General features: G+C 36.3%; 4 protein-coding genes across 4 annotated transcripts; all 4 read right to left on the bottom strand.

Annotated features, from left to right (window-relative positions):
• Nucleotides 1–15,740: 15,740 nt before the first annotated feature.
• Nucleotides 15,741–38,066, bottom strand: LOC140142752 (organic cation transporter protein-like). Its single transcript, XM_072164743.1, has 10 exons — nucleotides 37,276–38,066; nucleotides 30,268–30,371; nucleotides 29,550–29,700; nucleotides 27,730–27,898; nucleotides 25,553–25,691; nucleotides 24,855–24,940; nucleotides 23,378–23,586; nucleotides 21,773–21,881; nucleotides 20,231–20,439; nucleotides 15,741–19,584 (listed from the first exon to the last, which is right to left on the bottom strand). Exons 3-10 carry the CDS (start codon nucleotides 29,602–29,604, stop codon nucleotides 19,436–19,438), a joined length of 1,125 nt encoding a protein of 374 aa, XP_072020844.1. The 5' UTR covers nucleotides 29,605–29,700; nucleotides 30,268–30,371; nucleotides 37,276–38,066; the 3' UTR covers nucleotides 15,741–19,435.
• Nucleotides 29,673–37,680, bottom strand: LOC140142163 (organic cation transporter protein-like). The gene is made up of 3 exons (XM_072164129.1): nucleotides 37,276–37,680; nucleotides 30,268–30,371; nucleotides 29,673–29,700 (listed from the first exon to the last, which is right to left on the bottom strand). The coding sequence occupies exons 1-3, from the start codon at nucleotides 37,678–37,680 to the stop codon at nucleotides 29,673–29,675; spliced, it is 537 nt and encodes a 178-aa protein (XP_072020230.1).
• An 8,418-nt stretch (nucleotides 38,067–46,484) lies between the features above and the next one.
• On the bottom strand, nucleotides 46,485–70,075 carry LOC140142751 (organic cation transporter protein-like). Its single transcript, XM_072164742.1, has 10 exons — nucleotides 69,587–70,075; nucleotides 63,902–64,005; nucleotides 57,842–57,993; nucleotides 56,894–57,062; nucleotides 55,223–55,361; nucleotides 54,671–54,756; nucleotides 54,045–54,253; nucleotides 52,160–52,268; nucleotides 50,508–50,716; nucleotides 46,485–49,627 (listed from the first exon to the last, which is right to left on the bottom strand). The coding sequence occupies exons 1-10, from the start codon at nucleotides 69,989–69,991 to the stop codon at nucleotides 49,479–49,481; spliced, it is 1,731 nt and encodes a 576-aa protein (XP_072020843.1). The 5' UTR covers nucleotides 69,992–70,075; the 3' UTR covers nucleotides 46,485–49,478.
• Nucleotides 70,076–82,637: 12,562 nt separating this feature from the next.
• Nucleotides 82,638–121,789, bottom strand: LOC140142162 (organic cation transporter protein-like). Its single transcript, XM_072164128.1, has 10 exons — nucleotides 121,355–121,789; nucleotides 115,438–115,541; nucleotides 106,873–107,027; nucleotides 96,646–96,814; nucleotides 94,632–94,761; nucleotides 93,567–93,664; nucleotides 90,219–90,427; nucleotides 88,067–88,175; nucleotides 83,334–83,542; nucleotides 82,638–82,799 (listed from the first exon to the last, which is right to left on the bottom strand). Exons 1-10 carry the CDS (start codon nucleotides 121,787–121,789, stop codon nucleotides 82,672–82,674), a joined length of 1,746 nt encoding a protein of 581 aa, XP_072020229.1. The 3' UTR covers nucleotides 82,638–82,671.
• Nucleotides 121,790–128,280: the final 6,491 nt, after the last annotated feature.

The following is a 128,280-nucleotide window of genomic DNA, read 5'->3' as shown; positions in this document are numbered from 1 at the left end:
ACTGCTCAGTGATTAATATTCTGCAAACACTGTAGAATAAGGCTCTGTAGTCATACCCCCACCTCAAACGTTCCGCCGCCATTAGTACCATTATATTCAGTGATATGTCATATTGTCAAAGTTCGAGGGACACAAGGGTGGTTGTCATCCAAATGTATTTTTTATAAATTGCATTGTTTGCAAATTGTCTTGATAATACTTGAAATATATATTTTTATGTATATAGGACATTTATTTTTTGAAAATCAATAGCGGGTGGCAACCACCCTATCTTCGTAAAACGTTTTACAAAATACCGTAAATGTTAATGGGCTATTCCAGAAATTAAAGGTACCCCCCTCCCCAAGAAGACGTGGGATTCCCAAATTTTATCAACATTTTTTGCTCTGGGAATTAAAAAAAAAAAAAAAAAAAAAGGTCACTATTTTCACAACCCTAAAGATGACATGAGAATTCCCAAGAAAAGACCCTTTTTTATTTTAGGCTTCTTTAGGGACACTGGGAATTTCCAATTTTTTAATCATTTTATTGTCAAAATGGATATTCCCATTTTTTTGGATAAAATTTTGGTCTGGGAATTCCCAATTTATGGTTCAAACTTACATGTCTTCTTTAGGGAGGTACCCTTAAGTTCTGGAATAGCCCAATTGCGCTCCTGGGCTCCTTTGCCTTGGGGTAAATTTCATGTACATAATTTATAGAGAGCTCTCTCTAAAAAAACCAACAAGAATTAAGGTTCCGTGCCCTTATTTGCTGGTGGAATTTTTATGAGAGGGCACTTTTAATTTGTGTCTAAAATTCTAGTTATGTCAAACAAGGGAGCCCATGGCGCCATTAGGCGAACGTTTACGGTAGCTTGTTAAGAAGTATGTTAAGAAACCTTTTCGAAAGCAATAATTTTATATGGTTTTAACCAACAAAGAAGGTGGATATGGCGTACAGGTTGTATCAAAATGATTGTTCTTCGAATGTTTTCAATTTATATGAATTTTTGTGATCATGTTGCTGAAATTTTGTTATATATTCCAAATGCTAAGAATACCAGATTTAATAAGCAGTTTAGCTTATGAGAGTAGCACATTCTGTGAAGAAATTGAGCCCTTTTTAGGGAATTAGACCTTATTTTCCTGATTTTTATCACAAAATAATTGGTTTGTTGGCGTGTCCCCACCAGCGAAAAAGCAGTTTGTTTTTGCTAAATCAAATGATCAAGAATAAATATGTACTTGTTTTGAACATGCATACAGCGCTAGTATTATTATTATTATTTGAACAAATTAAGTAAACTTAGGGAGGACAGTTTTTATGGTCTACTGAGCTCAGCAATGCTTTGCTGTCTTCGATAGCGCATGGTATCGGAGAGGTACCTGGCTTTTATCAAAGCCCAAACCCATTAAAGCCTGTAGCAAACTCTTTTAGGCTCCGCTCAATTGACAACTCTGCTCCGATACAACGCATTGACCAAAATATCGATCGAATCAATTTTACGACCATGCTTGAATTAACAACCCATTGAAACCTAATTACACTACTTTATGTAAACATAAACCATGGAAGAAAGCACACATTATTTACTTTCTATTGACCACAGACACGACCCGAGACATGCGTATTTAAGGTTACACAAAGAGACGTATAAAAAACGTATAAAAGACGTATAAAGTTGTTCTCTAAAACAGAGTTTTCTCAGTAATCAAACATCGCAGCGAGTGAAATGTTGGTGCATTGGATGTAGCTTAACATTTTTGTGTGTGTTATATACAAATTATTAGAATAAATTTGAAAATCCTTCGTTTAAAGCATTTTTACCCACCATGTTCACAAGATCAAAAAACACGTTCCATGAGGTTTTTTTCAAATGTGCGCTCCGTATAAATCCACACCGAGCGATTGTTTTCTTCTTTTTCGTATTGTATTACAAATCGATCAAAGAAATAATGTTGCCATGGGGAAGAACCAAATACAGTACCGATTAAATTTTAAAAGCCCGTTTTGGGGAAAAATTTTGGAGAATTTGCTTGAGAAAAAGCTGGTTTGTGAAATTATCGATATCTTGATTACGAGACGTTAATTAGACATCTGAATACCTACATTATTTCTCAACATTCTGCCAATTGCTATTCCATTTGATTTTCACTCCAAATTGAAGCTAGTTTTGCAAAAAACGAGGTTTTCCTCCATCAGTTCGTTCAAAATTTCAGCGCCGACATGCGTGTTTATTCTAAGAGCCATAATGCGGACGGGATTGTAATCATGTACAATTATAGTTATATCATCCGCTTTGAGAACAGTCAATTGCGTAACCTGATATATGGCCGAGTGGATAGAGTGTTGGACTGGGAATCTAATATGAACTATTTTTGTGGGTTCGAGTCTCCGTGTGGCTGAATTTTCTTTTTTTTTCTCTTTTCTCATTTTTACTTCCTTTCTTTCCTCTTTTCTTTCTCCTTTCTTTTCATTTTTTTTCATTTCATTTCTTTCTTTCTTTCTTTCTTTCTTTTCGTTCATTTTCTTTCTCTCTCTTTCTTTCTCTTTTTCACTTTTTCTTTATTCTTTCTTGCTCCTTTCTTTTTAGTTTTATTTGATTGATTCGCTGAGTGCAGTGAATCGTGATTGATTGTTTTTCACTTTATATAATTCAGAAATTTCATCCCAAATTCGATTTACAAATAGGGCCTAGGCCTAATTGCTTTTTGATATTTTTGTTGTTGCCTATACCCTTACATTGTAATCAGGGAATAGCAGCATTGATTTCATCAAAGATATATTCAAAATCAACACATTTTCCAGGGCGTAGCTTGACGAAGTGCCCCCAATCAATTTTAAAATTTATAAAATCCTTGTGAAAATTGCCGAAAACGGCTTGTGCCACCCCGGCATCCGAGCTCCGGGCACGAGCTAAGCCAAGTTTCATAGCCTTTTCATGTCTTGACCGTGGATCGATATTCTATTGTAAGTAGGCCTACGTCCCGGTACGCTTGTTCATTTTCTGCATGGCTGTTTCTGTTATGAACTTACACCCCTCTGAAATCAAGCGCATGAAAAACTCTCGGCTAACCTTAATGACCACTTGAGTAGTTGATGAGTGGGTCGTTATGTACTTACTGAACACAAAGGAAATTGATTTTAGTTTTACCATCGACCGTGTTTATAATCCTGCTGCTCTGCTGAACGCTCCGATAGATATCAGCAAACTCGTATACTGTTCGCTTGTTCCTATCGAACGCTCTAGCGTACATGAACCATTATCGAAGACAGCAAAGCATTGCTGAGCTAAGTAGACCATAAAAACTGTCCTCCCTTATGAGCACAATGTACAGAAATTACGGTTTTGCTTAGCATACTGAAAACACTCGTGTTATTCATCTTGCAAGAAGTGAGCGAATTATTTTGTGCTGTGAGTGCAATGCGCCTTTCTTCATTCAAAGAATAATATCTTCCAAATACAATGGCACATTCCAACGAAATAAACCGATCAAACTGTACCTACGTACTGTTTCAATAATTAGTATATTTTACATTCCAAATAAAATCGATTTTATATTTTTGATATTTTCTTGAAAATTGTTCATGTGTCGAGAACAATCCTTTTGATACAGCCTGTACACAAGTAAAAATATTTAATATGATATAAACTGTATAAATATATGACCCTTCGGAGCTTTAACATAGATCAAGATATTTGTATGAAGATAAAAAAAATTGCTAAATATATAGCAGTGTTGGAATCGGTCGGAGTCCAGATTTCATTGCAACCGGACACTGTTTGACTAAGAAACTTGGTGACTGCCCCCCAACGCTTAGTTATTTTTGTAACCATAATGGGCCGCAACACCACTGAACCCTTATGGTTATGTTATGGTTAGGGTATTGTGGTCCATTATGGTTGCACAAAATATATACACCCCCTCCCCTCGACGGGCGGGTCGGCATGACAACCATGACGGAAATTGTAGTGTTTGTTTATTTGGTTTTTCGCCTGTACAATACCAAAATGTGTAGTTGACAAGTTGACTCTACTTAAGATTAACATGTTCGACTCGAATCCAACACTGCTAAGTAATAAACATCTCAAAAAAATAATTACCCCTTTAAATAATGGTCATTATTCAAAAACGGGCTATTGTATTACAAGTCTGTAAAATGCACTGGAAGCAGAATTTATTTTTGCGCATTTTGACATCTCATTTGATACGATAGCCCAGAAAACAATAAAACACCGGTCAATTTTGATGAAGTGAGGTCCAGATTTGAAAGTTGCACTTACAACAATACAAAAACACTCAGATATTATAACACATATTTTACTGCAACTTTCAAATCTTGGGTTACATTGATTTAAATGTACGCTGTGACGTCAATATTGAGTCAATTGCAACAAATGAGGTGTCAAAATGTGCAGAAATAAATTCGGCTTCCAACGCATTTGACAGATTTTGAACAATGGCCATTATTTAAAGGGGGTAATTACTTTTTTGAGATATTTATTAGTTGGCAAATATGTGACCCGTTAAAAACATGTCATTTTACTTGATGAGACTCTTATATGTACAACATAATATTGGAAAATAATCTTTGAACTTACACCAAGTTTGTTTATTGTACCATGTATTCTGTTGAAGATATGGTGCGATTTGTTAAGTGTTATTTACACATAAGTGTCAAAGCAATTCTGAGCAATACAGCAATGCATTGTTAGCTAGTTTTAAAACATGGCAGTACAGAATGTTGTATTATATAAATACGAGGGTCATTCAAAACGTTCTACCTCCACCCTCATAAGTTTGGTTTTGGAAATGGTGAAAATCTGTACATATATCTACAAGGAAAATAAGTATCAATCTGAAGTGACCATATGGCTTAAATTGAAGCTGACAGACATCAAAATATCCAAAATTATGTAAAATGACGAAAATAAGCTGTTTCACTACAACTAAATCCGTTTCTTTTTCACAAAGAAACGATAAGAGCATATGATAACTGTTTTAAAATTTCATGTTTTTCTTTAAAATGTCCAAAAGACAATTATGCAGAAATTGTCTATATTAGAAAAAATATTGCTAACTGGAATGACACTATTTGCAGTGGCCGCTCCTACCCTGGGGGGGGCTAAGAAACTGTAAATTCTGCCGCCCCTTGCAGCAACAGCCCGAAAAGGTTGACCCAATTTTTTTCCAGTCAGGACGACTCTCGAAAATTTCAACCAATTATTTTCAAGTTACATTTTACAGGTGTTACACCCCCCCATAATAACCCACACAGCTTAGAGCTGTCGCCCTGTTGACAGTCAAAAAGGTATATTTTCATTAATTTTCAATAATTTTTCGCCCTTTTCCATCATAATTTTTTTTGCCGCCCCTTAAATCCCGCCCATTTTTCTTTTTTTACTCTTTTTCCCGCCCCTTTATCTTCCGCCGCCCCTCCTTTTTTGCCGCCCCCTACTTAAAAAAATACGCGCATGATTTGCAAATAGCAAGTGACAAAAAGTGGTTGGGTATCTTTAAAGGAAGGTGACCTGATATATTTGGAAAATCAAATTCTTTAAAACTTACGTATAAGATAAAATGTCATCCCTTTCAAGCACTCATGCAAAAAGAACATGTAAATGTTTTTTGCAAATGTGACTAATTTCTAATGGAATTACCGACATTTATACAGCATGATAAATGTCTACAGTGTTTTTATCAATGATAATCATCATGATCATGTAATATATTGATTTCAAGTGAAAGGATATGTGGTATACCATATTTGAGACTAATTCAACAGTTATTTGATGATTTCTTCGGAAATATACCGATTTGGAACGCCCAATTTCAATATGTTTATGAGAAAAATATGAGCTTTCATCTGATACCAAAATCAGCATTTTGATGAGGTAAAGTGGGGGGGGGGATGATATTGTCAATCAGATGTCTTTAAAAGTAATTTCATACAGATGTTCCCAAGCAGATTCTCATGCTCTGAAAGTTAAAATGCATTTTCATTGATGGCTATCATGATGTTTGGTTACACATTTTGTGATGCGATCAAGTAAAATCAGTCGGAACTCTGAAATATTAAATTTTCAGTTTCTTATAGGAAAGTAAAAAGTATTTACAAAGCTGCATTTTACAGAAAACCCCATTGAAATTGAGCAACCAGTTCCGAAGATATGAGCAATTAAATAGCTTCCAAAACAAAAGGAAACAAAAGGAAACAAAAGGAAATATTTCCTTTGTGTGGTTATATCTCAAAATCAATATTTCCGAGTTCCGACTGATTTTGCTTGATCGCATCACATTTGATGTTGTTGCAGTTATAATCTGTTAGCATAATCACATCCCTTGCATATCGAGCAAATCTCGTAGAAGGGATACACCACTATTTTCATGTAAATATTTTACTACATGTATTTTTTCACCGTTTCCGGTGTATCAAATCTTATTTTGCTTCGGAAGTCACCAACAAAAATTAAGAATAGGTATCAATATACATTTGCTCTCATTTGTAGGTGACATTCCCGTGTACATTCATGCTTAGTTTGAAGAAGCTACCATTTGCAGAACTAAAGTTATAAGATAGGAGGTAGACCTTATTGAATGACCCTCTTATGACAAAAGTAACAAACAGGCTATTATTGATTAAACAGTTCTCCTCTTCTTACTTTGCAGCAGGAAAGTTGAGATATTCGTGATTACAGCAAACACATACATGTCTTTAAAACATGTTATGAATGCGTTTTGGTTTTGGTCAAAACGTTTTAATAACATTTAAATGTCGGACGTCGGGTTATATAAAGGTCATTAAACAGTTAAAACGTTTATGAAAAGACACTACAACAATATTTTATTTTTTTTATGAATTTTGTCAACACTTAAATAACTCTACCGTAAAGGTTCGCCTAATGGCGCACTTGGGCTCTTTTGCCTTGGGGTAATATCATGTTCAAATAGAGAGCTCCCTTATCTAAAAATCCCAATAAGAATTAAGGGTATATGCCCTTATTTGCTGGGGGGATTTTTATGGGAGGGCACTTTTAGTTTGTGTCTAACATTCTAGTTATGTCAAAGGAGTCCATAGCGCCAATAGGCGAATCTTTACGGTATGTTAGAATGTTTTGCAGCAAGTTTTCAAAAATGCTTTTGGATGTTATTAAAACATTTTATACCCTTTATGTACCCTTTTGGTATCCTGACATTTAAACGTTTTCTGTAGAACGTTTAGTGTTTTCTGAGTTGTGCGTTTCAATAAGAAATAATATATAGATATTACATCCTAATGGCATATATTTTGTAAGTATGTGTGCTGATTTTCCGAGCTTTGTGTGAACGGGTCACATTATATAATTGAAGACCGAATTAAAAAGACGTATGACGTTGTGTCAACCAGACCAAAAATGCTATACTGCGCAGGTCAGCAACCAATCACGCAAGGCTTTTAATCTGACGTCAGACGCAAACTAGTCTTTTTAATTTGGTCTTCAATTATAGGTACCGGATATAGATATAAGACCTACCTGCTTTCATCAAAAGAATTTCATGGCTGTCTGGTGTCAGAATTTACATCCTGTTTCTTTTCATATATTATTAAAAAATATGTTTACTTGTTACAAATTAGCATGTACAGGGTGTCCCTGAAAGAGCTGTATCGTCGAAAACTTGTTTGGGTATTTTAACGCTATAACTAAACATAACTAAATAATTGGTGTGGTTGAGGAATAAATCTGCTATCAAATACTTTTTGAATTTTGACAATTGAATACATGAATACAAAAGCCACCCAAGTCCATGGGAAGTGATTTTGAGAGAAAAACCTGTGTATCATTATAATTCCTTCAGTTAGATTTACCTGGTCAATATGGTAAGTTTTACGTGCAAATGAGTGGATTAACCTGTATTGGGTATGACGATTAGCATTTCAGGGACTTCGTGGGGTTCATTTTAAATTTTGGACTTGGGTGGTTTTTTGAATCATATACAAAGACAACAATGTTAGAATGAGATTACCACTAGTAAGATAATACAAAATAAAGCACACAGGTATGTATAATGTTGATAAGCATTCTGCCATGTAATATAAACCACACACTTTCCTTTATTAAACCCATTTTTTTTTTTCAAAAGTCACTCTCTAGCAATGAATGTGTTACAAGTGGACTTTTATATACATACTGGATTTCAATCAATGTGTTACAAGAATCAAATCATGGAATTGTGTGATTCTTTCATACATCCCATTTTTCACATGCTAAAAGACACAGAGGATGAATTTGAGTTGTTCTTACATACATATGACAGGCCTATGTATAGCAACAATTTCCCATGCTTAACTCAATTTGGCCAAAGTATGGACTTGGGTGGCTTTTGTATTCATATATTCAATTGACCACACAGTTCTTGAAATATAAGAATTTTACGAAACTCTCTTATTTTCAAACCTTTCCACGGATTCAAATATCAATCGATGATCTATATTCGGAGTGCTAATGACTGCGCATCATCAGCGCATGAGGTGTCTATTGCCATTGATAGATATTTGACTCCGTGGAACGGATTGAAAATGAGGTAGTTTCGTAAAATTCTTTTATTTCAAAAACCGACCGGTCAATTGTCTAAATTCAAATAGTGTGTGATTGCTGATTTATTCCTTAACCACACCAATTATTTAGTTATATTTAGCTACTACATCGGTTATTTAGTTATGTTTGGTTTATGAGTTAAAATATCCACAAAATTTAGTTTCAAGGAATTTAATGTAAAAACAAGCATTCGGGAGAAAATTATCACAAAAACATGTTTTGCCCCACTTTTTTTGAAATAAGTTAAAATAAATAGTGTTTTTTTTAATCTTCCAACTCTATTCTAGGGATGCTTTTTAAATATTCGATATTGGACTTTCTTGAATATTGGCTGTATAAAGCAAGGCAAGTTTTTGACTGAAAATGTTCAGTACACGTACCCTCTCTTTATCTTATCTATAGGCTATATATGCACTAGGAGTAAAAGATATGTTTACATGGTGCATATCTAATGCGCTTAAAGAGTAGTGGTTAGATTTTTTATATGGTGTTTTCTAACTTACATGGAGGCCTGTCAGCAAAAGAATCTGATTCCACGTTTTAGGTTACATTGCTGCAGTGGTTATTTGGATATTATAGAAAAGATGTATCTAATCAGTTTGGGGTGGTACATCATCATTGAGGGATTACCATAGAACTTTAATGTTTATTCCATATTTAAGGGATCTGGAATGAGCGTTTTGATCGTTTCGACAGTATTTTTGTGGGACATGAGAGCACATCAGACATATCGAATTGCATTCTGAATACGAAGAATGTCTTTCTGATATCAAATAATTTTCATTTTTGAAATTCACGATATAATACAAATTTTATGACAAATTAGTAGCTGGGAGGAAAAGCCGACGATCAATTGAACATTTTGACCTTTCATATTGAAGATATGGATTTTTTTTCCCAAAATCATCAGATTTATAAAGTTTACTTCGAGTACTGTTAAATATCAAAAATATCAATTTTTAATCATTTGCCATAAAATGTGTATTACATTGCGAATTTCAAAAAATCAAAATTATTTGATATCAGAAGGACATTCTTTGTATTCAGAATGCAATTCGATATGTCTGATGTGCTCTAATGTCCCACAATAAATACTGTCCAAATGTTCATACCCAATCCCTTAAGGAAACAAATCTCACGCTAACAAATTTGAGGTATGAGAAAAAATATGAATTTTCTCCAGGTGCCAAATCTCCCTATTGATGGGTGATGAGGCTTGATGTGGTGATAGGGTCACTCATTTAGTGACCTTCAATTTTTTTATCAGTCTACTGTAACCCCGGATGTAACAGATCTGATTCAAAGATTATAATGGCGTAAGTCACCAGGTGTACTAGTACGTGTATAAACATATAATTATTCGTAAATAACAATCGCTCAAAGGGTAAAATTCCTTGTTTCTTTTGATGAAAGTAGGCTCTCTTTAATGTTGCCGGTATTATTGTGTGTGCATTTAATTTCTATTAATTAACTAAAAGTTAATTGAAAAGGTTTGTTTTTCATCTTAAAATTAGCCAACTATTGATATAGTTCCCCCGCTAAATACTTTTTAAAATAAATCGAACATTATTTGACAAAATGCAAACGTGTAAAAAGATATAAGTACCCGTATTTGTTTTACACATATGGACCAAATTAGAGTCACACGTCATTGCGTTCAGTTACAATGGTTCATTATGTAAAAAAAAGAGACCGTTTTAAACAGTGTTAAAAGTGGCATCTGAGTGCATAGGAGTCAGATCTCAAACAATACAGTAAGCCAGGCCTGAAACTGAAACAGTAAGCCAGACCTATTCATGTGTTTGTTAAAGAAAACCTGACTGCTATGGACTCAGGTGCAACTTTTAAAACGGTCTGTTTTCTTACCCAATTGACCATTGTGACTGAACGCAATGATCTGTGACGCTATAAATTGGTCCACACGTGTAAAACAAATAGAGCTATACATATCTTTTTACATTCTATATTTCGTAAAATATTTTTTGACTTATTTTAAAATGTATTAGGGGGGAACTTATAAGTTGTGGACTGTATATATGTCTTATACTCCGAATTAATTATGTGCATTGCACATAATTCATTGTGCAACACTTCATAGTGATTGTTAAATAAAATATCTTTACAAGTATCCACCTGAGAGGAAAAATATCATGGTTATTATTATTTCTGTGTTACTGTATAATAAGCAGACGTATTGAAAAATTAAATGGTATGAAGTAATGTGAAACCCTTTATTCTACAGGAGTAATATCGCATTCTAAAGTGATTGGAAACACATGTTATTATTGTATACAGTGGGAGGGAAACTTCCCCTCTCACCGCATTCAAAATATATTTTTGAAATTCCACTTTTTGTTATGCATGTGCCCAATTTTAGGCAAATTTTCTTCGGAGTTTTAATCAAATTGCCCCATATACTAGTGTACAGTATGACTATTTCTTTAAGAGACCACCCCTCCCATTCTAGTTGAAACTGAAAACAAAAATTTGTTGATGGTATTGGCAGTGACCATTGACCAGATTGACCATTTAATAACATCACAGTAACTCTTGAATGACGTATAAAATATGCTTTGATGTGCCCCCCCACCCCGGGCTGCAGTACGTTTTCCCATATTGAATCTATACTGCGCCAAAAAGTATCCTTACACTTGGAATCATATTTGGGTAAATTTATTTTCTAATAGATGCATCTATCTAATCCTGCACATTATGACATCCCCATTGAATCCAATTTATTCTGGTTTCAGAGTGATGGATGGCTAATTTATGCGCACCTTTTATTTAAATTTAAAACAAAAGGAACAAAAGAATTGAAAATTAAATTAAAGTTGTGAAAAGTTCAGAGAAGAAAAAACTGATAAATAAATTAAAGCTTGACTGAAGAAACTATGTTGTCTCTTTGTTGCGCTTGCTATTATCTTTTCACCTTGTATAGGCCAGTTTGTCACTTTTCGCCTAATCAAATGTCTGTAACTTTACTTCTTGAGGTAACATTGGATTCAATGGGGTGTCATAATGTGTAGGATTAGATAGTGCATCTATTAAAAAATAAATTTACCAAAAATGATTTAGGTTTAAAACTGGGATTTTTTCCAAGTTCATGCACAAATCATAGTGTAAAATTTGACCTCAAGTTGCAGCGTATGAATTTTTGTTCCCAAATTTTCAAAGGTCATTCAATGAATTTGGAAATGTATTGGGGTAAAGAACTGTGCCCTGATAGATGAGCTTCTTGTAGATCCTAGTGAATCTGAGCCAGAAGAAGTCTGTCGTAATGATTATAATGTACATGTATTATAAATTCACTAAGCCTAAAATATTATGATTTCATATAAAACATTCAAATAAAACATGATAACATCAGCTTTAAATTGTTGCATAGAGCTCGTACGTAAATTGGTATTTAATACTGTCAGCATTGCACAATAACTTTACATAATTATGGTACAAATATTTCTATTTCGTGGGCAGAGTACAAGAACATCGTAATGTACATTGTTTTTGTTAATTTTGAATTGAATAATTAATTTTTAATTAATAAAGATATCGTAAGTGCGTTTGTTAGTTTTGATTTCATTTTGTTGAGTGCTATCGTAAGTGACACTTACTATGATCTTCCCCTTTACGAAAAATGAGGGTTGTGTATAAGACCATCGTAAGAGTAGCACTTACGATGATCTTGCACTTAACACAAACTATTGAGTACAAGACCATCGTAAGTGACACTTACGAATTACGATGGCCTTGCACTGACAGCAAAATACATTCACATCTAAATTTAGGGATGACCAATAAACCATCAACTTGATTAGAACACTCCCATTAGGGTGATTCACAAAAAATGAAATTGGTATTTTTCAACGGGACACCCCTCATTTTGTTCATTTTGGTAATAAAATTATACCTGCAAAATATGAAAAAATTCAAAAAAGTTTAGGGGTGCTACCGGTCAATGAACTTTTGTACACAAAGTCAATGGGATTTTTTGTCAAAAATTTCAAACGCTTATTTCAGGGCCTAAAAAGTCTACCAGGCTTGCAAAACTGAAGTAAATGTTCAATGATATACCTAACTTTGTGAAAACATGGGTTTTACCAAATTAAAGTTCATAGTTGACTGTAATAATAAAAATGTTTCAAAAGTGACAGAGGAGTGTAGCTCAAGAAAAGAATACCCTGGGATATCCCCTGGAATCCCACCAGGCACCCCAAATTTATACCTTAATGAACTGAACTGTAGTGATAAAAAAAAAGATTAAAATTCTTCACATATTAGTTTACCCCAATGGTGATACCAGCTTTTGAAATCTTATGTAATAGTAACTATCAAAATCCATACATCTGTATCAGGGGTGGTCATCATGGCCATACCTGATGAAGATTTGTATTGTTTGAATTGAATTGAGCAACCTCGATGGGGGCTCATGGTAGGAATTATCCTTAAAAGTGCAAAGATTATCAGCAGTACTGTACACGGTTGAAAAAATTCATCAGGATTGGTAGAGTAAACTCATTGACCAAAGTTCTTGATATCTGATCCAGAAATTGAACTTACCTTGTGTACGTTTCAGCAACACTGTTGCCTTTGTCAACTCTTGATGATGAGTGATTACTACTGGCAACCGACGCTAGATGTATCTCCAGCGTAGGTTTTGGTGTTGCCAGTTGATTTTCCATCTGGGGATTTTACAGTATCAACTCTCACACATTTTTGATGAGTTTCTAGAACTGGGTTCAAGAATATACTGGAGATACATCTAGCGTCGGGTGCCAGTAGGAACCACTCATTACCAAGTTGACAAAGGTAACAGTGTTGCTGAAACGTACATAAAGTAAGTGCAATTTCTGGATCAGATATCAAGAACTTTGGTTAATGAGTACTGTACACGTCTTGAAGAACCTTTTTATAGGTTTATTTGATATATACCTAACTTTGTGAAAACATGGGTTTTTACCAAATTAAAGTTCATAGTTGACTGTAATAATAAAAAATGTTTCAAAAGTGACAGAGGGAGTGTAGCTCAAGAAAAGAATACCCTGGGATATCCCCTGGAATCCCACCAGGCACCCCAAATTTATACCTTAATGAACTGAACTGTAGTGAAAAAAAAAAGATTAAAATTCTTCACATATTAGTTTACCCCAATGGTGATACCAGCTTTTGAAATCTTATGTAATAGTAACTATCAAAATCCATACATCTGTATCAGGGGTGGTCATCATGGCCATACCTGATGAAGATTTGTATTGTTTGAATTGAATGACCACAGGAAGGATTAGATTCACCATGGTTGAAAAGAAATGTACCGTATATAAAGTGGGGTCACAACATTGGATAGTGGAGTCCGGCAAGGTCCGTAGAGCTGGCAAAGTAATTGCTCGCGGGCAACTCAACCCAAACCTCCACGTGGTGTCGGATGGATAACGCTAACTTGGGCTCTTGGGAACAGGCTTGGATGCAAGGAAGTCAAGCTAGCGTAGGATCATGCAAAGTATTTTGACCACGTTTTAGCCCTTCCTCGGCTGACTCAGCCTGGTGTGGCTCTGAAGAGACACCGTTTGGTTTTTACCACGCAGACAGAGGAAAAATCTACATTTTTTGTACGAGCATATACAGCAGGAGAAATACAGAGGATGATTTAAGGAAGCCCCATCATGCACTGTAAAAGTGTTATCACTAGAGTTTCAACTGCCACTTTACTTTTCAAATCCCATTGAATTCTGTGCAAAAGATGTTGTTTTAGAATTGCCCGTGTGTCATTATTACTTGGTCGATTTCAGATCTAAAGTGATGTATGCATGAAGGATAATTCACACCTTCTATAGATAACATAAAGTGTGAAATCGACCAACCTTTAGAAGGTGTTTTTATTGTAAATATATCTGTCAAAATTCAAATTTCACCATGCACGTGTGTATGCAGTGGGCGGGTAGTGGTGTCATGTTCACTCACACAGCTGTGCTAACCGCAAGACTTGCTGGGAAGTGCTTAAATCATCCTCTGGGAGAAATACAACGAGCGTGGCATAAAGAAGATAGAAATAACTTAGATGCAGTGAAGCAGAAAAATACGTATTGTGACTGAATGGAGTTATACAGGTGCAACTTGACAAAGGAGTGAGTACTGGCGCAAATAACCTCAGTAGTTGAAAGCGCCATACAAATCAACCAAAAACAAAAAAACAAAAAATTGGATAGTGGCCAGTTCAAAACTACACCTTGTGCAAGGTACTTGTGACAAGAGCTAGAGTGGCTAAGATGAAATGAGTGGCTGTGGAACTGTTAAAAGATCATTACCTACTAGGGCGATTCACAAAAAATGAAATTGGTATTTTTCACCCCCTCATTTTGATAATAAAATCATACCTGCAAAATATGAAAAAAAATTCAAAAAAGTTTAGTGGGTGCTACCGTTCAATGAACTTTTGTACACAAAGTCAATGGGATTTATGAGCCATTTTCTTTACAACACAAAAAGCCATGTTAATTTTCCCTGATTGTGCCAAAAATATTTGATCATAGTGTGAGTAATGTCCTTAAAATAAATGCTAAAGAAAATTGTAAAAATGTTAACCCGCTTTCCAGAAAATTGCATTTTTGTGAAAACTGATACATTTGGGGCAAGGCAGTTGCTGGAACAGCCAAAATATTATGAACTGGCCACTATCCAATGTTGTGACCCCAATTTATATACATTTCTTTTCAACCATGGTGAATCTAATCCTTCCTGTGGTCATTCAATTCAAACAATACAAATCTTCATCAGGTATGGCCATAATGACCACCCCTGATACAGATGTATGGATTTTGATAGTTACTATTACATAAGATTTCAAAAGCTGGTATCACCATTGGGGTAAACTAATATGTGAAGAATTTTAATCTTTTTTTTTATCAACAGTTCAATTCAATTTAAGGTATAAATTTGGGGTGTCTGGTGGGATTCCAGGGGATATCCCAGGGTATTCTTTTCTTGAGCTACACTCCCTCTGTCACTTTTGAAACATTTTTTATTATTACAGTCAACTATGAACTTTAATTTGGTAAAAACCCATGTTTTCACAAAGTTAGGTATATCATTGAACATTTACTTCAGTTTTGCAAGCCTGGTAGACTTTTTAGGCCCTGAAATAAGCGTTTGAAATTTTGATAAAAATCCCATTGACTTTGTGTACAAAAGTTCATTGACCAGTAGCACCCCCTAAACTTTTTTGAATTTTTTTCATATTTTGCAGGTATAATTTTATTACCAAAATGAACAAAATGAGGGGGTGTCCCGTTGAAAAATACCAATTTCATTTTTTGTGAATCACCCTAACTCCCTGACATGCAGGGAGCTCAACTGTGCACTGCTTGCACAGACATTTCTAAATTGAGCTCATTCTTTTATTTTTCATAATTTAAAAATTGGAGATGTTAATGCCAATTATGTTTTGTAACTATCCTGCAAATTACAGCATCATAACTTATTTGGTTTTTCTGTAAGTGTGAGTCAAAATTGGTCCATCGCCACAGTGCGCTTAATTGCCAGTGGCCCAGTGCAGCACTGCTCAGAATGACACAAAATATTCAGATGAATAAGATCAGGTGAACACCTTGACCTACTGAGCTGTAATTTGGCAGAGTTGTCGTTATTACCTCTATCATACCCTCTGTAAAAAGGTTAAAAAAATGGACAAGTAGATCTCGAGTTAAAAATTAAATACCAGCTTCCCTTTGGAATTTCCAAACACCTTTCGAATCATGTTAAATAGACACCTTTCTGAACATAAATATGAAGTTTCGTGCTCATTTGTTGTATTATTCACCTGATCTCAACCCTAAACATTTTCTTATATTTATACCATCTGCACTGACTTGCTGCTATACACGCACAGGAGCTGTACTTTTAAAATACGCGCCTAATCAATAATGAGACTTTCACTCCATTGTTAAAGTACTGTGCTCCCTGTAGCATATGGAGTGACCAGGCCCTGGAGTGTGATGGTTTTGTAGCACATGACAGTATTCATTCAAGCCTATCAAGGTCAGTTATTAGCCACTTGCTGAATGGCTGGGCATTATCAGCTATCAAAGAGATACCTTATGCTGCTGCCAATCACAATAGAGGTTAAACATTTTGTTAAAACCCCAGAAGTGATATCAGGACAAAGCTGTGCATGTTGGTACTTGATTGTTTGGATTCCTATGTTGAAAATCCCTTGTAGTACATTAGTATTTTTCTTATGTGTAGCGTATATTGTTGTGGAAAAAAAGTTCACCTGGACTTTTGATTTTGTGACACTTTGGCCATTATGGATGATTTTTGGCAAATGTTTTCTAAAAGCATGATTTCAGTGCCTCGGTTTGAAGAAATACTTAATGCTATTGACTAGTAAAGTGCCATTTCATAAGATACTTTCACAATATGCTTGTTTCATGTTTGCATATATATTAAAATAAAGAAATATAAAAAGGTAAATATATGCTTATACCAATTTTGCTCACATTGCTATATTTAGACTTTGTCAATTTATTTCGTTCAATGACCGGTCAGAATGGGAAACTTTGAAAATTCATAATTCGAAAAGTTTTTGACCGATTTTGACCATTTAACCACCAAAATACTTCTGTTGATGAGTTCCTTCCAGAAAGCAATCTTTTGTAGCAAAAGGGGTAACATGAAATTATGATGGTCATCCCTACTAAATTTCATCAACACAAACAAATCACAATAACTCTATATTTGCAACAATAATAATTAACGTATGCGCCAATAAAGTATCCCTACACTTGGAAAAATAATCACAATTTCAACACCGGACAATATTGGGTACAATTTCTTATTTTAATAGATGCACTATCTAATCCTGCACATTATGACACCACATTGAATCCAATGAGACCTCAAGAAGTAAAGTTACAAGCAATTGAATAGACGAAGGTTCAACAAGCGAAACAGTTTTTATTTCAGTTTTTACTTCTCTGTACTTTTCATAACTTTCATTTTATTTGTCAGTTCTTTTGTTCCTCTTGTTTTAAATTAAAGCCAAACGCATAAATTAGTCATTCACCACTCTCAAACCAGATGTTTAGTCTGTGGAGTTTTGAATAGGACAGTTTGTCACTTTCAAAACTGGACCTTCGTCTAATCAAATGCTTGTAACTTTGCTTCTTGAAGTCATATTAAAAACAACAAATTTACCCCAATATTGTTCAGTTTGGGAATTGTGATTATTTTTCCAAGTGTAAGGATACTTTATTGGCGCAGTATAGAACTTTCTGAATATTACAATAAAACAATAAAATATTTGGTAGATGAACGTGTTCGTAAAACAGAAGCATTATGTAATATTCACTTGCGTAAGATGGGCTTGCGCTCTGTTTACGATTTCTACCACTGATATCGTCGTTCGGGGGAAAAATTACAAAGGTCGCAGGCTAAGCCTCATGTAGCAAGTGGGCCCCAGTTACATAAACCTCATAACGATTTGTCATTTTACGTTCAAAATTAACAGAATTTACATAAAAAACACATTTGGTTATTTACAGACTCTTAAAAGTATTCTATAGTTATATAGTTTTCTTCTTTCTCAAAAAACAATTTGGCCAAAATTGTACATGTGAGGTTTTAGTAAATGAGGTTTTGCATTTGACCTTTGCAATTACATTATGAGGTTGTTCCCGCACAGCGACGAAATTATACTAAATCTGTTACTACTATAGTAATAATAAGCACTGCATGTAACATACATTACCAACCATCACCATATCTACACCCAGAGACAAATGCAGGGATGCGGAGGGGCGCCCGCCCCTGCAACAATGAGCAGCCTATTTCAGTTTCTCAACTCCCCTAAATTGACCAAGGATCCACCCCTGCACCCCAACTATATCAACATCTATACATACACGAGATTATGATAACGCAATACCTACAAATACCTTCAAATTACCTTACGAAAATTTTATAATGAAATGAGGAAAATAATCCTGGTGCCTGGTGCCACCACTGCAGAGCCACCACTCGATGGGGGCTCATGGTAGGAATTATCCTTAAAAGTGCAAAGATTATCAGCAGTACTGTACACGGTTGAAAAAATTCATCAGGATTGGTAGAGTAAACTCATTGACCAAAGTTCTTGATATCTGATCCAGAAATTGAACTTACCTTGTGTACGTTTCAGCAACACTGTTGCCTTTGTCAACTCTTGATGATGAGTGATTACTACTGGCAACCGACGCTAGATGTATCTCCAGCTTAGGTTTTGGTGTTGCCAGTTGATTTTCCATCTGGGGATTTTACAGTATCAACTCTCACACATTTTTGATGAGTTTCTAGAACTGGGTTCAAGAATATACTGGAGATACATCTAGCGTCGGGTGCCAGTAGGAACCACTCATTACCAAGTTGACAAAGGTAACAGTGTTGCTGAAACGTACATAAAGTAAGTGCAATTTCTGGATCAGATATCAAGAACTTTGGTTAATGAGTACTGTACACGTCTTGAAGAACCTTTTTATAGGTTTATTTGATATTTTTGACGTCTTCTGCACCACCGAAAGACTACTGTTGAGACCGTTCAGAAATCATAGGCTGAGGTTTGATTTAAAGAAATGATGGTGTCTCTCTCTAGCTTCATTCGAGTTTTTGAACGCATTTCGAGATAATTTTCTAAAATGATTTTATCGAAACTAAAACAATTCCGTTCACAAAATGTAAACAGAAGAACGAGAAGACCTGACAACGTTAAGCTGCAGACATACTGTGATTTCTTGAGGAAAGCTTTAAAGTCCAACTGCTTGAGGGATCTACATACAGGACAGGCAAGAATTCTTTTACTATAAGGAATAAACAGGATTGTAAAGTTGAAAAATAAAATGTTGCAATACTCTAAACAGGGACAGCAGAGTTTTCATTGGTGTCATCCGGGCAATCACCAGGTTCTTTAGCATCCTCAATCGCTGGTGTTTTCTGGTATGCAGTATCATTCCCTTTGAATTTGCAGAGAGTCCATAATCCTGGTGTATTACTTGAACTTCCTGTGTGGATAATCAACAAGAAAATGTCCATCTCAGAACGTTATTCTAAACATGTTACAGGCAAGAAAGTAAATTCATTCATTCATTTTCGCTCATTCATTTAGAAGATTAATGCTCTGTGTGCTAGCCATAAGCATAAAATGACTTTACACTGTCCCTGCACCCAATTGGCATCCGTACCCAAACCTTCTCCACCGTGCAGGGCAAGTTTTGATTAATATTAAAAGAAAATGTGTAATCCCTTTGACTGTGATCAAGTGTGCCAATTCGTTACACATCAGCAATTGAAGTGATATTAACTTAACGTGTGACGTCAATGTGATGTGATCAAGAGTGCCAATTCGTTACACAGCAGCAGTTGAAGAGATGTCAACTTAACGTTACACGTTCACTTTTACGTTACAGTCAAATATCCAAGGACTTTTCGGTATTACTCTCCTTGTGAGGAAAACACAACGGTTTACAGTGGACCTTAAGATTTCAAAATATTTCAGGTCCTCGAAATGTATGCGTGAACATGGTAAATGCAAGTTAATTGCTATTGTGAGGGGAATGGTATTATATTTTCTGTGTCCCTGGATATTTTAGCCTTGTTGGTACCGAAACAGGGACGGGGGTGAAAAATGCAATATTCATATTTACTTACTAGTAAACGCCTCTCCCTCATCCAAGGTCTGCGGCAGGTTAGTTCCCAAAGTTTCAGGCAGAAACAACGCCAAACTACCAGCTACTACGGAGTTGACACCAAAGAATATAAATGGAAGAGGCGACCAATAATCACCAAGTGTCAGGATAAAGGGAGCTATGATGCCACTGACACGAGCACACATAGATGACATGCCAATACCAATGCTCCTGTAAGAAGTAAATAATAGATTACTGGCAAGAGCACACGTAGATGACATGCCAATACCGATGCTCCAGTAACAAGTGAATAATACGTTGTTTTTCTCATATTGACGAACCGGGGGAACTATAAACCGTCTGCTTGTATAATGCTGACTATTATAGAGGGTGACGTTTTCATTCGTTGTTGGTGCCAGGTTGCTGTAGTTCAAAATGGTTTTTTGTCACAATTTGCACCCGGCCTGCGTTAACATTTACATTTACAACATTAACAACCAAAATAAAATGGGCAGATTTTATTGAAAAACTGTGCAAGGTATTAAATATAGGCTTGAATTTAAGCATCTGCCTAGATTTGAGAAAGATTCTAGGTTTTTATACAGGTATTTATTTCTCAAGCCGACAGCTTCTACTCTCTATTCCAGAAAAATACAGAACTTATTTTTTTAATAAAAAAATATTATCCTGTTTGCCAAATGAAACATGTGACAATGTTTGGAAAAGACATGTTTCATTCTTAACCAACCATTTAAATAAAGTAACACAAAAAAGTTAAAATTCAAGATTTTGAATGCTTAGACTTGTTCCAAGTCTGTGATTTTTGTGACTCGATTGTCAGAGAACATGCCGAAAATGCATGTTTTTGGCTCTTTTTTCAAAAGATTAGTAAAATAGTGAACTTTTTCTTTTATATCCAATTAGGACTAAATGAATAATTAGGATTGAGCTATGTTTCATTTAGCAGAACTTCATAATAATTTTTTAATCCCAAAAAACTTGTGCTGTATTTTTCGGGAGGTAAAATCACGATTGGTGCTATTCTGAAAATGGAGCAAACACAGTTTATAGTCTTCGAATATATTTGTTTTTGTTTGTTTACTTGCTTGTTTGTATATCTTTAAAAAAAACCGCAGTGATTTATAGTGCGCTACGCACAGGCACAACGCCTAAACGTTGATCCACAAGCAGCCTCAGCACACTTTACAGGTTGTCGCTGACCACTACGGGCCACATCATTCCATAAACCATTTAACAACAAATCAGGGACTTTGCTGCTACAAGAGTGCACACCCTAGACATTCCACAAATAACCATCGCAACCAGGATCAGCTCCCCGAGTTTCGTACGGGTTACAACGAGACAATTAGCAGTTAGTTCCTTAACTTCCTTGTCCTTTTCAAGCTAACTCAATTTTTTCAGGAAAACATCACTTTGAAAAATTGAGTTGCTTCGTAAGGTAGGTAGAGCCATTTGAATAGAGCCCATTTTGTACACAAAGTATAGGGAAATTTATTATATCGTACAGCCATTATTATGCATAGCAGCATATCTGTATACATACCTGACTGGCGTTGGAAAAAGCTCTCCAGAAAATATATACACCACGCTGAATGAGGCCGTGATTCCAAACTTGCCTATCATTGCCACAACGGTACGACCTACACCAGGTGCTAAATAGTCAATTGTATATAATAAATTGGATTTCATTAGTTTAGTGATAAAAAACCTTGGGTTTATTACCATTCTTTTTCAGGAGACAGTTAAAGCCATGATATAACATTTTTGCTGAGGAGGAACGCCTCAATAATTGTCAAAAATTTTGATATAACATTTTTGCTGAGGAGGAACGCCTCAATAATTGTCAAAAAAATTTTTTATACACGATGATATTGTTTAAACCAACATACCCTGCAAAAATCAAGACTTCTCGGTGCTGTAGTTTTGTCAAAATCCGAGATTTTGAATAAAACACAGGAACGGTCGTTCTATTATTACGGGAATGATTTAGTCGAACGCATATACGATGTCATAACACAGTAACGGTGATCTACACAACAAAGGATCGTACCATAACACGACCGAAGAAGTGATACGTATTGGCGAAATCGGCGCTGGTAGTAAATTCCAATTTTCTTTGCTGTGCCTTAGTTTAGCTGTTCGGCTCAAAAATAAAAGGGGATATATCTGACAGTAAAAGCTAACATTTTATGGCAAAGAAATGCTAATCTATTTTGTTTGAAAATGTTATAATATGGCTTTAATGCATTCTGTAAAGGAATTTGTAAATCCCGATGTGCATGGTCTATTAACTTGGTCATTCACAAAATAACGAATATTGTGATAAATATATACATCATTCTTAAATAATGTTGGCATTATACAGCGCATTTCACGTGTATCAAAAGGCTGTCGTTAGAATATGTCAGCTACCATACAATGCCTAAGTCATGCTCATACCTTTATGCACCGCTCAATGGACAATGTCCCTAACAGCTCCCAATTTCACTCCTGGGTAGAGGCAAGTGAGGCTAAAGCGCCTTGCATTATGCACAATAAGCCGGGCAATAAGCATGATGGTCGATGTAATTATAAATAAATATTAAATCTTGTTGCGATTGAAACATTTCTTTGAGTCTTTTTTCTTTGCCTTTAGGTAAACACTTAACAATATTCTGCCGCACACCAAGCAATTACGACAAGGGTTAGTGGAATAGTTCGGGCTTAGGATTTTTGAATTAGGACTAGTTGCCCACTTTTTAACAGAGGCGACGGAAGCTGGCGACAAGGGGACACGTCTCACCCTAAATTTATCCATTGGGGGACGTCTCCCTATAAACATTTTCATAGGCCTAGAAAAAAGTAATAAATACCCTGTGCATTTTCAAAAAAAGATAAAATTTCAAAATTATACACGACGCGCGCACTGGTCCATCATACCAAAATTTACTTTCATTTTGGGCTAAAAATCTGAATTGACAATTTTTCGCGCCATAAAAACGGTAAAAAATATGCTCACCTAACTAAATTTTAATTCTGCCGCCGCCACTGCTTTTATGTTTGTGTATCAATAGACAATGTTCTTTTTTACTTTTTTTTTTGTTTTTAATTTTTTTTGGGGGGGGGAGGGGTAAGTTACAGATCTGTTTAATGTCTATAATTCTCTTACGGAGAAGTGCAGCTAGGATGCAAGCCATTCCACCTCCAACCATATAAATGCATAGCGGAAGTCGTCTACCGAATCTATCCAAAATAAACCAGCATGATATATAGGCGGGAACTTCAACTGCGCCTGACACAAATGCTGCTACGTAGTCATTGACACCAAGGCCTGACGTACTTAGAGACAGCCCGTAGTATACCATGTTGTTAACAAACCTGTTAAAAGTATTAACAAAGTAATATCGTCATGATATCGCATAGTGACGAATACCAAATAGTTCTAAACCGTTCCTTTTTATTAGGCATATAATTACTATAGGAGGTGACATTACCGATTGTTTTTTTTACAGTACAAAGTGGGGACGGACATCATGGTTTTGCTCTGAATTTAGGAAAATGACATTTTCGGTCCTTACAAACTGGGAATAGATTATCTCTCGAAGTCCGTTTTGCGTCAAAATTGGCCGATCAATATGTTGTAAACCACTCATCGAACCTCAACAGAAGTTTGTACTGAGAAAGACTATTGCATTTGTGAAAGATACCGACGAACCTATGTTTTGATAATGAATTTAAATATCCCGGGGCAACTGATGATGTACCTTGCATCTTATGTAGCCATTGAGAATGAACGTACAAATTGGGCCCGACGTGAGCCATCATCAGCCATGTCGAATAAAGTATAAACATTGGACACAGAGATCTCATGGATTTTCTGGGTAGCCACTACCCATGCTAAATCCGGGGTTCCTGCAGGTAACCCTACCAGGACTAATATATACCAGATTTCTATTTAAAAAAAACATACTCCCAACGAGACTAGCTTTCGCCAGGACTTTCGGCGAAAGGCCCCTAATAAGACCAAGTGCTCAAAATACGAGTTAGAAATAACTTTCGAAAGTCAAAAAGTCACACTGGGTTTTGTGTTGTTTTTTTAATCAAAAATTACAAAAAAGGGGGAAATAGAAGAAGGCAAAATAAGAGAAAAAGAAGCCAAAGGGGAAGAGAAAAGCGGGAGAAAAATTAGAAAAAGAGAAGCAATTACAGAAAAACTACTCAGAGGTATATATTTAGCATTATATACCTCATATATAGATACCTGTCATCTGATTGGTTGAATGTGCAGTCATTGAATTAACTATGCCTTCAAAATGAACTATGGACCGGTCCATGGAAATGAACTATGGACCGGTGACGTGTGTCCCGATCAAACTGCACAATCGCAACATCCACTTATCCATTCGGTATATAAAACAAATATTGACTGCTTTATTCGGGACATGGTTAAGATTATAGGCCCGCGGTGATCTCAAGTTTTGAGATCACCTTGGGCCTATAATCTTAACCATGCCCCTCATAGCAGTCAATACTTGTATACTATCTTGTCCACCTGGACCAACGAGGCTGGCTGTACGGGTCTCTTTACGGTTTGCTCGTGACAAGGAAAATATTAACGGAGGAAAATATTTTACCCCGATGCTTACCAGTTGTAGAACAGGTTGAGTGACTTAGCTCTCATATTTGGTGTTTTAAACAGATCCCACGGGGTTCCCATAGCTTTGTCTTCTTTCTGTATAAAACAAAAAGTGATCATCAAGTAAGTTGGCCTAATGTTCAAGTTAAAGTAACGGTTGTTTGATGGCATGTAAAACTGATTCACTTTTAAGAAAAGTTGAACAATGATGGCGCTATTTATCTTAAATCGTGTTTACATCTTTAGAAGGGGTAGACACTTGCATAATGGTATTAGAACGTCAGCAAAAAGACTAACAGATGGTAAGGGAATTTTCAAAAATCTTTTTGTCATAAAATGTAAGGTATAACTCATATCATTTGGCTAATTTAAATTTAAAATATATGTAAATAGCGCCCTCAATATGCACACAAATGTACAATAATTTGAATAATAAAAATTATTAGTGTGATAGCTGTTGGTATTAAGTAGGTCTAGAATTGAACATTATATAATGTTTTGTCAGAAAAATTGATAAATGATCAAATCAAACAACCGTGAAGTATCAGCTCTTTTGGTGTTTTTTATTGAAATTTCTTTGAGAGATAGGAGGGATGGTGGTCCGAATTCAGCATCATCCCACATCATACCAACGTTTGCACCATGTGGTTCAGATGAAAGAGTGTCATTGAGCCTGAAACAAAAATACGAAAGTCGAAGCGAGCTTACCTCCATGATTTGTTCATGTTCTTCAAATAAGACTTCTGGTAATTGTGCCTTATTCACTTTAGCTGCTTTCCTTATTATTTGTTCTGCTTTGGCAAATTTTCCCCTACTGATAAGCCAACGTGGAGATTCACACAGGATACTGTGGTATTCAAGTAAAAGAACTTGGAATCAAATAATGCAACAAACCGTTTGTCTGAAGGGTCATTACGGAAAGGGTTACTGTTAAAATTGAAGACCGAAATAAACAGTGTACTTCGGTTATATTTATAAATGCGCTTTTATAAATACGCACATGACCACTTCCGCGCTGCAATAACAGCTTATAGACAGTAAGTCTCGAAGTGACTTTTTACATAGCAAGTGGTCTTCCTATACAATTGAATGTAAAGACAGAACAACATGAGACTGCTATGCAGCAAAATTGTCTATTTTTTCAACTGTGTGCTTATATTGTAAACGTTTCCGTCGTCAAATACTTTCAAAATGTTGTTTTTGATAAAAAATTACAAATTCAGAATTGCAAAATGTGCAATAATTTTGGAATGCTTAAATTTGATGATATTTATCTACAGACGGTCAAATTATGCATGCATGAGGATTTGGTCACGCTCGCAGTTCTTGGTATGCCGTGCCCATGGGCCACGTGCGTATTTATAAAAGCGCATTTATAAATATAACCGAAGAACACTGATAAAAGACTAGTTTGCGTATGACGTTCTGTCGATTACTGCGCAGGTCAACAACCAATCACGTCACGCCTTTGCCCTGACGTCAGACGCAAACTAGTCTTTTCAATTCGATCTTCAATTATGGAGCATTTTCGAATAGGATTAGGGTGGTGTTATGGATATTGTTAGGTTAGGGTTAGATTCAGTGTTAGTATTGATGTGAGGATTGAATTATGACTATGGATAGGGTTAGTTAATGATTACGGTTTAACATTATAGCTTAGTGTTAACGTGTGGGTTAGGGTTTGAGTGAGGGTAAGGATTAGCATAATGGTTTAAAACATCTAATTGTAAAAGATTAGAGCAATACAATAAAACTTTCTAAGAATTTTAAAAAGTTGAAAGAAAAACTAAATCGGTCAAGCTTTAATTGCCATATCCGAAAAAGTTCACATTGTAGACTTTAATAACCCGGCATGAAACCAAACTCTTTAAATAAATCTACTTCGCGTCAAGTTTGTGAGTTATTGTGTATCACTAACAGCTGCGGACGAGAGACCCGGGCGAGAGACATAATAATTTATACAAAGATGCAAATTTTATGGTACAATTCAAAACCCCTTAGTGTTTATGACATGGATGGCACAGCTGGTTGTACTTTTTATTATTATATTTATTCGTTATTTATTCAGGAAATGCCATCAATACAAATGCACTGGTCTATATAAATATATATTATACATAGACATGATAATAACAAAATAAGAAATATATATTATACAAAATGAAGGAACCAAACATGATACAAAACTAAATGCAATATTTAGCTCAAATTACTATACAAAGCTTACAAACCAATTGCATTTTTGAATCCACCCAAACGCATTGAAATAAAATTGATAGGAAGATTGGAAGGAAGCTTGTTCCAAATAACTGAAGATCTGTCAAGGAAAGTTTTCTTTCCAAAGAGCTTTTCCATATTGGAACAACCAAACTTTTTTCAGATTGACCTTGGTCAGTAACCATAGGGTATTAAATAAAAGGCACTAAATTTAATGCCCACGTGACCCGTGTGCGCCGCCATACCAAGCCCACCAAGTGATCAGTAGATGTGCTATGTGCTATAAAGAAATAGGAATGTTTCAGACAAGTATCATCAAAATTGCTGAAGATTTAAAAGGCAACTTAATTATAAATTGGGAGATTCTGTTTTTTTAGTATGTTTTCAAGAACTAAATTTTGAAAGTTTTGATCGACGGAAAAAAAAGTTATCGACGGAAACTTTTACAATAATACTACAAAGTTGCAAAAAAATGACAAATTTGCTAGAAAATTTGGACAATCATCCGCGTTTCCAATTAAAATACACAGGAAGACCAACCGCTGTGCCAAAGGTCACTTTTCCAGACATCCTGTCTAGACGCTATAATGTCAGCGCCCATGTGGTCACGTGGGCATTAAATTAAGTGGTTTTATTTAAATGCCCTAACACGACTGTTGGTTACTTACGGAATAAGCAGGAAAAATAGCACTAGCGGAACCGATATAGCAAGTTGTAGTTGTCGCCAGTCTCGTATAAAATAGGCAATGATGGCAAGTAACATATATCCGGCAGAGAAGAACAACCAGATAACATTACCGGCCATTGCTCGCTTGGAAGGACCGACGATTTCACTCCCTGAAATATACAAATAGGGTAATTTGATAGCGAAATGGTTCATAGTTGTGGGTAATAATGATGTTATTAAAAACTATCCAGACCGATCCAGGATCTATTCCATATTTCCAAAATCAAACGATAGTCAACCAATTCATCTTAGTACAAATTATTTACATAATTATGAAGAGAAGTGGCCCTATGTTAGACCCTTGAGGTATACCAAAGTTAAGAGATTTTAAATGAAATGAGTCAATATGCAGACTTTGAATTAGGCTATATTACCATGATTACTAAGATGCAAATTTGAACCATGCAAGCTCTTATCCATATATAAGCCTAACACACACGAAGTCTTTTTAAAAGATCGTGGTTTACGACGTCAAAAGCTTTCTTCAAACAAGACAAATATAACACAAGTTGAACGCTCATCAATAATATTTCTCAATATTCAGTTGAATATCAAATGTCAATATGTGGCACAAATAATTCCTAAAAAAAAAAAAAAACGTGATCCTTTATAATAATCGTTATGAACTTAGCAACATGCCGAATAGCATTTGTTAAAATCATGTTAGTGTCACGCATGAATTGACCTGGTTGGTAAATCCATAAAGCCTTTGGGAGTGTCTTTCATTATAAACGATGTGTACATTGGCGTCTCAGGTGTAACCCGCAAAGGCTCGTGGAATTCAAAATTCTCTTGAATTGACCTTTTCGGTAAATCCCATAAGCCTTTGCGAGTACATCTGAGAACTCGTTATTTTAAGTCACGCCGATCTGCGCCGATGCGCACATCGTTTATCGAACATTGTTACTGCGCATTACAAGACGCCGTCAAATGACGTGTTCTCATGTGTACTCGCAAAGGCTTATGGGATTTACCGAAAAGGTCAATTGAGAACAGGGATCAGATGGTGCGCGGCACTGCACCATTACCTAACCCTGTATGCCGCCCTCTGCAGCTCAATTCTCCCGCTGAATCGCCATTAAATTTGAGGCCCTCTGTCCCTCTACCATCTGGTCCTTATTTGCTAATTCAAGATAAAGCATGCGCGCGTAACATCATTTTACAAACGAATTTTCGTTTTCTATTTCGTGTTTGATAAATCTCTTGAACAGCTTATACAGTGATTTTAATGGATTATTCCACTCCAAATCCATACATCCCCTATGGAAGATGTGGTCTTAATGTCTCACACAGGAGGGGCATAGATTTCAAATGGAGTCACCCATTCAGGTATTATGTGTGGAAGTTTAACATATAAGGTTATTAATTATTTTAAACTGTTGTGATTTGGTAGTTCACCGCATCTTACGAATGGTAGTGAGCTTTGCATTGCTCAACTCATAGCGAGCGTGTAGAAGAATTAAAATATCACAGATATACTTTTATAGGTGCTGCGGTTCTTGAGTTTCTTGGCTGAAACAACAACACTTTTGTAAAACGTACATAACTCATTAACGACAATAAATTAAACAAGTTTGCAAAGTATACGATTTGTAGAATGAACTTTTGTAAAACATCAAGGTGTTAATTTTCAATAATATATTGATCTAGATAATGAAAATTTTAGGTTGCTTCGACCAACAATACCTCGTCTACCCTTAAAGTCATGTCTGCCAAATTAAATGGATTTCAACAGATATAATCTAGTAAGAACATAATCACCTAATATAAAGACACATAGACCGGCCATATTGGTCATTCCTATGAAGAACCTCATGATAGCATAGGCTGCAAAATTCGGCGAAAATGCTGCTATTGTTCCTGATACAGTCACACCACCAAGGGCTATGAAAATGCTAGGTAACGACCAATCCTGTGCCGTAAGAAATATGATCAAAATATATTAACACTTAATGAAAAGCAAACAGACTAGAAAGCATATAATAAAAATAATAATAAGCACAATTATTGATTTTTGTGATTTTCCGAAAGTTGGCTGACGCGATCGTGTACTTGAACAATTTTGATTGCGAAGATGCAGCTGCTGCAAGGAACATCGCACTCTTATGATGAGAATAAGAGCAGTTACTGGTGCAGCATATCTGCTATTTTTGGTTCATCTCAAGTTAGGTAGTGACGTGAAGGTTAGCAACTATTTTAAACTGTTGCGATTTGGTAGTTCACAGCATCTTGCGAATGGTAGTGAGCTTTGGCAAAAATTGCATGATCATTTCATAGCGAGTGTGTAGAAAATGTCAAATATCACAGATATAGTTTTGGTAGGTTCTATGGTTTTTGTGTTATGTTGTACAGAGGGCTGAAACAACAACACTTTTGTAAAACGTACGTAACTCATTTTAATGTAAATCAAGCAAGTTTTGAACTATTGCAAAAAAATATCGGGTTTTTTTTATGACTTTAAAAATATAGGATAACTTACCAATCGGCAATATTACCGAATAGAAAAGCCCCAATCAAGAACCCAGCAAAGTAGGCAGAATCGGCATATTTTGGTAGATTCTTGTTTCCACAAACCAAGTTGAACTGTGTGAGGAAATGAAAATGATCGTTAATTGGAAAACTTGATTTCTACAAGATAAAGATTTTATATAAGGTGACGAAATTTATATGTAAATTTACGTTTTATTGGCGCGAGTGAGGCGATTGGAGGCGCAGTACATCAAATCACTACGCTAAAGGTGCAATGGTGATGTGTTCTGGTTATAGTATATGGCTACTGGAGACAATGTGGTGTCCTTAGGGACCATGTTCTTCGTAAAGTTGGCATGTTCTGATTTAAATGAAAGATACTAGTCTATTAATGACTAAAATAGATGTAAAAGTATGCAAATCGATTTCACAAAAAAGTAGGCTCTGTCCGAATTGTTGCTAACGCAACAAGTTTTAATGCTAGTTTAATGCCCGTTCGTATGGAGTCTGCATCACGAATTTTACCCTCCTCTCTACCACCCCAATGTCAAAAAGAAATGTACGCCATTCTTTAATAACTTGTACTATGATAATGAGTGTAAAATCAATATTGATGTGTACGCTTTTACATGCAGTACAGCCTAAAAACTAAAGGCCTTTAACCATTGTTAACTCATCGTATCTAGTAAACTCTTGAAGAAATTACTTACTGAATATTGCTGGGGAACTGGGCTCCTACATGTATCACCAGTAAACTCTCCAAGAAATTACTCACTGAAGGGTCTTGCTGGGGAACGGAGGTCCCACATGTATCAGGTAAACTCTTCAAGAAATTAATCACTGAATGGTCTTGCTGGGGAACTGCATGTATCAGGTAAACTCTCCAAGTAATTACTGGGTAGTCTTGCAGGGGAACTGAGGTCCCACATGCATCAAGTAAACTCTCCAAGAAATTACTCACTGAATATTCTTACTGGGTAACTGAGCCGAGGTCCCACATGTATCAAGTTAACTCTCCAAGAAATTACTCATTGAATAGTCTTGCTGGGGAACTGCATGTATCAGGTAAACTCTCCAAAAAATTACTAAGTAGTCTTGATGGGGAACTGAGGTCCAAGTAAACTCTGCAAAAAATTACTCACTGAATATTCTTGCTGGGGAACTGAGCCGAGGTCCCACATGTATCAAGTAAACTCTCCAAGTAATTACTCATTGAATAGTCTTGCTGGGGAACTGCATGTATCAGGTAAACTCTCCAAAAAATTACTAAGTAGTCTTGATGGGGAACTGAGGTCCAAGTAAACTCTGCAAAAAATTACTCACTGAATATTCTTGCTGGGGAACTGAGCCGAGGTCCCACATGTATCAAGTAAACTCTCCAAGTAATTACTCACTGAATAGTCTTGCTGGGGAACTGAGGTCCCAGTTGTATCAAGTAAACTCACCACGAAACTACTCACGGAATAGTGTTGCTAGGGAATTAAGTTCTCACGTGTATCAATAAACTCTCCACGAAATTACTCACTGCATTAGTCTTGCTTGGGAACCGAGGTCCCACGTGTATCAGGTAAACTCTCCACGAAATTACTAACTGAATAGTCTTGCTGGGGAACTGAGGTCCCACATGCATCAAGTAAACTCTTCAAGAAATTACTCAATGAATAGTCTTGCTGCATGGAACTGAGCCGAGGTCCCACGTGTATCAAGTAAACTCTCTAAGAAATTACTCATTGAATAGTCTTGCTGGGGAACTGCATGTATCAGTTAAACTCTCCAAGAAATTACTGAGTAGTCTTGCAGGGGAACTGAGGTCCCACATGCATCAAGTAAATTCTCCAAGAAATTACTCATTAAATAGTCCTGCTGGGGAACTGCATGTATCAGTTAAACTCTCCAAGAAGTTACCGAGTAGTCTTTCAGGGGAATTGAGGTCCCAAATGCATCAAGTAAACTCTCCAAGAAATAACTCATTGAATAGTCTTGCTGAGGAACTGAGCCGAGCTCCCACATCAAGTAAAATCTCCAAGTAGTTACTCACGGAATAGTCTTGCTGGGGAACTGAGATTCCATTTGTATCAATAAACTCACCACGAAATTACTCACGGAATAGTCCTGCTGGGGAACTAAGGTCACACATGTATCAAGTCAACTCTCCACGAAATTACTCACGGAATAGTGTTGCTGGGGAACTAAGGTCACACATGTATCAAGTCAACTCTCCACGAAATTACTCACTGAATAGTCTTGCTGGGGAACCGAGGTCCTACGTGCATCAGGTAAACTCTCCAAGAAATTACTGACTCAATAGTCTTGCTGGGGACCTAGGCTCCCACATGCATCAAGTAAACTCTTGAAGAAATTACTCACTGAATAGTCTTGCTGCAGATAATTAACTGAGGTCCCACACGTATCAAGTAAACGCTCCAAGAAATTACTCATTGAATAGTCTTGCTGAGGAACTGAGCCGAGCTGCCGAGGTCCCACATCAAGTAAAATCTCCAAGAAATTACACACGGAATAGTCTTGTGGGGAACTAAGGTCACACATGTATCAAGTCAACTCTCCACGAAATTACTCACTGAATAGTCTTGCTGGGGAACCGAGGTCCCACGTGTATCAGGTAAACTCTCCAAGAAATTACTGACTCAATAGTCTTGCTGAGGAACTAGGCTCCCACATGCATCAAGTAAACTCTTGAAGAAATTACTCACTGAATAGTCTTGTTGCAGGGAACTGAGGTCCCACACGTATCAAGTAAACGCTCCAAGAAATTACTCATTGAATAGTCTTGCTGAGGAACTGAGCCGAGCTGCCGAGGTCCCACATCAAGTAAAATCTCCAAGTAATTACTCACGGAATAGTCTTGCTGGGGAACTGAGATTCCATTGTATCAATAAACTCACCACGAAATTACTCACGGAATAGTCTTGCTGGGGAACTAAGGTCACACATGTATCAAGTCAACTCTCCACGAAATTACTCACTGAATAGTATTGCTGGGGAACCGAGGTCCCACGTGAAGTGAACTTTCGTATAACCTCAGAAAGCAGCTGTATAGTCACTCGCTTTTTATTCAAAAAACAAATAGCGTAAGTAAACACATATTTAGAACGAAACGCTGCATGAACCATGTACAGTGAAAAAATATTATTTTCATTGTAAAATTATGACCTTATTTATGTAATCAAATTAATAAACGGGGACAGCATACAGCAACAAGGTGGCTTGGGTCAGAAAAAAAACTATGCCAGCTGGGGGAATACGTTCGGGCTACACCCAGGACGGTGTGCAATCCTATTAATGTTGCACTAGGCCAATAAAGCATAAGTTCCCATCATTTAAATTGTGGACCCGAAACGTTACGATTGGTGCATAATATGTGTACCCCGGGGTCAGTGGTGGTCAAAGATTTTGGGCAGGCCAAAAGGGGAGAGCAAGCATTTTGGCAAGGAGACAATATTTGGCATATATAGTCAACGAAGCATGGGCACCATTTCGAAATTTATGCCCTAAACTTATAGGAAAACGTTCAAGTGTACACAATTTCCTCGACAGGTATTAATGACGAGAGTGTGTTTGCAGAACCATTTAGACATTTATACGCTATTCATAAATTATAAAACAAATAATGTTTGTGCGAGTGATTTGCAATCGTTATAGCGTGTTTCTTTTAATAATAAGTATCAGTTAATATTTATGGTTTCAGAGTAATTCACACCATACGGTACTGATGAGCAGTTGCTATTTATTTTAGTTTTATTTTACGATCAAACGTAAATGACTAGGCATTGGGCAGTAATTATCTGTCGCCCCGTGCGAGAAAAACGAGGGAGTGGTGAGCCATTTTGACAGGGCAAAATGGGTGGGCAAGCAATTTTTGGCAAGGCAAAAGGGGGAAAGTGATATTTGGCAAGTCAAAAGGGGGGCAACAGATTTTTGGCGCCAATTTAGGAGCACCTTTGCAATGAAACAAGAGATTATGGAGGTACTACACCCCTTGATAGATTCCCGGGGATAAATGTGTGACTATGTTTGTATTTTTCTCAAAAACTAATAAAACACTGGTAACTTCAGTGACTTAAGACAAGTAGTTATTGATTTATTGATCAAATAATTGGTTTTCCCTCATTTTTGACTGTAACCCCACAACTGTTGTCTGTGATGAAATAAAATTTTCAGTGCAGTAGTTGTAGTCCTTGCCCCTATAATATACGTGTCCCAGAAAAAATTACCAAGTGAAAAAAATTGAACGTAAGTCGAGAAATCAACATCAGATTCAAAATATTTAGCCTGTTTTATTGTGCATCAAATACGAAAATTTTATTTGATTCGGTTGACTGGTTCCGAAGAAATTAACGCTTACATAATGCGGGTATCATTGTAGTTCATTCGAAGTTTGATAGCTTTTGATCAACAGACGCCTTTTTCATACTCGCTCCCCGCTTCCTAAAGTTTGTGTATCTCATTGAATTTACTCCTCATTATCTATTTTCTAATTCCACGGTTTTATGTTATTCATGCTTTCACTGAAGATGAATAACAGTTTGTCCGGGAAAACTTTGATTTCTGCAATTGGAAGCTTACTAACTTTAATTCTTTAGGTTGTGAAAATATGTTATATTTTAACTTTCCAAAGAACATTTGAGCCAAGAATGACAACGATCAAGTACTTACAGCTTTACGTATGATTTTTGATACCATGCAACATTAATGTTAAAAGATTTAAACTTTGCATTACAATTTCTTGGAAATATTCCAAAAACATTAATGTGTGTGTGAGAATTTTTAAGCCAGCTGGAATTCTTTATGCAATAATTCTTTATGCAATATTTATATCAGCATTAACGAAAAAAAGAATTTTGCAAGTACCGAGCATGATCTTACATGCAAGCTTTCATTTTCAATATCGTGCAGGTTTTCAAATTTGAACAAAACCTAATTAAATGTTTTGCAAGAAACATATTATTTAAAAAGAACAAAAAGGATTTCACAGAAAACAAAATATGAAGCCCATTGACAGTTAGCCACCGGTGCGCATACTGTAAAACCACTTAATTTCGCTAGGGATTTAATTTCGCTAATTTCGCTAGAAGCCTTTATTCGCGAAATTAAATACCCGCAAATTTAACAGTTTTACATTGAATTGAACATATAAATTGCTGGATTAGCGAAATTAAATACCCACAAAAATGGTGGTCATTGGCAATTAGCGAAATTAAGTACTAGCGAAATTAAATAGCTTTACAGTATTTGTGTTGAATGATCATTCTTTCAAACTTGGAATGAAGTGAATTGACGCGTTACGTAATCGGTCATTTCGTAGCACTCAGTCAACCACAACCAGTAAAATTGGCGTATAAGATGCAGAATAAGATGGTCTACTCGCTGATGTTTAGATGTTTGGATTCTGATGTATATTTCTCGATTTACGTCCAAATCCATTCACCCGGTAACTTTTTCTGGGACACCTTGTACATATTTTACTTGTCACCAATCATGCCAATGCACTATAATTTTTTTTTGAAAAATGCAAAAATAGGCACAAAATTTGCCAGGGGTGTAAACAAATGTTATAAAATGCTAATGTTCCTGCTCGCATTTTTAAAGAGGTTCTAGAGCAATACGCAGTTAAAACGCAAAAAAAATGCAACTTGCAAATTGGGGAGGGCGGGCCGGGGAAAAGGGAAACAATTTTTGGCAGATCATTTTGAAATTTACCCACAGAAGGTGGTAATTATCGTACAGCTCCAAATAATTTGAAAGTCAAGGGGNTGTTGTGGATGTTCAAAAACTAGTTGTTAGGCCCTACTTTATTACAACCTTCCAGTAAGGAATTCGACCAAAATGCCTGTGTGGGGTGTGTGTGGGGGAGTGGGATGGTGGTGGTGAATCTTCTTGTTCCAGTGAATTTTGCTTTATTTCGTGTTAAACTATGTAAGCCTAATTTAACCCTTGCCCTTGATCTTTTTCAAGAACATCTCGTTTTATTAAGATATTCCAAATAAAAATCCCTTTAAAAGGGAGAGCTTGGCCTTGGAATACCCAAACTTAATAAAATTTAAAAAATAGATACAAAGAACATACTACACTATACAGGAACTCACATTGCAGTAGGCCTAAGCCAAAAAAGTGGTAGCAAAATGCAGTTACCGCGTACATTGTACCGGAAAGTAATCGACCATAGACATGACAACAGATCGTTTTAAAACAGCCATAGCAATTGTATTTCCAATGTCAAGTACCCAGTCAAGTACAGGACATTGTACTTTCATGGTCAAACCGCATACGTCCTTTTTATAAAATGTTCGCAAAAGGTTAGAAAAGGTTCAAGAAAAAGTTAATGTCGGGTTATCTTTCTGCAAAATATCTTAACATTTAATATACGCTCATCTGGAATCAAGCCTTGAAAAATCCATTGTATAACATGCATGCATAACTCGCTTACACAAAATCGGAATCAACTCAAATTTTAAAGCTTTTTTCGTGGATAAGCCTATCCTATCTATTGATGAATGTCATAAAAAGAGGATGCTAGGATCACGAAATCCTACTTTAATCTCTTTGCTTAATTTTTACGTTTTTTCACGTGAATTAATAGAAACTTTAAACTTCAACAATGTCGCAAAAAGGCAGTAAATTATTATTAGTGGCGTCAACAGAAGTTCTACCATTTTAACACATAATGCCTTTGACAGACTTTTCTCCAGCTTGTCGCTGCGGCATGACGTATCAGCCAATGAGAACCTTGATTGTGTCCTTTTGTCTCCAATGCGCGTGCGCCACGCCGCTCAGCGACAAGCGACATGACAGTATGAAACAACCATTTCATTTTATTAGGGCCGCCAAGCCAACCAAAAAACAAGCTCACTTCACTTTTAGGTTTATTAAAAAAATAAAGATGCCAGTTGCAATATTTCATAAAACGAATGTTGAATTTTAATGTATATTTTTTTCAACATTTATACTTTTTAGATTGATCAACTTGTATATTTTTAAACAATAAATTCATAAAACTTACGTCTTGTACAACTGTGGCCTTATACTGCGATCTGTCATACTCCCAAGTATCGCACTCCTGTGTCACATTTGTTTTCAGTTTTGTAGTATCATCCCCGGTAAAACCACTGATATTATACCGCTCACATTGCTCAAACACCAATGCTCCCTTCACAAGTTTATGAGGTATAATCAAGTTTTTCTGAGCAAGTTCACATTCTTCAAAGTCAAGACCAATCCCGGTACAATTAAATGCATCGTTGACTGGAGTTGGTATGGAACACCAATGATCCGTTCCCGCTGCTAAAAATACTGAAGCAATTGCATGAAACGCCCATGGAATACAGTAGAGCGAAGCCAGAAGATAAACTCGTCTCTGGTAGGGACCGAACTCACCAAGTTGCTTCAAAATATCATCGAACAACATCTTTGGAAATGTGTATTGTTTACACAAATATACCTTAAACTGCAAGAACTGTACTAACTGCGACTAGTTTAGCAGATCATAGGCCTATACCGAAACCATACAAGCAGGCGTACACGCACCGAAAGGTAATCCAAATCCCAAATCTACTATAATATTGTTCACTGACCTAAAATGTTGGCAGGAAGCGAGTGTTGTTATACAACAACAAAATGGTAGAGCCCCAGCCAGTATAATAATTTGGAATAGTACGGTACAGCTGTGATGATTGAAACCATTGAAAATCAGCTGTTTTCAAGAAAAATCCAAACAAAATAAAATATAGACGTGCATGCGCACTGAAACCCTTCCCGATTTACTAGTAATATTTCAGCAGTTTGAGTATAGAATAACAACTTAAAAATTTGAAGGAAATTGTACATTAATGCTTTTAATAAGAGCCACTGGACCAATACTAGGCTTGTTTGTACTCATTTTAATGCACTGTTCATCCATATATGGTCATGCAAATTTACATTTCCAATATCAGAAGCTATCAGAATTTTTAAAACAAAATGTGAAACTTTGCAGTCACGCCCACGTGGAGTTTAATATTCCCATCTGTCAGGACATAGTTCAAATCCCTATACTTGTTGTACATGCATAGAACGACCTTTAAATGTGTTGGCACATTAACTCATATTCCTCAACTTGTGGTCAGCAATAATCGTCAAACCAGATTTTTAAATGAGGTAATTGAACCCGGGAATTGAACTTGAACTTCGGTAATGAGAGCTATGTATATACTCGCTATGTATATACACGCTGAATACACGACCGAACTTGAAACCTGAAATAACAAACTGTGCGGCGCGGTGTAAGTAGCTGTGTGAGTTCACACATTTGCCAGAGGCATTTCAGCACAGATTCTGATTTCATGCAGGATTCTGGGGCAGGACTTGGTTCAAATTTCATTGAGTAGGTTTATGTAAAATACTATTAAGATTTAATATGTATTTTATATAACAAGCACTAGTAACGGACTATGTCTGTCCAATTAACTTAGACACCCAGTTTTTGTTACTTATTTGAAAAAATATCCACTTTCAAAGAAAGTCATGAAAGAAAAGTGTTAACATTCGCTGAGACCTAACGGGATTTTTGTGTTTCCAAAGCATTGAAAAGTGAGAGTTTACCAGAAATTCTATTGAAATTGGAAGGTTTTTCTCAACACTTTAAAAATAATCCGGTAGAAGTTGGGTACCACTATTTTGGAAGGTCTCATTATACAGATTTGTAGGTATTGTGATTTTGGATAGTGAATGGATGAATAGTAAATTAATTATACTCCTCACCAAAAACATTTTATAAAAATGAAAAATATAATTCAGTTCATAAAATGCAGACAGTATTTCTAATTGGCATATTTATTCTTAGTGTATTAACTCAGTGATCCCAGCTGTCCCTCAACCAATTACAACAATTCGGCGCGGTATTTGAATCTTGTTCTGTGCATGCTTTTGGCTTGGCCCAATTCCAAGAAAATACAAATTGTATGCCCTATGAATGTTCTGATGTTATTGGTGAGGAGTATGACTCCAGACGCATAGTAACTTGCCCTATCATTTGTTATAATGCACAACTGAAATTATTGATTGGCTCCAAACAAAGGATTTGAACCGATGTCCTTCACCGAAATCATGGCACAGTGCAGTCCATTCAATCAAATATTGTCATCAACCTATTTGATCGTAGTGTATTTGTTATGCGTGTGAGACGACCTCTCGCGGTAGATTGCAAACATGCTTTTGTTGAATGCATTTGAGTAGACCGCCCGGGTAGACCGCCATTATTGTGAATTAGTAAAAGGATCAAAGAAAAAAGGGGGGCATCACTGATCAATATGCATGATTATACAATGTTCCAACACCCCTTACTGTAAATAGATTATCCCATCAAAAGTTTCAAGTCATTAGGAATATTCGGCTGGACCCAGATATCTTGCTGTAAATCGGTCAAAATTGAATAAAAGTAGACAAGGAAGAATATTTTTTCATCGCTTTACTAATAATTTCTGTTAGGTCTGACCGTGTTTAGTAACTTTTCTTTCATGACTTTTTGCCAAATTAAAAACTTTTCGAAATATATCCTAAAAACCGGGTGTCTAAGTTATTTGGACAGACAATAGTATTAAATAAGCCTTCACAAACTTAAACTTACGAGACCCACTTATTTGACGAGCGATAGGCGATAGCTTGTATGGATGCGAATATTTAAGGCGGGTGGGAGGGGAACAGGCTAGCGGTAGCTAGGGTGTTTGCACTCAATATTGTGACAAATATATGAACTGATGAAAGATCTTTATTTTTAGGATCTTAAAGGGGATCCCAAGACTTTGACTAATTGACATAACAGTTTTCTCAGGACGGGGAGAAAACGCTCAAAACCTTTGTTTTGTTTTGAATTTAGGCAAGGCAGGCAATGTATGATGACCATCAAACATGCCATAGAAATATTTGTGAAATGCAAATAAACAACCCAGCAAACACAAAACGTTTTACAGAAAAGGTTTGAATGTCGGGTTATAGGGTATATAACGGTTTAATAAATCTCTTGGAGCTCAAAACGTTACTTTGAGGTCAAACATTTTTGATTTGATTTGATTTGATTTGTTCGGGTTGTGACAACCCTGGATAACTCAAGAAAGCCTCTATTGAAGCTTATTTCCATCGGGGTTCATTTGAACGCCGGGACGGGTTGGGAACAGTCAGGGGTTTTCACCCTACTCTTTTCGAAACTTGCTGCGAGATACATGTACAGGTATGCCTCTCTGCACACGGGACCGACGGCTTAACGTCCTCTCCGAAGGACGGAGTACTTTCATGATTCATTTACCCAATTCTAAATGAACCATGGGGAGAGCGGAAATCTGAATTTAATCTACAGATGTTGCTAATTAATTTCAGACTTTTTTACCAAGTCAATATCCCAGCAAATCGCCACCGCCGGGAATCGAACCGGGACCTCATGCACTAAAGGCAAGTACCTAACCATTGCGCCACGCTCAATAACTTCAATACTTGGACTTTTCAGGTTGAACTTAATATGATCAGCACGCAACAAAAGCATAAAATAGCTAAACTCTGGAAAAATAAGTCTCCTGCCACGCACTCACCTTAAATGACCTTAAGGTGAACAAGCGTGATATAATTCGTTCATAGAATTTCTTATTTTGGCATTTTCATCAGGTACTGATCACAAATCAAAAAAAGTGCTTATGGAGTAACGATTTTAAGCAAAATCAATTTTAAAAAATAGCGTCTGCGACAAGCTCCGATATAATATCAAAATGATCGCTGTTGTATAGGCCTACTTTGAAATAATAAAAATTAATAATGTCATGTTATGCTCTTATTTTAAAAGGAACATTTTCGGAAAAAAAAACTAATGCAAATTTGACAACTTCCTCAAACACCATTGTGCGGCATATGAGCACATGTCCGTGAAAAATTGCCGATAATGTAACCCGGTGTGGGCAGGGCCGGATTTACTATAGGGCCAGTTGGGCCCGGGCCCAGGGCCCCACAATTTTGGGGGCCCCAACAATTGCTCTGTGCAGTGTTCATCTTCCATTTTAGCCGAAAAACACCAGTTTTGGGCCAAAATAGTGTACAAAAATGCCTATTGTATAATAAAAATTCAGCTTCAATTTGGGCTAAAATATTCTAAATTTTAAGTTTTTCGCGCGATTCGCGCGCAAATGTCCTAGTAGAGTCTAAAAACTTTGCCACTTGAACGCACATGCCTTCCTCACGGTGCGTTTGGGAACCTCCAAATTTTTGCCTGGCCCAGGGCCCTCAAAAAGGTATTCCGGCCCCCGGGGGTGGGTCACTCCCATTGTGACCTGTACACCATCCGCTATAATAAAAACGAGTAAAATGGGTAGTTTTTCGTGGGTAGGCACGATACGCGCGTAACGCGTTTAGGGTGTCAAAAACATGAAATATAAAAAAAAAGGGCAGCAAATTACAATTGCTAATACGCGGAAATGAAATTTAGGGTATGAAATTTGATGCAAGGAATAAAATCCCTGTTTAGGGTGTGAAAACACCTGTTTATGGTATTGTTTTAGCCAAGGGTTAAAGGTGAAGGTGTACGCACTGGTTGAAGGTGTACGCACGGTTTGGGGGGGGGGTACCTTTTCAGCGATTTTTGGTATGTCGATGGATGGGTGTTCGGTGTGAGTTTGTAGGCCTAACATGTTGATCGCGGAGCTCACATACCATAATTTCAATAATCTACATTAGTTTTGTTACAGTGCATTATATTTGAGCCTCTAAAAAACATATTGCAAAGAGGGCAATTAAACATCTGCTTTAATACCGGAAAATCTTTATGGATATACACGTATTTTTTATGGCGAGAAAGTGTCGGTTTGAGACAAATTGTCGCATATCCCTGGTTTTATTTGTTTCGTCAGATCAATTATGGTGATAAAAACAAACAGTGGCGGCACCAGGATTTTTTTTTCGGGCGGGCATGGGGGGGGGGGCAAAGTGAATTTCAGAAGGGGCAAAATCGACACATTTTGCGCCAAAAATGCTGCAAAAAGTGGAAATTTACGTAATTTTTGGGGTTTTGCCTCAAAATTGCGGGTGGGGGGGGCAAACTGGGGGGAAAGAAAAATATTTGAGGCCCCTTGCACCCCCCATAGCGCCGCCACTGAAAACAACAGCGAACCGTAGTTGAGATCGAAGAGAAGTCAAGTACTGTGGTTCTGATCGTGATAAGGGCTGTGCAGTAATTATGAGTGATTACTTAGGTCGTGGGTTCGATTCCCAGGTGGGATCACTTTCTCTTGTCTGAAAAATTATGTTTATTTTATTTTATGAATCAGATATTTTCATCAAAATGTTAAGAGACTCGTCAAATTTGTGAAGATTGTCTTGTCATTTTAAAAATTGAATAGATTCTTGTCAAAAATGACTAAAAGAAATTGAATAGTTTGTATTGTCCGAGGGGGACATAACAGAATCTTCCAAAATGAATTGGGTAATCTTGTCAACTAATGAGTGTGAGATCATGTCAAATGAATAGATATTTGTTCAAATAAAATAGAAGCTATAAGATTGTCCGTTCAAAGTGATAAAATACCTGAAATACCAAAATGAAGAGTATATCTGAATGAATCTCACACCAACAAATACGGTTGAATATAATAATTGCGTGTTTTAGTTCATGGGGAAAAACGTTATTAATGGAGCAGAAATTGGCATGATTTTGAGAAAATTTGGATAAGTCATGATTAGTAATCATGGTAATGTTAAAGCCTTAATGTACGATTTCCGTCAAATTTTAATTTTGTTATTTTTTATTTAAAATAATATTAGTAATAACTACCGGGAAAGGTTGATGTCCATTTTAAGCTGAAATAACAAAGTAAAGTGAAAGAAACCCCTTACCCCACTGGTTAGGGACGCACCATTAGACTTCAAGGGGGGGGGGGGGTATAAGAAGTTGGGGTCGGTAGAAAAAAAAATTGGGTTTTTTTTTGCCGCCGAGTTTTTTTTTTAATTTCATGCATTTATACACTGAGTTAGGTGGGGAAAGTTTTTTTAATTTTTTTTTTTAGTGTTGGTGAGGAAAGTTTTTTTTTTTGTGCTTATGTAGTGGGGAAGTTTTTCTTCTTCAAAACTTCCTAACCCCCCACGTTGAAGTCTAATGGTGCGTCCCTTATTTTGGCCATTTAACATGCAGTTCTATGGGAGGACATAAAGTCATTAGTATGTCGAACTTTGCTCTGTGGACCTACAAATACAAAAGATTTGGCTGATTCCATTTAGGTACAAGTTGGAACATGTGTAAACATTACAAATATGCAAAAAAAAAATCAGGTTTGAAAACAATTCACCAATTTCATATTTTAAGATCGTACATTATAATGCAGACCATCAGCAATAGCTGCCGTGTGTCGTAATCCACTTATTTGTTCAATATAGAATTCAGAAATTGTCAAATATCTATTAGGCAGCTATTGCATATACGATCTTATTCATAATACCCTCGATTTCATCACGTTATGATGAATTTCTAAATTAAATAATATTGATTCTTTTTCCCAAATGTCTACAATTTAAAGGAAGGTGACCCGATATATTTGGAAAACCAAATTCTTTAAAATTAAGTATAACATAAAATGTCGTCCCCATCCAAGCATTCATGCAAAAATAACACGTAAGTTGTAAATGTACTAATTTCTTATGGAATTACTGACATATAGTGTTTTTATTTTATGTGATAATCATCATGATCATGTACATGTAATCAGTTGGTATGAGAATGAAAGATCCTATTTTTCTCATTAATAATAATATATTGATATTAAAGGGGCATTTCGTGATCCACAGCCTCATCCCCCCCCCACTTTTCTCCAAAAAAATGAGATTTTTATATCACTGGAAACCTCTGGCTACATAATGTTTATGTACAAAATATTTCTTGCAAATTAATTCGTTTAGCAAAGATATCGTGAAATTTGAATTTCGTTCTGGTGCACCAGAACGAAATTACAACGTATTGTCTATGGAGCAGTGTAATACACATAACCATGCATAACTCTCAAACGCAATATCGGAATCAACTGAAATTTTGGGAATATGCTTTTTTCGTGGATATGTACTCAAAAATGTCATAAAAAGAGGATGCTAGGATCACGAAATACTCCTTTAAGTAGGGATAACCATCAAAATTTCATGTTGACCCTATTGCTACAAAAGATTGTTTTCTGAGTAGAACTAATCAACAGAAGTATTTTGGTGGTTAAATGGTCAAAATCGGTCAAAAACTTTTCGAATTATGAATTATCAAAGTTTCCCATTCTGACCGGTCATTGGAACGAAATAAAATGACAAGGTCCAAAAATAGCAGTTGGGAGCAAAATTGGCATAAGCATATATTTACCTTTATATATTTCTTTATTTTAACATATTTGCAAACATGAAACAAGCATATTGTGAAAGTATCAAAGGGTTTCTTATGAAATGGCACTTAACTAGTCACTGGCATAACTTATTTTGGCAAGCCAAGGCATTGAAATCATGCATTTAGAGGACATTTGCCAAAAAGCATCCAAGATAGCCGATATGGCACAAAATCAAAATTGCACTAAGTAGGTGAACTTTTTTTCACAACCAAGAATTTCAATGTTATTGGGTTTAATATGACCAATTAGTAGGTGTATGTAAACAAAATCTTAAGTTTTGAAGGTCATTGACTCATTCACAACAATAGAGATTATCCTCATCATGCTCATGTGTATTCCTGTATAGTATTCCTCATTCAAACCAAAGTAGCACTCAATACATTATGAGTATCTTTGTTCAAACCAATTCAATGCTTGACCTCGGAGTTACCTGCATGACTATCGCGGGCTATTTTGAAACAGTTATGGTTGCACATTCAGGTACTTCTTTTGAAAGTCCTAAACAAGGTATAGCCAGCAGCAAGTTGTAGATGTTATAGGCCTAAATATAAGAAAACGTTCAGGGTTAAGATCAGGTGAACAATACATCGAATGAGCACGAAACTTCACATTTATGTTCAGAAAGGTGTCTTCTTAACATGATTTGAAAGGAATATAAAAATTCCAAAGGGAAGCTGGTGATTTAATTTGTAACTCGAGATCTACTTGTTCAATTTTTTAACCTTTTTACAGAGGGTATGATAGAGGTATTACTGGCAACTCTGCCAAATTACAGCTCAGTAGGCCACGTTTTTCACCTGATCTTACTGATTTGAATATTTTGTGCCATTCTTGAGCAGTGCTAAACTCAGCCACTGGCAATTAAGCGCACTGTGGCGATGGACCAATTTTGACTCGCACTTACAGAAAAACAAAATAAGTTATGTTGCTGTAATTTGCAAGATAGTTACAAAATATAATTGGCAGTAACTTCCCCAAATTTTACAGAAAAATATTGAAAAATAAAAGAATGAGATCAATTTAGAAATGTATGTGCAAGCAGTGCACAGTTGAGCTCCCTGCATGTCTATGGGAGTGTTCTAATCAAGTTGATGGTTCATTGGTCATCCCTACTTTAAGAGTTTCAGATCGGATGTGGTTAAGTGGGCGGGGTGAGGCTGACAATCGGGTTTACCTACCTTTAAACATTTATTAAAACTATTTTCTTTATCAATGTCAAAAATTATATCAATTTTCAGTCGGGTTTCTGCTCTTTGAAATTTATATATTCTTTTTTTTTCATTATATCAATATCGTAGTTTTGTTGTAATTACTTTCCTTCGTATGGTTGGATGTTCTCAAAACCTCAAGAAAAAAATCAAGTAAGCAGAATTATTAAACAGCAAATACAATTTTCAAACATCATTTTGATTTGAAATTTTAAAAATTCAAGTATCAAAGCAAGAGTATTAAACAGCAAACACAATTTACGACTAGCTTAAAATTCTCTGCATGTTATAATAGGCTTCAACAAAAATAAGTCCAAGTTTTTAGAATTGGTTCTTCATAGCTCTTGATATTTTGACAAATTATCTCAAAACTTGGACTTTTCATATTGAAGCCTATTATAGCATGCAGAGTATTAAAGTTAGTCGTAAATTGTGTTTGCTGTTTAATACTCTTGCTTTGATACTTGAATTTTTAAATTTTCAAATCAAAATGAGGGTTTGAGAACATCAAAACATGCGAATAAAAGCCATTATTACGATAATGGATATAATGTAAATAAAAGACTTTTTTTAAGTTACGCCAAAAATTATGTCACCCGTGTTAAATGAGACGAAAGATGCACGACAAATAGTAAAAATATTAATCATAAGTATACCAAATTTTAATCAAATTAAATCCTACATTTTACAGAATTGCTGATCAGTCCCGTTGTATGTTACTATGCACCTCCGATTGGTTCCAAATAGCGCGATCGAGTATCACGTGGACTCGCGCGCGTTGAACCAATAAGATTGCAGGAACTTTCTAAAGTAGTTAAGAACTCGTGATAATTCCCCACAAATTTCAACCGTTTTAGGCCAAAATTTTAATTTATCCGCGCTAATCATAGTGCAGATATGTCCACGGCAAATTCGCCGTTTAGTGAAGATTGAAACCGAAATATGCAGTACTAAACCATTATAGTAATCGATTGTCCAATGCAAATTTATTACCACGTGATAATATTAATCCAATGAGCGATCGAATTGTCCGCTACGGTCGACTAATCCAATCGATATTGACATGTATGGGCGGAGCTCCACTGATCGAGTTTTTGGGTATTTTTAAATGGTTTACTGTCATTTACTCATCGAGGCGGTCCCCCGTTATTATAAGGACTATGCTAATAATTTAAAGTTTGACGTGTAGAGAATAAACCATACTTGATTGACAGAAAGTACTAAATTTGTACCTATTACGGTTTCGTGACACCCCTCTTCCAAATGCGGCCAAGCCTGGGCGGTCCGGTGAAGCCAAATGTGCATTGGAATAACACGGGAGTTTGGATATAGATGGTAGATTTCTTTCTCATACAAATGTATGGCCCCCGTTATTAAAGCTTATACCGGGTTGAAAATTCATATATTTTGAAGAAAAAAAAAGTAATTGAAACATAGAGCAAGTATTAAAATCATTGCTTTTATACTTTTTGATATATGATTAAGATTAACTAGTTCACCTCCTATATCTACAACCCAGCGCTACCAGTAGGGGTTAATAATTGCCTATTGTGAGTGCCCCTGTGTTGTGTGCATACATGTAGGCAACAATAACTGCATGATGTGTTTGGAATTCACCAGCCTTTATTCCCCCATGCCGCCACTGCATGCCTGAGATCACCGAATGTGGCTGTAAGGTTTGTCAAAGGGTATCAGCAGTATTGTACAAGCTTTGAGGAATATTTTGGGAATAAACTGGCATTCTAAAAAAGGTTACTATAGTATTAATTTATTCGTCGACATTTTCGTTGTTTTCCGCATCACTGAAGACTAATGTAGACAGAAGAGGAGGTGGGGAGATGATATGACATCATATATCGGCCCCGGTGGGGTCACTCCCATTGTGACCTGTACACCATCCGCGATAATAAAAACGCGTAAAAAGGGTAGTTTTCGTGGGTAGGCACGATACGCGCGTATCGTGTTTCGGGTGTCAAAAACATGAAATATTGGAAAAAAAGGATAGCAAAATTGCAATTGCTAATACGCGGAAATTAAATTTATGGTATGAAATTTGATGCAAGGAATAAAATCCCTGTTTAGGGTGTGAAAACACCTGTTTAGGGTATCGTTTTAGCCGAGGATTAAATCCTTGTTTCGGGTGCTTTTCAAAAGTTGATTATCGCGGATGGTATACAGGCCACAATGGGAGTGACCCCACTCCCCGGAATATCGGCACAACATGGGCGAGAGTACATGTAGCAGTAGATAGAAAGGTCTGAAGTGATCATGAGGAGGGCTACATCCAACAGTGGATTGACATAGCTTTGATAGAAGACTAATGTTGAAAATGTTCAGAAATACAAGACTGAGGTTTGATTTAAAGCAATGATCGTCACTTGAGATATCTTATTGAGAAATAAACAATAATACATCCATATCAAGGATTCACGCGGCTGCTACAATGTGTCTCTTCTTTTATAATAGCTAGGAATAAATACCAGACTTATCTCAAGTGGACGTCACTTCAAATCACTCCCAAGTTCCGTGGATTAGGAATGTTCTCTGTATTCCTAAACTAAGTGACTTGGGGATGATTTGTAGTGACCTCCACCTGAGATGAGGCTGGTATTTATTCCAAGCTATTACATAAACAGAGACACATGTATATAGTAGTCGACAAGTGCATCCCTTTGATATGGATGACATTAGATGAGTGAGCAGACCTGCATAACTTTTAAGCCACAGACATATTGCGATTTTTGGGGATGGTTTCAAAACACCACCACCGCTCGACCGCCGGCATTCTTGCAGAACCGACGGTTTAGCAGTTAAAACAATAAAAACAATACTACCGATTCTACCAGTGCGCGATTGACCGGTGTTTGAGTTTGGTGCCTTGGTATATGTGACCATCCACATCCAAACGCTCGTAAAGTCGGCCCCTGGTCAATTTTGTTTTCTTGCGTATTTAGAAAATATATATCATAAGCTTTACAATGATATATCATTTGACTTTAAACAATATCCAGAAGCGGGGTTATGGGTTGTTAAACTTTGCTACTTCAGTAAAAAGTTACATTATTTTGGTGCTACAATATATCTCCTTTTCTACATTGCAGGTATTAAATATCGATTGGTCATAATTGGCGGTCACTTCAAATCATCCCCAAGTCAACGAGGTTCAGGAATGTCCTCTCATTGTTAATTGTTGGTTAACTCACCACTTGAACAGGATTTAGCCAAAGCAAACAAAGACTAAAGCTATTTACTATAAGTATAAGCTTATTATCCTCTTCAACAATAGGATTAAAGATTGGTATTTGACTGGACTGAAATGAGACACTTGTAGGACAATTATTAGGTACATAATGAATACAAGCTTTATGCACATTTTGGACTGTAACTCGAAATACAATTTGCCGACTTTACGAGCGATTTGAGATGGATGGTCACATATCGCTCGCCTGTCTAACTACTCAAAATCATCCTCTAACCCGGCTTTGATATAAAATTGGACGGGCGTAAGCATCAAGGCGTCAGAAATTGCAACATCGCAATTATCATGAATTTATTTACATTTTTTGTAGTCGATTTTAAAAGGTATATTGCAAAGAAGAAGCAACGTTTTTATACACAAACTTAACAATACGCTAAACAGGAGCAGCAGAGTTTTCATTGATGTCATCCGGGCACTCATCAAGTTCTTTACCATCCTCAATCGCTGGTGCTTGTTGGTATTCGGTATCCTTTCCTTTGAATTTGCAGAGAGTCCATAATCCTGGTGTATTACTTGAACTTCCTGTGGATAATTGGCAACAAAATAATGAATATTACAGGGTAACATTTTAATCACGGTTATAAAATCTCCTCATTCATTTAGATTTTTTAAGTGTTGACAAAATATTTTGCAAAAATGTCTGCCAAAATATGTTACAATAACATTTTGTCAACATTTTGAAAATTCTAGAAACACTACATATTCTAGAAACACCACCAGTGTTGCTGGATCAAGTCATCACTCATGATTAGGAAACCAGACAAGAAGGTTTCTCCATAAAATGTGAGTACTTTGTACATGGATATGCTTTAATATAGAACTTAGCTACAAATTAAAAAATTTGAAAATGTTGTTTTACTCTTTTGTACATATAAAACGATTTAAAAACTTGTAAATAAATTTTTGTATGTTAAAACGCTTTGAACAAAACCAAAACATGCTTACATATTTATAAAGTTTTAAAAACAGTTTTGTGGTCGATGGTCACTGAGTCGTTACTGTTTGTAAATGGAGAAACCTTGTAGATATGGACGGAGCCCGGGGGGTCACTCCCATTGTGGCCTGTACACCATCCGCGATAATGAAAACGCGTAAAAAGGGTCGTTTTTCGTGGGTAGGCACGATACGCGCGTATCGCGTTTAGGGTGTCAAAAACATGAAAAATTGGAAAAAAAGGGTAGCAAAATTGCAATTGCTAAATACGCGGAAATGAAATTTAGGGTATGAAATTTGATGTTAGGAATGAAATCCCTGTTTAGGGTGTCATTTTAGCCAAGGGTCAAATCCTTGTTTAGGGTGCTTTTCAAAAGTTGATTATCGCGGATGGTGTACAGGCCTCAATGGGAGTGACCCCCCCCCCGGGGGACGGAGGTGAAAAAACATAAAATTTATATTCACTTACTAGTGAACGCCTCTCCCTCATCCAAGGTCTGCGGCAGATTAGTTCCTAATGTTTCAGGCAAAAGCAACGCCAAAATACCAGCTACTACGGAGTTGACACCAAAGATTATAAATGGAAGAGGCGACCAATAGTCACCAAGTATCAAGATAAAGGGAGCTATGATGCCACTGACACGAGCACACATAGATGACATGCCAATACCAATGCTCCTGTAAGAAGTAAATAATAGATTACTGGCAAGAGCACACGTAGATGACATGCCAATACCGATGCTCCTGTAACAAGTGAATAACTAGTTGTAATTTTCTTATAATTATTGACGAACCCTGAAAACTATATAAAAAAGCGCAGTGATTTATAGTGCGCTACGCACAGGCACAACGTCTAGACGTTGATCCACAAGCCTCAGCACACTTTACAGTTTGTCGCTGACCACTACGGCCCCACATCATTCTAAAACCATTTCACAACAAATCAGGGACTTTGCAGCTTCAAGAGCGCTCACCCTAGACATTCCACGGATAACCTTCGCAACCGTAGGATCAGCTCCCCGAGTTTTGTGCGGGTTACAACGAGACAAATAGCAGTGAGTTCCTTGCCTAGAAGAATTTCAAGAAAAAAACCTCAATTTTTCCAGGTAAGAGTACGTAGCACCACCATGGTTCGAACTCGCAACCTCTCGCACCATAGTAGAACGCCTTATCGATTGAGCTAACTTCACTGCTTAAACTGCCCCGTTGATTATTGCCGACTATAGAGGGTGATGTGTCCATTTTAGTTGCAGAGCAAAGCTGTTTTGGGCGAATCACACATTGCGCTTCATATGTTATATATGCGCTTCATCAGGGCGAGATGGCCGAGTGGTTAAGGCGTTGCGCTGCCGGCCGGGAGATACGATCGACGAGGGTTCGAGCCTTGGGCTTGCCTTAGGTAAAAATTCTCTTCCCTCCCAAAAAGTTCCTATATGGTCAGGAATCCTTCAATTCAGTTCAGAAATTTAATTTCAGAATTTAATTGAAGAATTTCTATCCGCCCCTATACACTGCTTATCACGTGCAGATATAAGTAGTGTATGTAGAAGTATGTGCTTCGTCCGTGGTTCGGAAGTCACGTAAAGCCGTTGGTGCCGTGTACAGGAGGGCTCTCGATCATGATCCCTGTGCACGTAAAAAGTGTCAGAGCTATTCGGAAAGAGTAGGGGATCACCCCCGGTTCTGGTATCTGTACCCCCTTCCCCTAGGTTCCAGGGCAGTAGTAGTTGTGTATACAGTGATGGTAATAGATTAGTTGTGTTTGTGAAATGGTGATTATAGATTATACGTGTAAAAAAATCGAAATTCGAAGTTTACACTGCCGTTGCAGTGACGCGTGAATTGTCGAATTTACACTGCCGTTGCAGTGGTGCGCCTGAAAAAATAGGCGGGATTTCCTTGAATTATTATTATTATTATTATAGCGATTTATAGTGAGCGATGTTCACTAAACGATGTTCGCATCGGCATGACGTCAAATGACGACAACCCATATCTATTCGCAGAGGCGTGGAATTTTATCGAAAAGGTCAATTGTATCTTATCTTTCTCACTTTCCTTTCTTACTCTCTCTCTCTCATTGTAATTTCTGTATTTATTATCACCAGTACAAATACATACCTGACTGGCGTTGGAAAAAGCTCCCCAGAATAGATATATATCACACTAAATGAGGCCGTGATCCCAAACTTGCCTATCATTGCCACAACGGTACGACCTACACCAGGTGCTAAATAATAAATTGTAATTCATAAACGGTATTAAAATTAATATATAGCAGTGGATTGAAACGCGATTCACACATAGATTAATAAACATAGGCCCTAGATTGACATATTCCATACCTGTGCCCTCTAAACGTACTTGAATTCAGCTGACGCCGGTACAGCGTTCAGACCTGGCGACATTGCTCATCTGAGCTAGGAATCACACCACTAAATCAAGTTCTTATTCTTTTATGTGTTAAAAGGTACCCAAGAAATCGTCATCGTTTATTCAAAACAACATTTTTCCAAATGTTTATGATATATTCTACCCTAGAACCAGTATTTTTTGGTAGTTGAGCGGCTCGATTTTTTTCAGTGGTGCTTCGAACATGATGTAAACCATACCAAACTCTACAGCTCAGCTCATCTAGCTATGTTGTGACATCAGTTGGTCCATGGAACCAAAATCCTTCATAAAATATCCGAATTGTAGTATTTTTCATCTTTTTATGCCCAGATAATTAGAAAAACATGCACAGAGCACAACTATCACCAAAAAATTGGCATATCAGCCTTGGTCAGCGAATAAAACACTAGTTCTTATTTCTTCAGTCAGATAGGGTTGGACCCGATTTAGTGGTGTGATCTCATATCAATTTGTAAGCGCTCTTTAGCAAAGTCATAGATCACTGAATTTACAACAGTACGACAAAACAGGCGAAAATAGTAACTTTTTGCACAAGATTTGCAATTTAATGATAATTGGCCATTGCTCATTCTAATGTGGATAATATAAGTGTGCTCTTTCATTCAATGACATAAAATTAGAAAAATATTGCAAGGAACACTTGAGATTTTAACTTTTAAAACCTACATTTTGGCCAAAATCGTGCTTGGATAGGAGGTCGTTTTCAACAGATTTTGAATTGCGTTATCTGTTGACTTAACGAAAAAAAAGTGTTTTAGGGGGAAGGGTTAGCTGTCGTTTGATATAAAAAATAAATTCAGATTGGATGAAGGGAACACTTGATGTTTTGAGAATAACCATTATTACAGATGCTAATTTTCCAGCTAGACGCTCACACACAGATCTTATGACGCTATGCACTCAACCGTGTAGTGTAATGTGTAATGAAAGACTGTGTAGAGACAATTCACTGCTGGCTTGGACGAAATTGTGTGCTCAGGTGTATCAAGGTGGCAACTGTGTGCATAGATGGTTTATCATGTTTATAAGGGAATCGTTTTTACCAAACCTTCCATATGACGGAACACTTATTGCACTTGTCGGCGCTTACGCGCGAACACTCTTTTGAATACGCTTCCGGTATTTACGCTCTTTTTCAGTTTGTTATCGCGAAATAAGTTATTACCGAAAAGGTCAAAGATTAGATCACATTTGTGGTTCTATTGGGGTCGTAAATATCAAAGTCGTCCGACTTTGACAAAAGAGGTGTCAATTCGAATAAGATAGGATTGTACAATCTTGTACAATTGTATCTTATAAGATAAGATTGTACAATCTTACGTATCTACGTAATGCATCAAAATATTAGGTCAAAATGGTGCTTGACCTAATTTGTAGTGTTACTATTCCAGTTGAAATACATACACTCCCTTGTGGAAGACACGCCCTTAATCTTCCACACAGTGGGTGTAGATTTACAATGGATTCACCCATTTAGGTAACTCCGTTTGAAATTCACACTCCCTCTGTGTAAGATTAAGGTCCTCCACAGAGGGTATATGGATTTTAACTGCTGGGAATAACATATTTTTACAGATTTTGTTTCTCTTACGGAGAAGTGCAGCGAGTATGCAAGCCATTCCACCGCCAACCATATAAATACATAGCGGAATTCGTCTGCCGAATCTATCCAAAATAAACCAGCAAGATAACAGAGCGGGACATTCAACTGCGCCAGACACAAATGCTGCCACATAGTCATTGACACCAAGACCTGACGTACTTAGAGACAGCCCGTAGTATACCATGTTGTTAACAAACCTGGACAAATATTAACATAATAAGAATCGTCATAATATGCGTAATTTGGTATTCGTTAGTACGCGGACATCACGCACGAGGCATTGAAGGTAAAGACAAATTTACCCTCTCACGTCTACCGCTTCGTATAGTGTTGTTGTGAACGTCTTATTTTTATGAAATATATTGCCCACGTGCTTAAATGGGTAAGCCATCAACCAATAGCAAACAATGAGGACAAAATGATGAGAGGGAAAAAAAGGAAGTGGACATAATTATAGAGAGGAAAAAAGGCAAAAGAGAAGAGGAAGAGAAATAGGTGAAAATTTAAGAAAGGGGGAAGTGCATGATGCTAAATGGTTCATAAGAAGTGTCGTTGGTCGCGACGGCCCAAGGAAAATAAAACGGAGCACAATGTTTTCCCAAGACAATGCTTACCAATTATAGAACAGATTGAGTGTCTTAGCTCTCATATTCGGTGTTTTAAACAGATCCCAAGGGGTTGCCATAGCTTTGTCTTCTTTCTGTAGAAGACACACAATTACTATCAATAATTTTAGAGATGGCTTCATAACCCAACCGCATTGGTCCCCTAAGCAGAACCGGTGGTTGGGCTTGAATGCTAGTGTTTGGAACAATAAAACAATTAAACTGAGGGGAGGGGGTTGGGGTTGATACAATACCGCAAATTTTTACATCGCCATTGGATTAACACGTAATCATGAAATCTTCATAAAAATGTAATGTGGTGTGTTGTTAAGTTAGGTTGAAAAGAGGGCTGAAACCACATGACTTTTGTAAAACGTACATAACTCAATAACAACAATAAACCAAGGGAATTTTCAAAGTATATATGACTTGTAGAATGTTGACTGAACTTCTTCAAAACATCAAGGTATTATTTTTCAATAATATATTGATTTTAAATGAAAATCGATCTTTATTGCTGCTCGACCAATAATACTTATGCAAAAGTCGAAACAAACTTACCTCCATAAGTTTTTCATTTTCTTCAAATAAGACTTCTGGTAATTGTGCCTTATTCACTTTAGCTGCTTTCCGTATTATTTGTTCTGCTTTGGCAAATTTTCCCCTACTGATAAGCCAACGAGGAGATTCACACAGGACACTATGGCATTCAAGGAAAACAACGTGCAGATCTACCATAATTATATAATATGCATGATAGTAAATCCCGAGTCTATCATAGTATGCATGATACAACACTGAGTAAATCTTCTACCATACAGGGTGTTCCCCCTAAAAAAAAAAAAAAAAAAAAACACACCACATAACCCTCATTGAGCCCTCTTTTTCCCCTATTTCTCAAAAGTTAATCAAATATATTTTTGGTATGTAAAGAAATCTTTATTCGTTAGCTTTACTAAACCGAAAGAAATATTTCAATCGGCTCACAACTTTTGAAGATATGCTCTTTTAAAGAAATGTTCCCGTTTTTCACTCTGTCCACGGAGGAGGTTTGGCTACTTCAAAGATTAAAAAGGAGTACATGTACCATGCATGAATATCAAGCATTCTTAAATGATAACTTTATAAAATAACATACTTTATTTAGGGAATGGGCTTTGCCGATGGGCTATTGTTTGTGTTAAGTGTCATTAACTTGTCGGCAAAATGGATGTGGGATGGGACTTCTCTTGCTATACTAGCAATTAAACTTATTTTTTTCTTGGTTATTTATGCCTTTTTGTTTTATTATGTTTCTTACTTTCTTACTTTGTTGTCTCCTGCTTTCTTTTTATTTACAACCCCGTTTACAACATGTCATTTTCTCTTTTGGGGCTAAAAGGTAGCCTGTTTTGTATGTCCTTGGTTCTTCTGAAGTGAGTTTACTGTGCTGGTTTTCCCCCTACCTGGTTGCCTCCTTGACGAATACATGTTTCAGCCCTGGTCCTCATTGCATCAATTACATTGCGAACCCTCCTTGTGCGCCGCATACTTCCGAATGCAGCAGAAATACGGTTGCGAAGATGTTGGAGGCTAGCTGGTGATCCTCGCTCATACTATGTTTAATGACCGTATAATGCATTTTTCACATTGCAAGGGTGCCGAATTCGGCAACCTTATTTTCAAACTTTCAGAGGGCATGTACAGGGGGGTTACAATATTCTGATTTCACTAAAACTGGGTTTTTCTAGTTCATATTGGTTGTCTCCATATTTTTGGCTGGGGTAAAAATTGTACTCATAGTGAATGCATTCCAAAGTCTAATACTATTATCTATCCATGTCAATAACCGTGTGTTTCGTTTTAATCTTTGATGTAACCAAACCTCCTCCGTGGACAGAGTGAAAAACGGGTACATTTCTTAAAGAGGATATTTTAAAAAATTGTGAGCTGATTGAAATAAGTGTTTTGGTTTATTAAAGCTAACGATTTAAGGTGTCTTTACACACCAAAATACATTTGATCAACTTTTCAGAAATAGGAGAAAAAGAGGTCGCAATGAGGGTTCTGTTTTTATTGGGACACCCTGTAGTATGCATGTTACAACACTGAGTAAATCCTCCGCCAAACGAATCTATCACAGTATTCATGATACAATATTGAGTAAATCATCTACCAAACGAATATATTGTCTATGGTCTTAAGCGTTAACTTCAGCAATAAAAGATATTCCTTTCAGATCAAGTTACTTACGGAATAAGCAGGAAAAAGAGCACTAATGGAACCGACATTACAAGCTGTAGTTGTCTCCAGTCTCGTATAAAATAGGCAATGATGGCAAGTAACATGTACCCGGCAGAGAAGAACAACATGATGAGATTACCAGCCATTGACCGCTTGGAAGGGCCGACGATTTCACTCCCTGAAATATACAAAATGGTGTAAAAGCGTACGTGTTGATATATAATATTTGCCGAAACAATAAAAAAGACAGATATATATTCCGTATTTCGATAATTAAACCTTTGGATAGCCCTTCCGATAATCAACCAATTCAGCTTAATAGCAATGTATTTACGTGTGTGTTATGAAGAGAAGTGGCCCTGAAATAGACCCTTGAGGAATACCAATGTTTATAGGTTTTATATTAGAATGCAATGAGTTAGTAACCGGATCCAAATAAAATACAAACAAAATCTTTATTTTGGTTTTACGACGTCAGAGTCTTCAAATTAAGATAATAACACCAGGTAAACGCCCATCTTTTTTATTTCTCAAAATACAATAATAATTGAATATCAAATAGGATCGTGGCACAAAGTATTTGACATTGAGAGAATCATGTCCCTTTACATGTCCATTCGCTACTTGCACGGTTCCGCCATTATGTACTATGTGCGGGGAGAGCCTCGAACTGGCAGGATACATGAAAGGAAGAATTATGTAACCTTACACAGAATGTTATATGACTAGTTCAATTCCCATTCATGTATGCTGCCAGTTCGAGGTTCTCCCCGCACATAGTGCATAATGGCGGAACCGTGCAAGTAGCGAATGATCTTTTGAAGTGCCCCGGTTAAACAGCTTTTAATTGATTCGAACATTCCCTGTATAAAGATAATAAACAATAATGATAATAAATCATTTTCTCTTTTGTGTTTTATAATGAACAGCATAAATCTTAATTTTTAGAACAATAACCTAATATAAAGGCACATAAACCGGCCATATTGGTTAGACCTATGAAGAACCTCATGATAGCGTAGGCTGCAAAATTCGGCGAAAATGCTGCTACTGTTCCTGATATAGTCACACCACCAATGGCTATGAAAAATGCCAAGTAACGACCAATCCTGTACAGAGAGAAATAAGATCAAAATACGTATTAATGAAAACCAGTAACAGACTGCCAAAAATATAATACACATTATAAATACTACTATTTTTTTTATCAAACTTCATCACCTTGTGTGTACGTATTATATTGATCATGCACTTTAAGAATTTTTGACTGTGAAAGATATTCCGTGGATAAGAGAAGCCATTTGGATCAGGAAGGGTAAATTAGTGGGCAGAGTGAAAGACATCATTGCATGGTTGTGCAGGAGAAGCGTTTTCTGTTCTTCGAAGCTGGTCCGACCAAAGATTGTATGGTTGGAATATTTAGAAAGTTGATTTCAATATTCGCTGCAATAAAGTTCATGGTAACATTCGACTAAGGCTATTGACAATAGCTCGGTGATGACATCTGTAGATCTCAGTGAGCCTGGTAAGTCATCTGCATAAGACTGCCTCCACCAGTGGTCCACATTGCGTTTGTAACGTGATATGTTTCATTACCCCGATTGTTTACGAATGAGGGCAGCGGACATGTTTTTTCTGTTCGGCACATATAAAATCTGAATTTTGTCAGTTTTTTATTTCAAAACGCACGTTTGTTTGTCAATACGCACTATCACGTTCTTTCAACACATATATTCAAGTGCAAGCCTTAAAATTGGCTTCTTTAGAAAGCAAAAATTACGGGAGATATTCATCATTTTCTACCCCGGTATCCCCGGGTATTGATTTAGTTTCCCTGCTATACAATGTAATTATTTACCAGGCGATGTCGATGTGTGGTGCTGGAAGCTGATACCGTATTTATCAATGCACCTAAGCCCTGTTCTGGCAAACGTCCTTTTCTCTTGTTACACCTTACTTATTTTGAAATTCATTAACATTTATATTTAGGTGTCCACGAATTTATCCTTGGGGTAGACCACAAACATTTAATTCCATTATCAGACCTGCAATTCTTGTCATTTTAAATTTTTCAAAATGTTGGCGTATTAGGACTAGTTGTTGTTTTTAAGAATATTTTACACAATTGGTCACACGATTAAGAATATTGCATTCTGTCACAACTAAATATCTATATCAAATGTATGGACTTATTTTTTGAACTAGCTACAGCTCGATGAAAGTACACACCTGGTTTATGTTAATGATAATGTGTTTTATAAACAGAAAATATATTAGTTGGAGTTATTTAAAATGTAAATCCATTTAAGTAACTTGCTATTTTTACTTTCCATGCTCGATGAAAGTATACACCTGGCTCAACAAAATATGTTAAAACATTTTAAATGTTAGAATGGTAGGTTTTCATTTTAAATATAAATTTTGTATTAAAACTTTCGCAACTTTGGTGAGCAAAGGTGCATTTTATAGGATATCTGCAAATTGTATGAAATTTGTCAAAGTTGCATGGAAGTATTATTACAAAGGATCACACGCACTGTTTTTGAACTAAAATGTCCAAAGAGTACTTAACTTGAAACAAAAGGATGTTTAGGTCATAAACAGGGTGTTAAATTCCTACAAGCAATACACATAAACGTTTAATACCCAAATGATTTGATGAGTTTAGGTAGTCTCAATAAAAATAGGCCCTGTGGATTGGTGACTTGGGAAAGTGTCAATTTACAATGATGCACAAATCATCTAAATCTCTGATCTGCTCGTCTTGAGGCTTATCCTCACGAGTGACCAAAAACTTGGGGAGAAAGGACATCGCCAGAGGCGTTGCAAGGTGATATTTGCTTGAATTTTTCGCAAAGGAACCTCTTTAATTGGTCATTTGTCGGATTGAAACTTGAATTGAATATAAATATTTTATGCACGGATTGTTAATTCTCATTGCACGGATTTTTATTTTCATAACATAACATAACATAACATAAATTTCATTTATAAAGCGCATAAGACTGAAGTTTCGATGCGCTGTACATCAAATAAAAAGCACAGGAAGATATACAATGTGCTAGCATAAAGTTTTAAAAAATACATCGAGATAAAAAGTACAATAACATTATAGAAACATTATAAAATACAATATTATAACATAATTGAGATAAAAAGTACAATGACATTATAGATACATTATAAAATACAATATTATATCATGGCACAGAATAAGTGGAAAAACATGAACATTGTCCTCCAACAAGCAAAGAAGAGATGCATGGTGCTATAAATTCAGATTAAATAGATGAGTTTTGAGTTTGTTTTTGAACTCCGGTACGGTAATGGCATTGCGAATAAAGTCTGGTAATTTATTCCATTGATACGGAGCAGCGACAGAGAAGGCTCTGTCACCATAAGACGCGGTATTTGTACGCGGACCGGGTTTGAGAAGAGTCTGTTTTGAAGATCTGAGAGAGATTGATGTGGTAGGAGCATAGTCTGAAATGAGTTCAATGATGTATTTTGGAGCGAGACCGTGTTTAGCTTTGAAAGTTAGCAGCAAGATCTTGAACAGTACACGATGTTTAACTGGTAACCAATGTAGCTTCCGGAGGACAGGTGTAATGTGGTCACGGCGCTTGGTGAGAGTAACAAGTCTTGCTGCTGCATTTTGGATACGTTGAAGAGGTGCAATGTCACAAGATGGTAAACCGTAAAGGAGACTATTGTTGCAGTCTAAGCGGGAGGCCAGGCGCTCGGTGGAGCTCTGATCCAAGTATTTCCTGAGCTTGCCAATTTTATAAACACCATAAGAGGCAGAGCGACAGACATTGCGAATGTGCTGTTTCATTTGTAAAGTACTATCTATGATGACACCAAGGTCTTTAGCAGAAGAGGAAGACTGTATTTCAGCACCTCCAATATTCACAGTAGGAAGAGGTGATGACTTGCGGAATTTTGATCTGATATGGATTATTTCAGTTTTGGTATCGTTAAGCATCAGCTTATTATGAATTGCCCATGACCGAACATCTGCAACACATGCTTCGAGTCTACTAATCCCTTGTTGGTGCTCAGACGGTTTAAGGATTAAGTACAATTGGGTATCGTCAGCGTAAATGATATGTTGGATACCTGTGTGCACATTGATAACATCGCTTAACGGGCCTGTGTATAACACAAAGTCTAAAGGTCCTTTGACAGACCCTTGTGGAACTCCCCATGGCAGTGGAAATGCATCTGAAATTGTATCTTCGACCATAACGGCTTGAACACGATTTTTCAGGTACGAAACGAACCAATTCAATACAGTTCCTCCAATACCATATTTGTCCTTCAATCGCTGAAACAAGACATCGTGATCTATTGTATCGAAGGCTGCTGAATAGTCTAGAAGGACAAGAACTGCTTCCTGTCCTTTGTCGATGGCGAGGAGAAGATCGTTTTGGACTCGCAATAACGCAGTCTCAGTCGAATGATGGCAGCGATAAGCTGATTGTGCACTGGAAAATAAGTCATTGCTTTGCAGGTAGGTCTTAAGCTGAGCAGCAACAACTCTCTCGAGTACCTTGAAGATGAACATAAGGTTCGCAATGGGTCTGTAGTTCTGAAGATCATTACAATCAAGATTGATTTCTTCAGAAGAGGCATGACATAGGAGACACTATCAAGGATATCAAGAAACATTATTGCTTCCTTATCAGAATCTACATCAACGTGAACATTGAAGTCACCGACCATAATAAGATCTTGTGTTATGGATGGTATGATCTCGACAAATGAGGAAAAGTCACTCAGAAACATTTCAGAGGTTAGCTTGTTCTTAGATGATGGATACGGCCTGTAAATAGCAAAAAGCCTCAATACAGACGAGTTATATGACACAGTCATATCCATGTACTCAAACGATTTCATTATAACAGTATCATTCACTTTAACTTGAAAACCGTGACGAACAATGGCACACACTCCTCCACCACGGGAAGGGCGTGGAACATGATACATTTGGTAATTTGGTAGTGTGGCGTATAAGTCTCCAATAGCATGATTATCAAATTGGTCACCTCTGAGCCAGGACTCGGTGATGATAAGAATATCCAAATTGTTCTGAATGACGAGATCACAGACAGAAACCACTTTGTTTTTCATTGACCTAGCATTCCAGTGTCCAATGCTGATGGAAGTGGCAGGGTGTGTTGATGTAACATGTTGAGCAGTTGGTAGTGGTTTTTGTAGCTGAACCTGAATGATATTTGGCTTTTGTTCATGATGAATAGGAAGGGATTTGAGATTTTCTCTTCCTGCTGTTGGAGCAGCAAGTCTGGCATAAAAATGGCTATCATTTCTACTAGTAACAATAGTACATATGGATTGTTGTTGTTTGCTGAAACTTCGATAGCCCTTTCTAGTTGGTTGCACACTACATATATTTAACTCATTGAGCCTAGAAAAGACATCCTTGGCAACTCTGTTTGGTGCAAAAGTCTTAAGATGCAACAAATCCTCTCTGGAGTAGCACATATTGGGTGGCGTAACAAACACAGTCAATATGATGATGGTACTTGTCAATAAGTTGATAACACTTGTAGTTAATATAGCACCAGCCATGTATGAAGACAAATTTAGTGAAGAGCAACAAGATCAATACCACTTTGGTAGCTGTGTAGTAGTAGATACATAATGGAACATACAGAATGAAGAGATGATATGTCCCAAAAATTCAAAGAATCACTGTTTTTTAGCAAACAAGGCAAAGATCACATTAAATTGCTATCCAGTCAGAGTCAGTATATAAGTCATACACATCAATATGATATCAAAAATCGAGAAATTAGCAACTTTAAAACTATCAAAATCTTATGAAAAACCAGAGCTCATTTATGTGTGCAACCTGGGCGCAACACAAGCAACTGGCAATAGTTGCTGTATTGTGTTTGTGAATAGTACATATTACGTTTCACTGCACGAACGTGTCAGGAGGCACGTTAAAATAGCCCCTGGCATTACGAAGGTTGATTAAAGAGGTGAAGGCAAACAACATGCCTGCAATAATAACATTTAAAGACTTCAAGAAAGCCTTTGACACATTCCATCGTGGCAAGATTTTGAAGATTCTGCATGCAGTCCTATGATATACCCAAACTGATAGTTGATGCTATTGGCAAAATGTACAACAACACCAGAGCCACAGTTCTTTCACCTGATGGTGATACAAACATGTTTGAAATCTTGGCTGGCGTACTCCAAGGAGACACCCTAGCGCCATACCTGTTTTTGGTGGTTCTTGATTTTGCTCTGAGAATGCCAATTGATGGGAAGGAGGAAGAGTTTAAATTTCACCTAAAAAGGAGGAAAAGCCGATGACATTGCACTTTTTATTGCACTTATTTTATCCCGAAGCAAGCTAAGGAAATGCTCCAAAGAGTTGAAACAGCAGTACCAAAAGCAGGATTTAAGATGAATGCCATCAAATCGAAATTCATGTCATATAACAATGGGCAGGAAAACATCAGGACCAAAGATGACAAAGAACTGGAAAAGGTAAAGAACTTCAAGTACCTAGGTGCCTTAATGGAGAGCATAGAAAAGGACGTCATGATACAAAGGACAACAGCTTGGAGGGCTTGTAGCAAGCTTATCAAAATGAAGTCAACTATACCCAAGAGATACCGAAGCATGGGAGAAAGAAGCTTGGAAGACCAGCTCTTACCTACATTAACATCATCGACACAGGATTGGATGCAGAAAAATTCAAGACAGCGATGCAGGACAGAAACCTATTGAGAGCCATTGTGATTCAGAAAACCACCCGCCTTAGTAGTAGTGGTAATCATTTGAATGCATTTGTCATTCTGATTCCAAATTTGGTCATGAAAATTTACAATTCCGACATTTTTTTGAAAAATAAAAAAATGAAACTTGTCGTCGGCAGTCGACACCCGAGTAGATGAGTCATCATCATTTCTCTTCAAAAACAACAACAACAACAACAACAACAAAAGATTGAACTTAACATAAATATGATTAACTTACCAATCGGCAAGATTACCGAAAAGAAAAGCTCCAAGCAGGAACCCAGCAAAGTAGGCAGAATCGGCATATTTTGGGAGATTCTTGTTTTCGCACACCAAATCGAACTGTATGAGGAAATGAGAATAACGTTGGAAAACAATATAATGTGTCTATATCTTATAAAATGTGACGAAGTGAGTTTAAGAATCGGATATTAACGTTTGCACACTATTTTTGTGGGAGCTGAGAGTACACCAGACATATCGAATTGCATTCTGAATACAAGGAATCTTCAATACGAAAGGTCAAAATTTTATAAAATATCATTTTTATCGCGAATTTAAAAAAATCAAAATAATTTGATATCAGGACATTCTTCATATTCAGAATGCAATTCGATATGTCTGATGTGCTCTCATGTCCCACAAAAAAAATACTGTCCAAACGTTGCTTCCAGAACTTAACCCTAGAACTACGAAGGGAATGCGCGTCTTTACGCCCAAACAGCTTAAGCTAGTCGTATATCCATCCTTTGCGCTCATTTTAATGCTAAACTTTTTACCTAGCACCTCACCCTTGGGGGGGGGGGGGTAAGGACCAACCATCAAAAATTACCAAGAAGGGGAGGGGTGGTGACAAAGCCATCTGTGAGGTTAAATTTTGCAAAAAATTCACATTTTTTTTGGAGAAAATACCAAAAACTGTTTTTAACCCAAATATCAATTTTCAAAAACTATACGAGTATATAAATATCTACCAAAAAACGTTTCAAAACGTTAAAAGGGGCCAAGTTTAAATATTGCGCGGTAAGTGGTTCTTTGTAGCCATGCGAGGCGAACTAGTTGGATATCCATATTTCGCGATGAGTGGTTTTGAAGCTTCGAGGGCAAACTAGTTGGATATCCATATTTCGCGGTTAGCAGTTCTTTGTGCGGGGCAAACTAGTTGGATATCCATATTTCGCGGTTTGTGGTTTTTTGTAGCCCTGCGGAGAAAATTAGTTGGATATCCATATTTCGCGATGAGTGTTTTTTTAAAGCTTCGAGGGGCAAACTAGTTGGATATCCATATTTTGCGGTTAGCAGTTTTTTGTAGCCCTGCGGGGCAAACTAGTTCGATATCCTCATTTCGCGGTTAGTGGTTTTAACGACCCGTAAGCACCCCAATCAGCTGCATGGGGTAAAAATGTATTAAAAAAATTAATAGCTGAACCCACTAGTTCAGCCAGGGACTGGCAACGACATATTGATATATAGAGTGTATTCAATAAACCCAAGCCCGGAACGAGAGCTGCTAAGTAACCGCTATCCGAACCATAAACACATGCATGATCAGACAACGAGTGTTCAATTTCGTTATTCGCTACTTGCACGGTTCCGCCATTATGCACTATGTGCGGGAGAGCCTCGAACTGGCAGCATACATGAAAGGAAGAATTATGTAACCTTACACAGAACGTTATGACTAGTTCAATTCCCATTCATGTATGCTGCCAGTTCGAGGCTCTCCCGCACATAGTGCATAATGGCGGAACCGTGCAAGTAGCGAATAGCATCCCACGTTGTACACACGTCAGTCGATCTAACTTGAAATTAAAATTACTGTTTCGAGAAAAAGAGCTTTAAAGTTTGAACACTTGACGTTTTTCTTTTTAAATAAAATAAATTATTAAACAGGTCTAATGTCTTAGAAAATATATAAATCTCATTATTTGGTGCAGAAAAAAGTTAAGAGTCCCACGTAACATCGCATGGTAAAAAGTGAAAAGTAATTGAACAAAATGGTGTCGTTCAACGATGTTTTAATATAAAATTATACACTACGTTTCGTACAAAAGTACTTTATCAACGCGCCACTACAACGAGATTTCCCATATTCCGTCTGATCTTAGAGTCACTGGCCTTAAGGGGAAGCTGCACCAGGATTGTTGTGAAATAGGGGTATTTTTGTCTTTTTACGTTTTTTCTAAATTAAAAATCTATAGAATTTGGGCCTTTATTTGCTTTTTATTTGATTCAAATCGGACATTTGGGTCAGAAGTTGCAAGTAATCAAAGGGAACAACGTAATGCGAAAAAGTCGCGAATTGAATTATGTCCTATACTAATACACGTAATGTATTGCTTATGTATTGTATTGTTTTCAAGGGGCGATATTGAAGGAATTTCTGGATAAAAATTAATTTCTGAATAATGTAATATGTTTATTGCATATAAAGAGTGCTAATAATTAGTATAAATGTTATTGTTGACAGAACCATGATTTTATAATATTTGATATGCATAATTGCTGCCTAATTAACATATTTTACTAAAAGTGTTTCTAGACTTATAATGTCATTTTCTGCCAGATGTCGTTTCGCGTCATTTTTTACCTTGCGCGTCACTTTTCTTGGTAATGGTGCATCTGTCTGAGCTTATATTTGGCAGGTATGTTGGACATACCTGTATCTAAAAATTTACAGAAGGAAATTTTGAAAAACATCTGGTAACCATGGAAACGACCCGTTTTCGTAAATTTTCCGCCAAAATGCGCAAATTTACCAATTTTAATGCACCGTAGCGTAACCATACAACCTTTTTTTGAAAATTCCCTCTGTAAATTTTTTAATTAGACCTAAATTTGTCAAATAAAACAAATTTCAGAAAAAAATACCAAAGAACGACTGAGAAAAATGGCGCGCAACGACATCATGTAAAAATCCAACATGGCCGCCGTTACCATGGTAACCGTTATAATGACGATAATTTTTTTGGCTGGAATCGCTAAGTTTGATCAGCATACACATTCCCACCAATTTACAAGTGCACAGGTCAAATACTTTAGAAAATCACTTTTTTCAGTGCAGCTTCCCCTTAAACCTCAGGTTCAGATCACTAGTGTTGGTTGAAGGAACAACATACTATATACCATTACGGCACCCTTGCAGTTTTTTGTATTAATTTCCTGTGTTTTCTCATTTTCTTTTTTCCTTCTTTCTTTCTCTCTTTCTTTCTTTCTCTCCTTCTTTCTTTCTCTTTCTTTCTTTCCTCCTTTCTTTCGTTTTTCTTTCTTTTTTCTTTCTTAATAGGCCTACTTTCATTATTCCTTTCCTTTTTAGTTCTTTTTCTTTTCTTTATTTCTTTCTTCTCTTTTCCTTCCTTTCTTTTTTCCTTTCTTTCATTCTTTCTTTCTTCCTTTCTTTTTCTCCTTCCTTCTTTCTTTCTTTCTTCCTCTCTTTCTTTCGTTCTTTCTTTCTTTTTCTTTCTTTCTTATTTTCTTTCTTTCTTTCATAGGCCTACTTTCATTCTTTCCTTTCCTTTTCTTTTTCCTTTCTTTATTTCTTTCTTCTCATTTCTTTTTTCTTTCTTTCTTTCTTTCTCTTTTCTCTTTCTTTTTCATTCTTTACTTTCTTCCTTTATTTTCATCACTCTCTCTTCCTCTTTCTTTGCATTTCATTTAATATCTAGAGTTTGTCTGCGACCGCTTTCGCTCGCGCTGCTTTAATTTGCGTGTTGCGCCATTTCTAGTACGCACCTTTTAACATCGCGTTTCTCATTTTGTTTTCCGTGCTCGCAGACATTCTCTATTTTGCTCACTTTGATAAAGTACTTTTGTACGAAACGTCAGTGTATAATTTTACATTAAAACATCGTTGAACAACACCATTTTGTTCAATTACTTTTCATTATTTGGTGGCATGGTGGTGATTTGAGGATGTCACCAATGGAAAGAGCGCCTCACATTACCCATGATATGGATTTATCTCAAAATGTCAAAATTTGTCCAAGGTATTGTCAATTCATTTTAAGCCGCTGGTAACCAGTATGCCATAGCCTTTCTTGGCCATATAGATGTGATGGGATTCAATTTTATTCAATATCTATGCTGACCAACAGATCGTTCTACGGTTTCACGATTTAAATTACTATAGGCCTATGCCCTAGATTGCCGAGAAGGCATTGATGCAAACATCATGCATGTGAAATGTTCCAAAGGTTAATGAACGAGAATGTGCGTATATTTATGGCCTTTACAATATTTGTTCTTGTTAGGTATGGGGTATTATTAAATTAAAAATAGTACATGTAATATTAAATGAAATCCTGGCACAAATAAATCGTCTTCATTCAATTGTGCTCTCTTTAAAGCAAGTAGAAATAGCTTGTACACTTTCAACATGGGAACACGTTTTGACGTATGTATAATCATGATAATTAGTAAAAAGATGTAGCTCAGCCGCCAGCCAACAAAAAAAATTGTCTATAGTAGGCCCTATACGAGAAACAAGATTTTCTCTCTGAATTGGTCGTATTTTTACGTGTAAGAAAATCAATCGCATTATCGTGTTCACTCAAAAATTTAGAAAATAAATGGGCACTTCTGGGTTGAGTATCTATATATTCTATAGAATTTAAGTATGATATATTTTCGATGGTAATATATTTTCACTTTCAAAGTTTGTAGTTTTCATAATTGCAATTTCTGAATATTATATAAAAAGCACGAATAAGTCTATAAATGTAAGAGTATCGGATCATTTTGAATGTTAAACACCAGCAATATCAGGGATTGCCGCGATTCTTGCAGTAGCTTTTATGAATAGAATACAATAGTGGATACAATAGCGGAACAATAGAGCTCTCTTACGGGCAAATAAACCTCGTCGCGTTTTGCTAAATGTCACTTCTTCTTTTTCAAGAACTAACCGAACTAACCGTTATTTTTAAAACTTGGCAAAACATCGCCCGATCCTTTAATCTAGTACCCGTTTTTAATTTTTTTTTGAATGCTAATAAATAGTTGAAATTTAAGTGAATATCAGGCTTTTTTTATTATTATTATTTTGCCAAATTTAGCATTTTTCTACTACTAGTGAAAAAATTCTCAAAGTTCGTTAGAAAAGGTCCTAACTATTTATATTTATTAGTTTTTAAAGATTAATAACAAAATAAATTTTCTCCAAAACTGAGCAATTTTACCCAAAATTTGACTTCATAGATGAATTAATCGAGTCTTTAAACAGCTTTGAGGCCCAACGCTTTCCATAATTCCAGGGTTAAAACCTACCTTAACCTCCCTTTTGAAAACAAAACTATTCAATAACATGCAGCACCGGGGTGGAGATTTATAGGGGAAGGGCAAAGCATTTATGGCAGGTTGAAAGGGAGGGGAGCAAACGATTTTTGGGCACAGATATTTTAGGCACTGTTTCGATATACGGGTAAAAAGCATGTAAAAAAGTGTAGAAACATGTTAGGAGAACTTCTAAATTCAGATTCCCTAAAGTTTGTCATGTATTAAGGCCAGGGTGAAATGTTTTTAGCAAAAGTCAAAAACAAACAAACAAACAAAAAGGGGGCGGGTTGCTACGGTTTTAAGAATTCACCATCCGGGGGTAGACATAATAATCTAATAGTTGCACAGCCCAGAGAAGATATCGCACACTTCCCATAATGCATTTCTCCCGTTTTAATTTCATGTACTGATTTGCTATCTAGTGCAATCTGGGTCGATAGTGACACAATGTATACCTCAATAAACAAAGCATATCCAAATCTTGCAAGATATGCTAGTCTTCACTATCGACCCAGGTTTAGCCAGTCTATTCTCAATATGGAAACAAAGAAAACCTTTAGTGATGCGAGTGTGTTTGATATAAGGTGGTATATCGTGCTGCAAAGGATTCTGGGAAGGGTAATGTATCTTCTCTGGTGCAGCCCCTTACGTCTTGTACAACGGTCGTCTTATATTGCGATCTGTCATACTCCCAAGTATCGCACTCCTGTGTCACATTTGTTTTCAGTTTTGTAGTATCATCCTCGGTAAAACCACTGATATTATACCGCTTACATTGCTCATACACCAATGCTCCCTTCACAAGTTTATGAGGTATAGTCAAGTTTTTCTGAGCAAGTTCACATTCTTCAAAGTCAAGACCAAACCCGGTACAATTAAATGCATCGCTGACTGGAGTTGGTATGGAACACCAATGATCCGTTCCCGCTGCTAAAAACACCGAAGCAATATTATGAAACGCCCATGGAATACAGTAGAGCGAAGCCAGAAGGTAAATTCGCCTCTGGTAGGGTCCAAACTCACCAAGCTGCTTCAAAATATCGTCGAATAACATATTTGAAAATGTTCCAACTTTATTTTACCACTCATATACCTTTAAATGCGAGTTTGCAAGAAATACTGTTACAACACGACTACATTTAGCTCGGTCTGTGCCACAACTAAACAAAAAGTCTTACAACAATAAGTAGGTTAAGCTAGCACATAGGGTAAGCCAGAACGCTAAGCCAAAAACATTGTAATAACACATGCACAGCTGAAAGAAAAAGAACATGACCTAAAATGTTTGCAGATACTCTCTATTTTAGAAAAATACAGCACTAAATTTTTGGATTAAAAATATTTTTCTGTTTTGCAAATGAAGCATAGCTATAGCTAAATCGTAATCCTTTAGTTAGTTCTAACTGACTGTGAAAGTTTATTTTGTGGTCAGTTTTTGGAAATAAGAGCCAAAAACATGCATTTTAGAGTGTTTTTCGTATGCTGTATTAAACAATCAAACCCAAAGACCTGTACGAAGACTAATCTCGAATAGTGCATTCTTCTTTTTAGAAAACACATTTTCTAATCTTTTTCATAAAAATAATCAAAAATAACACAAAATATCAAAATTATGACCTAGCCCTTAAATGCCTCAATTTGTGCCAAGTCTTAGAATTGTGTGACTACAATTGTAAGAAAACATGGCAAATTGCATGTTTTTGGCCCATTTTTCCTTAATTGCAAAAATAGTAAAATTTGGGTTTTATTGCCAATTTGAACTTACTTAAAGAATTACGATTTAGCTATGTTTCATTTTGTAAAACAAGATAATATCATAATATCATATCAGTTTAATTCCAAAATACGACTGCTGTATTTTTCTGGAATCAAAAGTAGTGGGTGTTGCTACAGTGACAAACAAAATGGTATAGAGCCCAAAGCATTATAATATTGAAATGGTATAGAGCTGTGTTGAAAACCATTGAAATCAGACGTTTTTAAGAAAAATCCAAACAAAAATAAAAGCCCGCGCGTGCAAACTTGTATGTGTACTGCTATTATGTAGAATTGCTCTGACATAGTTTCGGGGACACACGCATATTCCAAAATTGCATGTCGTTTAGGAATTGAACTTGGCTTTTGGTATTAATGAGATCCTTGTTTTCCAACAAATTCAGGCTGCCGGTCAATCAGTTGTACCTTGTTTTTAGCGTAATATGCATGATCGCCCGGTTGCCTGGATTTGTTTGAAACCCGTCCCTCGATAGGTTAATTCTGCTTTAAGGTTAGCAACTATTTTAAACTGTTTCAATTTGGTAGTTCACAGCATTTTGCGAATGGTAGTGAGCTTTGGTAAAAATTGCATTGATCATTTCATAGCGGGCCGCGGGGAGGTATCACATATATACTTTTGTAGGTCCTGTGGTTCTTGAGTTATGTTGTAAAGAGGGCTAAAACAACACTTTTGTAAAACGTACATAACTCATTAACAACAATAAATCAAGCAAGTTTTTAAAGCATATGAATGAACTATTGCAAAACATCAAAGTGTTATTTTTCAATAATATATTGATTAAGATAATGAAAATCGAGTTTTTGACTGCTTCGACCAACAACACATCGTGTACCCTTAAGAGTGTACCTTGTGTATTCACTGAACATATCAGTTGAATAGATGAACAAATAATACTTGAAGAAAATCACGGTGTACCATGTGAGTAGCCGTGTGAGCCCAACAATAGAACCTTTCTTTATTTAGGATATAAGGGTCAACCAGGGATCATCATGGGGATTCAACTTACATCAAAGTAGTTCTTAGTTTACTTAAGGGTATACGAGGTATTGTTGGTCGAAGCAGCCAAAAAAACATCGATTTTCATTATCTGAATCAATATATTATTGACAAATAACACATTGTGTATTGCAAAATTTATTCTACAAATCATATACTTTGAAAACGTGTTTTATTTATTGTTGTTAATGAGTTATGTACGTTTTACAAAAGTGTTGTTATTTAATTCAGCCCTCTTTACAACATAACTCAAGAACCACAATACCTACAAAAGTATATATGTGATATTTGAATTCTTCTACACGCTCGCTATGAATTGAGTAATGCAATTGTCGCTAAAGCTCACTACCATTCATTCGCAACATGCTGTGAACTACTTTTTTTGGCTGCTTCGACCAACAATACATCGTATACCCTTAAAGTAACACTGATATGGTTTCATTGAAATGTCCCTTTAATTGTCGACAATTTACTGTTCATTTATTAAAATGACGTTATATTAGGTACCGGCCATGCGCGGATTTAGAGGGGGGCACAGCCGGCCCGTGCCCCCCCTTTTGGCGGATCCCAAAAAATAAAATAAAAAAAGAAGAAAAGAAAGAGAAGAGAAGGAGGAAAAGAAAAGAGGAAATGAAAAGAAAGGGCAAAAAGAGAAGAAAAGAAAGAAAAAGAAAACGGCACAACGTAAAAAGAAAGCCTAATAAATCTGTAGTGAGTATCATACACCGGGGTGGCACTCTCCAGGCGCGGATTCAGGGGGCGGCGCCCCTTCCTCCCCCCTCTCCCAAAAAAAAGAGGAAAAGAGAGAAGAGAAGAGAAAGAGGAAAAAAGGAGAAAAAGAGAAGAGAAAAGGAGAAGGGGAAAAGTTAAATTGCACGTATAATTAGTAGGCCCATGCCAAATAAACCGCACAGTAGCTCACAGTCTGGTATATCAAAAGTAGGCCCTATATAGGCCTAATATAGGCCGGATTCTTTTAGGCAGTACTTGTTGATTTCTGATGGCCCGTCGATGATGCAGGGCCCGTCACATTTTGTCACCAAAGTCAGTATTAATACGGACTCCATGCTGACTTCGATCCATGCCGAATCTCCAAGTCTTATAGGCCTAGTGTCAGTGTAACATTTTACAAATTGAGTTCGGGCCCTGTTTTGTTTTAAAAGCAATGATATACTCTCGTATAGTGTAAAACAGATGCACCAAATGGCTTCAATTGGACCTTCATTTCATAAAACTTCCAAATTTCGGAGGGGGAACATCAGACACCCCCTGCCTGTATAAACAACTGCCCGTTTTCGCTTCTGTATTTCACACCCAGCACTCTGAATTTATACAATAACAGTGAAAAAAGGTGGCTTCAATTGGCCTGTCATTTCGCAAATGTTATATTTTCGGCTTTTTCAAACTCAAATTTTACACCATAATAGTGCCAAAATGGTCCACCAAATGGCTTCAATTAGGTTTTTATTTTGCAAATGTTTCTCATTTCTGAGGGGCATCTCCCTCAGACACCCCCCCCCATGTCGCGAAACGTTATGGGTACATATAAAGCAAATTTTACAAAAGAGGTCAAAACTTGTCCACGAATGGCTTCAACTGGTCCGTCTTTTTGCAAATTTTCGGCTTTTTCAAACTAAAATTTTACACCATAATGTTGACAAAATGGTCCACCAAATGGCTTCACTTGGGTCTTCATTTTCCAAAAGTTCTCACTTCTGAGGGGGGCACATCCCCTCAGACACTTCTGCGTCGCGCAAGCGCCTCCGGGATGATTGCTTCGCGGCCATTTATTCCATTTTTTTATTTTCAGGAGTGTGCCCCCCCTTTCTCGAAATCCTGTATCCGCCCCACCAACTTCCAAACATACTCCAGATCCAGAAAAGGTTGAACGATAGGTGGAAGCTCTATAGTCCGACGGTTCTTTATTACGACGGTTCTTTAGTCCGAAGGTTCTTTAATCCGACGGTTCTTTATTACGAAGGTTCTTTATTCCGACGGTTCTTTATTTCGAAGGTTCTATAGTCCGAATTTAAAAAAAGGTTCCCTAATCCGAATATTAAAAGAGGTCCTTTAATCCGAATTTTAAAAAACGGTTCTCTAGTCCGAATATGAAATTAGGCTCTATAGTCCGAATTTAAAAAAAGTTTCTCTAGTCCGAATATAGAAATAGGTCCTCTAATCCGAATTTGAAAAAAGGTTCTCTAGTCCGAAATTGTAAAACGGTTCTATAGTCCGAAACGGATACCGTGTTCTTTAGTCCGAATTGGTAAACGGGTTCTATAATCCGAATTTTATTTTTATCATTTGTTTCAGTGTCAAATCATCAATTGTTAAATACAAATCCGCTGCTGTTCAACATGGTTGGTTTCTCTGGATATTTTCCGTAGCGTATATTGACGTTCACCTTTATCCTGGTGATATTTTCTTCATTTTTATCCCTTTTCATTCCATTATAATATTATATACTAGTAATACTCTACGATGTATCCGGGCATTGTCGAGTTCAAATTTTCATAGCGCCATCCAGCCATGTAAATGCTGCGGCTTTTTCATTTAAACAAATTTTAGTCATTTAAACAAATTAGTTTACAGAATAGTTTTATCTTGCGATTTGGGGGAGGGGAGGTGCCCGGGGTGTGAAATGTTTCAATGTACGGGTAGTCTTGTGATTAAATCATCATCATTTTCGAACCGTTCTCTACCCTGAAAACATGTTTCTGGCCATTTTTCAATACGAGGGCCTACTTTATTCAAAAATTGTGTTATGCAGCATTTTGGGCGATCCAAGTTCATGTGTAGGTCTCAAATATTTATTTAAGCTATAACATGCCTCTCTTTTTTTCACAGAAAGGCCAAAATATCTCTAAAAATATTTTTGTTTTTACTGGAATCCATCTACATTACATCGTGATTTGGTGGTGTACGCCCTTTTAGCAGTAGAGTCATCTCGTTTACCATAAACTCTGCTTTAGTCTTATTTAGCAAAAGGTTATGTTTTTAACTTAATGTTTTAAAAAGTCGGACTATAGAACCTTTTTACTGATTCGGACTAAAGAACACGGTATCCGTTTCGGACTATAGAACCGTTTTGCAATTTCGGACTAGAGAACCCTTTTTTTTAATTTGGTTTATAGAGCCTATTTCTATATTCGGACTATTGAACCCTTTTTAAAATTCGGACTATAGAGCCTATTTCTATATTCGGACTATAGAACCTTTTTTTAAATTCGGACTAAAGAGACTATTTTCATATTCGGACTAGAGAACCGTTTTTAAAATTCGGACTATAGAACGTTCGAAATAAAGAACCGTCGGAATAAAGAACCTCTTTTCAATTTTTTTCGGACTAGAGAACCTCTTTTAAAATTCGGACTAGCGAATGCTATGAACACGTGTTCGGACTAGCGAACCTTCGGACTAAAGGACTTTCGGATTATAGAACCTTCGGATTATAGAGCAGTCCCCGAACCATACTCGGGATATCGTAAAAGATCTGAAGGCTGCTTAACAGAATAGTCGACTGCAGATCCGTCGGATACCGCCTTTTCAATGGGAAATGAACTTTGCTGCTTGGATGATGTTACGATAAGGTTAGGATTTATTCCGTATTGAAAAGCGTGTTCCGACGGATCTGCACTCGACCGGCCTTTTAAAGTCTATTTGAAGAATCGAATCAGATGAGGGAAAGTGGTCAAATTCTTATTTTAAAGGAACGCTACCAGATACAGGGGTACTAGTTTTTCTTAAGTTATAAGCAAAAAGGTCATATTTTTCTAAATGTTATGCTGTGTTTTTCTTTCAAATGGTCTCAAACTGTTCATATTGCGAAAAACAATTCAAATAAAGAACAGTTTGCACCATCTAGGATGTTTTGTTATATAGACCACTTGACATCATTGTTTATCAACAAAGGCGAGTGACTGGTCTATCAATATGGCTTTCTTGCACTATATGAAGTGCAATTTAAAATACACGTGCCCTGAGCAAACTACGATTGCCATAATTCGCGCGCATGCCGAGTATTAGACGTATAATATTGCATGTAACATATCTACGTTATTTAATATAGTCCCATTCTATTTCCAGTAATGTTTAAGTTCTAACGAATGTTTGATGACGTAAAATCGATAATACGTTACGTACAGGGTGAGTCAAAAAAGGTGCAATAGAGAAAAGAATCCATTTTTATTTAAGAACCGAGTTGAATCTTTTAGGTTTTAAAACATTTTATATATGATATATCCATTAGTGACCTTGTGTGAAAAAACCAAGGTATTAGCATTTACCATTTTGTTTTTATAACACATTTTATAGTGATACCCAATTTCAATGTTTGTCCAAGAGAGATCTAAAATTTGAATGTCAGCCCACTCTGTGTAAGGTAGATATGGAACATGCATATTGGCATTGAATAAAATGAAACACCCAAAGTGTTATTGCCCTTGGTCTACTTTAAGGAGAAGAAACATTATTTGTTATTTTCAATTTACCTTTACTTTAAAGATGTTTATTCTCTATCAAAGACATACACATTTTTAGGCGGGTTTTTCAAATGTCAAAATGAAATGCGCGCACATTGAAGTGGAGTGAATTACAAAATATCCAGTAAGTTGGACATATTGGGATTATAAAAACACTTGAGTTGGAGTCGAGTGAGGTTTGAATGACTTAAAGTAATGTTAGAAAGTTTGTTTGAACAGAAAAAAGAAATTAAAATAAGGCAAAAATCAACCTTATTTAAGTTAAAGTCAGTTTCAGAGCTGGTGTCTTTACCTTGCACTGTGTGCTCTCATTCAAAATACATGGTATCTCGTGGACAAATAACGAAATTGGGTATCGCAGCAAAAGAACGGTAGTCGTGATTCACCTCATATTTTCAAAGAAGGTGGCTATTGAGTGTGGCATTTATATACTTTTTCAATAATGGGAAAGTTCGACTTGACTCTTGCATAAATATTGATTCTTTGTTCTATTGCACTTTTTTTGACTCACCCTGTATAATATCTGGTAGAAATATATTATCGATTTTACGTCATCAAACATTCGTTAGAACTTAAACATTACTGGAAATAGAATGTGACTAGATTAAATAACGTAGATATGTTACATACGATATTGTACGTCTAATAAAAAGTCTTAACTGCAGTATGATTGATATCATTCTTTTTGGGATTGCGACACGAGGTCGTTTTGAGAGCACATTTCCAACCTACGACTTGATTATTCCACCAATCATTTTCGCTGAAAATTTAATACAAGCTCACGTTAGTTAATTTCTATCCTTACCCTTCAATATTCCACGAGACCATACTAGGCACCGCCAGGGTTCGAACCCGCAACCTCTCGTACCATAGTCGAATGCCTTAACGATTGAGCTAACTTGACTGCTAACAAAGAGTACAGTAATAAAATAAATTTCGGATTTAAAAAAAGTTTAGATTTTTTGAAGCATCTATTAGCCTATATCTCATATAAAGAAACCTTTTTGAAACCTTTTTATTAAGGCAATAGAACCGAACTAGTCGAGGCTTGGTCGATTCTTAATATTTATAAAATCATTTCATTGACTATTATTAATTGTGATGTGCATGTAATGACATAGACAAATGCAAATTTACTAGTAATTCTGATTAATTCGTTGATAGTTCATTAATTGCAAGCATCGAAGCAACATCGGCGGTCGATCCAAAGCATGAGTCATCCTAAGGGGGAGGGGTGAGTGGGTCACCGACCATGATGGGGGAGGGGCACCGGGACTGATAGGGGCGGGGCAAGCCGTTTTTCAGTAATGTTCCTATTGGATTTTTTTTTCAATTTTAAAATTGATTGGGGACATGTGCCCCTATGATGCTACGTCACTGGTTAGTATGAACGAGAGGACTGTCGCAGCACACTTTTAGTACAACCAGTCAAAGTCCCCGTGTATTGTACAGGGTGTATCAAAATGAATGGTACCGAAGACTTCTCATTTTTTGCCGAATTTTTGTACTATTTTTTGTGCCAGTTTGGGGTTAATTGTTTAAATATTTGTAATTATAGTAGTTTTATCTTCTCTAAGAATTTTAGATCAGAAAGATAGCACATTAAATTCAGAAGTTACATGATTCTAAATGAAAGTAGGTGTTTTTACACTTTTCATCGTAACGCTGGATCAGTAGCGCACAATTTTCAAAGCTCTATTTTACTGCAAATACCTTGTGAGGATGAAATCATGGAAATATTTAATATTTTCCTTGCCTATTTCTTCATTCATAATTATATAGAAATGTTATAATCAATATTTATTGCTTGAGAGTAATATTATTGACTTGCATAATTTAGGTGGGGTGAAAGAAGTTTGTGTATCAACCATCCAGGGCGGTAATTTAAATTGTATTATTGAGATTACTCAGTAGATGGTGTGGCAGAATGGCTATAGACTGTAGACAGTGTAGGTTAGTTTCGATCTGTTTAAATTATTGGAATGGCTCCACAGTATTCCACACTTCAGTGTGCATTTATAGTTAAGAATCACTGGTCGACACAAAGCTATGGAGAAGTGCAGAGAAGATTTAGGAGACGAGCTTCGAGGCCTCAGTATCCATAGGCTGTTCCCTTGTGGCGTGTGCCCTTGTTCCGTGTTTACTTTTTCCCATGTGACCTGCCACACAGACAACGAACCGTAGCGGCCACTAAGCAAAACAAAGGTTCGTTGTCTGTGTGGCAGGTCACATGGGAAAATGTAAACACGGAACAAGGGCACACACCACAAGGGAACAGCCTATGGATACGAGGCCTAAGAGCAAGGCATATCCCATGCGAACATGCTATAACTTGCAATGCTTCAAAATTTGATATGGGCAGTTACAGAATGGACCCATCCCAGGTGTTAAGTTCTTTCAAGATAGGGCTTCACCTCACAATGCCAGAGTCATAAGGCAGGTACTTCAGGAACTATCTTTCTAAAAGCATGTGTAAAGCAATTTTATGTTATGTATATCATTTTTGTATACTGAGGTGAGATATTGAAGAGTATGTATGCAATAAAGGGTTCAAGCAGTGAACCTATTCATCCTGTGTTGTGTAAGTTAAGTTAAACCATGATTACGTCGATCTTCGTTTAAAGGAGGATTTCGTGATCCTAGCATCCTCTTTTTATGACATTTTTCAGTAGATATCCACGAAAAAGCTTATTTCCAAAATTTCAGTTGATTCCGATTTTGCGTTTGCGAGTTATGCATGATTATGTGTATTACACTGCTCCATAGACAATGTGTTGTAATTTCGTTCTGGTGCACCAGAACGAAATTCAAATTTGGCGATATTTTTGCTAAACGAATTAATCTGCAAGAAATATTTGGTACATAAACATTATGTAGCCAGAGGTATCCAGTGGTGTAAAAATCTCAACTTTTTTTGGGAAAAGTGGGGGGATGAGGCTGTGGATCACGAAATGCCCCTTTAAATGACAATAGCTCCCAGATGCACCAACCTATCAACTTCAGATTAATAGATCAATAAGTTCACATATGCCCCTTTCTATTTATAGTACAAAAACTATATTAATTGGCAATTTCATATTTTGAAAATGTCACATAGCCCGGTACCAATCATTTTGATACACCCTGTATGGTGAGAGTTCTCGCATATTCATGAGGACCAATTTGTTCGGTCGTGCCGTGTCTAACAATCACGCCAGCGATGCGTGCTTTCGCGTAGCGCGTATACGCGATAGAGCGTTGCGTACTTTTGCGATTACGCGATAGACAGTGAAAATACGCGGTAATTGCGTAGCAATCTTGCCTGTCGCATTTCATGGAACAATCGGCCCTCATTATCAGGTGATGCTGAGACTTTGACTGATTGCACGCGGTCTGTTTCTTTCTCGACTGTGCTTATAACAAAAACAATAGTGGTTTATTTAGTACAGACACTAAAACTAAATCACAAAAGAAAGAAAGAAGTCGATAGTTGTGATACCTCATTCCGCACAATGCGAATATTATTCCCCCAAGTTATACCCATATGAATGACAAAAGGTAGAGTTTTCAAAGTGACAAATTATTTCCTCCTTCAGGATACCATGACACAATGTGCTCTTCGCTAGAACGTTCCCCACCCATCCCTTAAGGTGGTACTACACCCCCTGATCAATTGTGTGACTAATTTTGCATTTTTTCTCCAAAAATAACTACACACTGGCACAGAAGTTATGTATATTATTGGGGCAAGGAATCCAATTACTTCACTGCAATTTCAGTGATTCAAGACAAGTGGTTCATTATATATCTTAAAGCCATATTATAACATTTCTTTAAAAATAGATTAGTATTCATTTTCAATAAAATATTAGCATTTACTGTCAGATATGTCCCCTTTTAATTTTGAGCCGAACAAGTGAGGTAAAGCAAAGAAAATCGGAATTTACAACTAGCGCCAATGCATGTTACTCCGGCGGTTGTAATATGGTACGACCCTCTGGCGTGTGTGTGTGTGTCCCGCAGCGGCACGCCATGTACGTAGGGGTGTGTTGACATCGCATACGCGTTCGACTAATATTTCTATCGTAATAATATAACGCCGGTTCCGGTTTATTCAAAATCTCGGATTTTGACTAAACTACAGCACCTAAAGTCTTGATTTTTGCAGAGAATCTTTGTTTACTAAAGTACATTACAATCGTGTAAAAACCTGAATTTAAAATTTTTTTGAGGGCGTTCTTCTCAGCAAATGTTATAATATGGCTTTAAGAAATGAGGTACATTCTAGCGGTACCTCTTTTCTTATCATAAATACCGTGCCGCTTGTTTTGAGTCACTGAAATTCCAGCGTAGTAACTGGATTCCTTGCCCTTATATACATAACTTTTTTTTACCAGTGTGTTATTAATTTTTGAGAAAAATGCAAAAATTGTCACAAAGTTAGTTATCAAGGGGTGTAGTACCACCTTAAACTCATTCAGTCTCCTACCATATTTAAGAAAAACATCAAACATACACCTCATCAATAAATATGACTACGATGAAATTTAAACCCATATTGTAAGGTTTTTTTTGTAACGTTAAGATTTTTAAACAGCGGTCAATAATTAGTTATTACCATCTAAATCTTACTATAATTCACCAGAATATGTTTGTTTGTCTGTCTGTTTGTCTGTCCGCCTCTTTTCTCGTAGACTAGGGTTCGCACGTTCCTCAAACTTGGTGGGTGGGTGCAGCTTGATATGAGGAAGAACCAGTTTATATTTTTTAAGGTCAAAGGTCAACGACCGGGTCAAGTCCAATTGAAGTCTAATTTCAAATTGCTCCTATGGAGCTCAAACTTGATGGGTGTGTTGACCTTGGACTAACAAATAAGAGTTTCCACGGTGACCTTTTCGTCAGACCTACGGTTAAGAGGTCATAGGTCAAAAAAGGTAGACATTTCAAATTGCCCGTATGGAGCTCAAACTTGGTGGGTGGGTGGATCTTGGACTAACAAACAAAAGTTTCCACTGTGACCTTTTTGTCAGACATACGGTTAAGAGGTCATAGGTCAAAAAAGTTAGAATAGAAATTTCAAATTGCCTCTATGGAGCTCAAACTTGGTGGGTGTGTTGACCTTGGACTAACAAATAAAAGTTTCCACAGTAACCTTTTCGCCAGACCTGCGGTTAAGAAGTCATACCAGACCTTTATTTGCCAAATACAACATTTTAAATATAGAAGATATGTATTCTCTTGAACTTGGTGTATTTATGTACAAGAATTCCATACATGAGTTACCCAATTCATTTAATGAGTATTTTACAAAACGTTCTGACATCCATGACTACCAGACAAGACGAAATAATGATCTCCAGTTAACAAAAATAAAAGAGTTTTTTCCGACCATTCCATTCGAACGAGCGGCCCCATACTTTGGAACTCTCTACATAAAAAAATCAAAGACTCAAAGTCCATAAAACATTTCCGCAAACACCTTAAACAAAACCTTATCTCTAAGTACAATTAGGCCATTCTCGAGCACTGTAATTTGTCATGTCTGTTAGTCATTTTTATTTATTTTTGTTGATTTCATAATCTTTGTTTTGTTTTTTCGTCAGGGAAAGGCAATTCTCAGGCCTTATTGGCCTTCCTGCCTTTTCCGCCATATTGTGTTTCTTTATTTTTGATGTAGTTGTATATTTTTATATATGGAAATAAATGAATGAATAGGTCAAAAAATGTAGAAATTTCAAATTGCCTCTTATGGAGCTCAAACTTGGTGAGTGAGTGGACCTTGGACTAACAAACAAAAGTTTCCACGGTGACCTTTTTGTCAGACCTACGGTTAAGAGGTCATAGGTCAAAACAACGGAGTTCAAACTTTGTGGGTGGGTGTAACTTTGGCCAAGGAAGCTCAGGTTTGCGTCTGTTAGGTCATCCGTGGTCAGGTCAAATTTCAAATTGAGGGCGAAAGTGAGGTCAAATTGCAAAAAGCTGCAATTTAGCTTAGCTGTGATGAGGAAAGTTATCCCAGCCAAAGGATGCACCCTCATTTTGAGATCTGCAAATGCCAATAGCCGAAAACCGCGAAATACGGGTAACCGCCTAGTATATATAATTCGTTACCTTGAAAAGTAAGTAATGGTCGGGTTGACCTTTATTGCCGTTTTTTTTTTTTTGCCGAAGCATTCCAAACTGTTGAAACTATTCCTTATTTTACTTTGAGATCTTTTTTTTAATCGGTGCAGGTATTTCATTGTTGAACCCTGTATAACTAAAAAAACCAAAAAAAAACTGATCACCCGCAGCTTCAACCTATTTGGTTATAACACAAGAACGGTATGTCACAAATCAAACAATTCTTCGCCTTACCCATTTTTACATTCTTACTGCCTCGGACAAATTATTTGGATGTAAAGAATACGAAATTACTATTTATTTCTTTAAATATTTACATAATCAGAATTAAGATAATTTCTCATTCAATATATTACTTTGTTGAAAAAAAAAATGATGTCACACTTTCTGTTCTGTAACGTCATCAGCTTCATCACCATGATTATCTTCCTTTGGTGTCGGTTTGTAGCCATTGCCATGATGATAGTTTGAGGTCTTCTGAAAACATGGCAATTTGCTTTCCCCTCCTATTTATGGAGAGAAAAAGAAGGAGGGATATATTACAACTCATTAAAAGTAACAGGGAAGGCTTGTTCTAAACCAGGCAGTCTAGTTAGCTCAAGCAGTACAGGTCGACAACTGCAATACAGGCCTGTTTTCCTGAAGAAATTGTGTGAAAGGTGAAAACAGCACTATTTTGGAGATAGTCAACTGTCATGACTGTGCGAGGATTTTATGCAAAGGATATCCTTTTCTTCAGTGGACTTCGCTGAACAGTGATCTTCTCAGGACAAGTGAATCAGTATATACAGCAGAACTTTCATCAGGATATGCATCAGAACTTTCAAATCAACAAGAAGGCTGCTGGCTAAGTAACTTTATTTAACACAGTGTAATTGATTGATATTTATCTTTTGATTAAAAAAAAACTCGGATATTGTTAACTTAATCAAACAGTGTATTATTGTTGTGCATTCGTGTGAATTTGAGTAAAAGGTGATTTTGGTCTTGAGTCATTACGGCTCGTAACATTGAAGGCCTATTAAAGATTATGTACTTACTGCCATATTCTTCTCCATCTTCAAGTGATTGTGGTAGATCTACTCCAAGAGTTTCTGGTAGAAGTAACACAAGTAGTCCAGCAAGAATAGAGTTGACGCCAAAGATAATGACTGGTAGAGGAGCCCAGTAGTTACCAAGGAGAAGGATTAATGGGGAGAGAATACCGCTGACACGAGCTGACATGGAGGCAAGTCCCATTCCAATACCCCTGTAACGATGGTGGTAATTATGACATCAGTATAATAAGGGACACTGATAATGTATTATCACGTAGGTAGGTGTGTGTGGCGGGGGCCTTCAGTGTAGGGGTGGAATGTTGGGTGGGATGGGATCAGCCTTGGAATTAAGAACTTTTTTGAGGTGCACACTTGCACCTCACTTTTCAAGTTGGGTGCAATTTCTTCTCATCATGAGGTACATTTTCAGTGTAGGCATGAGGTTGCTTACAAATATCGCAGGCCTTGATCCCCGAAATTCCTTTTCAATATATACGGGGGCTATTTAAACTAATTAATTTAACCTACTGATATTTTGTGGCATTGTTGTAGCTGAAGAGTAGCTGTATCGCAATTTTGCACCTTATTTTAAAGCATATTTTGAGGTGCAAGGCGATGCGATAGGGCTTAATTCCAGGTCTGGATGGGACGAGTTGTAAGGGGTGAGGTTTGGGGCATTATTTTGACGAGATCTTTAGTTTGAATTAATGCTGCGCGTGCTAGCCATAGGCTTCAACATAAAGAGTCTTGAGACATTTTCTCAAAAATAGGCTAGTTGTACTCATTTTAATGCATTTTTCAACCTCATTCTAAGTATGGTAATGAATTTACAATTCTGAAATTTATTATGAACATTTGAAACTTGGCGTCTGCAGTCGAAACCCTCGTGAAGAGAATTAATCTGTTTATACCATAAACCATGGCCTACACGGTGTAAGGATTTGTGATCTCATCAGCAAGCACAGAAATATTTCAATACACCTACTGTGCCCACATAAATCATCTCATTTTGTAAAAATTGAGAGCGTCTGAGAGAAACATAGCCAAAATACGCCAAATATGTACATGTAATTTTGGGACATTTCCAACATTTGAATCTGCTTTTGGTGGAATTTTACGGTAATATTTGCCTCTAAGAAAAAACAAAAACCAAAACAAAACAAAAGACGCTCGACCGACACACCCTACTTGAAAGGTCCAACCCCCATAGAACAGGAGGTTTTTTCGTCGCCTTACCGTAAGTTTACTTGGGTATGTGGCATGTGGAAAAGTTACAATAAAATGGGGAAAATCATTTAAAAATAATCTTCATACAAATTTGTATCACCATATGAAATCACTCGAACATACAAAATCCTATTCAGTGAGTTGTAATGTCCAGTGCCAAATCGGATGATGGAACAAACAAAAAGTTTTAACTTTTTGTTTGTTCCATCATCCGATTAAAGCTTTCTGTGGAAAGCTGGTTATCATTAAATTCATCGTTTTCATAAAAATCATGCATACTGTATGCTCCAGTAAACCCACAACGTTTTCGTAATAGGTGAAATAAAGACTGCACACAATAACCCGAATTTAAAAGTTGCAGCTATTTTGTATTGATTTGAAGTCAGCGCAAAGATAAATGGAGGAGAGGTGAATTATAAATAAAATACTGGAATAACTTACGAATTTTGCGAATTTTCATCCAATCTCATTGGACTTCATCTGGCAACTGCAAAGATGCTCCGGTATTGATCGTAGTCGGAGACTGGTCACGTGTCAATCGGCAAGGAATATTGACAATCGATGAATCCCAGGCGTGCGACAGTTGGAATCTCAGGCCCCTCGTTTGTTGAGGGATGGCTTCTCCACTCGTTCCCAAATCGCTTCACGAACTCCCCGCTCAAACCACCTCTCCTCACGATCTAGAATGATAACATCCTCCGTATCGATTTGATGTCCGGAAGTTTTGGCATGAGCGTATATAGCAGAATCCGGTTGCCAGTCAGTAGAACTAGGCCGTCTATGTTGACCAAGACGAGCTTTAAGGGATTGCTTTGTTTCTCCTACATACGCTTCTGTGCAGTCCGAATCCCCACACTTATAACCGTAGACAAGGTTAGACTGTTTGTCTCTGCGGGGTTAGACTGTTTGTCTCTGCGGGGAGAAGCCATCCCTCAACAAACGAGGGGGCCTGAGATTCCAACTGTCGCACGCCTGGGATTCATCGATTGTCAATATTCCTTGCCGATTGACACGTGACCAGTCTCCGACTACGATCAATACCGGAGCATCTTTGCAGTTGCCAGATGAAGTCCAATGAGATTGGATGAAAATTCGCAAAATTCGTAAGTTATTCCAGTATTTTATTTATAATTCACCTCTGTTTCTACGACTGGATGAATCATAATATACATCAACAGATAAATGGAGGGTTTTACGCGCCACAATGCTTGTGTATAACCATTGATCGCTGTAAACTGCAACTTTTAAATTCGGGTATTTTTCTTTCAAAGCACTACTCTGCTGTTAATATTGAACGATATTTGACAAATGGGGTATCAAAATGCGCGTAAATAAATCATCCTTCTTTCTATGTAGAAATATTGTGGAAACAACTATTAGTTCTGAAGCTATAGGCGTATTTATAACAGCTGCGTTACATAGGGCTAGCAGTATGTCTCGTTTTTGGCAGGTTTACATGGTCCAGTAACCATAGATGAATGACATGTGCTAACAAAGGAAACAGTCACTGCGATCAAAATATAATCTGTGTGTGTGGGTATCCTTATAATAGAGGCGTGTCCAAAAATAAGTTCACGCCTCTTCAAATATGAAGACATACTGCAAACCTTGTGTAGAAAAATGCATGCACATTCAATTTAGACTCTTCCCCCTCCCCACCCCCCGTCTTTCAATGTTTGGAGAGTGAAATGTAGAAATGACGACGATTTTGTCCAAATCAACATAGGGGGCGGGGAACACTAGAGGAAACTTTTGATGAGAAAACGGCCAAAATGGTGACAATTTAAATTTTCTCATTCTTTTGGATGAGAAAATAATGTTTATTTTGAGCTCAGTGGGGATTAGATAATGATTGACACAAACACCAGGAAGTTTCTCATCCAAAAGAATGAGAAAATTTAAATTCTCACCATTTTGGCCGTTTCTCATCAAAATGTCCGTTTTCTCATCCAAAACTTCCTCTAGTGGAAGGATGTTGGCCAATTAATGCGTTGGAAGATAGTACACGAAAAAATTTAAAAATATTTTAATGATGACGAAATAGCGTGAAGTTTAAGTATTAGCCCTAAATTAATAGGTAGGATCAGAAGAGATAAAAAAAATATAACAAAGTCATCAGTGGGATTCGAACCCGTGATTCCACTAAGCTATAGATTACAAGTCGGCGACTTAACCACTGAGCCACAAAGAAGTCGATCATTGCGTGTCCATTTCTAATGTATTAATGTTAATTTAAAATTGTTAAATGCATATGTCCCGTGACGTGGTGTGTGTGTGGGGGGGGGGGGGGTTGCTGGTCATTATTTTGCTAAAATGCCCCCCCAAGATTATCATTGTCATTCAGAAATACTGGTACCTGTCTACACGCGAGTCATTTCAATAATGTTATATACAGTTCTGGTAGATGTATTTGATAGGGTCTATAATAGAGGTTGTGCATTAGTCTGCGGAACTCAATGATAGTCAGTCACTTATCTTTTGGTATATCATTTGACTTCAAACGATATCCAGAAGCGGGGTTATGGTTTGTTAAACTTTGCTCCTTCAACAAAATTATAGCTTTTACGTTTTTACATGTGTCTCTTTTTCCACATTGCTGGCAATAAATATCAAACAGTCATAATTGGCGGTCATTTCAAATCATCCCCAAGTCAACGAGGTTTAAGAAAGTTCTCTCATTGTTAATTGTTGGTTATGCATACCTAGACAAAATACAATGCCCACCACTTGAACAGGATTGAGCAAAAGCAAACAAAGACCAGAGCTATTAAAAGTTCTACAGCCATCTAAGGTAGAGGCTTATTATCCACTTCAACAATAGGATTATTGATTAGTTTTTGACTATCAAAATGAGACAGATGTCAGGCCAGCTTAAGTTACCGATGAATACGACCTTCGTACACATTTTACACCGTAACTCAGAATACAATTAGGGAATTTACAGCTCATTTGTGCTGCCGTGTCACATATGACTATCATTTGAGGACTGAGTTCTTACCATACATCTTCCGAGGTGCAGTTTCAGACAATAGCTTGGGATTATTGGGGCAGAGGTTATCTTTTGAATTCTTTCATGACCACTGAAGCATAGTCAAGCCTGTCAAGGACACTCGGCGTGAATTGAAAGACCATGTCACTCGCCACAAAAGAATGTCAAAGGTCATAAACATCAATTTGGTGTACTTCCGCGCCTCGGAAAATGATGTTTAAGGTTTAGGACTAGTTGTGCATATGACGTATCATCCCGTAAATATGGCGGACTACTCAAATGCATTCAACAAAAGCATGATTGCAATCTACTGCGAAAGTCCAAAAATAAGTTCACACCTCTTCAAATATAAAGACATACTACAAACCTTATGCTTTTTTTTGCAGACTTTAGGTCAGTACAAAGAAGCATAGTAGGCCTATTGGTGCGGTGGTTCTTGGGATAGTTCTTGATATTTTGATAAACGTTACAAAACTTGTGAAGCCTGTGGCTAGCTCGTAGCGCAAAGCAATAAACATACCGGACTACTGTTGGATAAATCTCCGCTGAAAAGATGTAGATAAGACCGAATGATGCAGAGATGCAGAATTTACCCACCATGGCAACGATGGTTCGGGGCACACCAAGAGCTGAAAATGAATTTGGAAAATTTTTGTAATGAAACAAATATTGTCCAGGCTAGGCACAATTAACAATTTATCTTCATGTTTTCCTCTTTTAGTAAAAGTGCTGTAATATTTTTGTTCTGGGGTTACGATTTCCTGTTTGAATTAATTAAACGTGTTGACTCTCATTCATCTGGGAATGCTAAAACCATGAAAACTTATCAAATAAATTTAATCTGGACATCAAGACATACCTTTTTGGAGCAACCAACATTACGACTATAACCTGCGGTTCTGACTCTTAGAGCAACCACAGCAACCAACATTGCAACAATAACATACGGTCTTGACTCCTGGAGCAACCAACATTACGACTATAACCTACGGTCTTGACACTTGAGCAACCAACATTGCGACTATAACATACGGTCTTGACACTTGGAGCAGCCAACATTGCGACTATAACCTACGGTCTTGACTTTTGGAGCAATCAACATTACGACTATAACATACGATCTTTACTCTTGGAGCAACCAACATTGATACTATAACCTACGGTCTTGACTCTTGGAGCAACCAACATTGATACTATAACATACGGTCTTGACTTTTGGAGCAACCAAGAGCAACTCTAGGTTCTGACTCTTAGAGCAACCAACATTGTGACTATAACCTACGGTCTTGACTTTTGGAGCATCAACATTGAGACTATAACATACGGTCTTGACTTTTGGAGCAATAAACATTGATACTATAACATACGGTCTTAACTCTTGGGAGCAGCCAGCATTGCGACTATAACCTATGGTCTTCAGATATACCTTGCTGGAGCAACCAACACTGTGAATATAACATACGGTCTTGACTCTTAACCAACATTGCAACTCTAACCTACGGTTTTGACTTCTTCATGCTTTCCTCTTTCAGAAATGATAATTTCTGTTTTCGAGTTAAAATTCATTACTCATTCATCTAATCTGGGAATGTTGATATGAAACTTATCAAATAAATGTTACCGATTATCATTATACAGGTATTTGGCGTCAATGTGATGTCATTCTAGCGTTGCCGATTCTCACATATAGGTATGTGACATCAAATTGATGTCATTCCAGCGTTGCCGATTATCATATACAGGTACGTAACGTCAATTTGGTGTCATTCCAGCGTTGCCGATTACCATATACAGGTACGTAACGTCAATTTGGTGTCATTCCAGCGTTGCCGATTATCATATACAGGTACGTAACGTCAATTTGGTGTCATTCTAGCGTTGTCGATTATCGCATACAGGTACGTGACATCAAATATTGATATCATTCCAGCGTTACCGATTATCACATATAGGGACGTAACGTCAAATTGATGTCATTCCAGCGTTACCGATTATGACACACAGGTACGTGACATCAAATTGATGTCATTCCAGTGTTGCCGATCATCACATACAGGTACGTGACATCAAATTGATGTCATTCCAGCGTTACCGATTATGACACACAGGTACGTGACATCAAATTGATGTCATTCCAGTGTTGCCGATCATCACATACAGGCACGTGAAGTCAAATTGATTTCATTCCAGCGTTGCCGATTATGACATACAGGTACGTGACGTCAAATTGATGTCATTCCAGCGTTGCCGATTATCATATACAGGTACGTGACATCAAATTGATGTCATTCCAGCGTTGCCGATTATGACATACATATACATGTACGTGACATCAAATTGATGTCATTCCAGCGTTGCCGATTATCACATACAGATACGTGACATCAAATTGATGTCATTCCCGCGTTGTCGATTATCATATACATCATGTACGTGACGTCAAATTGATGTCATTCCAGCGTTGCCGATTATCACATACAGATACGTGACATCAAATTGATGTCATTCCAGCGTTGCCGATTATCACATACATGTACGTGACATCAAATTGATGTCATTCCAGCGTTGCCGATTATCACATACATGTACGTGACATCAAATTGGCGTCATGCGTACAACTGCTGCATACAATATCCCCATTTCTAAATTTCGAGATAATTCGGAATACTTACGGACAACGATTGTAAGCAAACAAGTAACGCCACCAACGACCATGTATAAACAGAGCGGTACTTTTCTTCCAAATCTCTGCACGATAAACCAACAGCTCAAATAGGCGGGGAATTCAACTGCACCTGATACAAATGCTGCCAGGTAGACGTTCACGCCCAACACTGATGTACTTAGCGACAGCCCGTAGTATACGAGGTTAATCACGAACCTTTTTAAATTTAATATAAATATATCGACTAACCAGTGCCAGAAGTCGGGAAGTGCAAAAACTGCCATGTGTAGATGACTACAATATACTGTGTGTGGATGTTCACAGGGCAGCTATTGCACTTACCCACTTCTGGCACTGATCGGTAGATGTATTTATATATTTTTCATTACAAGTTGCAATACACCTAGTGACAAACTTTAATGAGCTATGACATCATTGCCCAATTTACATTTCGCCGTGATTCAATAGTGTATTTACCATGCAAATAACCACTTTCCGTGCTCCACAGTGTACCGGGAAATAACCCTTTGTTATGCTTATTTAACTTTCCCAATTTTACGTGGCTGAAGGCCACACTCGCCATACCTCAGTAAACATCAAAAGAGGAGCTAGCTGGTTTCCGTGTGTGGGAATTTCTAGCGTATATATTTCTGTGTTTAATATTTGTATATTTGGCAAGTGCCAAATATGGGCGTTATGACCAATATTTATGAATATTGCATGTACATATAGGGAAAATAGCCGGATGGTGTCCAAATTTGGCTAGAATATACTTTATGGTCGATACTATCGAGTGAGTTTGATACTTTTATGAATGAAATGTAGCAGCACGCCGTCACTCACATCCACATTCAGTACGAAACAGTGAAATGATTTGTTAAAGTTACATCAAGTACCTGTGTCGGTTTAGAAATTTTTTAATGTAATATGAAGATAACATATTCAAAAATATTAATTGTGATATTTTGGCCTATTAATACATTTGTTTAGCAAGATATGGCTTTCAAAAGGAATGGATACGTGCAATTGGCCTATACCCTTGAGTGTGTGGTTTTTACGTAGTCAATTCACCACACACGGCGAAGTCTTACCAGTTGTACAAAATATGTACACACAGATTTAGAGAAGTCCTACCAGTTGTACAGAATATGTACATAGAGAAGTCTTACTAGCTGTTCAGCATATGTATAGAAATATAGACGAGTCTTACCAGTTACAGAATATGTACATTGAAATCTAGTTGTACAAAATATGTACAGAGATTTAGAGAAGTTCTACAAGTTGTACAGAATATGTACATGATCTAGAGAAGTCTTACCATTTGTACAGATGTACATTGAGATCTAGAGAAGTCTCACAACTTGAGTTATACATGTACAGAATAATACATTGAGATCTAGAGACGTATTAGAGTAGTGTTACCAGTTGTACAGAATATGAAAATAGAGATCTAGAGAAGTCTTACCAGTTGTACAGAATATGTACAGAGATCTAGAGAAGTCTTACCAGTTGTACAGAATATGTACAGAGATCTAGAGAAGTCTTACCAGTTGTACAGAATATGTACAGAGATCTAGAGAAGTCTTACCAGTTGTACAAAATATGTACAGAGATCTACAGAAGTCTTACCAGTTGTACAAAATATGTATATTGAGATCTACAAGCCTTACCAGTTGTACAGAGATCTAGAGAAGTCTTACCCGGGGGGCACTCCAACTGTGGAGGTGACGCGTATGTAGGGCTGTTAAGACTCCCTTTTTCAGAGTCGCTGTCACCCAAAGACCCCATATTTTTTACGAACACATGTTCTGTCACCCGAAGACCCACTATTTTTTCATTTGATCTGTCCCCCAAAGACCCTTACTCACCCAATGACCCCATATTTTGCTCTCACCGAATGCCAAAAATCATGCTCTCACCCAATGACCCCACATTTTTATCATTTTGCTCTCACCGAATGCCCCTTAGTGCGAAAGTGCCAGCCCTACACCCATATCCATTTCAAATTGAAGTGCCCCCCGGAGTCTTACCGTTGTACAGAATATGCACAGAGATCTAGAGAAGTCCTACAAGTTGTACAGAATATGTACATAGAGATCTAGAGAAGGCTTACCAGTTGTACAGAATATGTAGAGAGATTTAGAGAAATCTTACCAGTTGTACAGAATATGTACATAGAGATCTAGAGAAATCTTACTAGTTGTATAGAATATGTACATAGAGATCTAGAGAAATCTTACTAGTTGTATAGAATATGTACAGAGATTTAGAGAAGTCTTACCAGTTGTACAGAATATGCACATAGACATTTAGGGAAGACTTACCAGTTGTACAGAATACGTACATAGAGATCTAGAGAAGTCTTACAAGTTGTACAAAATAGGTACAGAGATCTAGAGAAGTCCTACCCTTTGTATAGAATATGTACATTGAGATCTACAAGCCTTACCAGTTGTACAGAGATCTAGAGAAGTCTTACCCGTTGTACAGAATATGTACAGAGATTTAGAGAAGTCCTACAAGTTGTACAGAATATGTACATAGAGATCTAGAGAAATCTTACCAGTTGTACTGAATATTTACATTGAGATCTAGAGAAGTCCTACAAGTTGTACAGAATATGTACGTAGAGATTTAGAGAAGTCCTACAAGTTGTACAGAATATGTACATAAAGATTTAGAGAAGTCCTACAAGTTGTACAGAATATGTACATAGATCTAGAGAAGTCCTACAAGTTGTACAGAATATGTACGTAGAGATTTAGAGAAGTCCTACAAGTTGTACAGAATATGTACATAGATCTAGAGAAGTCTTGCCAGTTGTACAGAATATGTACATAGATCTAGAGAAGTCCTACAAGGTGTACAGAATATGTACATAGAGATTTAGAGAAGTCCTACAAGTTGTACAGAATATGTACATAGATCTAGAGAAGTCTTGCAAGTTGTACAGAATATGTACATAGATCTAGAGAAGGCTTACCAGTTGTACAGAATATGTACATAGAGATCTAGAGAAGTCTTGCCAGTTGTACAGAATATGTACAGAGATCTAGAGAAGTCTTGCCAGTTGTACAAAATATGTACAGAGATCTAGAGAAGTCTTACCAGTTGTACAGAATATGTACATTGAGATCTAGAGAAGTCTTACCAGTTGTACAAAATATGTACATAGAGATCTAGAGAAGTCTTACCAGTTGTACAGAAAATGTACATAGATCTAGAGAAGTCTTACCAGTTGTATAGAAAATGTACATAGATCTAGAGAAGTCTTACCAGTTGTACAAAATATGTACATTGAGAAATCTTACCAGTCACAGAATATGTTAATTGATGAGATCCAGAGAGGTCTTACCAGTTGTACAGAATATTCAGCGTTTTAAATCTAAGATTTGGAGTGCGGAATAGATCTAACTGTGTTGGTCGACGTCCACCGGCGGTGAATCTAGCTTCCTGCAGTACGAATATAAACAGTATATTTGTCATCTATTTACAGAAATTCACTGATCACGTTGCCCATATCATTCCATAAACCATTGCAGGGTGGCGCAGTTCGAGATCAGCACAAGCCCTAAGCGACTTAAACATGTTAAAACCACGGCAGCAAGGATCAGCTCCCCAGTTTCATACGTTTGAACCAGGACAATTAGCACGAGAATTTTCAGCTAGCTCAATTATTCCACGAGAACAGAAAAGACACTGTGGGGGATCCAACTCGAATCGTCACATATCAGAATTTAGTGCATTATGCGTTTTGAGATATTTTCTCAAAATATTAAGAGTTATCTTAAGAACCACTGGACCAATACTAGGCTTGTTTGTATTCATTTAATTGCATTTTTCATGCTGATTTCCAATATAGTCATGAAAATTTACAATTCTGAATTTTTTGTATTTTCAATTTTTTTTACTTGTCGTCTGCAGTCGTATCTAGCGCCTTAATTACATGAGCTAATTGGACTGCTGCTACCTCAGCGTGAACACTCACAACTTTATGCCACCATAATTTTGGGTAAAATTGCCCAATTGTCATATTTTTGTCCCTCTGTGAGTGACTATGACTGTAATGTTACTCTACTATCTCCCTTCCATTTCCCTACACATTGGACATTTGCATGTCACACCGATAACAATATTTGAAATTGGTATTTGAAAAGAGTAGCTTGGAAGTGAGAATCATGATGAACGCATTCACCACGAGTGTATACAAGAAAGCATACATTAGTGTATTAAAATATTTTAAAAGAGTCAATTTAGTGGGTCGCACATGTAGCATGCAATTTGTTATTACTAAAATCATGGAACACGGGTCCTGATAAAAATCCTTTAAAAGGAAAGTACTTGGTTTATGGAAGTGAGAATCACGTGGTTCAAAAGAACCCATCGTTTAACAGTATATCGTTCTTATCTTTTCTGTCACCTTGTCATTTTCATCAAATAGCACATCTGGAAGCTCAACTTTGTTGACTTTGGCTGCTCTTCTGATAATTTTTTCGGCTCTGTCGTATTTCCCATTGCTCATTAACCACCGAGCAGATTCCGATACAAAACTTGAAATGACAAACAATGTTCATCAACATTAACTTATTGGTTGTTCACAACTTTTATCTGATATAAAAATTAACGTTATATGCAAAAATTGTGTATAACTTTTCATTTATTTTCGATGCACGCAGGATGTCTTGGCATTTTTGCCTTCAAAGCAAGTTACATAATATGCTAACGTGTTGTAAATATCTGATTGGGCCTCTATCTGAAAATTCTGGTAAACTATACATATAGCATATAACGTTAATTTTTATATCAAACAAAATATTTTTTCATAATAGATTTTGAAAAGTCTATTTTGTTTTTCATTTGAGCATAATCTAGCAGTTGATGTTGTAGTTGCAAACTGTGCACACAGTAATAAAACAATTTGTTTTAAATATTTTGTTTTTCTGATGACTTGCAGTTAATGTAACATTTCTATTTGTGTGGTTATAGTGTAAATGATGATGATGATGACGATGATGGTGATGATGATGATGTAGATGTTGTTGATGATGATGATGATGATGGATAATACAAATGATGTCAGATGATTATTAGAGTCGTGATGGTGACGATGATGGCAATGATGAGGTATTTAATTTAGTATGAAATTCTCAACCCCCCTCCCGCACCCACCAGTCAATGCTGTTTTGATACTGAGACAGGAACGGACAATTGGTCTAGTATTGGCTCCAACATTGCTTTGGGGGGCGGGGTTGCAAGCAATATGAAACAATGTTTGCCACTCATGTTACTTGTAATATTTAAACAAAGAGCACGTTTCTATGGTATCACTCACAGTAACCTGCTTACTTCTCATGTATATGTTTTTGCTTAACACGTGTGCTATGGGCCAAAAAATACAGGCATCTCCAAATACACAGTTCAGTGACCTCGAGGCCTCCATTCAACAAGAAAGTTAACCTGCTGTTATAGAGGATGATGCGTTTATACCCAATACGCTCAGAGGTCAATTTATGAGTGCACAGACATTATAAGGTCAACAAACTGTGTCTTTATAATTCGAACAGCATGTGACATATTTTTGGCAAGGTCCCCGTGCAAAGGCCAAATCTAATAGTAATAGGAATTTACACACAACCATGACAACTGCTAAATTAAGCTGAAATGAAGAAAAAATAGACTATAAAAAAGTCTATAATGAAAAGAAATGTTGTTATCAGCAGCAGTGACCTCCGATGCTGCTTCGATGCTTGTTATTAATGAACTAACTACTAATTAATCAGAACTAAGGCGACGAAAAAGGAAAACCCTGTTCTACGGACTCGACCGACCCAGCTTTTGAATAAATTGGGAAACAGATTTTCTTGTACAAATGAATGCCGACCCAAATTTCGAAAATTTCAGGAACAATTTTTTTTAATTTTCTCAAATTGCAAATTACTTACAGATTTTGATGATTTTTTGGGTCATTTAAAAAAAAAAAGACCGACCGACAGACCCGACTTGAAAGGTCCGTCCGCCCGTAGTTTCTTTTTTTCGTCGCCTAATGTTTAATTTATATTAGTCAATATCAATACAGGCAGATATCTATATTTTATCACAATATAAACAGTCAATTAATTAATTTCATAAATAATAACTAATTTGTTTCTATTGCCTAATTACGGAAGCTCTGAAGGGACATGACGAGTTGACGAGATGACGACATAAATGATGACATAAGTGACAACATAATTTCGAGATGAGATAAATTACAACATAAGTGACAACATAATTTCGAGATGATGAGATAATTTCGAGATGACGACATAATTTCGAGATGACGAGATAAATGACGACATAAAGGACAACATAATTTCGAGATGATGAGATAAATGACAACATAAGTGACGATTAAATAATGATTCTGGATTTCAGGTGTCTGTGATGATACTTACGGTATAAGAATAAAGAACAGGGCAAGTGGAACGGATATGGCTAATTGTAAGTCCCTCCAATCTCGGATGAAATACGCCAAGACAGCAAGTGTCATGTAGCCAACAGAAAAAAACAACGGTATAAGTGTTCCGGCGCATGCACGATATTGAGGACCAACAAACTCCGTACCTACAGCAGGGTTTAATTTCAAAATTTAATAGTCGTTAATTGCATCTCAGCAAACACAAAAACGTTTAAAATAAGTTAAATTTTGGCTTTTGGTTCAGGTAAAAACGTTTTAATAACATTAAACTGTTGGGTTATATAAAGGTCATGAAAACGTTTTAAAACGTTTTGTATGAAAACACAAAACAATATTTTAAGGATGTGTTCAAAATATTATTATAAACTATTTTTGCAAACATTTTTTGCCAAATATTTTGTCAACATTTAAATAACATTATGTTAAAATATTTGCGCCCAGCAAGCACAGAAATGTTCTTAAAATGTTTTGTTCAACACGTTTTAATAACATTTAAATGTCGGGTTATATAAAGGTCATGAAAACGTTAATGCAAATATTTTGGGCACACATTTTTCGCAAAATATTTTTTCAACCCCAAAATAATATTCCGTTTAGAATGTTTTGTATAAAGTTTTCAAAAATGTTTTTGGAATGTTATTAAAACGTTTTATACCCTTTATATAACCCGACATTTAAACGGTTTTTGTAAAACATTTTGTATTTGCTGGGGAGTAGATTATCAAAAAATGTTTTTAATGTTATGAAAACGTTTTATACCCTTAATATACCCTTTATATAACCCGACATTTAATATTTTTATAACCTTTTTTATAACCTATTGCGAATGATGTCCAAAACGTTTTGTGTTTGCTGGGATGTCATTTTTCATCAAAAATGACCACTTCGTGAATACCAACATCTTGTTTTCCCATTCATTTCTCTCTATCAAGAATTTATATATTGCTATTTATAAAGGAATACAGGACTGTACACACTCTGCAAAGTAATACGCAAAATGCTCACAGACGCACAATCATTTTCTTTAAATGTCACAGCATCAATTGTCAAATATTCTCAAAAAGATTTCTGTAAATTCCGCAACTTAAATTACGCAAAGGTGCATATAAAGAATGGGCAAATTATATAGAATTGGACAAAGTTGGTGTTTTAGTGACACAATTAGTGTTTCGTAGCCTGTTGAAAGTGTTTAACTTTAGTTTTGATGTGCACTCTTTAAAGGCCCACATAAAAATAACAGATGTGGAAATAAGAGTATAATCTGACCAGTTGTTGACAGACCAGATACCAGTTGTCGTCCTACTAATTCAGGCATATTGGATGGCCTAGGGGAAAGGTATCCCATATTTGTGAAATAAACCTACTCATGTTACCGCTTAGCCGTGGCCTGGCTTGGTGCCTGAACTTACCCAGGGAAAGAGGACATTGCAATATTCCCCTTTAAAAGTGGGTTCCTTCAAGCATTTTCACGAAACCTGCGCATCCATGCCTTTTTCACACCAATTTGGCCATGAATTTAAAGTAAATTTTGGTCATAAATGGGTCAAAAAGAAGAAGTCCAGATCAACTACACTGCATTTTGTTGTCGATCTTGTCCGGATATTGAGCCAGAAGGGATTCACGGGACATCAAAGATTTTGCTATTGGGGTAAAGGTATGTGTTCTTAACTAAAATATTCCTGGGTGTCATAATTTTTGGCCCGATTAGCCGGGACAATTGCGCGCAGATGCGATAAAACTTTCCATTTTAACCCAAAGGTGATTATGTTGTGTTAACACGACGCAGTTTCCACCCAGTAGATAGAGCTTGGGGCAACTCTGGTCCCCCTTCACGTCTGATGCGGATCTGCTCGTCCCGAGTGACCAAAAAATTGAGTTCAACAACATTGAGTTCACGATTAGAGATGATCTTACCATCAAGTGTGATAATTGCGATTCAGTCTTCATTGAAATCAATAGCCCGCGAACTCCTAATTCAATCATTGGGGTCGTTTATCGCCCAGACCCAGTTAATTTGGATAGCTTCTTTTCTGATGTTGCTAGAGTCCTTGATATTATCAATAAAGAGCGCAAGATATGTTACGTAGCAGGTGATTATAATCTTGATCTACTTAAACATGGTTCTGACAATAAAGTGTCTAAATTTGTCAATCTAATCTATTCTAATAATTTCTTTCCTTGCATTGATAGACCTACACGGGTTACTGAAAATAGCGCAACACTTCTTGACAATATTTTGACCAACGATATGTCTGTTAAGATCAATTCTGGGGTCCTGGTTGTTGATATCGCTGACCATTTTGCAATTTTTACCATTACATCAAATATAAACCCCAGCAGCCATGTGAATCCTTTCACTCAAATATTTGAGAAGCGCCAATTGAAGCCTGATAATATCAAGGGTCTTAAGAATGGTATATCTTTAACTAATTGGAATGAGGTTCATAGCGAATCTAACCCTGAAATAGCTTATAATATTTTTGATACTAAACTAAAAAAGTTACTGAATACCCATTGTCCGATAAAAACATCTAAAGTTAGTAAGCGCCAGACCCCTAAGAAACCTTGGGTAACACCTGGCCTAATTAAGTCATTTTCACTAAAGATAAATTATATAAACAATACTTGGCTAAACCTAATCCTGAAAATAAACTTAAATACACAAAATTTCGCAATATACTAAATTCCCTCCTACGCGCATCCAAGAAAAATCACTTTAATTTTCAGCTTAATCTTCATAACATGAAAAAGACATGGCAAACTCTCAATAATATTCTAGGTAGGAATAAAACCGCCAAACATGCAAGTTATTTTACTGATGATGATGGTAATGTAATTAAAGATCCTGATAAAATTGCTGCAAACTTTAATGATTTCTTTACTAATATAGGTCCATCTCTTGCAAGTAAAATTCCGCCTCCTGATATATCCATTTTGGATCAAATTAAAACTTCTAATTCACCATTAAACTCCCTTTTTCTTTTATTTTGTTCTACCCAGGAAGTTCTCGACATCACACGTTCCCTTAAGGCGAGCACCAGTTGCGGTGTTGATGGCGTCAGCTCAAACATTCTTAAGCAGATTATCCCTGAAATTCATCATACATATTTTTAATAGCTCCTTATCATCAGGTATTGTTCCATCAAAATTGAAAACGGCCAAAGTGAACCCGGTTTTTAAATCTGGTGACAAACATAAATTCACCAATTATCGTCCCATTTCTATTTTACCATCTATCTCAAAACTGCTCGAGAAGATCATTTATAACCGGATCCTTGACTTCATTACTGATCACAAAATTCTCAGTCCGAACCAATTTGGCTTTCGCAAAAATCATTCCACCTACATGGCTATTAATAACCTGTATGACACCATAACCACTGCAATTGACAATAAACTATGCACAGTAGGTATCTTCCTTGATTTAAGCAAGGCTTTTGACATCCATTCTCCTTCAAAAACTTTACCACTGTGGCATTAGAGGAACTTCCAATTTGTGGATCAAAAACTATTTAAAGGATAGACAACAATTTGTTGTCTTCAATGGGAAACATTCCTCCACTAATACCATCCATTGTGGAGTTCCACATGGTTCGATCCTCGGTCCCTTACTTTTCCTCCTTTACATAAATGATTTGCCCAACTGCTCCTCTAAGCTTAAATTTATTTTATTCGCAGATGATACTAATATAATTTGTACCAATAAAGATCCTAATACCCTTGAAACCCTGCTAAATAAAGATCTTGAAATAATTTCTAACTGGTTTAAATTAAACAAGCTGTCATTAAATGTAAATAAAACTAATTACATGATATTTAAAAGTAAATATAGTCGGAATCCCAACATTGACATTAAAGTTAAAATTGATAATAAACAATTAGGTCAAGTTAATACTACTAATAGTAGGGATGACCAATGAACCATCAACTTGATTAGAACACTCCCATAGACATGCAGGGAGCTCAACTGTGCACTGCTTGCACAGACATTTCTAAATTGATCTCATTCTTTTAATTTTCAATATTTTTCTGTAAAAATTGGGGAAGTTACTGCCAATTATATTTTGTAACTATCTTGCAAATTACAGCAACGTAAGTTATTTCGTTTTTCTGTAAGTGCGAGTCAAAATTGGTCCATCGCCACAGTGCGCTTAATTGCCAGTGGCTGAGTTCAGCACTGCTCAAGAATGGCACAAAATATTCATGTCAATAATTTCAGGTGAAAAATGTGGCCTACTGAGCTGAAATTTGGCAGAGTTGCCAGTAATACCTCTGTCATACCCTCTGTAAAAGGTTAAAATATTGAACAAGTAGATCTTGAGTTACAAATTAAATCACCAGCTTCCCTTTGGAATTTCCATACTCCTTTCGAATCATGCTAAGAAGACACCTTTCTGAACATAAATGTGAAGTTTCGTGCTCATTTGATGTATTTTTCACCTGATTTCAACCCTAAACGTTTTGTTATATTTAGGCCCATATCATCTACAACTTGCTGCTGGCTATACCTTGTTTAGGACTTTCACCTGAATGTGCAACCATAACTGTTTCAAAATAGCCCGCGATAGTCATGCAGGTAACTCCGAGGTCAAGCATTGAATTGGTTTGAACAAAGATACTCATAATGTATTGAGTATCTTTGGTTTGAATGAGGAATCCTACAGGAACCAGCGCCTTTTGTTAGAAGTCACACATGAGCATGATGAGTAAAGTGGATAATCTCTATTGTTGTGAATGAGTCAATGACCTTCAAAACTTAAGATTTTGTTTACAATACACCTACTAATTGGTCATATTAAACCCAATAACATTGAAATTCTTGGTTGTGAAAAAAAAAGTTCACCTTCTTAGTGCAATTTTGATTTTGTGCCATATCGGCTATCTTGGATGATTTTTGGCAAATGTCCTCTAAATGCATGATTTCAATGCCTCGGTTTGAAAAAATAAGTTATGCCAGTGACTAGTTAAGTGCCATTTCATAAGAAACCCTTTGATACTTTCACAATATGCTTGTTTCATGTTTGCAAATATGTTAAAATAAAGAAATATATAAAGGTAAATATATGCTTATGCCAATTTTGCTCCCAATTGCTATTTTTGGATCTTGTATTTTATTTTGTTCCAATGACCGGTCAGAATGGGAAACTTTGATAATTCATAATTCGAAAAGTTTTTGACCGATTTTGACCATTTAACCACCTAAATACTTCTGTTGATGAGTTCTACCCAGAAAACAATATTTTGTAGCAATAGGGTCAACATGAAATTTTGATGGTTATCCCTACTAATAGGGATGCCCACTGTCAATACAGTTTCCACTAGAACGATTTTTCATTTACTGTGTGCGTGCACTCACACACGTATTGTCTATGGAGAAACTGATCGATACAAGAAATCCCAGGCCTGTTAAATGGCGTACATACTTGTTTTGATCCAAATGTAGGCCTATATCAGGGTGTTTCAAGAAATTCCTGATTCCACCGGAAAACATTAACCAAACTTTTTCCTGTTTAGTCAGTAAATAGAGAGGACCTTCCTTCATGAAGAGATCAACTTTTTAATGAAAAATTTAATGAGATGAGAACTACAACAGGTTGAAGAGACACCATTCCGTGCATCAGGTGTTCAAACGCAATTATCTCCGAATTTGGAGTGAATCAGACAAGCAAACTTACATACTCATAAAATTTAACTATTTTTGAAGACAAAATGTGTAGGATGTTAAGAAATTTAAGAATGTTTAAGCCTACTGCGGCCCATCTCAAATCATGCACTTCCCCATGCACTTCTCACTACCATGTCTATTTCATATGCTATCCATCATGGCTTCCATGCACACACAGTGTATTGCTCAATGTAGTAAAGATAACCTTTGAGTTGGAGCAAATTTCTCAAAATTGGTAGTGATTAATGTTACCAAACTTATGCCATGATGAAATATAATAATTTTTGAAGATAAAATGTGCTGACCTTAAAAGATTGAACAATGTTTAAGACTACCGCTTTTCATTTGAAATAATGCACTTATTGTTCATCTCCTCTATGGAGATATTTTCCATGGCGGCCATCTATGATCATGCTTGAGGTTTCACCAAACAAGCCGTTTTCGGCAATTTTCACAAGGATTTTATAAATTTTAAAATTGATTGGGGGCACTTCGTCAAGCTACGCCCTGGAAAATGTGTTGATTTTGAATTTATAGCCTTGATATCTTTGATGAAATCAATGCTGCTATTCCACTGATTACAATGTAGGCCTAAGGGTAGGCAACAACAACAATATCAAAAAGCAATTATTTGTAAATCGAATTTGGGATGAAAATCAACAAGACAGACTTAGCAGGCCTACAAATGTCTGAATTATATAAAGTGAAAAACAATCAATCACGATTCAATGCACTTAGCGAATCAATCAAATAAAACTAAAAAGAAAGGAGCAAGAAAGAATAAAGAAATAGTGAAAAAGAGAAAGAAAGAGAGAGAAAGAAAATGAACGAAAAAAAAGAAAGAAAGAAAGAAATGAAAAAAAAAAGAAATGAAAAAAGAAAGGGAGAAAGAAAAGAGGAAAGAAAGGAAGTAAAAATGAGAAAAGAAAAAAAAAGAAAATTCAGCCACACGGAGACTCGAACCCACAAAAATAGTTCATATTAGATTCCCAGTCCAACGCTCTATCCACTCGGCCATAGATCACCTTACTCAATTGATTATTCTCAAAGCGGATGATATAACTATAATTGGATGCAATTACATATGATTACAATCGCGTCCGCATTATGGCTCTTAGAATAAACACGCATGTCGGCGCTGAAATTTTGAACCAACTGATGGAGGAAAACCTCGTTTTTTGCAAAACTAGCTTCAATTTGGAGTGAAAATCAAATGGAATAGCAATTGGCAGAATGTTGAGAAATAATGTAGGTATTCAGATGTCTAAATTAACGTCTCGTAATCAAGATATCGATAATTTCACAAACCAGCTTTTTCTCAAGCAAATTCTCCAAAATTTCCCCCCAAAACGGACTTTTAAAATTTAATCGGTACTGTATTTGGTTCTTCCCCATGGCAACATTATTTCTTTGATCGATTTGTAATACAATACGAAAAAGAAGAAAACAATCGCTCGGTGTGGATTTATACGGAGCGCACATTTGAAAAAACCTCATGGAACGTGTTTTTGATCTTGTGAACATGGTGGGTAAAAATGCTTTAAACGAAGGATTTTCAAATTTATTCTAATAATTTGTATATAACACACACAAAATGTTAAGCTACATCCAATGCACCAACATTTCACTCGCTGCGATATTTGATTACTGAGAAAACTCTGTTTTAGAGAACAACTTTATACGTCTTTTATACGTTTTTTATACGTCTCTTTGTGTAACCTTAAAGTTGCACTTTCTGTTAGTATTCCTTTTTGGACTTTAACTTTTTAACATGTTCTAGCAGCCCTATATAAAACCGTGACACTCGAAAGGCCATATCTCTGGAATGAAACGTCCGATTAAGATTATTTAAACGCCAAAATGTTTCTTTCATCAATTCCCAGCCAATAAGTTAGGTCTGAATCAATTTAAAAGTACTTCAATTTTTAGTGGACATGCCTACTACTAAATTCTTAGGGATCCTAATTGATGATAATTTAAGTTGGAAGTCCCACACCACTCACGTCTGTAATATCATCTCTAAATATAATGGCATCATCAGAAAAGTTAAGCAATTTCTTCCAATTGAGTCCTTGCCAACCTTATACAACTCGTTGGTTTATCCTTACTTAAACTATTGTGCAATTATCTGGGCTGATAATAATAATTCACACCGTGACTCTGTTCTCCTGTTGCAAAAGAAGCTCGTCAGAACCTGTACTAACTCACTCTGGTTAGCACATTCTGACCCACTTTTTTCATCACTTAAAACATTAAAAATTCATGATTTGTACATTCTTCAAATTGTAATTTTTATGTATCAATTTTATCATTGTCTCCTTCCTAACGACCTACTTGACCAAAATTATTTTACTATCAACAGTGATGTGCATAACTACAACACTCGTCATGCAGGTGATATCCATATTGAGCAAACCAACACGTGCCTTGCATATAACACCATCAGAATCCAAGGTGCATTACTTTGGAATAATTTACCACCAATCCTGAAAAGCGCACCTTCGGTAGCTGTTTTTAAACAACACATGAAAAAACATCTCCTTGGAAAATATTTGCCAAGTGAATCGTAATTACATTCATGTTTCATTACTATTTTAAAACGGTCTCTCATTTCTTGCTATCAGGTCAGCTTTATGTCAGCACCCTAATTTTTTGGTACATTATTTAGTTTACCATCAGTTTTATAATTTCCAATTATGTATCATTTCACTCCAAATTGTGTGCCCAGTGCATGGACATCCTTGTGGTTATATCTGCTTGCTTTCACTATCTCGTCCATAGGCACTCAGTGCACGATTTTGAGTGAAAATTGTACCGAGCGTATTTTATTTTTTGGTTAAATGTTGTATGTTGTAACTTTAGGCCGAGGGCACTGCACCTCACGCTCTGCGTTTAGCAGTGTCCTCATCCATCTCATCAACGTTTTTCATAAAAAAATAGTTGCTTTTTCCATTATATTATTGTATATAAAATACATCCTTATTGTATCTCATTGTATCATAATTATATTGTTGTATAATGAATGGATGAAATAAATTGATTGATTGATTGATTGAAAAATTGGAGGGAAAAGACGTTACCAGAGGCATTGCTTGATCAATTTTTTTCGCAAAATTTATGTTTGACTGATTACCACAAACTATACCTTTTTCTGCATGGGATTTTTCGACTCCATTAGTCTTACTTTGTGTAGGAACTTTTTTAATTTCCTGGTCATTTGTCGGGTTGAAACTCGAATAGTATAGAAATATTTTAAGCACGGATTTTTAATTCTCGCTGCACGGATTTGTATTCTCACTGCACGAACGTGCCAGGAGATACGTTAGAATAGCCCCTGGATCAGATCCCATTCATTCACAGGTTTTTCACTATTTTAACTCAAAGCAGCACTAGTCCTGATTGGCGGGTGCCACTTCATAGACCGATTTAGTCATAATTATGAACCCTCAAATAACCGGGCTGCCATTGATATGATAACTCTATCCTTTATACCGGGTGTCCCAAAAGTCCCTTAACATTGTGAATTTGCCATAACTTGCGTCGGCTTAATAGTGTTGTTACAAAAATTGCACAGTATGTAGATAATTATTTTAGAAATAAGGTTACCCACTTTTATAAACGCAAAATAAGTCTCGTCATTTGAGACGTCAACACGATATAACGTGTTATCATTTTAACATCTGTTTTGTGTAATCTGGCTGTGTTTGTTTGATTGTCTGTTTGTTTGTTTTCAATGCGTAAACTTCATTTTCTGTTTTATCTGGGTTTTATATGGAAACTGCTTTTAAAGATCTTTTCTGAGGATTCGATGAACAGTTGTACGGGGTACGTTGTTCTCCATTGAAAGTCGACGTACTGATCGCCTTGGGCTTTTCGCCACCGCTCTTCGTATGACATCAATGTTTGTAGCCGATCTTCCTGTTCTTCCACGTCCTGCCCGAAGTAGATCATGGACAGATCCAGTTGATAGGAATTGAAGCACTAGTTGCTGGATTGTATTTCGGCTGGGTAGTGCATAATTTACATTAAACTGTTCCTTAAACATTGCTTCAGTGAGTTTGTCCGACTTTGTCTCGGCCAAGAACCATACGACCTGAATCCGTTGATCTATAGGAAATTCATCTTCACTTCAACTGTTTTAAAGTAAAGTTTAATATTGTCAATATATCCTAATTATAATCTAAAACAGCAGTCACGCTTACGCTAAGCCATGTAATCCATGAATGTTCATACCTAAATGTAGCGTGCGCAGTGAGTGAACCAACTCTATTGTTCAGGGAAGCACATCATTCATGTTCTTGAACAAAGAACACATGAGCTTGCTTTGTGGGTTTGATACACACATATGTACAGTCGCACAGTTAGGTCAAAGGGTCATCAATAATGCTCTTTTTGGTATCAGAATAATTCTAAAAGATCAATCTATATGAATATGTTCTCCATTTTGGTATGAAGTAGGAAATATTTGAGATATGGCCAATTCACAATGTTAAGTTACTTTTGGGACACGCTGTATTAACTTCAAAATAAATTTCTTACCGAGCACAAATGCTGTCATATAAGCACCCAAGTTACACATGCCAACGAAGAATCGCATTGCTGCAAATGTATTAAAATTGGGCGCAAAAGCTGCTATGGTTCCAACAACAGCCTCACATCCAATACAGATGAATAAGGTTGGTAAACGCCCAATCCTTGCAACAAGAGTGAGAAAGAAACGATGGTAAGAATAAAAGACATACAATATAATGCTGAATTCAAAAGAAAAAACGAACGAAAGAAGGAGGCGCATACATATATGATCTGGCAGTTGCATGGTGACCTCTTGACCTCCCATAATCCACTACTGCAAGTGACTTTAATTATTCTACAAACAAGTTTGTAAGGACTCTTCTTGTTTCCGATTTATTATAAAAAGTATTTGGGGAAATTTAAAAACCTGAATACATTTGAATACATGAAACCCGTGGTGGTCTTTTTTTTCTTTTTTAGGGGGCGTGGTCCAGGGCATTTTGTAATTTATATATTGACAGTATATAAATTGGCTACATATATTTGAATGGGGGTTCAGCTTTGTCAATACTGCTGTTTTCTTTGTTTTTTGCCAAATATTTCATTTCAAAAATGCCAAATGACAATTGGAAAGACGTATCCATGACTTTTAAGCAATTTATAAACAATTTTAATTTTTTATACACTTTCGCTGGGATCACTGAATGGGACTTTAAGTTACAATGTTTGCACATATGATACAACTTACCAGAGAATTTATATTAATAATTGGCACAAAAACAATAAGAGAAGTATAAAATCTAACCCAGTGCCAATTCAATTACTGATATCATAATTATCGTCGGTCGCAACACATAGTGGCGTATGGTGATTTTGGTCACTTTTATTAAATTTGGCCCAACTGTTTTTATTTATCAAGTTCTTCAAGTACACCAAGTAAGGAAGCTCAACTATACTTAATTAATCAATACCTTTAATTAATTAATTGACCTATGTTAACAGTTCACAAACTGACGTACGATCAACATGCACCACTATGCGAATCGGATTTAATGACATTTACGCAAAGAATCAGCATCATCTGTCAATAATGTGGCGTATGCTTCAGAAACGAGCCGAAAACCCAAAATTTTCCTCTAATGAAGAGATTTATACGTGTTGGGAATAGACATCAAAGATAGATTTTAAAAATCATTGATGCACTCGAAAGGTTTATGCAGGATAATTACTTCGCGGAACTTTTCGTCAAGGTAATCGCACTTGACCGTGAACTTATTGCATTAAATGCAATAACTCTTCGGTCTCGTGCGATAATCTTGACTAATCTGCTCAGTGAATTATCCTTATGGTAGGCATATCAAAAAGTATTTCGCAAAATCAATTTTAATATATTTTTAGTAGTGCAAGTTAGCTCAATCGATAAGGCGTTCGACTATGGTGCGAGAGGTTGCGGGTTCGAACCCTGGCGATGCCCAGTACACTCTCGTGAAAAAAGTGAGTTAGCTTGAAATTCCCCTGGACAAGGAACTCACTGCTAATTTGCCTCGTTGTAACCCGTACGAAACTCGGGGAGCTGATCCTGATTGTGATGTTTATTTGTGGAATGTCTAGGGTGTGCGCTCTTGAAGCAGCAAAGTCCCTGAATTGATGTTAAATGGTTTATGGAATGATGTGGGCCGTAGTGGTCAGCGTCAACCTGTAAAGTGTGCTGAGGCGTGTGGATCAACGTCTAGGCATTGTTCTTTTTTCTTTTTTCTTTATATAATTCACTGGTTTCAATTCATTCCAATTTGTTTAAACGGATTATGGAAATTTGGTATAGTATGGGCAAGTTAACCATCAAGTGAATTTTGAAACGAGGAATGCAAAATATTCATTTCGAAAAATGTTTAAATTTGTGTACATAATGTATTATAAATGTTCTTATTTGCCAAATTTGTAATTGTAAACCATAGGCCTATGTATTTCACTGTCCAGAAACTATCGCATAATTGCATACTTTTACATGTTTTACATAAAATTGCAGGTTTTTGTTGTAACTGTCAGATTCCCATCCAACATTGCGTAATTATTATCAATCACCGAGCAAGAACACCGGAAAATATAGGCCTATTAGTTAAAGCTGGGAAACATTCTAGGTTTTTTTAAAGGGTTTGAAAGTACATTATACTTCCTTTTGACTCAACAATTACTTGCAAGTGTGTATCCACCTGGATAATAAACGTAAGCTAACTGAAAACAGGAGGGTGAAAGTGCATAGGAACAATGCCGGAAACTACGTCACGCTATTGTTCGACCTAGGCTACATATTTGTAAACGCATGCGTGTTCGTCAATACAGCTTTAGTCTCCTCCACCTTCGCAACACGGAACGTGGAGTGTCTGGAATATAATATAATATAATATCTGAACAATCACCGTCATTTGATCGATTTACTACAGAATATACTGTATATTCAAAATATAATTTTAATATTGTAAACCTGTTAACTTATATATTTGTGTACTAAAGTTTAAGGACACGTGAATAAAATCATGTCAAAAACAAAATGGCCGCTAATCCGCCTATTGTCTAGACCTAGGATACATATTCCGAATGAGGGCAGCAGTCTAGGATGCTTATCCCTTCGTGTAGATCCCTGCTGAAAAGTATTTCACTGGTAAATTATGCATGATGATTATGCACAGGACCTGAGAGCCTATCACTATCAGACGCGCCAAATTACGTTGAGGAATGGCCTTCTGATACAAAATAATATATATATTTTTTGAAATTCGCGATATAATACAAATTGTATGGCAAATTATCAAAAAATTATATTTTGACATTTAAGGGCTCTGGTAGCAACGTTTGGACAGTATTTTTTTTGTGGGACATGAGAGCACATCAGACATATCGAATTGCATTCTGAATACGAAGGATGTCCTTCTGACCCAGGGCCTTCTGATATCAAATGATTTTGATTTCTTTTTAAATTATAAAATCTAATGACATGTACTTACAGTGTATGTAGCTGGAATGAAAAGCCGACGATCAATTGAAAATTTTGACCTTTCGTATTGAAGATATGGAGTTGGACCCTCCCAAAAAAAAAAACCCGCCAAAATAATGTATATCTTCAATATGAATATTCAATTTTCAATTGATCGTCGACTATTCATCCAAGCAACATACACTTTAAGTACATATCATTAGATTTACAAAAATTAAAAAAATATCAAATTTTCATAATTCATAAAAAATATTTACAAGTACCGAGCATCATCTTACATATGCAAGCTTTCATTTTTAATATCGTACATTATCTTCACATTTGTATAAAACCTAATTAAATGTTTTGCAAGAAACAGGTTGTGAGGAACGAAAAGGATTTCACCAAACAAAATTATAAAGCCCTTTTTAAAGCCCTTTTTAAAACAGGCAGAACGGTAGTCAGTCGATGCCTATTGTTAAACAATACCCACGCAGTCACTTCGATGTTGAAATAAGCAACATTTTTAGTTACACCTTTTCACTTCATAATTAATTTTCTCGGTCAAATGAAAAGCAATAATTTTTGATAGAAGAAAACTATAAATTGCTTGGTACTGTATTTTTTTTTCAAACACATGGTGTTAAACTAAGGTGTAAATTTAGGCTTCTAGTGAAAGATTTTTTTGGGGGGGGTCAACGTTTTTGCTTATCAAAGTAACATAATTCGCTAACATAAGATATTTCCCAACTTTCTAAAGCACATCATAAAGGCTATTTGTCATAGTTTTGTCAGAATTTCGGTTTGATTGCACCATTTTCAATTCCGACTACCAATTTTGTCAAAATCAACTCGCGAATGCACCCATGGATGGATGATTTTGCAAGCCACAATAGAAATATCGATTATTTCTGCTGGTTATATTAGAAATGAAGTACTGGTTGGACATTTTGGCAGTCGCAAGTGGAAAAAAGGTGAAATCAAAACGGATATTCTGACAAAATTATAATAAATAGACCCACACGATGTGCCTTACAGTTACAATCAATCAATCAATCAAATTTATTTCCATCAAAAATTAAAACATACAAATAACAAACATGATAAAACGATGGAGGAGACACAACTAGAAGCAAAAGCCTGTAAAATGTTGTGCCCCCTGAAACACTTAAAGAGCCTAAATATATAAACACAGATACACAAAATGAAAAAATACAATATACCAAGCCTGAAAGGAAAAAAGATAATACACTTGATTTCTCACCTCACACTCACACCAGGCACACTCCACCACAAAAAATGTCATGTCATAGGCATGTAATAAAAAGGTATGCACATAAAAATAAATTTATATGAGTAAAACATTTATTTATATAAAATTCAGTAGTATTAACCAAATGTTACCATATCAATGAATTTTACTTGTAAATATCAAAAAACAGATTTCAAGTTTGACTTAAAATGGCCTAAGGTTGCTGACATTTTAACATTTTTTGGCAATGCATTCCATACTTTTGGTCCAACCGTTAAGATACTGTTGATTTTGTGGATAGGTATTTTATAATCATTCCTATTCCTTGTATTATAGTTATGATTTTCTTTGTTAGTCTGGAAGAAATTTTCAAAAGATCTAGGTAACATTTTGTTATTATGCTTAAACATAAATATAGCAACTTCCTTATTGAACATATCAAAAATATTTAATACCTTAAACATTTTGAAAATTGGTTCAGTGTGACTAAGATAATCACTATTGGAGATTACTCTCATGGCACGTTTTTGGAGGCGGTACATTTTATTCATGTGTTCTTTATTTGCATTTCCCCACAGTAATAAACCGTAATTGAGATAAGGTAATATTAGAGTACAATATAATTTATACATGGCGTCTCTTGGCAGGAATAATTTAACTTTGTTTAGTACACCAATATTTCTGGTACAAATTTTACCAATATTTTGAACATGTTTTTTCCAAGTCAAATGTTCATCTATAGTAATTCCTAGAAATTTTGCTTCACTAACTCTACTTAGTTTACACCCATCCAAGATGATATCAAATTCTTTGTTATTTATTACACTACTAGTCTGTGCACGGGTACCAAGATACATTAAATTTGTTTTCTTTGCATTTAATGACAATTTATTTGCTTTGAACCAATTTGAAACCTCTTGAATTTCTGTGTTTACGTTTACATAATACAGATACATCTTTATGAGAATAAAATACCGTGGTATCATCAGCAAACAAAATTGTATTTAAGATCTGTGATGTGTTGCTGATGTCATTCATATACAAAATGAATAAAAGAGGACCAAGTATTGACCCTTGCGGAACACCGCAAGAAACGATTTCATGAGGAGATTTGCTGCCCGGGATTTGCTGTAGTTATATAGAACATATTGTTTTCTATTAGAAAGATAATTTCGAAACCAGTCATTAGATACTCCCCTAAAACCATAGTGATACAATTTATGCAATAAAATATCATGATCAATCGTGTCGAATGCTTTTGATAAATCCATGAAGATACCTAAGGTCTTCATGCCTTCATCACTGGCCTTAGTAACATCATTTAAAAATCTAACACCGCCATATATGTTGAATGATTAGTTCTGAAACCATATTGTTTTTTTATACAGAATATTATATTTTTCTAAGAAGTCATATGACCTATTGTATATTATACGTTCAAGAATTTTTGACAGGCATGGTAGAACCGATACAGGTCTATAGTTACCAAAAACTTCGGGATTATCTTTTTTATATATTGGCACAACTTTTGCGATCTTTAATTCGTCGGGTACAACACCTGAGTAAATTGATTGGTTAAAAATAAGCATGAGTGGATAAGCTATTTCATTTGCAACTTGCTTTACTATATCAGATTTCATACCATCATAACCAGGACTTTTACCACTTCCAAGTTTGGTGGTAATTTTTACAATTTCATCGTCATTAGTAGGTTTAAAAAAACAAGTCTTATCATTTGTTTCAAAGCCCCTTACATCCACTTTTGGCCAAATTGAGTTATTGGCATAATATTATAGTGTGGGTAAAAATACACATTTTGGTGGTTGTTTGACCTTCATACTACCTTCCTTCCGGAGTTATCGCATATTTCCCGTTTGGGAAATCTTAGGGAATTTTCGGAAATCTGAACTTAAAATGAATATAGAATTGTTTTGTTTTAAATTTTTTGATGTATAATGGTAGCCTGGAATGTTCTTTACCTATTAAAACCAAAAGGAACTGTTTTTGGGTCACTATGTTTGAAAAAATCATTTTAATTAATAAAAGGTGTAGCTTCGGAAATACCCAAAAAATGCCATTTTCCCGAATTTAATTAAAAATTCATAATTAAAAAAGTAAATGAGATATTTCAATTTTCTTTTTGATTTTCAAAGCATTAGTCAAGTTACATAATGTAGTGCAAACAAATGGGCTCAAATTTGATTGCAAAGGTGGTTTCTAGAAAAGGGGTAAATTTATTTTGTTGCAAAACCCCTTATATCCACAAAAGGTGCGATATAAAAGAAATAATAAAATAAATAGGAAGCCTTGAAAATTGTCCCAAACCTATTCTTTTAGTTTCTATTCATCAACACTTTATCCAATCCCAAATTGAATCAAATCGAACAAGTAATACTTGCACAATTAAAAAAAGCGGGTTTTCTCAAAAAGTCAAAAGTGGATGTAAGGGGTTTTGCAACAAAGCTCTTCATATGATGAATAGTCATTTCCTGATTGCTTAATTGTAGATGCTAAAGAAGGACCTATATTCGCAAAATATTTATTAAATTCAGTAGCAATCGCTGATGGGCATGTATAGGAACTACTTTTTGATACAAACTTTTCAGAACATTTATTGGTTTTATTACGAATAATTGAATTTAGGACTTTCCATGTATTTTTAGTATTATTTCTCTCACGATCAAGAATTTCACAATAATAGTTTTGTTTAGCCAACCGCAAAAGAGACTTTAACTTATTTCTATACTTTTATATTTTTCAATATTGTTTTCTGTGGGCTTTTTAAAGATTTTTTGTATAAAACATTTTTCTTCTAATACTTTTTAACAAGGCAAATGAAATCCAGGGCGATTCTGGTTTCTTCACTTTTGTGTGTACTCTTTTCCTTTTCTTTGGAATGCATATATCATAAATTTCATTATTATTTAGATATGAATTTTGAGTATGTCTCATTTACATCATCAGAATTACAAACAGAAGTCCAATTGACCTTATCTAATTCCCTTTTAAAATAATCCATATTCTCATGTGTATGATCACGTATTTCGATTTCATCATTTTCTCTCTTAGGTCTGTATACATTAAGATCAGTGGTAATAAAAATGGGTAAATGATCACTTATGTCAGTAATAATAATACCAGAAGTTTGATCAAATTTTGAATTCGTAAAAATGTTATCAATGAGCGTTGTTGATTTTGATGTGATTCTAGTCGGTTTATTTATACTCGGATACAATGAATGAGAAGTTAAAATATCGACAAAATCATTAGTGTGTGAATGAATATCCTCATTCAACAAATTGATATTGAAATCGCCCATGAGATAAACAAGCTTTTGATTCTTTGTAGCATGAGTCATTAATGTGTCTATAAACTTGTTAAAAACTTTCATATCTTGATCCGGCGGTCGATACATTACACCAATTATAATATTTTTGGAACCAGTTTTCTCAATTTCAATAAACAGACTTTCGACGTTTTCAGGATGGTGAATTTGAGCCAGATCATCTCGCACACGATATTTTATGTCATTTCTGATATATAGACACACACCGCCACCCTTTTTTGTATTCTGTTTTTGAATTCCAAATCATAGCCTTGTAGTTTAAAATAATCATGGGGTATATCTTTCATCCAAGTTTCATCAAGTCCAATTAAATCAAACTCCATGTTGGAGCAGTGAAGAAAATCTCTAAATGAATCAACATTTTTGTTTGAACTTCTTATATTTAAATTCAGAATTGACATACCAGTCTTTGTTTTTTTCTGTAAATTGTTAATATCAATCTCAGTGAAATAAGAAGAATCACTCATATCATTTACATCAGTTAGAAATACAGTTGGATCAAAAGAACAATTTTCATATTTATTTTTGAAATTAGTATCTAAAACAGTTCTATTTTCAAAGAAACGATATAATTCTAAAAGATATTCATTCTCAATACATATATGATTAAAAGGTAGGTTTACCTCTTCATTGCATGATTTACAATGCCAATATTTGGTATTCAAGTTTCCTTTGAATTCCTTATTTGTAAGATTACTACACTTTTTGTGGTTATACTTATTACATACAGTACATTTTAATTTCCTTTGATTACTTTTTACATGTCTATGACAAGTTGAGCAAATACACGACATACCCCACACACACCAACACACAACTCAATACACCAAAAAAATAAAAATATATTACAGAGGTGGGAAATATCTTTCTTTAGCGAATTATATTAGTTTGAAACGCTAAAACATGAATTCCGAAAAAAGCTCGAGGGAGAAGTTAAGGCTTAAAACATGCAAACTATTCTTTTTTGGTAAGGCGTTACACCACCATGACCACTGCTGCTTGAGCAAAGGTATTGATACTCACCAGTCAGAGAGAGTGCCGAAAAAGATCGATCCGAACAAAAAACCAGCCATGAAGATGGACTGCGATAAATTAGGCAAGGCTTTTTTCTTACACACCAGATTGAACTGTAAGGAAGAGAAAAGAAAAAATTAATGCCCTCCACCCAGCGAAGTTTCTGGGTTTTTTTTTTCACTTACAAAATTTCAAAATAATTGTAAATATTCATGACCGTATTTGGAATCAGCACAAAAAATGCGTACAAACAAGCTGAGTATTTATTTCACTGGTTCTTAAGATAGCTGTTGATATTTTGAGAAAACATCTCAAAACTTGACCTTTTTATGTTGAAGCCTATGGGAAGCCTATTGCTAGCATGCAGACAATTAATATGATTCTTTCTTTCTTTCTTTCTTTCTTTCTTTCTTTCTTTCTTTCTTTCTTTATTTATTTATTTATTTATTTATTTATTTATTTATTTATTTATTTATTTATTTATTTATTTATTTATTTATTTATTTATTTATTTATTTATTTATTTATTTATTTATTTATTTATTTATTTATTTATTTATTTATTTATTTATTTATTTATTTATTTATTTATTTATTTATTTATTTATTTATCCTGGGGTGACCAATCAATGCACTCACTGGCACTGTTCTCCCGTTTATACCAATATTGTGGTACAGGTGGGATGGTGTGTGCATGTGTTTGCTCCGGGGGGACAAAACATGAAAATGAGCCGATTAGATTTAAAATTACATCTTTAGAACTTAAAATTAAGTCTTTACAATTTAAAATTCAAATCTATAAGATCAATGTTATATATAAAATTGATTGGTCCTTAACTCAAGAAAATTGAGTTAGCTTGAAATTCCCCTGGACAAGGAACTCACTGCTAATTTGTCTCGTTGTAACCCGTACGAAACTCGGGGAGCTGATCCTGGTTGCGATGGTTATTTGTGGAATGTCTAGGGTGTGCGCTCTTGAAGCAGCAAAGTCCCTGATTTGTTGTTTAATGGTTTGTGGAATGATGTGGGCCGTAGTGGTCAGCGACAACCTGTAAAGTGTGTTGAGGCTTGTGGATCAACGTCTAGGCGTTGTGCCTGTGCGTAGCGCACTATAAATCACTGCGCTTTTTTTTTTCTTTTTTTTTTAATTACAATCCTTAAGGATTTATTTTAAAATCCTTGTAATTTAGAGTGCAGCAAACATGATTCGACCTTTGCAGTACTTAAACCTGGTTAACAGGAAATTACTCCAGCAAAATCAATCGATAAAGTCTAGTTCATCCTCCACATTGAATGGTGGGCTGCACTTATGCCCAAATATGTCACTTGCCAATCAATAATCACCCACTTGAAATCCCCTGACTCTCTTCACTGACCAAAGTTATGGACAGATTTGGGAATTGTTTTTGCTGTTATCTGTCATTTACATATCAGGGAGGTACGACCATTTGCAGATGCCCCACCTACTCGGTTTTTAGCCTACATGTAATGTATACATTATTCTTGATTGACAGCAAGCACAAAATATATCCGTCAAGTGGTTTAGTTTTAATGCCCTTCGGAAGAGAGCGGTCCACAAAATGAGTGATAGTCACTAAAAGTTGCATTCAATTTACACAGGGAATTTTTGCAGGCCATGCCGCGCCCTTGCTTACTAAAACACAAAAGTACGAATATTTCCAAACATCTAAATTAGCTAAAAATTTAGGACATGTTACAAAACTATATTTTGTAGAATTTCAGAGAGTACAAAAAATATTGGCCGGTTAGTTTTCACATGTTAACTAGCCAATGCCCTATACCTCTAACATACACTGTTTGTAGAGGTCAATGGTGAGAGCACTGTGTACATAGGAAAATAGACAGTAACTGCAGTATCCCAATGAAGCGTGAAATTGGCTGCGGAGGAGACGGGTCATTTTGCTATGCAAATTCTTGAGTGTCGTAGCCCTGCCTATATTGAACTCGACTTATTTGTTGCATTGCCTAGGTAGCGTAACATCCTAGATTGTGCAATTATATCAGAACGATCATTAAAGGATATATCTATTGCAAAAACAAGTTTAAAGCCATATTATAACATTTTCATACAAAATATATTAGCATTTCTTTCCCATAAATTGTTAGTTTTTACTGTCAGATATATCCCTTTTATTTTTGAGCCGAACAACTACGGCAAAGAAAATTGGAATTTACTACCAGCGCATATGTCGCCAATACGTACCACTCCTTCGGTCATGTTATGGTAGGACCCTTTGTTGTGTACGTACTGTGTATTATGAACATCGTGTATGCGTCCATCGTAATAATAAAACACCGGTTCCATCGTTTTATTCAAAATCTCGGATTTTGACAAAACTACAGCACCTGGAGTCTTGATTTTTGCAGGGTATATTGGTTTAATAAAGTACAATATAATCGTGTAAAAAAATACTTTTAAAAAATCAGTGAGGGCGTCCTCCTCAGCAAATGTTATAATTGGCTTTAACTCCATTCGAGAGAATAATTATTACATTACAAGTTGACACTCATTGCAATTTTTTATTCGTATTTCTCCTGAAAAAATAGAAATTGTGTTTGTAAATTCTGCCTCGTACACCAATTTACGGTCCTTCCCCCGCTCGAAGCAAAATTAATTTCCATGGCAGAAGACTGGTGACGTCACAGTAAATGAAGAGTCATTAGAGTCACGCGGTAGCCGTGACCAGCAAGTTTTTTTTAAAAAAAGACTGATAAAGAAGACTAACAGATGCTCCCGCGAGACTATATTTACACCTAACATTAAAACACTTGACTTCTATTGTTCGATGTTATTTTTCGCTGGGTACAAAATGTATCTAAAACCATGCTAAATGTTATTTACAGTCCCAGGTGTAATATCGTGACAACTCATTAATTCCAAAAGGGCCCCAATCCTACAGTCAATCATTGCTCGTAATAAACAAATATTTTTGCTTCCATTTCACGCGGTATTTCATAGCGAAAATTAGTTGCAAATCATACTGATCCAGAATTTTTGGACACTGCTACAGGTCTACCTGGTTATCACCTTCACACTACTTTTTCAGATTCACTTCCAAATATTTCCTAGCAGTTTCCTGGATACCCTACACACAAATTCTGAGCCCCATTCGCCAAAAAATCAAGTTTTTCACAATTCTTTTGTTCTTATCGGACGACGCATCCATTTATATAATAAATGCTGTATTTCGACAAAGTAATTTACAGCAGAGACCCGTGGTCTAATGGTTAGGGCGCTTGACTTCAGATACGCTATCCCGAGTTCGAAACCCGGTGACCAACTGATTTTTTTTTTCAATGTTTTATTAAACAATTTATTGTCATTAATCAAGGATAACATAATTTTAAATATCCAGTGCTATTGTGATTTTTTTTTTTTTTTTTAAATTAAATTTAGCAACAAATTAATGTCTACATAGCAGGATATTTTGTCACGTCCAATTGACTTAACAAACAATATAAGTCAACATGGTAAGATAAATGATCATACCAAGGAATAGTAATTTTTGACACCGTATAATTTAGATTATTGAAAAGCATGGATGTCCAACAAGTTTTAACTATAAATTAGCCCTCGATAGAGGGCAAGGCTTGAAGGATAAGGAAATTATAACCACAAACCGCGAAAGACCTACAACAACCACCTCAATAGAAATATCCAACTAGATTGCCTGCAGGGCTACAAAGAACCACAAACGGCGAAATTTGGAAATCCAACTAGATTGCCCCGCAGGGCTACAAAGAACCACACACCGCGAAATATGGATATCCAACAAGCTTAAACAATAAATTAGCCCCGATAGAGGACAGGGCTTGAAGAATAAAGGAATACCACGAACCGCGAAAGACCGCCAACAACCGCCGCTCAATAGAGATATCCAACTAGATTGCCTGCAGGGCTACAAAGAACCACAAACGGCGAAATTTGGATATCCAACTAGATTGCCCCAGGGCTACAAAGAATCACGTACATTTTAGTTATAGGTCTAGCCATATATACTCGTATTTTTTATTGTCATAAATCAAGGATAATATTATTCAAACTTCTATTTTTCGCTTTATTCGTCTTATAGAGTACTTCGTAACCGGATGACTTTTCAAGCTTGGAGCCACCCGGCTTCATTCATAAAAAGAAAGGAAATCTACCAAAAAAACGTTGACAACGTAAAGAAAGCAGCAAGTTTAAAAAGCCCCACCTCGGCTCACTTTTTGAAACTTGGTCCCATTTTGAACATCAACAGCAAAATCGGCGTTTTTATTTTATTTTTTTAAAACAAAATACAGCGTTTCCAACAAGTTATAACGTTTTAATAATAGCATGACTGGTATTATATGCCTACTTGTTATTCATTTAATTCGATCATTAATCATGAAATTAATATTATAAAACAAAACATATATAGGATGTTGGCTTACCATGCAAGAGCAAGATTATAACCTTTCTCATCTTACAAATTAATATCGCATCGGCACATTAAAGACACATGACACATCTGGAAATATTTGAAGTTGATAATATTATAATTAAGTTTAAATCAGTCCCAGGAAATCAGTACGTTTTACAAATGGGACCAAGTTTCAAAAAGTGAGCCGAGGTGGGGCTTTTTAAACTTGCTGCTTTCTTTACGTTGTCAACGTTTTTTTGGTAGATTTTATATACACATGAGCCCTTGATATGAGCTCTTTTGACATTTAGTCATGTGTATAATATGCGACCTTGTTCCACGAGAAATCGGGAAGGTTCGAACAAAAGGCCATTGAAATTGATTATTTGCATAATAAATACAGTATCGATATACATCACGCTCAAATTCTAAAATTGCACGGTAAAATTGGTCTAAAATATTTTTTATTGTTTAGTCCAAAATATTTCTCAAAAAACTTGATATACATATGAATATTAATATCACAATTTACTAATATATAAAAAAAGAAGCGGCTGATTGTATCCATATGTTTAAAAACCATTAAATTTGTAACACTTGATTAGACTTTTTTCTGAGGACAACAACAGTATACGTTCTGTGCATTGAGAGCGTTTACAGTCCCTTTTCTTAAAGCAGGCACATTTCATTTCATGACGTCAACTTTTTCTTGGTCAAATCTGTCTCGTTCGAAGGAACTCACCGCTTAGCCTAATTTGGTTTTTGCGGAATATCAATTTTAAACGTCGTATTTTTTTCATTGTCTTCATACTATTAGCTTCCCAATGATATGATGTTGTCCGAGCAATATGACCTTTAATACCTCTTTTGACAGAGTCGTACGATTTTCATATCTTTGACCCATAGAGACAAAATTCTAAACTTCGCCCCCCCCCCCCGCCATAGGGGGTCTCCCTGATAGAATCGGTATATTGTTGGGTGGGTTTTCAGTAGAGATCAATTAGGTCTCCGCTTTTTAGGTTTTCATGGGGCTAAAAAACGGGTTCCCAAAACAACCTTCCCTGTCAGGCGCGTATCCACGATTTGGCGATTTGTTGTACGTCTCGTAATACTATCAGTATAGGGGTCATGCAGCCAAAAGTGCTCTATTTAACAGTTTCGTAGGACAGATGTTTCAAATGGACGAATCACATATCAAAATGTTCAGAAGAGTCTGGAGAATCTTTGCTGCCATGTTGCCAAATTTGTAACCCTCGTGTTCTATTCCGTTTCCATAGCAACGGTGACGCTATTTAAGGATTTTGAATATTTTTTTACCTAAAAATGGCATATTTTAACTAGCTATTTCTTGACAACTAAATGGAGTAGAAATTTCATATTTGGTGCCTGTAACACATGTCACAAGGATATTTAAAGCATGTGAACAAAATCGTCGCATAATTCAATACATTTAATTTATGGGTAAACATTCTATGATGATTTTGCTCAGTTTTGACCAAAAAATGGGACAGAACCCTTACCTCGGTAACTGCTGTGTTAGTGTATTGTGAATGATCATATTCCCAACCATCTTTGCCGCATCCAACAATCTTCCTCTGTGATGTAACATCGGTGTTATTATCATTTGATGATGCGTTGTAAAAAATCTCCTCCTCATACACCGTATCATTATACCGTGTACATTGCTCATACACTACTGTCGAACCGGTAATCTTATACGGTACAGTTAGATTCCTTCTTTTTTCGATGCACTGTGATTCGGTAAGATTCAGCGATGTACAGTTGAGACCAGGCACACTGGGTACGTTACACCAGTGGTCGGTATTTGCTGTGAGAAACACGGCGCCGATGGCATGCCATGCATTTGGTATTGCCACAAGACACAGTAGAAAGTAAACTCGTCTCTGGAATCGACCAAATTCACCAAGCCTTTTCACGATTTCCTCGAAGTGCATTTTCTCTCTGTTTCTTCAAACTATTATAGGCTTAAAGGTATTAAAGCCGCACATTTCTCCAGCAGGCGGTTCTATGGCGATTAACGCTTTTATCCCGCTATTAATGTATTATATAGAGGCCCTGCATGAAATTATTGATTGGCTCCAAACAAAGAATTTGAACCGGTGTCCTTCACCGTAGTTATGGCGGAGTACAGTCCATTCAATCAAATAATGTCATCAACCTATTTGATCGTAGTGCAGGGTTATGTGTGTGAGACGAACTGTCACGGTAGATTGCAATCATGCTTTTGTTGAATGCATTTGAGTAGTCTGCCATATTTACGGGATGATACGTCACATGCAATGCCTCTATAGACCTAAACCACACATTCCCTATTAAGCTATAGTACTTACAAGGGGGTGACACTAAATTCACGGTTGTTCTATTAGCAACGCAAAACCTATGAAAAATTCCGCTGGTTTACTAGCTAGAAAGTGAGGCCAGTTATCGATCCGTTATGAATAATTCATGTTCGACCCCTTGGATCATGTTAATAGATTTTGGCAAATAACAACGTTGTTAGTTTTGCGAACTTTGGGCACAAATCAGGCGAAAACGATCCAGTTTAATGAAATGGCGGACGGGTCAGCCTGACGGGTATTCCCATCAGGCACCAGTGATATGTTTTGTTTTTCAAAGAAAGTCTACTAATTTGATATGAAATGACATTTTGCAATAGCAAAGTCAAAATTAGGACTTGAGGTCAATAATATGAATGAAATACGTGACAGAGGCAAGGTGTGAAATACAAGTAGTATTTGAAGTTAAAATAACCTTTGATACCCGACCTGACCTTCCATAGCTTTCCATCATGGCGCCTTATTCGTCTTTATGTATTTCTATTATGCTCTCAAGTAAAATAAAATACCAATCTGCACTAAGCAGACAGAATGTTACTTGGCTCCCAGCATGAATTATTGATTTTATACGGAGGTAAAGAAATACACAGTTGCCTTGAAGCCGTGTGCACCATACTCCAAATACTTACGGTAAATCTGAATAATGGTCACATGTTGACATATCATGTGTTCGGGAAATCACGTGGCAACATTTTAAGATTTCAGACTTGTTTACTAGTTAAATTGTCATTTGTATTATTGATTATTTATCTTTGTTAATTAATATATCTTTTAAATGCTGATAAATCGTGGTTGGCTGCCCATATTATATGTTAAATTCAATGTTTTATGAATATAATTCTACCACGCAGAGGGGGTCACACAGCATAATTTCACACTACACGATTTAGCTAGATTTGGAGCTCTGCATTTCAAATTCACGTCAATTTCAAAGTTTATACGCTTAATATATTTAATAGAATACTTATTTTTTTGTTATAACAAACTGGAACACGAATATACTAGCTTATTACCTATACAGAAAGGGGATTTATGCACATTCACTCAGCAATTTGACATGCCTGGCGCATCAAGACATTCTCTGTCTGGATAACATGACTGTCGCCCTCAATACGTCTGGGCACTATTGTTATTTAAAAATAACAATACGCTATTTACATATGAATGCGGCCTCATGCTAATTTCTAGTGACGCTTCCAGGTATTGTTCAATGGTACTTAGTCAGGGAACTTAATATATTATCGGGAATAGAGGTTATCCGTGTTCTATAAGCTGCATATCCTACCAGCGACTCCTATACCTTGTTTAGGACTTTCAAAAGAAGTACCTGCATGTTCAACCATGACTATTTCAAAATAGCCCGCCAAAGTCATGCAGGTAACTCCGAGGTCGTGCATTGAATTAGTTTGAATGAGGAATACTACGGGAACCAGTGCCTTTTGTTAGAAGTCACGCATGAGTAAAGTGGATAACCTCTATTGCCTCTCACGCATGATCGCACACAGTGAATGCCCCCGTCATACCAGGGATCGATACAAAGGGATAGGCATCCTAGTATTACATAACAAACCGGAAGATGTAGTCTAAGTCTAGACAATAGGCGGATTAGCGGCCATTTTGTCTTCTACATGATTTTATTCACGTGTCCTTATACTTTAGTACACAAATATATAAGTTAACAGGTTTACAATTTTAAAATTATATTTTGTGTATACAATATATTCTGTAGTAAATCGATCAAATGACGGTGATTGTTCAGGTATTATATGCTTGATAGAATTAAATTGTCTGACCAGTTAGTATTCTCCTCCGCCGTCAGTGTGATTCCAGTCACTCCATGCATGGAGTACAAAGAATTACTTTGATCAATACCAGTTAAACAGGTGATTGGTATTGTACTCCATGCATTTGCATGTCTTTTGGAGCGTGTCTGGAGGATGATTTGGCCGAGTAAAAATAAAACATGTTTCTCGTCCGGGTTTTAAAAAAGGAGGAAGAGGGGCTTTTTTTTGTTGGTATAAATGAAGCTTGCAACCTATTGATTATTTGCGCCAGAGGAAGAGGGGCTTGATGAGGCCCTTTTTATTTTATTGTTCTGGTAGGTACGCCCCCGCTAGTGATCACAGAACCATCCAGAATTGTTTCTTGCATATTAGGAAGCCTATTGAAAAAATCTCAACTTCCAAGACATCTTTCTTCAAAAGTTTGGACTGAATTTTAAAAAACTGAAAATAAATTTGAAGCGGCCTCAAAAGAGGAAGCGGGAGGGACGAGAAACATGTTTTATTTTTATTCGGCCTTATGATCTTCCGTGCAGTAGAAACGGGAAAATCCGTACTCAAATTTGGTCCAACTTTGGCATAAATGTAACACAAAACTCGAAAATGTAACACGTTAAAACTTGCACACAGTGTTATACTGTGTATTTTTCCGATGATGAAAAAAAATCAAAATATTCATCGAAAAAATCCACGAAATTGTGAATCTTGCGATGAAATTTATACCTCAAAATGTTCCAGAATTGTCAACTTGCCTAAAAATTCCGATGATCAAAAACATGTGCGCTGAAAAATGTCATTATTTTCCTTATCTCTTCACCGATTTTCAAGGTTTAAAAAACATCGTGTAGATTGCCAATTTGTCTAAATGCGAGTAGAAAGTTGTCAGATTCAAAACATCATTCAAACCTCAAATACCTTTCTAAAATCCCCGTGCCGAACACACGAAGATTAAAAGTTCGGCTGGTCATTCGGCAAACATCGGCGCGGCAGGATCTCGCTGAGTCGACTGTGATTGGTCCAGCGGCTGGAGCATGCGCGAATAATTTAACAAGCATTTGGATACTTGGAAATTTATTCGGTTGATACTGCCCTCGTTGAATTAGAATAAATTAAACTTCTTCACGATTACGTCATCGGGAGTGAGATACTATGCAAATTATAAGCTAATTATTTACATGGTATCATATTCAGCCTTTTTTTGCTATCTACTGCTGATAGCAATGACAAAATTACACACTTAAATAGCTTGATACACTGTAACATTTTTACATTTTATTGTTCATTTGCAAATGTTTTTATACACTGAATGATAGAAAAATTGTATTAAAATATTGCTTGAATTCAAAAACAAATGCCTGAATCTTTTTTCTGTGTACTTTTTGTTTATTTGTATAGAGTGGGGGTCCAATGAAGGGACTTGGGCATGTATTGCATACATACTTTAAGTTCAAAACAAGGTATATTGTACACCCACTATCTCCCCAATATACATTGCTTGAGAAATTAGGCCGACATTGAGAGGGGGATTTTTAAATTGTGTTAGTGAAGCACTTGCAGGAAGTTGCAGCATAACTAAAGAGCATTTTATAGGCCTACATGCATGTATATGAGAGTTGCAAACTATTATATTATTTCTCAAATTGTTACTGGATGCAGTGTAGTTGGCTGCAAGTGCTTCACATAGCCACTGGCACATATGGCAGTTCACACTCTCTCTTTCTTTTGAAAGCCATGTAAGAGGCTCTGTGACTGTGTGCATTCACCAAGACACTGTCCCCTCCCATTGTCAAATGGACTCTGCCATAACCACATACATTGGTGCACCCATTCCACTTCCAGCAACTTTTTCTGAAGGCATTCTTGTTTCGAATTTGCCGCTCAATTCTCTGTTGCAGATTCTCAAAGAAGAGTGCAGGGTTGATTTCCTTGGCCATGTCAATATCTCTATGTGCAAACAAACATTAAAACAAACAAATTGATCAAATAGAGGGAAAAGTGGTGTTTGTGACCTATATTTTGAAAAAAAATTCTGACTCCAAGGGGGAAACCCTTCTTGGGCACCCCCCAGTGTGCCTCACCAAATATTTTTCAATTTTCACCCCACCCCCATGTTGAAAATCTTCCTAACGCCATCTTAATTAAATCCTGTGTCTTAAAGCTGCCGCGCGCGTTAGTAAAATCGTGCGCGTTGTCCTCTTTGAAAATCAAGAAATTCATGTTTTTATCTCTTTTATTTTATTTTTTTTTTACAAAAGGAGAAAATAAAACTAATTGTATTTGATTTCAAGTTTTCGATTTTTTCGCAAACTTTGGACGCAAATATAATAAAAGAGAAGAATAATAGTTTGTAGCAGTGACTACTATCACTACAGTGATGTATAATTACTGAGGTAGAACCGATTTGCAATTGCCATTAGAACTTGACCTGTTAACTTTTTTGCCACTTTAATATACATCATTATTTCCATAGTAGAGGCGCAATATTTATATTTTTGTGATCCTTACAATTGAATAGAATAATAGGTTCCCGGATTTGGCAATTCCAAATTATGCCTTATGAAAGCTAGATTTTTACACATTTTGAAATTTACAGGAAATCACAGCTAGCAGCTACAAGTGTAAACAAATAAGTTTCCTGCAGAGAGAAAAATTGAGAGTAAATATTTTTTTTTTTTTTTTTTTTTTTTTTGGGACAGGTTTCAAATTCCTGTCAAAACATTTGTTTACCAAATTTTTATTTAAACTTAAAATATAAATTCTATGGTGTTACTATAGAATAATGAGTAGGGATTTCACAGACCCTGGGATTTCAATTAGGCACATTTTCAAAGAATCTACCAGCAATAAATATTAATCGGCGGGTGGTTAAAAAATCAACGTAAAAATAAAAACCAATACATCTGGCATAAATAATTTAAAAGCGTAAAGCAGGCTCTCGTTTGCACATGCATGTCAAGAAGCCAGTGTGGTCTGGTTAATCAAGCTACCTTTAAAGACGCGCTAAATTGAAAATACATGGCCTAATGCAATATGTGGAAACAACAGCCAAGATTTTGTTTTTGTTAATGGATTTATATGAACAGTAACATTAATGTGGCGACTCAGTGAATATTAATATACATCCACGGCTCAAGTACGGCCAAGTGATAGGATTCCCCAGCCCATAAATGTGGGCATCCTTAATTACTAGCAAACCACAGCCATGTTCACGGCCCATTTTACTGGTTGGAAAATCCCGGGTGAGTTACAACATAATCCCGGCCCTCGCCCCGGTAAAGTCCCAACCCAATTTCTTGCCTGAGAATACGAGCTGATCATAGGACCAATACGAGGAAAATCATGATGGTACGGTAACGGTACCAATTAAACTAAAAACTATCCATTTTGGCCCCTCTGTGGGGCACAGTCCCGGGGCACAGTGTCATTTTGCACCCGCTACATAATAGTACATATGCCCCATTGCACCATCTTTGTCTGCCCCAGTACCACACATGCATGATACGGTCTTGGAATAATTTGCTAAGAACTGTTACCTTTTAACTTAAATCTTTTTTGCATCTTCACAAGGGGCAGGCAATTGTATAATTGGTAACAAATAGGAAGGACATTTTCAAAATACTCTTCAAAATCTTTTGCACTGGTCGATTTGACTCTCTTCACAATGTAATTAGGAAGTCAGGTTCCCATGATTCATATATAGCATAGCATCACATGGAACAGGCATGACCTGCAAGTAAATAAAGTAATTCTTGGCCAAGCTCGAGCGTAATGCGTACCTGTTGCTGCCAGAGTTGCTGCCATGATGTAGCGTATTAAGGGATGAGTCTATAGGAATAACGACCAAACAAAGAAATTCTTGTTTAAGCCGTAATATTGTAGTCTTTCAACCCTTTCACAACTTCAGCTGTGTAACTTACAAAAATTCCCGCTAAAAAGTGGTTCTTTTAATTTTAGAAAATACATTAATAATCGCATTGGACTTTTCGTACTGATCGTACTATAAGTGACCACCAGCCTATAATGTTCTAATCACACTATAGACTGGGATTACATGTGACGTCATTGCCAGGCAATTGGTCTCTATTGTTCCTTGTCCGGAAATATGCCCACGCAGTCAGGGACCGTGCTTTTAAAACTCCCGCCAGATCACAATAAGGCCATTGAACTGCGTAGTAGCCATACGTACTCATTGAAGTATAACGGTAGCACGTTGCCTTACCGACTCATTATTAATGTGTGGAAAGGGGTCAGGGACGGCATTCTGATCATTCTAATCCTTTCTTTTGAGGTCAATAGATAAAAGAAAGG

This window comes from Amphiura filiformis, chromosome 20 (genome assembly GCF_039555335.1).
Source record: "Amphiura filiformis chromosome 20, Afil_fr2py, whole genome shotgun sequence".
Classification (NCBI taxonomy): Eukaryota; Metazoa; Echinodermata; class Ophiuroidea; order Amphilepidida; family Amphiuridae; genus Amphiura; species Amphiura filiformis.
This window is presented reverse-complemented; position numbering and strand designations above follow the sequence as displayed.

What these genes read in the sequence shown, in the direction of transcription:
- LOC140142752 (XM_072164743.1), bottom strand. Translation starts at nt 29,604, where the DNA reads ATGAGGTTCTTCATAGGAATGACCAATATGGCCGGTCTATGTGTCTTT. An exon ending in TCTATGTGTCTTTATATTAG is followed by an intron (nt 27,899 to 29,549) that starts GTGATTATGTTC and finishes TGTATATTTCAG; the next exon opens with GGAGTGAAATCGTCGGTCCT. An exon ending in CATCCTAGCTGCACTTCTCC is followed by an intron (nt 21,882 to 23,377) that starts GTAAGAGAATTA and finishes TTGACTATTTAG; the next exon opens with CACCTGGTGTAGGTCGTACC.
- LOC140142163 (XM_072164129.1), bottom strand. Translation starts at nt 37,680, where the DNA reads ATGTTGTTCGATGATATTTTGAAGCAACTTGGTGAGTTCGGTCCCTAC. An exon ending in AGGCCACAGTTGTACAAGAC is followed by an intron (nt 30,372 to 37,275) that starts GTAAGTTTTATG and finishes TTCCTCACACAG; the next exon opens with TTCAACTTGGTTTGTGGAAA. An exon ending in TTCGGTAATATTGCCGATTG is followed by an intron (nt 29,701 to 30,267) that starts GTAAGTTATCCT and finishes CTTACGGCACAG; the next exon opens with GATTGGTCGTTACCTAGCAT.
- LOC140142751 (XM_072164742.1), bottom strand. Translation starts at nt 69,991, where the DNA reads ATGTTATTCGACGATATTTTGAAGCAGCTTGGTGAGTTTGGACCCTAC. An exon ending in CTCTTTTTCCTGCTTATTCC is followed by an intron (nt 55,362 to 56,893) that starts GTAAGTAACTTG and finishes TGAATGCCATAG; the next exon opens with TGTCCTGTGTGAATCTCCTC. An exon ending in CTTTTTCCAACGCCAGTCAG is followed by an intron (nt 50,717 to 52,159) that starts GTATGTATTTGT and finishes TACTTCTTACAG; the next exon opens with GAGCATTGGTATTGGCATGT.
- LOC140142162 (XM_072164128.1), bottom strand. Translation starts at nt 121,789, where the DNA reads ATGCACTTCGAGGAAATCGTGAAAAGGCTTGGTGAATTTGGTCGATTC. An exon ending in CTAACACAGCAGTTACCGAG is followed by an intron (nt 115,542 to 121,354) that starts GTAAGGGTTCTG and finishes TCTTCCTTACAG; the next exon opens with TTCAATCTGGTGTGTAAGAA. An exon ending in CTGAATATTCTGTACAACTG is followed by an intron (nt 90,428 to 93,566) that starts GTAAGACCTCTC and finishes AAATTTAAAAAG; the next exon opens with GTTCGTGATTAACCTCGTAT.